Source organism: Ambystoma mexicanum, chromosome 3p (genome assembly GCF_040938575.1).
Source record: "Ambystoma mexicanum isolate Mex_15411 chromosome 3p, UKY_AmexF1_1, whole genome shotgun sequence".
Lineage (NCBI taxonomy): Eukaryota > Metazoa > Chordata > Amphibia > Caudata > Ambystomatidae > Ambystoma > Ambystoma mexicanum.
Genome location: NC_090925.1, coordinates 464,555,145 through 464,699,323, shown reverse-complemented (window position 1 = coordinate 464,699,323; position 144,179 = coordinate 464,555,145). Strand labels below are relative to the sequence as shown.

The window sequence follows — 144,179 nt, the reverse complement described above, 5'->3', positions numbered from 1 at the left end:
AAAGGTCCGAAAGCATGGTAGGACCTGTTGTTGCCCTTCCAGTACATGACAAGCCCTCTAGTTTCCCGCCGTCTTTGGGGGACGAAGGGGACAAGTGCTCAGATAATGGCCAGCAGCCCCACAGTATGGACACAACCGTAGATTTCTCCTGTGTTTCTTCTCTTCTTCTGAAAAAGGGCCCCTTATAGCACCTAACTGCATAGGTTCTGGACCGGGATCCATGGATCCAAACGTACTGGTGGGAACACTTGAAATTCTGGGGTTCAATCTCTCAAACCAATGTCTCTTAGCTCTTCGTTCCGCCAATCTCTGGTCTTTCCGGAGTACCTGTTCAATGAGACGTTGAAAGGTATCAGGCTCAGGAATATGTAGCAACTCGTCCTTATACTCCTCTCTGAGACCACGGCGAAACAGTGTTTTCTGGGTTATTTCTGGCAATTGTGAGTCGGTTGCTAGTTGACGGAAACGACTTATGTAAGCGATTATGTCTGTGTTTCTCCGTTTGATGTCCATTAGTTGATTTTGTGCCGCCGAGGCCAAATTGGGAGTTTGGAAAACCTCCAGGTAGGCCTTTTCAAAGGCCACAAAATTATTTAGAATGGGGTTGTTTGTAGCGACCAGGGGTGTAGCCCAGGCAAGAGCGTTTCCTGCTGGACTGCCCAGGATGTATCCAATCTTGGCCTTGTCGTTGTTGAAATAAGTGGATCTGAAGAGAAAGAAAATGAATCCGGCAATGATTGCAGAATTCAGCCACACGTTGCGGATCCCCATCAAACTTGATCGGTGCAGTATGAGCCATTGTACTTTCTGCTTGTGAGACTCCCCCGGCCCCCTGTGTCACCAATTGTTGTAATGCCTGATTTTCCTGGTGTAACACAGTCATTTCTGCTCTAAGGGCCCGTAGCTCATTTTGAAGATCTTGATCTTCCTCCATCTCGGAATATGAAGGCAGATGTCTCAATCTGTTAAGGTATGTATCTCGGGGGTGCTGCGTACAAGTTTGTCTGGTCGAAGATCTTGGATTGGCTGCCAGATTGTCTGCTGAAACATTGACGAAGTGATGACGCAGAGAACCGGCCTGACTCCAACCCTGAATAGACACCGGGCTGAAGGTGAACCAGCTCCCAACGTCACGATGCGCTCTCCCCTGATTTACATGATGTCAGGACAGTGCAAGTATTGGCAGGGGAAGCATTGCGTATAGGCAGTCCAATAGAAGATGTGGTAGGATCTGGTAGATGATCCGACTGCACTAGTAGTTGCTGTTGAATCTCGAAGCACAGGATAGATGGAATATGCCGGCAGGAGTAGTAGAAGATTCAGAGTCTCTCAGGCAGGGCTGTAGGCAGGTGTGAAGAGGAGCCAGACAGAGACACAGAGGCACGAAGCCCTAAAACAAAGTCCAGAGGAAGGATACTTGGACTGATGGCAACCCAGGGCAGCAAAGGGGACAAGGGAAGGGATGGGAACCGGAAGGCTCCAACTCCAAGGAACAGGAAGAGAAGGAACCCCAAAAATCAGGAGCACAAGGCAGGGACCACTGGACAGGAACCCTGACCTAGAACTAAAGGCAGGGACCCACTGGACAGAAACCAAGAGGAGAAAACAAGGCAGGAACAGGACCAAGGCTGGCAAAGGGTCAGGAGCGAAGACACGATCAGAAAAATAACCGCATTGAGACGCGACTAGTTGATTTCTTCTGCCCCTTTTATAGGACTACCAGCACTTGGGAGGCTTGGAACGCAAGCCGTGTCATTCCCAGGTGCTGGTGTCCACAGAACGAGGCTTGAAGAGCAAGATTCAGCCGCTCCAAGTGCCAAGCAAACCGCGCAAGCGCGGAAGGAGGAACACGGTCGCCCGCACATGCGCAGGAGAGCGCGACCACAGAACCGCAAAACAACCTGGTACGCAGAACCCCAAGCGCGAAAGTGCGGGTAGACCCACCAGGAAGATACAGGTCGGGAGGCAATGGAAAAACCCAGTCTCCGAGTAAGTGGTGTGACACTCATGGAGGAGTTTTTTTTTCTCGACATCCACGCATGTGGGTATTGACTTGCACCCTGCCTCTCCACCCTCCTGGGTGGCCCACCCATGCCCACGGTCCCCCATGGACATTTTTGATTTTCCTTTACTTGTTTTTCCCCTTCTGAACCTTGGTGACCTATTTTACCCTATTTATTTTACTTGCCGTTCTTATGTCCTCACTTGTGCATCTGTTATTCCTTTGTTCAGAGTTAGGCTGCTGGGGTTCCCAGCAGGCAATCTCTGCTCCTTCCCTTCCCTTGTTTTACCTGTGGTCTATTGTGAATGTATCTATTGTGAATTTATGTAACAGTGTGTTGCATTCTGATCCATCTGAGGGCATCCACTGTAGGTTCCGGCTGGACCCATACCGGCTTGTCTCGTGTTAGTACACTCCTTGTTTGTGCATTAGGGTCCAGACACAGAAGCCACTTCTGCTTCCCCTTTCCATGGGCTTGCAAGGAGTGGTGCCTGTAAAAGTAATTTACACAGAGGCATTGGGCTTCCCTTATATCTGTGTTCAGTCTCGAGTGCAAACTGTGTATACACCCCTAGTGGGATTCATCATTGTTTGGCCAGTGAATGGTTACCATCCCTTTTTAGTTGGAGATTGGGATCCATCCTTTGTTCCTGTTCCGTTGTTCTGAACGATCTCAATTATTGTTTGACTTCCTGCTGTATGCGCCTACCTCCCCCCTTAAATTAGCAGAGCCACACAAATCCTACCTGGGTGCCCTGTGCAAGTTACAACCCACTGAGGCACTTGTGTAAATATGGTGAGTCACTGTCAGACAGATTCACTGTTAGGTCCACTGTTTGTGGTATGTTGTACTAGCCAATTGCTGTTCTGTCAACATTATTGTTTTGATGTATGAGCGTGTGTTATTTCTCAACTTGTTCCATACATCATTGAGCACTTTGGGCCTCATTACACGGACGGCGGCAAGGGTCAACGGTCACTGTTAATGGTACCGGTGACCGTTAACCCTTACCGCCTTACTACGAGGTCCCTTTGCTGGTTTCAAGACTTTTTGCAGGCGTTAAAAACCAACCCGCAAAGGGACCAGGGAGCTAATTACAGTACCGCAATTTGCGGTGCCCTAATTAGCACCTTCCCCATTCCCATTATGCCCTATAGGGCATAATGGGAATGGGGAAGGGCAATGGGGGAAGGGGGAATTACCGCCCCACCAACCTTGGAATAGGGCGGTGATTCCCCTTTCCACCAAAGCGGTGTCGGTATTTTACCGGCATGGACCAAGGTGCTAATAGCACCTTGGTCCACCGCCGTCCGTGTAATGAGGCCCTTTGTCACAGTAGTGTTATGTGTTGACCATTTATGTATCTCTTTGAACATTGCATGCCATGGCGTGGCGATAATTTTACATGATGTGTGGGAGGGTTTATGTGACACACAGGCATTTAGGTGTGTACTTTGACATGGTGTTAGTGGTATACTCCCTCTTCTATGTGTTCCTTTTGTACACACCAGATTGAATTAGTTTAAGTTTTAAGGGATGCACACAATGTAGCTTTTCCAAGGACACATTCTCAGGGTGGTTTGGTGGGCACAGATGATTGTCCCTTTGTCATCATTGAATGGCACCTGGAATGTGCCAGTGCTGTGTGCACTCCGCAGGGGTTGGATTTTAGGTGAAAAATGTGGCCACAGGCTGGGTACGGGCAGCCTAGCCATGTGCCCTTTGCCCTCCCATGCGCAGCGGGGTGCATGTGGTTGGGTGTGTGGGGGCACCACCATGTTCTGGTGCATATAGAAGCTCACCACCAGAGTGGTCAAGGGAGCGTAAGCGTGACTTGAGCACTCCGAATGTGTGCTCCACTATGGCCCGAGTTGCAATATGGGCTGCGTTGTATCTTACCTAGGGTGGTGTGGCAGGGTTCCGTATTGGCGTCATCATGTAGGTGCTCAGAGGGTAGGCACTGTCCCCTGTAGAGGTGAAAATATTTGTCAGTTGTGTGCTTTTGTGTGTGTGTGACATGCATGCATGTACAGGGGCATTTCTACTCACCAATGAGCCATGTGTTCCCATGTCTCCCAGCTACCAGGGCCCTGGTGTAGGGGTGACATTCTGAATATGAAACTATCATGGGTGGACCCTGGATAGTTTGCATATACAGAAGTAATGATTCCCTTGGCATCACATACAACCTGCACGTTGATGGAATGCCAGTGCTTGCAATTGTGATAGATGTGCTCTGTGGCCCTAGGTGGACGTAGAGCCACGTGGGTGCAATCCATGGCACCAAGCACTTTAGGGAAGTGTGCCACCCCGTAAAAGTCCTGGACCACGGCATGCCTTTCTGCCGGTGTTCTGGGTATGTAGATGTGCCTGCAGACTTAGGGGAGTGCAGTCATGATTGCCAACACTTGGTGTAGGCAGCGTGACTGCGTGGGCTGTGAAATGCCCTCAACTATGGCAGTTGTCTGCTGAAATGAACCAGTGGCCATAAAATGCAGTACATTGAGCACCTTTTCCAAGGGGCTCAGTGCTTGGGAGCACAGGGTGGGTACTGTAAGGTCATCCTCCCACTCCCTTACCAGGTCTTATATGAAATGAGGTGGAAACCTATTCCTGCCATAGACCTGGTCATCAGGCATCCCAAAAAGCCTGGTCCTGGGTAGATAAATGCGGGTCCTGGCCATCCTCCTCCTCCTGCGGTGTCCCACGAACACTGCTGCGAGAAATGGTACATTTATCGTAGCTGTGGACGCGCATTGGTTGTTCGTGCAGCATTTTTATGTATTTGTTTTGGTGCACGGTGACGCTTACGCCAGCTTTCGCGTGGCGGACGTGTTTCCGGATGTGTGCGTCTTTTTCCGCGCACCGGAGGGTCCTGTTCAATTCCATGAGTACGGGTTGTTAGCGCGCATATGGGAGTTGCGAGGATTTTACTGTGGTATTTCACTCGTTACACCCACATGTTCCCTTGTTGTTCCCCATTCCACTTGTTCCACCCCCTTTTTAGGTGACTGTGCAAGACGGTACGCCCCTTCGCTAGGAGTCTTGCACAATGCGTACTTAGTGTAACAGTGACGTGTTGGACCTGCGCGGATTCCTCACAGGTTTATGGTAAGCCCAGCGCATTGTGTTCCATGAATCGACAAACGGGCGATTTGCGCACATTTTTGCACACAAGTCCCCCTTTTTCGGCGTAATTAATTCCATGAATCGGGCCCTATGTATTTCGTTCTATACTGTCTTCAGCTCTATCCTATCATCTTTCTCTCTCTCCATCTCTCTCACTCTCACCATACCTTCTTCAGGTAATGCGATAAAAAGGTAGTGAAAACTGAAAAAACAGTACACAATGGGTAGTATAGTATTGTATTACCACCGCATCTGTCTCTCATATGTTCACTACGGACCTTACTTAATTCACACGCTTTTCCTCACTTCTGCCTTGTCCCATCTGCGTATGTATTAACACCCAACCCGCTTTTTATTTTTCTGTCTCTTAGGTGCCATGATGATGGAACAACCAGCAAATGCAAACAATGAGTTAGTAAGCGGTAGGGTTACAAATAATGGTATGCCTTCTTATCGCTTCAAGTGTGCATTGAAATGTATTTCTTTGTTATTTACACTAATTATTTTGATACTACTCGCATACTGGGTGGGATCTTTTATCTGGGGGACCCATATAAAAGAAGGGGGGTGGGAGTGAACTGGAGAAATGGGAATAAGGTATCCCATAAATTAACAACACTATATAAAAACGTTACTATAGCAAACCTTTCTCCCAAATTGCCTATGAACAGTGACAATACCAGCCAATGGCAAAAGGAAAACACAGTACCGCAAACCAAATTTATGTTTACCGCTTCACTAGATTTCCAACAACATGTTATTAATACTCCCTCATCCTCTAGTGAACTTGAGTATGTACCCCAAACTCCACTGGTGAATGCAAGATTCTCTTACTATGGTGCCCCTGAAATGTACCAACAATACGTAAGCAGAAATTAGGATAATGATGTGTTATTTATATAGCGCCTTAATCCAAACCACTTTACATAGCACATATTTACATACAATATCACCCAAACGAAATTGGGACTCATTTATCCACCTCGGAAGGATGAAAGGCTGAGTTGGCCTTGCCGGGATTCGAACCTGCGACCTGCAGATCACACTCAGATCACAGCAGCGAGCGCTCAACCTACTGAGCTATCTTACCGGCCTACATTATATATATAATAAAATTATATTGATGTAACTGTTAGAATATTTCCTATGTATAGTGAAATGCCTGCAAATGTTCAAGGATCGCTATGTAGCATTAATGAAATGTGTAAGATTTGTATTAAAGAAAAAAAATCCCTTTTACATTATCCAAGGCAGAAAAGAGAGGCCAACAAGCACTGGTATGATGCCTATCATGGTTTAGGGTTAGATACAATCGATGATATCTGCCACCCTGGTCAGTCTAATAGTTGGTACTCTGACATGAGTACAAATGGTAAAAGAGCCACAAATTGAAGTTGTTATGTGTGTTCCTTGATTCCTCACACCTTTGGCACACCAAATATTTTAGAACCCCAAGACGTACCAATAGTGGAAGCTCAATGTCTCCTTCATCTAGCACTATGCCGCATTAAAGGTTCATTCCAAGCCCACACAGTAAAATTACAACTCCAGCCACTTGGACGAAAAAACCTGCAAAGGACCAAACTGTCTAAAGGAATCAGTCCTAGCAATAGAAGGCACCAGTTTTGCTGACAACAAGAAACTACAGTCAACCTACATGTGCAAGGTGGAAGCATTACGAGGATGGGCAGAGGAGCAACTGAAGTGGATGGACCAAACGTGTGCTCAAACGTGGACCAGACATGTATCCAAGCTGACATGGGTCACAGCATTTGAAAAGCCCATCAAAGTGCGACAAGAGGATGCCTATGAACTGTGCTTCTATGGGGAAGGAAAAACTATAATGGGGTCTAACATATATTGTAACAAGACGTTCGCTATCCCTGATCTGCAAAAATCAACAGCTGCTTTAATGGACTTTTATTGGGTGTGTGGCAATCAGGCGTACATGCATCTCCCACCATCTTGGAGAGGCTATTGTACCCTGACAACGCTACATTCTGCACTACTGGGGATACCTGAAGAGCATGTAAACGGGGGAGTGGTGCATCAAAGCGAACCACATGCACCACGGCCAACTGAAGAACAACCCCCCATCTATCAAATATTCCCTGAAGAAGAAAGGTCTGGCAGCTTACGGAGGAAAAAAGAGACATTCAAATTACATATCTCAAGATTCATCCAATTTCCTTGCACAAATACCAGATTAATACAAGCTGTTCAGCTCAGCAGAGAAATGTTTTGCATCACTTGTGCCAAGCAGCCAGACAAGAGCAAATGCTAAATGGCTCCAGATTGTTAGGTGGGAGCTCATCCAGCTGGCAATTGACACTGGAGAGGGGTTTAACATTATCAAGGTAGAACTAAGAGCACTGAGACTGATGACGATGCAGAATCGTTATGTGCTCGACCTCCTCACAGCCGTGGAAGGAGGTGTTTGAAAAAAGATTGAAAGTTCCTGCTGCACCTTCGTACCCTTTATGGATGCTGAAAATGGGACATTGTCACACGTCATAGTTGCAGTGCATGAGCTTGGTGAAAGAATGAAGAAACAAGGTGGTATTGAGGACGACAGCTGGCTCGCCATGGCATTTAGCTGGGTACCATCATGGCTTGGAATAGCAGCCAAGATGCTGGTTTGCATCATTGTCTTCCTCCTGCTATTTTTCTGTGTGTGCCAAATAGGGTTGAGGTGTTGCACAAAGGCAGTATCCAACAGTGCAATGATGATGGTGACAATCGGCAACCAGAGACTATCTAAAGTAAGGAATGTAACCACTAAAGAGGCCCAGGTGTAGACTGGTGAAAATGATCGGCCTAAACACTACATGGGTGCAATATATAACCCAGGAGATGAAATAGATAATTATTACCACACAACCATTAAGAAACCATTAGACATTGAAAATTATAAGGAGGTATGGGTGGATTTAAATGGAAATAGAGACAGTATTTACATGACCTGTACCCCTGAGGAATATGCTAGATGTGGGGAGAGTCTAAGAAATGCCTGTAGAGCATGGATGCCTATAAAGAGTACCGCTTCCTGGAATGAAGCAATAAAAAGGGCTGAGGAACGTAGACTTACCAGAGGGTATTTGTTACTTTAGGAATAGCAAAAGGGGGAATGTTGGTGGAGAGGTGGTCTTTTACTCCCTCCTCACCATTCCTGCACTGAATATATCACTTGCGTGCTTAAGGGTGGAGACGTCCCCACCCTCCTGCCTGTAATACATACTAATCGTTAAACAACGAGCAAAAAAATATCAACACATTTATTAATGTTTAGAGACTCCATTTTGTGACACACTAGACACCATCTTTTTACTAGGCCCGGAAATGATCTTTATTACTGCCTCTCCCATGCCCAGTGTCTCGCGCAGAGAGCCCAGGCCACCTCTGCCTCCTGGCAGTTCCACACAAGCCCCGTTCTCACAGAAATACAGCCATTAATTGTTGTAACATTTAGTATCATCCTAGGTCAGATGAGCTCACTGTGCCTTGTGAGATCAGAGCAGGCCCCATCCTGCGTACACATCCATCTCCACTAACCTGCCTGTGCTCCCTCGACCCCACCCCACCAAGCCACAGTCCACGGAGCTCATGCCCCTCTGTTCTTTGATACCGCGACACACCAGAGCCCACAACCGCACCAAACGAGGACACCCACCATAGCCCTAATCTATTACACTAATAAATCCTCTCCCATTCCAAACACATGTCCATTTGTGTCATGAGGCATCAGGAGATCATAAACCCACCAGATGGGCACCTGGCTCTGTGGCAATGTATTTTACAATCGCGTGGGTGCAAGTGTTAGAATGCCAGTATATCTGCCTATGGGCCTTCAAAGTGCCCCCTTATTAATGTTGAACTTTTATGTGTACCATTTGTCTGAGGCTATTTGTCCATTTTGTGTTAGATCAGAGAGTCAGGAATGTGTGCACCGCTGGCATGAGCTTAACACCGATGGGATGAGCCCAGCTGACACACGTGCCACGGAACCAACTCCCGAGCAACAGCCAATTCAATGTGATCATCCTATATAGATGTGTAATGTATCACTCTATTCACCAATTGTATCCCAGAGTTTTGTACCTATAGTTTGCGTCACTCATGACGTTATTTTGGCTTGTAATGTCCTGATGTGTATTGTTTGGTAGAGCGCTCTCAGGGCAGCAGAGTTCTCTGCATGCACAACTTACTTATATAAAACTCGTTTCACTTGCAATCCATCTCCTTGTCTCATTCCCTAGTGGGGTGTGTCCATTATTTGGTCTTTGGAATAGTGCGTGTTAGGAGGTGTGAGCCTTCAATAGCCGTTGAATTGGTAGAGACCTGGAGGTTCACATGCAGTGGGGGAGGGTGTTTGGGTAGGGGCTCTACCGAAAGTGCAGCGACCTAAGTTATGGGGTGTCGTGCTAGGTGCGAGAGCTGGGTTGTCCGAACCCATCGTTGGTGAAGGGTCTCGGTTTGAGCTACAGTGATTAGTTTATGCAACACTTGTAGCTTGGCTAACAGGGCACAGTAGTAGTACTTAGCTTGGGAATGGCTTGTAAGTGAGGGGGCCTAGGATGGTCTTTAAGAAATCGTAAATGTGTGACACCTAGCTATGGGAAACAAAACTGGTGGGAGAGAATGCACAATTTAAGGCTGAGTAGAGAAAATGGTAGCACCTAGGTTTTTGGGTGCCTAGCAAGCGAAGAGAAGCTCACATTGAGGGCACAGCAGCCTTGCCAGGCATAGCTTACAAGTACAAAGGGCCTAGATGTCAGTTATGGCCAATTGCAGTGTGGTTATCTTGATTCTATTCGGACCAAGATTTGGGACACCTGGACAGAAAAGGGAGGGGCCTAGAATAGGTGTGCACTGGTATGTAATGTCACTCCTGAGTGCAGGGCATTACAGTAATCTAAACTTGACATGATAAGAGTGTTGGCTAGTGTGGTGCAGCTCGCTCTCGAGAGGTATGGTCTGGAGGCTCTGATGAGTTTGCAGGTGTACGTTGTGGATGAGGCAAGGGAATTGACTTGCTTTTTAAAAGTGAGAGAGGAGTCTAAGTAGAATCCTAAAGTTTTAACTACAGACATCACCTTGATAGGGTTGTTATCAATGTTGAAGGATGTGTAGTTTGGGTTGAGTTTATGGATATTAGCTTCAGAACCTAAGATTAGTAATTCCGTTGTTTAGTCATTCAGGCAGAGGCCATGGGATGCTATCCATGCCTGAATGAGGGTGTATATTTTGTTCACCGAGGCTGAGTCAATCTCGAAGTTGCCCGAAAGGAGTATGAGGATCTGTGTGTCATCTGCATAATTAGTGTAGGTGACACCCAGTCTATCCAACTTGTCAAACAAGGCTTGGTGAAGACATTATACATAGTAGGGGAGACGCAGGAACCTTGTGGGACCCCGCAGGTTATTTTAATGGGGTCGGCAGAGGCTGAAGTAGAGAAGACTCTCATGGTCCGGTTAGCTAAGAAGGATTGGACTCAAGCTATAGCATCTTTGGTGAAGTTGGCGACAGATTGGAGGTGGTTGCATAACACTGCATGGTCCACCGAGTCGAACGCTGCGACAAGTCCAGTAGGAATAGCAAAGCTATTTTTCCATTATCCTTTAGTTCTTCAATTTGTATCTTAAGGTCTAACAGCGCTGTTTCAGTGCCATGGAGAGGGCGGAAGCCCGATTGTCGTGAGCCAAGTAGGTGGTTGGCTTCTAGATAGTCCTGAATTTGTATGTAAGCAGCTCTATCTAAAATTTTAAGTAGAAATGGCACAGTGGTGATGGGTCTGTAATTGGTAGGGATAGAGGGGTCCAGAGTTTGTTTTTTAAGTAATGGTAGAACCCAGGATTCTTTAAGATTGGCCGGTACTGTATTAGTTTTAATTGAGGAGTTTATCAACTTGGAGATAAAAGGGGCTAGGTCTCTAGCTGCATCCTTTGTTATCTGTGCTGGGCACGTGTCGCCTTTACAGTTACAAGGTTTGAGGGAGAGTATTATTTTTTCTGTTTCAATCATGGAGATAGTCTTGAATCTAAAGGGTGTGGTTGTCCTAGTCAGCGAAGGTTGACTAGTTTGTTGGTCAGTGAGTGGTAGTGAGGCCTTTTTTTTGCACTTTTGCATTGTAAGGACAGGATTTTATTCGATAGAGCATTTTGTATGTTAGTACACCATGCTTTATCCTTTGGGATATAAAGATGTGAACATTGGTATGTGTGGATTGCTTTATGTGGTGACAGGGCTGTCATCAGTGTTTTTCAGTGGCTTTATATCCCACACACCCAGGATAATAAAGGGTCCTTTGATAATGTGATGAAACCCCAAAGCGTACCACCTACCCTGTCACCTCCAAAGTGTGTAACTGTCAGAGCATAAATGTAAGTGGCATGGAGGTCCAGTGATGTTTGTCATTTGTTTGTTCCCTATGGAAAAGGAGCCGTGTAATGGGTCACCCCTCCTGGGAGGTTGGTATCTCCCAGGCTTGTGCTCCTGTCTCATGGCAGGGACCACGTGACTGGAATTCAATAAAAGGAATGAGCGGCCTCCCGCTCACATACATGCCAACCCTCCCAATTTTTAGGTGAAACAATTGTTATTTTTCACGGTCTCCCGCCTAAAATAACTGTAGCTCCAATGCATTCCTATGGGGAAATATGCATCTCCCTATTTCCCTGTGAAAATCTCCCTCCCAGGTGCATCTGAATGTTGGCATGTATGTGCTCATTAGTCTTGAAAGCAACTGAACATGGTGTGCTGTGTCCTCATTGCGCAGCACCATCGTGGTGCTGCGTAGCTGACAGAGGGCCTGTCCTGCAGGGCTCTCCACCAGGACAGCAGACATGCCAACATTCCAAAGTCCCTGAGAGGGATATTTCAGCACGCCCGAAATCGGGAGAATGCATTTTCCCCATAGGAATGCATTGGGGATATTGTTATTTTAGGCAGGAGACAGTAAAAAAATAGCACTGCTTTTAATGAAAAAATCGGGAATCTCCCGTCTAAATCGGGAGGGTTGGCATGTATGGGACAGTGCCCCTGCTGGGCAACACTGTCCCTCATGGTTGCCTGCCATGCTGGTAGAGCCCCTGCTGGGCAACTCTACCTTGGGATGCCGATGCCCCTGCTAGGCAATGCCGTTGTCACCTGCTTGTGCAGGCCTGGGTGGGCCCAGGCCTAGGAGGGGCCCTTTTGCTCACGTGCTGGCTGCATATATGCCAACCCTCCCAATTTAGGCGGGAGACTCACAATTTTTCAGGGAAAAATACTGCTGTTTTTCACGTTCTCCTGCCTAAAATGGTACTTTCCCCGCTGCATTCCTATGGGGAAATTGTTCTCTCCCGATTTCTCTGAAGAAATCTCCCTCCCAGGTGCCTCGGAATGTTGGCATGTATGTGACTGGGTGCTCCCAGTCTGGAGCTATCTGCTGGGTGCCCCCAGCCGTGATGTCATGTTGGGTGATCACGACATAAGCAGGGTGATCCCTGCCCATAATGCTGCTGTGTGATCGCAGCCCGTGTGTTGCTGGGTGCCCCCAGCCTTGGTCAGCTTGGCCTGCGTGACATAACACTATACTGTGATGTCCAGGTGACTGCGAGTAAATACAAGAGAGTGCGGAGCCCGCCAAAAGACAGTTCCTGCTCGGGCACACACCCACACACGGTGTCCGCATCTCTGTCTGCGCTGAGCGCGCCATGCGGCCAGGCCAAGCCCCCAGCGTACTACACTGGCAACAAGGCGGGATTCCTCGTGAACCCGCCTGAAAGAGGAAAAAGCAGCAGGCAGCCACGCTCCCCCGGCAGCCCAGTCCTGCTGAGATACTTGCGATGAACAGAAAAAAGTGTCTTAATCTAAAGACACTCACCGTCCCCTGCACACCATTAAAGCTGATACAAAATCAGTCAATTGTAGTTTAAATCTTTACTGGTAAAAATGAAACTTAGTCAGGACAAACAGTTATTAGCACTGTCGTTATTACAACACCTCTGGTTAACATGGAAAAGTACATAACTTGAGTAAGGCCATTTATAAAACGAGAATTTCTTTTTTTTTTAACAAAGACAAATAAACCAATGATACGTGATATAAGTTGCAATGGTCAAAGCCAAGTAATATTCTTGTGATGAACTCAGATGCTCTATGCGTTTCGGGGCACACCCCCTTCTTCAGGAGCAAAGTGAGATACTTGTGCTGGGCAGCGAGGCCCGGGGCAGTAAGTGCGGCGCCTTGCGTGCATTCTCCCCGCTAATGGCCAGACCAGAGGTGGAGGGAGCCCCAGCCACGAGCCCCACACGCCCACATACAACGGAGCAAGTGGAAAAGGAAAAAAAAACAACATAAACAAACATGCACCGCGATGGAGGAAGCACATTGAGTCACTCTCACCCCCCGATGCTTCTGGAAAGAGACTAAGAACATTTACCCCCTCCATTGACAGCAGTGTCAAGGGCCATAGCCCAGACCCGCAGATCCTGCCGAGGACTGGGGAGCGCAGTCCCACCTGCCAGCACCCAGAGCGCCCCCCACGTGCGCCCCTGCATGTGTGCTGCTTGACTCCTGGTGCCACTGGACTGAAACAACAAGATAGCCCCAGGAACGCACCCAGCTTGCAGAGGGAGCAAAGGGGGGCCCAACTTGTAAAACGGAACGCACACCATATCGCGAAGACCCAGGTCCCGCAAGCCAGGCTGCACTGACCTGAGTGAACTAGCGCAAGACAAGAGGGAACATGGCAGATGACATCATGACGCCGCAAAGATTGCAGGGCCATATCCGCAATCCAGACACCAGCACGTGGTTGGATACCACGCAGGGCATGTTCATGCAGCCATTTTAACCATTTGGTGCCTGCACCGGCCTCCGGTGGGAATTGTGGCTACAGCAGTTCGAACTCTCCCTCCACACCCGCAAGATCAAGGATGAAGAGATGAAGATTAAATACACATGTGAGCAGAGTGTACGGAAACACTCATCCCTCTGACCTTTGGTTCGACCATATCTATGAATACTGATATTTAAAAAAGGCACTGCTCTTAACTACGTGTACGCCCATTTCAAGGCGTGTATAAAAACAGCAAGGTGCGCGCACCGCACGTGCGCACTGTACCAAGTACCTACAAGTACCGCTTGGCCGCTGGACTCTTGTCTCCTGCCATGGAAAAAGACTGTTCACTTGAATTAAGGATTTAACTTGTGTAAAGGCTGCATTGCCCATCAGGTGAAAACCTCTGCACAAGCTGTTTAAGCTATATTATTACACTATTACACTGTTACATGCTCTAATTTATTGTATTTACTCTTGTTTATGCACTGCTCTTAAGTACGTGTACGCCCATTACAAGGAGTGTATAAAAACAGCAAGGCGCGCGCACCGTAGCAAGTACCTACAAGTACCGCTTGGCCACTTAGCCGCAGAGCTGCGGCGTTGCGGCGTAGAATCACAGTCAGATTCATTTACATTCATTCTCCTGTATGCTGTATCGCAGGAGATATCAATAACACTATCAATAACGCAAGATCTAGTGCATGTAACCCTTTGAATTTGTCTTAATTAATAGCGAGTAATAAGACAAGTAAAAACTACGTTTTCAGGTGTATAGTGGGTAATTGGAATTTTGACTGCAGCTTATGCGTACTTATATGCTCAAATCCAATATGCCCGACTTACCCGAACTCCCTTTGACTCCGACGGTTAATCCCCCTAAATCCGGAGGGAGGGTAAAACGAGTTGCTACTCGCAAATCCATAACACTTACACCTGTGGCAAGAGTACAACACCCCAATCAGGAAATACGTACCTTTTGTGCTTTGCCAAAGGGTAATGAACAGATGACCGTTCCTGTTTCTCGGCGGGGTGAAGAAACCGTTACCCTTAACCCAGAAAATAGACAAGAACAACAAAGCAACGATCAAACCATTTCAGACACTACTATTTTACAAACAGTAAAATCTCCTTGTAACAACCAAAAACAGATGGCACAATTATCATTCATGGCAGAAGCGATGGAAAACGACAACGTTTTTTCGAACGTTTCAATACATGCAAGCATCACGAATCTAAATTCATCTTCCGTGTCAATATCACCTAACTATCACGCTCCTTGTTCAATGGATTCCAGTGTTTCGCTTGCAGCCTCATTCATTCAGCCAACCCCAAGGCATCGTCTTACAACGACTGAACAATCGGCTGTAACAACAACCAATGGCTTGTTAGAAATTACTTTAACAGCAGTGAACACGACGATTAAAAGCCTCCATAGGATGTTCGAATCACTTGAACTGAAATTAAACCAAAAAGCAATGCAAATTCAAAAAATTGTCAATTGGATAGAATTACATCCTAACGTGATGAGTTCTTACACTTCGAACAAAGACCCAAATGGAAATTGACAAAATGAACTTCCCCAGGCAATACCCTCCGAGCGGGGTAAATTCATAACGGCGTTACCAACATTCCCCCAAATAATACGACCTGTGGAAAGTGCTGACATAGTTAACAATGAGCCAAATTCATTGTGGATCAGTGTTGACAAGTTACCATCTAATCCTCTTTCACCTACTATTGTGGAAACGCACAACGTCTTTAGTAAACGATCTCGTCAAACGAACCATCCAAGACACCTAATATCCAAACCACGTCAACCCATTGTCAAGTCAAGACGATTAGGAAAAGCGAAAACCCGCCTCCCAACAGTAGACTTAACACAAGCCACAGCATTTGTAAGTATACCCATTGCAGCTATAGCACAATCTGCATCTACAACAAACCAACTCCATGGAGCCCCATGAGATTTATCAATTGCAAATCTAGCTGTGCAATCTCCAACAAGTACTCTGCCTGCCCACTCACCGTTGAATGCCCTGGTGGCTCTTTCAGAAGGAGTGGTGGAAGCTCAGTCCGCCTCACTTGCTGCACCGGCTAATCAGAAGTTAAGTACAAACTCCAATGCCGCAACTCTACGAAAAGTATCATCACAAGAAGCAGCAGACCAGACCTACATAAAAGAACGCACAGACCAAATTAAAGCTGCAGTCGAAGAATATCTCTCCTTATGTCTAAACAACTGCAATACAGTAGATTCCGTGAAGAAGACAATCCAGGAAAATCCTTTACAAACACACAATGTTATTCACTCGTCAAGAGCGAATTCGATACAAACCGCGATTCAAAATAACGAGCAGTACAATTTACCAGCTCGAACAATGAAACGTGGATCTGCAAGGCAAGGAATTCTAGCAAACCAGAGCAATCAATATAGAACAGAAATGTAAGGCAACCAGAGATTGAAACGAAAAAGAATAACTTCCAAAACTATCACACACTTATACTCAAGTGTCGCAATGCCCCATACGCGAAATATGATCTGTGCAGATCCAGCGTCTTAAACATCTTCAGTGAACTACATGAACTGGAAGATATTGCATCGTCAGATATCGACCAAGTGGAATTTCTGTGTGATAGTAATCTCTCAATCATGTGTCTTTGGATTAAATCTGGCCTAGTATTAAACACTTTATGGCGAGCAAAAATGACTCTCTTTGAAATGGGCTTCTTGCTGGCCCAAGATCCTGAAAGGACCAGAACATCGACAATGATCAAACATCATCAAAAAATCAAGTGCAACAAGCCAGACAACCACAACCAGAGTGTCAATGCCCTTTTTGTAAATCGACTCCCAAGGCATAACCATTGCGGAAACAATCAAACATAACGTTTCATTGGCGTCTTGGAATTCCAGAGGGCATAGGCACTTACAAAGCGAACAGCATAATGCAATAAATGATTTTTAAATTGTGGCCCTCCAGGAAACCTGGACGATGAGAACTCTGATATGGGATAACCATGCTGTAGCCCACATACCAGCAATCGCATCAACAAAGGGACGGCTGATGGCAGGCCTACTAGTTGCGGTTAAAATTAATACAGGTCTCATACTACACGAATGGGCGTTGCCAAATAACTTCATGCAGCTGGTTAAAATCTCAAGAGGCAACGTAGATATTGCCCTAAACCATTGATACAGGAATCAAGCCGCAATTGCCAATAATATTTTCTATAAAGACCTGTCCAGCCTTCTGGAAATGATAGTTAAAGCACCTAATATTATGGCCACTATCATTGCTGGTGACTTTAACTTGCACAATATGACTTCAAATTACTATGGCAATTGCCAAGAAACCATAAAAGGGCAACATTTTATGAAAGACTGGAATCTACATATTGCGAATGGCTCCCTGTCAGGCGATATACCATCTAAACCGACCTGGCAAAGAGGTGCTTCGGAAAGCACCATTGATTATTTATTTTTGTCTAAAGATCTATTTATGCAAGTTTCTAAATTCGAGATCTTGAAACAATCGACGAGTGATCATAATATTCTGCTCCTGTCTTGGCCTTTGAATGATACCACCTCTGCCCAACAGCAAAATTGGATGATGCCAAATTTGATAATCAATAATGCCACAACTCGATTCAGATGGAACCAGGATAAACTAAAGCTATTAGAAGAGACCTTACAAGCTCAAATATCACTTCCTGGTTTTGAATCTTATCTTGACGTATTGGTGATGTTCAAGGACGTTCATAATTTACATGCTTTTCATTCAAAAAAGCATAAGCATGTTTACGACAGCCATTTGCAACAAACCAAGACGAACCATGGAAGAGCTTTAAGAACCACTCGAAAATTGCCGCCGGATGAAAGACAAATAGCCATAAGAACCTTTAAATGTAAATACAAAAATTGGATACGCGCTTATAAAAGCACCATGTTTCAAACGGACAGCGAAAATGTTATGTCATTAATCACTACCAAAAATACAATGCAAATCTGGTCTCTACTCAATGAATCGACAGGCCAAAAACAAGTCGACACACAATTAAATGGTGTCTCAGAAATACAATGGTTAAACCATTTTACTAAGTTATACCAAGACCCAAAATTCGACCAATACCAATATACCATGCAATCTAAGTCCTCATGGAACCTAAAATGCTCCATTGACATCATTGAAGAATTAATAACTAAATTATCGTCATCTCGAGCTGCAGGTCCAGATGGATTAACAAATTACATGATGAAAGGACATCCGAGATCATGCGCCATCATTTTGAATAACATTTTTCAACATATCTTACGTACAAGATCGATACCTGCATCATGGTGTACTTCTCTCATAGTCCCCATCTTCAAAAAACGTGATCGCGGGGCACCTTCAAACTATCGCCCCATAGCTCTCCTGGAAACGCCTGGTAAAATATTCTGCCGTCTAGTACTGAGAGACTCCAACTGCTGGACGATTGAAGCGTAACAGCGAGATCCCAATCAAACGGGATTTGTTCCAGGCATGGGGACAGCCATCAATCTTATTACAATTAATGCTTTAAAAAAACAGGCTCATTACAGTAAAACACCAATGTATTTTGCATTTATCGATCTACAGGTGGCTTTTGACTCTGTCTCAAGAGTCAAACTAATTCAGAAGCTTATTGAAGCTAAATGTCCCTTCTCCCTAACTGACATCATCTACATCTTACACTCAAGAACGTCAGTATGAGTACGACTCTCAATCTTGGAGCTGCTGTCTGCATCCATCAGAACGGCGAAAGGTTTAAAACAAGGTTGCATACTTGCATCTGCCTTGTTCAATTTTTTTATTCAAAATATAAAAAAGATCTTTAAGGATGTAGAGTCAGACTCACCAAAATTGAACAATGTGGTTATACAAGCCCTTTGGTACGCTGACGATCTCATACTCATATCAAAAACCCCTACTGGGCTTCAAAAACTTCTGACAGCCTTAACACAATATTTTGATAATAATGAGCTTACAATAAATTTGAATAAGTCACAAATAGTTCAGTATGCTCCCAAAATTTCCAGCTGAAATAGAATGATCTGGAAAATCAAAAATGTCAATTTGGAAATTGTACATAATTACACATATCTGGGCTTAGCTTTTGATGATGTTCCCACTGATAATACACAGAAGCTAATTGTTGTAAACAAAGTGACCCCAGCCATATCACAAACCAGGCTGATATTGTATAAATTTGGTAAATTTTCCATCCCTCCAGCAATTCAATATTGGCGACAGAAAGTCACCCCTACTTTATTATATGGTCTCGAAATAGGCACTTTCATTGAAAATTCCTTTTTTGACAAATTAGAGGAAAAGTATTGGCAACAATTATTGAGGGTTCCACCATACACCCCAGGGCCTTGGTTAAGATATGAGTTGGGTCTCACGTCATTACATGCTAAGTATCACTGGCAATTACGTGCTCTTTTCCGTAAATGTTTAACATATGCCAAAGATAAAACCTGCTGACGATTGTAGCAGACTACATGTTTCACTCTCAGTATCGTTTTCTACAAGAATGAACAAATCATGTCATGGCAATAATGGCGACAGCTGAAGCAGCATTAGAGTCTTTGATTAACAACCCTGATCAAGTGAAAAAGAGAATCTTTATGCAAGATTGGATATCTACACCTGCAACCTGTCTTACTTACAAACATTTTAATTCGCAAGCGCTTCTGGACAAAAAAATTGGTGCATCAGAGACATACTTATGCAAGGCACCTAACCCAAAGATACGCTCGGCAATTCTACGTCTACGCCTGAACTTATGGCCCACGTGGGACATTCTAGCACAATGGAAACAGCTTCGCCAAGAGGATAACTATTGTCGATACTGTAATATTTTATATGTCAAAGAGACGCTTGAACATCTTGTAACAGACTGTAGAGCTTTGTGGGAATTGAGAAGTGTACATTTTGCAAAATATATGGTTGAAATGTCCTATGTACTACCTGAACATAGTTGGTCAAAGATATTGACCACACAAAACATGAGTATATACATAGCCACTATTGGTTTTCTTGACACTTTAGATCTAGATTTAGATAGACCGACCAGTATATCTAAATTGCAAGAATTAACTGTTTACAGAACCTAGATATCATTTTAGAATAACTTAATTTAATAGAACTCAGTTCAATAAGTTTTCATATTACTGATAAATATGTGCCAAGTATAACGAAATAGATATGCTTAATTGGTGGTCGAGATCGTCTGTTCTCTGTCGAAAAGTGGTGGCAAAAGCAGTGAATTAAGTTATGTAATGTAATGATATTGAATGATAGAAAATCTAATCATGATTTTATTTTATTTTTCCGCAATTTTATTGCGTATTTTAACAATTTTGTATACATTGAAAAGTTGAGTAATCAGCTATATCAATAAAAAAAAGAGGGTGTTTCTCATGCTCATCCTAGGCACGATGACTCTTCGCATCTTCAACGCCCTACCAAATCGAGGTACTACGATGACGACTACACGACTGCCAAGGACGTCTTCACAAAGAAATTCAAGCCAAAGGCCAGCCACGACTTCGAAAGATTTAAGATGAGCCAGGCCAGACAACGCCCGCAGCAGACTATAGATGACTTCCACAGCCGGCTGAGAGAAATGGCACTGTCATGTGACTTCCCGAACGAGGAGTTCTCCGTCAGACAACAAGTCATACATGGGCTGTCCTCAGAGAAGCTAAGGCGCGCGGTCCTGGCTGAAGAGGACCTCCCGCTCGACACCATCCAGGCCATGTGACGCCTATGCGAGAGGACGGACGAGTACGCGGCAGAGATGGAGCAGATTATAAGTCACCTGCCCTTAGACACTGACCTGTCGAAGAACAATACCCCGACAATCAACGCCCTGAGGCAACAGAGGCCACGAGGGGGGCCACCCAGCATGAGACCGAAAGACTGCATATGGTGCGGGGGACAACACGGCAGGAACGAACCATGCCCAGCATACGGCACCATGTGCCACAAATGCGGGAAAGAAAATCATTACGCATCGGTGTGTTCCCAAGCTCTAGGCTGCCCAGGGACACTACCCGCAGGGAAAACACTCCAGGACACAGAGACGACACAGGAGCCCGAGGATCCACCAGGCACCTAGAGAGACAACAGCACCGCCAAAGAAAACCAATGGAGAGGCCCCAGTACAGCAGAAGCGGGTGCACCCGTGCCATCATTGGCGAGGGGTCAGACAGCCCCAGCAGCAGCGAGGGAGACCAGTCTAGCAGGGAGCCATCCCCCAGCCACAACAAAATTACCTACAACCGGAGAAAGGAGAAGGCGCACATGATTTCAGCAGTGAAACCAGGAGACAGCGACGAACGAAGTGGTCCCAGTCACCATGATGATAGACACAGGGGCCACCGTGAACGTCATGCCATTCTCCAGGTTCGACAAACTTGAGCCCAAGCCAACGCTCCGACGGTGCTCAGTTCTACTCTACGCCTATGGATGCAGGAAGCCCCTCCCAGTGACGGGGTATTTCAAGATGACACTCTCACATCGCGGCATCAGCTGCAAGACCCGGATCCATGTTGTGGATACCGGCATCAATACTCTGCTTAGCTGCACCACGGCCGACCGCCTAGAAGTCATACAGTTTAACCTCACCATCCGAGCCGAGAACATCGAGCTCCTTCTCAAACTGCACAAGAAACTCTTCACCGGCATCGGGTGTAACAAGGGTCGATCAGTGAAGCTCCACATCGACCCAACCATCGAACCCAGGGCAGTGAGACACAGGAGGGTTCTCTTCCATATGAGAGCCGCCGTAGAAGCCGAACTCAAGAAATTGGAAGACTTGAAAATCATTGGAAAGACATCGGGAGCCACCCCGTGGGTCTCCCCCATAGTAGTTACTGCAAAATCTAAACAACCCAATGCCGTGCGCATCTGCATTGACATGCAGACAGGCCTGCCCCTACACCACTCCTGGAAACCAGCCCCGGCCGACTTGGAGGACATAGAAACAAGGAGACGGTTACACAACGCCAAGGAGGACTTGGCCAGAAGGGCTGTAGCCAGTGACCTCCATGTTGGGGACACGGTGCTGGTAAGAACCCAAAATCAGAAGGGAAAGGTGTCACTCCCGTACGAATCAGAACCATGGACGTTATCCCGTTGAGAGCATGGCCTTGTGTCAGCCACTCGAGGGCACGAGTCGGTGTCGAGAAACGTCTTGCACTTCCAGAAAGTCCTGCCGACCCTGTGGGAGGAAAGCAAAGCAGATAGTAGTCCTGGAGAAGACCAGCCGACACAGACAGACAACCCACGAGAAGGTCTTGTGGAGGAGGCAACCCCGGAGTCTCCTGTCCGCCATGAAGAAGAAAGAATCAGGGACACACCCTATACTCCCCACCGAGAGAGGAGCGAGCGGTATGCACTCTGAAAGCAACCAGTGCCATCGACGAGGTTGAAAGGCTACATCCTCAATGGCGTCTACGTTCAGCCAGGCTGAGAGACTGAGAGCTAGCCCTGGCGAGAGACTTGAAGTGCTGCGTCAGCAGCAGTTTGTTTTGAACAGTTACAAATGGTCCACATGTTTTGGGTGGCGGCCTAAGGGGAAAGCCACAGATGACTTCAATGTTTGAGTGACCATATATCACATGTTTGAATACAAGCAACTTTCATGTTTGAATAGCTATCTAAAAGTTGATGAGGAATGTGATCTCCACGTGACTGAGTAAATAAAAGAGAGTGCGGAGCCTGCCAAAAGGCAGTTCCCGCTCGGGCACACACCCACACACGGGGTCCGTGTCTCTGTCTGCGCTGCGCGCGCCATGTGGCCAGGCCCAGCCCCCAGCGCACCACATATACAAGTTGACATTGCTGAATTTCATCCACCGAGAAGACTTTTTACGTTTTGATATTTGGACTATACGTACATTTACTTATTTAATTTAAAGCACCGAATACCATACCTGAGTTTGGTTTCTAAAGCGCGGATCCGGGATTCAATGGTGAACAATTAATTGTATTTGTCTTTCAATTGTTTGAATGTTTTTTTGTGTTGAGAAAAGGTTTACATGTGTCAAACCAGTGAACAAGCGGCGAGATTTGCCGCGAAACGCGTTAACGCCCGAAAACGCACACTTTTTTGCACCATGGGAGTGGCTGAGTTGTAAGGATCCAAATAAAGAAAACTTTTTTCTACCAATTGACATTTTGGCATCCGGATGTTTTATTGACCAAAACGACTGTGAAGAGTGCCACTCACTTTGCCTGATGGAAATCAGTACCCAAAAGAGATATATATATATATAGAGATATATATATAATGCAGTTCAAAAACAGAATTCAACCTCACCCACAAAAATATGTAAATGGCCTCGTTTGAAATGTGCTTCTTGATAATATTGCTAAACATGTTCATATTGAACGGATCTTGCAGATGTGAGTGAAGCGCAGTTAAGTATAAGCAGTTAAGCAAACCATTCAAACATGGAAGCTTTCGTTACATGATCGTTTCGTCACTTTTAGGGACATGCGCGTTACAGTTGTCAGTTGGACGATACCAACTCAATATTTAATGTGGCTAAAGTATTCTCTGGTGCGAATTCACAGATGCATTTTTCGGCTGCATCACTTCCTCTGACTAAATTACGTCTACAATAGTAATTTTGCAGACATAGGGTCAAAGAGCTCTTTGGGGTAATGTGTTATTATAAACACCGTCTCCCTACGGCAAAAGAAAACAAATGGTTCGATCGTAAAGATGGCGGCTACCATGAAAAAGGCGAGTATGTGAGACTTGTAGAGACAGACATTGCTTGTATTCTTCGATTTTAGATGTTTTATCGAATGATCGAGTTACCCATAGTTCTATTCCTGCTGGGGCGGTAGGAGGTAGAGTGGTTGGGTAGACAATACGAGGACTATGTCCCCCCCCCCCCCTCCTCCTAGACTCAGAGGCCGGGGAAGTGACAGGTTATGGCTTCTGTAGAGCCTATTCCTTCTTCGGTAGGTTAGTGGTAGCAGCTTTTCTCACTCGAGATTCTCGTGTTCCTAGGAGAAAAACCCGTCACCAAACGTGGCTGGGCGTGTGGAGTAGAATGCACGTGCACAAGAACCTGTCATGGAAAATTGAGAAAACGCAAAGTTGCCTACATTCACGAAAGAAAAACATGATGACGTCATCGAACGCCGCGCCCCTTCCCCGCCCAGCCGCGTCACCCACCTTTCACCTTTAAAAAAAATCTATGTCAAATTACCAATCTGAGCGATATTTACGCCCATCTGTTCATACCTCAATGTGATTGGCTACTATCCATACATGGCAACATTCAGACAGCACCTGGGAGGGGAAATTGGGAGATGTACATTTCCCCATCGGAATGCATTGGGGATATAGTTATTTTAGGCGGGAGACTGAAAAATTGCAATATTTATCAACGAGTCAACTGTCTAAATCGGTAGGGTTGGCAACTGTCTAGCCAATCACATTGAGGTTTGGGCAGAGTTAATGGAAGGGAGACTCCATGCGCTTAGCTGCAAACCTGGAGAAAATGGTTGAAACCCAGGTCTCCAGAATAAACCCGGACACTACGCAGGTAAGTTTAGGATGCTTCCCTTTTATCCACAAACGCTGACATCTATGGGTGTGCATAATGCCACCATACTGATATATCTTGTGTTGCCAATACCAAGACTTCACGTCCCAAGGGTTACCGACATGTGCAACAGTCTTGTCTTTTTAACTACCTGCGTGATTTCTGAAAGTTGCATTATTAGGTCATGTTTATTGAATATTTTATATTTAACGCACAACCGTAGGGTGTGGGAAATGGATTAACATTTCCCCTTGGATCCGGCCTCCTTTGAGGAAAGATACCAGGAGGGTGTCCTCGGGTGTTCCAGAGGGTGTTTAATGCAGGGATGTCCTATTTTCACAGAAAAGGTATCCTGGCCATGAAGACGGGGGTCCTCGGAGAGTAAGTTCTCTGACGAGGAAGAACAGGGCTCCCCTTCCCACTGTGTCTTTGTCTTTCTTTCTCACCCCTCTTCCTCACCCCTCTTCCTCTCTTTGTTACCATTTTTGTCTTTCTCTCCCCCTTTCCTCCCTCTCTCTCTCTCTCTTCCTGTTAATATTTCTGTTGCTCTTTCTTTCACTCCCTTCCTCTGTTACTATTTCTTTCTGCCTTTCTTTCTCCCCCAATTTTACAATTGTCTTTCTTTCTCTCCCCTCTGTTACTATTTCTGTCTCTCTCCTCCACCACCCGCTTGCTCTCATGTCTGTCTTTAATCTTCCCTCTCTCACTTCTCCTTAACTCTCCCTATCTCTTTATCATCCTATTCTGTATCTCACGTACTTCGACACTAACGTTATCACCCTTTCTCTTTACTCCCTCTCAAACACCCTTTGCCATACTGAGGAGTACCGGGACTGTTTCGATTGAAGGGTTGGGGTGCGGCTCCTCCCCTCCCTGTACGCAACACTCCAGGAGCTTCCTCCCACCTACCTCTGAGTGCCACCTGCACCCCCTTGCATTGCTCCATTTTCTCCTGCAAGAGCTCTTCCACATGAGAAAGGTCTGCTGAAGTTAATGCACATCCTCCTGGGCTGTGCTGCTCTAGGTGGGCCTTCCTCCAGTGCCCTGCATGGCTGGTCTGCTTTGCACGACGACTCCTCCCTTCAACCGGCCGTCTCAGCTTTGCAGACAGTCTGGGAGCTTTGTGCCTAATGGCACAATTTAAAATGGCATATTAAATTAGTGAAACTTTCTTTCACACACATGACACCCAGGCCTCATGGGTCATTCCTTTTGGACTGACCCAAGAAAAGGAATTATTACCATGCAAGCGCACATAAACCATTGCCGTGCAAGTCTAACTACAATTACAAGCGCAGCAAAATAGGTTCATGCAACAGATTACATTAATGTAACACGAAAAAGCAATTATTTATGCCCAAGGAACAAAGAAATGCTGTCTGGAAGTTCCTGGACTGTAGCAATATATTTTTCACAATGACAAGATTTTTTTATTTCTTTTATTGCCAAACCATTATGTACCAGTTGGTCACCGACTTCTGGCAAGGAAACATAGATCATCTGTTGCCAGGATGAGGATCTTTTATCAGTACTGGCAGGGACGGCATCAGCCCCTTTAAAATGACAGGGGCCTTGTGGCTCAGGGGGCTCCTTTAACTGCTCCCATAGTGCTGCTAGTCAGCAGTCTAATAACACAGCAATGTATTCCTTCATATATTAAGTTTTGGGGCTTACAGTGTGTGCTTTGCAGCACCTGCCTTGCAAGCTGTGTTGGCTGAGCCCGTCCGACTGTCACTTCCATTGGGGAAGTGTTAGCACCTTGTTGCTTTTGGACACTGGTTCCTCCACGTCAGCCACTCGCTTTCAAAGAAGGATTCATTGCTAAATAGGGGCCATTTAGTGTTTCAGCTCTCTGCTGGCTCGCCGTCTCGTGCTAAATCACGGCTATTAACCTTATCTTTATCTCCATTATAATGTAATGCCCCCATGGGTGCCGCAGAATGCTTTTCACTCTAAGCAAGAGGGGGGCAACCATACGGTTTAATTGGGACCCCACACATCTTCAGCCGGGACTGATTACAGAGCTGTCTTCGAATTGCAAGATCTTTGTGTACTGCAGACTTTTGTCACGTATGGCTGACCCCAACAATGTGCAAACTGTTAATGAATATGATTGATAATGATGATTTGTTATTTATATTGCGGCCTACCCCAAAGTGCTGTACAGGGAAAATATTCCAACCGAAGTTGGTACTTGTGTAATGAAATGCGTCAGACTGCTTGAAATGGGCCGTATTTCCTTACAAAAGTAAACACTCTTGGCGGGCTGCATATCGCGGTGTGGAGGGCCGCATTGGACCTGCAGGCCATATGTTGTGCACCCCAGCCTTTGGGCTTCTCAGCTAACTGGGCTATGGAGCTAAGAGGCCAGAGGAAGGGAGGCTCTTAGCAACTTTGTGAGGCGAGGGTGTGCCGATTGAGCCAACAGCCAGCCGCATCTCTGGTGCTTGTCCTGGGAGTTGTGGCTATCCCAACGTCCCTCGCTTAAGTCGGAAGCACATTGAGCCTCATGCAGACTTCGAGGGCAAAGGTAAGAACAGTCTCTTACAGACCAAAAGTTGCTATGACAACAGAAGCATTATGGGTGTGCATGAGATGGGTGGCAGGCTCAAAAGTATTCTTGTACTGCAGAGGCCGTTCAGTGTTTTTGAATGCTGGTGGAAGGTATCAAGGATGGGTAATCACTTGCGCAAGACCAAGCACTTGAACAATGGGGGAATCTCCTCCTCTTTCATGTCTCCTGTAGGAGCCGGCAAACAGGCAAAAAAAATCAGAGCGCCTCTGAGAATCATTTACTGGACGTTTTCTGAAAGGTTATTAAGGAGGAGGAATACAAAAAGAGCAGAAAGGCTCCCGTTCCCTCTCTCTGGATTCCTGTAGCAGTTCAGCTCTTCTTCCTCTTAAGCTGTCCTCTTTGGAAGCTGAGCAAAATGGGAAGCATTTGGACAAGGAGGCAGTCACTTCAGTTGTCATTCGGGTGGCGAGCTACATGGGTTTCTCAGATCCGGCTCCTCTTGCTACAGATGAGAAAACTAGTGCTCCACCTCCACAGTTTAATAGACCAATAAAAACATGCTTGCTACCTCTGCACAGGTGAATGGAGAGACCCCTAGAAGGTGGCAGTTCCCAGATTTATGAGCAAGCTTTACTGTTTGGCGGGGGAAGACAAAGCTATGCTACTATTCCTGTCAGAGAATTCTATTATACCTACTCCGGTCAGCAGGTCTTTGTTGGCGGCTCCTGAGGAATCCATCAGGGACAGCACCAACAGGAAGATGGATGAATCCATGAAAATGGTCTATGGGGAAACCCACCTGGCCCTATGTGCTGCAACCCAAACCTCCCATACAAATGAGGCTGCCCTGGGAGGGTTAAAACTGGCGTGCAAAGCCCTTCTGTACAAAACAGACATTGCCTATGATGGTGTATAAACGCCTGCCATGGTGATGGGATGTGCTGTGGCAGGCCTCGGGCAGATGACCATTCAAGATTTGCGGAACAGCTTTCCATCGAAAGACAACAGCCACGAGGATTCACTTTGAGAGCAACATGTTGTTTGAGGATACCCTAGAAGAAAAAGTTCACTGCATGCTTAAGGCAGATAAGCATGCCAGGACCTTAAGAAGACCTGATTGGGTCAAACCGCCTTACTCCACCAACAGAAGTTATAAGGGACTCCTTCCCTTGCTTCTTCTCTGAGGCGTTTAGCAGGAGAAAGGCAGAGATGGCAGCAAAGAGATAGTGACTTCTCTGAAAATGCAGTGCTCCTCTCTCCAGGCCACTAGGGGTCAGTCAGCAGTTTTTCCACAATAGTGGGTGAAGGACCTCCATGGATGTCTGGGTGATCAATCTTGTCCAACAAAGACTTTGACTGGAACTTTGCTTCTTTTGTCCCCGTTCAGGGATTATTCCTACCCCGACGCCCAGGTCTCCCCTCAGGAGAAATGCTAGGTTGCAGGTAGTCTTGAAACATTGCCAGAAATGAACCCTTTAGAAGGTTAATTGGCACCAGATTGGCAAGCTGTTTTACTCCTATGGTACCCAGGCCGAATGGGAAGGTCTGAATTAGTCTGACTTATTATTAGTTTAGTTTGTTTGCTTGTTAGGCACTTAAATAGTAAATAAATTCAGTTTCAAAGTGTCCACAGGACAACAGGGAGGGAGCAGGGGATTGCAGTACAATTAAATATACTAAAAATACAGTGGGGAACGGACGGCCGAACCCACTATGCCTTGTGAGTATTTAGAAGCAAGTGCAGCAAGGAAGAGGGCAGATGGGTAGGTGCTGGGGTTGTCCGTGCTCGAGGGTGAGCCACAGATGAAGTGCAAGGTATGGTAAGTGCTATGCAGACAGGAGCCGTGTTGGGTGGAAAAGTGCGAGTCTCGAATGCAGACGGTGTGCCGATACAAGTGCTGTAGTTAGACAGAAGCTGGGGAGATTGGGTGTGAGTGCTCAGGGGCCCAGAGGATGCATATGGGTCCGAGACACTAATCACAGCAACTGAGATTAGCAGAGGAGGGAAGAAGGACTAAGAGCAAAGTCTTGAGGGGCTTTCAGAACATAAGAAGGTCCTGCTGAAGACACAGAGGGAGGGGAAGGCTGTTCCATTGTAGGGATCCAGCTGAGGAAAGCAAACGACTTCCTGCTCTCTGTTTAGTGAAATGCTTTACACACAGGGAGTTGGTGCCAGTGGAACGTAAAGGTCTAGAAGGAGAGTATTTTGTAAGAGCGAGTTGCAGATAGTCTGGGCCCTGGTCCCTGGCCCCAGACAGCCTTGTGGCTGATGCAGAGGGATTTGAATTTGATCCGTGCAGCAACAGGGTTCCAGTGCAGACTTTTTAGGGCAGGAGAGATGTGGTCGCTGGGCTTAACGCCAAGGTCAAGGATGAGTCTTGCTGCTCTATTCTGGATTAACTGAAGTGGGCGCAGAGTGGACAACGGTAGATAAGAGGAGGAGGCTGTTGCAATAGTCAAGCCTCGAGGGAACCAGGGCTTGGGATACATTGAGCTTCTGGGGGAAAGTGAGAAAAGGGAGAATTCCTTTGAGAAGGAACAGTTGAAAGTGGCACTTATTACCATGTCCTTAATGTGATGGATGAAGGAGAGAGAGGAGTCAAAGATGACTCCAAGGTTTCTGAAGAAGGAGCAGCGGGAGAGCCCAAGGTGGGAGGCCAGTGAGACGGGAAGGAGAGAGCAGCGGTCCCAATTGGAAAATCTCTGTTTTGCTGGCATTGAGGCAGAGATAGTTGCCTGGATGGCAGATAGGCAGTCTGGGATGAAAGAAGGTGCCAGTGAATTACCAGGAAGTCTGAAAAATAGTTGTTGTTTGCATAACACTGGACGTTGGGGGAGATGAGGAGTGCCAGCTGAGCAAGATGTGAAAGAGCCAGGGGTAGAGGATAGGTCCCTGGGGGACAACACATGTATAATTATTGTAGCCCAAAGAGGCTGAACCGTTTCATTGGCACGAAGACCTTCAAAATGGAATGCCTTCAAAAGATCATTCTGCTTGTTTAGGGATATTATCTGGCATCCCTGCACCCCAGGGATGCCTACTTCCACTTTCTGATCATGACAAATGTTTCTGCGGCTTGCCATTCTAAAGGAACATTTTTTTCCCATTTGGCCTGAAGTCTGCTATGTGGAAATGTTTGAGATTATTTGTTTAGCTGTGAGATCAGCTGCTGAAGTGGACTTCTGAATCCAAGAACGCTGAGTAGTGACTGAAGGGGCAGGATGTTACCTTTCAACTGGCATCCGGTGCTACTGAAAGCCTCAAATGATGCTGAAGCTGCGTTCTAGCCACGTGTCACCCGGTGGCTCCCAATATGGAGGTGAGGATGCTGGAAAACACACCCGAGGAGAGCTGCCCGGGCACACTCTGGTAACTAATATCATTAAAGAGGCACCCGCAGACACGAGAACAGCTCCCAAGTATAGTTTAAGAAACCAAAGTAACAAACACCTACCCTCTCAAAAGGAAGGGTCACAAGAGTCTATAATAGAAACACAAAACTGACTACTTCTCCATCTGCACCACTGCCTCATCTAGCTCTACTCACAGAGCCATTGAGTACACCAATTTCTGCTCTAAATAAAGACTCTGAGGAGGCAGCATATGACTGCCCACGATTACCAACTGTTGGAGCTGAAAACCGAAATGTTGTAAACGTGCTCCTGATTAACTCCAGACAGGCAATTAATACACCAGGTAGTTCTATGGTGCAACAAATCTCATTGTGCCCATTGACCTGGCAAAAATGCTAGACACAAGTTTGCTTGTCACTCCTGGACTACCGTTGTTAAACTCCACCTTAATGGACCCCGATATTCAGGAGGAATGCCTGTGAGCCTGATTGTATGCTGCATGATGAATGCACTAGTGCATGATTGGCTAATTGAGCATAGTTCAGCCTGAGTGAATGGGGATCTATTTATAACAAGGGACCCCTCACTTGCCTCTGTGTCAGAAGAAGAAACCTGCAGTATTCTTGAAGCTTGTATCCTGAATGGAGCTGGAGGAAGAGATCTGCGACTGCAACAATTCAAAAAAATCCAAAGGCTGCTTTGCTAATTCAAGGACTGAACCAGAGAGGACCGGGACAGGTGACCTTTTCCCGTAGTTACGAGGAAACATTGTGCCACTGCTGCTCTTTACCTTATGTGTCTTGGAAGCCGTCCTGGTGTGCTCGACGTCCTGCAGAGGTATCGTCGTGGGTCATAAAGAGGAGTGCCTGGACATCTTGAGACCAAGAAGTCCATCAGCATTGTCCAGGGTCCAGAGGCTGTTTGTGACCACTGGGAAGCCAGATGGCTGTGTATCGCCCAGAAGAGGGGGTACACTGGCCCCTGGCATAGTGCTGCTCGATGCGTGTAGCTTGCCAGGCTCCAACCAACTGAAGAAATCTTCAAGAGGCACTCCATCCACGACATCTGTCCACTTTTCGATGGCTGCAGAAGTCCAGTGTCGCCACCTGCAGAGATGTGCCAGCCAGTGGGTTTCTTGCCATTTCAAACTAAAGGTTGAGTCCTGAGGGTCCAAACTTGGCAGTGGCCCACGGGGCTCGCGTCCAAGTCCCTAGAAATCATACTGCCAGTGCATCTGCTGCTGCAGCCCCGAAGCGCTGAGCGACGGTCAACTGTGAAATACTGAAACCAGACAACTACTTCTCACTGCACGCTGTTAGGACAGTTTTTTTTGCAGTCCAAGAAAGGGCTTAGTAAAACCATTTAACTGAGACAGTACAAGACTCCACTCTTAGTGTAAGGCAGTACCACCTGAGTATATAGTAGCATAGACTGGTCAACCAGGCTTATTTTAGGAGGGGGATGGGGCTGTAGGAAGATACAAAGAACTAGTATACCAAGGGTTCAACAGAAACGCTTGCACCCCGAAGTATTATAAAAAATAAATGGTTATTTATTTAGGATTTATATAGTGCAAAACCACTGACCCTAAGGCTTAAGGGCGCTGACAAAATACAGAAAGTTAAGTTAGGCCACGTTAAGTCTTGGTGTAAGTACTTAGTCATAAACACATTATAAAAATACAACACAATACTTGAAGGTACATCGACCAAAGCGTACACCTTTTTCAGAATACTAACCCTATTTCTAGGGAAGTAAGACCATATCAGAACACATTTACTTTCAGTAATACAAGGGTAGGAGACCCTAGCATTTGTGCAGTGACATTCAGTTAAGGAATCACTTAGTAAACCGACCTGCAAGTATACTTTTCTGAATAGCGCGACACTCATTCAAGGTACAGTACAAACCTATAACCATATTAAGGATAAGACAGTTATACCAGATGAGTAAAACCTTTTGTTGTAAAATACAATTACAGTTGCTTTTCAGCTCAGTGGAACACTAAGATAAGCAAGGACTCTTTACGCTGATTTAGGATTGCACCAGGCAGATCAAGGTCAGCTACACCTACAGAACACCTTTTAAGAATGGCACCCAGCTATTCGAGGCAGGTAAAACCTAATGTAATATACTATTACAGTTGCTTTTTAGGTCAGTGAAACAGAGACTAAAGGCAAGCAATAACTTTCATTTATTGTAGGATGGCACACAGCTATTCAAGGTAAGTAAAACCCATGTACTTTTTAAAGGAGCTTCCAGCAACTTACAGGTAGGTGTGAACCTGAGACTGTTTTAGAATCTGTATAAAACAGACCAGGGAAAGCCAAACCCAGTTGATGACATTACAAACTAATATTCTGAAAGAAATAGTTAAGTGAAGCCAACAGCATTACTTTTGGGAAGGTTGCTCGGAACTTGCTGCAAATAATAATGTTACTTTCCAACAACTGTAGCGGGCACCCATACTATATAGCAAAGAAACACAGGCAGAATACGAAAGTTAAGAAACCTAAGACTATCTATAGAAATGGCTGATGAATCACAAGGCCAAGAAGAAGAGCAGGCCTGTTCTAGCCAGAAAAAAGGAACATAGAATAAACTGAAGAGGGGTGCGGAAGGAGCAAGGCAGAGGCTCTGCAAAAAAGGGTTTAGTAGATCAAGGCCCACAATCTGATATTCAGAACTTTTTTATTCACCCGAAACAAAGTCTTAAGACCTTACCAAAAAGAACATAAATCTACGTCAACTGATTCCATCGTGTTTGACAGGATATACTTGATATTTGTGGAAAGAAAGAGCCCATAAAAATCCTTCCAGAATAAGAGCAACAGTGGCAGAGGGGCAGTATATCGAGGCCACCTTCGAATGAATACTGCCCACAAGGGATTTGGTTGTGGACATTACTCGGGGAAACTTTGCTAGACTGGTACAAGAGCCTAGACTGGTACAAGAGCCCAGCATTATGAGATCAGCAGTTGAGGGCAGTGACACACTAAAAGCGTTAAAGATAGAAAGCCTATTCTGCACACTTAAACAATGCACTTTAAATAGACATTTTATTTTGGACTTTTTTCACATGCTGGTACCTCTGAGTAACATTTTGATGGGAGCTGAGAGCTATTTAGCTCCTGCTTGCAGCCTAGAAGAACCTGGGTAGCCTGCTGCCAGGTGCTACTTTTGGCTCCCGACGTGAATTGATGCTTGACAAAACACCCCTACGTGATTTGGGACAATCTATAAATAAATATTAGGGCACATTTATATGACACTTAAAACATAAAGGGGTTATTAATAATGGACAAAATTATAAGTTAGTCTGTCATGTGTAAGTTAGATTTGCAGAACGCTATGCACTAGGCCCCCATTGCTAGCTCTTGACCACTGGTTAATGCTGTGCACAAAGGAGCTGCTTTTTGCTCTTGCTTATCCAATCTTAATTTTGGTCCCTGAAGGTGTTCCTCCACACTTCTTGGTATGGGCTTGATGATTTATTCCAGCGTCTTTTTGTACTCCATGGTAGGGTCATCACTCCTGGTAATGTCTGTGTCGAGAAGTGGTTTCTATCCCTGCTTTATATATCCATGAACACAACATCTCCACCCTTGCCTGCAGGTTTTATTATGATTTCCTTATTTGTTTGGCGTGTTCTAATTGTCCTTCTTTCTTCAGAGGTCCGGTTCTGTTTAGTTGTATGTTATTTTTCAAGGTTGTGAGATCGTACACATTTTCTGAAACAGTCAATGTATGTCTGGAATTTTGGCCTACACGCAAAGGGAGCTGACCAATTTGAACATTTTTGTCGTACCATCATAATCCCGGCCGTTCCTTTGTGTAATGGTCTGCCCATGGACATTTTCCTTTTTGATTTTCCCCACAAAGATGTATTCTGCCGGGTTCCTGGATGGGGCAGAATGTCAGTCCCTTGGAAAGTACAGTTTCTTCAGCATTCAGCATATGTACGTTTGTGCCCGGAGAGGCACTTGAAACACTTGTGTATAGGCGCGTTATAAATGCCATATCTTATCATAACTGATAGTTGATTGGTGGTAGGATTGCTTATTGGGTTCTCCGGTTTGGTCCTGTTAAGAGTATTGATCACTCTTTCTGTGAGTGCCTTGAACCTTCCCTGTCCCAGACAACTGAATAGTCCGTAAATATTTTAATCTGACTAAAGTCACCAGTTTTGACACTGGCTGATAAAATACATGACCCTCCTTGTTTCGTTTGAAATGTATAACCTGCACAGAAATGTATAACTTGAACAAAAATGCTCTGCTTAATTGTTCCTGCTTTGTGTTCAGGGTGCAGAAGATGTAAATGTTACATTTGAAGATCAACAGAAGATAAACAAATTTGCAAGGAATACAAGCCGGCTGACAGAGCTAAAGGAAGAAATTGATGTGCGAAAGGTATACCTATTTATTGTAATTGCTTTTAAGATGGTGTCTTAATTTCTATGTAAGGTGTTCCAAATAACTTTGCTTACTCAGAACAGTTATTAATGCTCTAACATGCCTAGGTACCAACAATATGGGTGATAATAAAAGGTAGGATGATTCTTGTAGATGAGACTAGTTATGGGTAAGAAAAGCAATGACTAAGTCTCTATAATGGCCGTGCCATCATGTGTTGTGCGTCTCAAGTCCACAATTTTCTGACACAGTTCACCATTTTTGATGGACCCTTGGTGGGGAAAGAAATCTGAGATTGGGATAATATTTTAATGCATTGCTGGCGACTCTTGTTTAACCAGAAGGTGTTTTGATTTAGTGTTCTCTTTTTTTTTTTCCTTTTGAGTGCACTTGTCTTTTGCCATTTATAGTTTTGACTGTTCAGAAAGTTTTACTGATACTTTACGCCGCTTTAGGCCCTAGATAAATATAAGAATGTGTACCACTTTGAACTCTGAGGTTGTTGACGATCAGTCATAACTGAAACACAGGAGGTAACTTTTGATCTGAACTTGGATGTGGTATTGCTAAAGGTGTCATAAGGCCCAAATTCCTGGCGTTCTGCTCATTTAGCAGTACGCATAGCCTGCCAGCGGCTACACAACTCCCAGGGCAGCACGATTTTTAGAACACTTTGACAGTAGTTGTTTTGAAAATTTAAGATTCCTTTGCAGGCTGGGTGCCACTTGGTGGGTGTTGCATGTCCAGAGTGGTGCTATGAATCTGTATGTTGACTTAGATGAAATAAAGTTTACTACACTGTACAGTTAGTGTCTTCCCCTCTGCATTTCCAGAGCTGCAGTCACAGAGAGGTGTTTGAGCTGCATGGCCATCTGGGCATGTTGTCGGATCTTTCATCTTCACCACTAGTGGTGAGGTAATATAAAATATTTATTGATAACGGCACCTTGTTTTCAAAACATTGCTGGCTCCGTATTTCAGTAACACATTATTTCTTTTATTCAAACTGAAGATTGCAAAAAAAGTATTGTGCTCGGCCAAATTAAGTTTTGCACAACTAATTTAGCAAACCACCCACACACATTTTAAAAACAAATAAAAGGATTAACAAACAAACTTAACTTTCTTCACTTGACATTTAGCCAGGAGTTTACATCTCTGGACATTCATTTAAAAAAAGCTATGAGCATAATTGCCGGATAATTCTGCAATTGACAATTCAAATGCTGTTAAATCCCTTTAGAATTCAAAGTCTCTACCCAATGAAAGAATGAACACCCACATTTTCACCATGAATTAAAATGTTTATGGAAAAATGGGCAATGCTTGAGGGTTTGACCTGGTAGAAAAACGGGCAATGCATGATGGGCTAACACCTCAAGACAGTGTTGTGTGCTACTGATAAAATACACCCTTTTCTCACACATCCTTCAAACAAATATGCTCTCTGGTACTACTGAAGCACCATGTCATGAAAAGTCAAATATTGCCATTGTAAATGTGGGCCGCATTTTATTCATACATTGTACTATCTTTTGATCACAGTCTAACCTTGTCCAAATAGTGTGGGAAGTCAGCCCCGAGAGCCTGGAAATGAGTGCTCAGAGAGCTTTAGCCAACAGAACAAGTAGTTGACCCTTTGCACCATGGTGTCTATTTTTGAGGTGCAGTTACTGGTCTGTTATATCCAGGCCTCCGGATAAGGTGCGTACCAGGTCTTTTTACACATGAAAATCTTGTAAATATGCAGTTTTTTTTTCTTTTTCCTGTGTACATTTACACACAAGTCTAGAGCAGAGGGCTGGGCAGGGCAAAGGTCAAGAAACCAGAATGCTTTTTTTTTATTTTTTTTTTTTTTATCTACATGGTTGTAATCTCAAACAAAATAAATGTATTTCTCTGAAGCCTTTCAAAAAAAGAAACTTCACCCTGATGATAAACCGAATGGTTTCTTTCCATTCAGCATCTGCTGTGTTGCTGCTCATGGAGCGAACGGAAGCACTGTGCATATTTATTTTCCTAGCATTTTAGGATTGTATAATTAATAAGATGGAAAACTAAATTGCAATTGAGAATTAATATTTTGTACAAATTATGCTTTTTTTCTATTTGTCTTTTTTTTACCCATTGAAAGCAAACCAGTATTGCACAATTGTATTGTTCAGAGTTCCTGTGCTGTGTGCATAATCATGCGTAGGCAGATCATTTTTTACACTTATAATTTAATTTACACTCTAATTATAATTGTGTAAATTGTTTATGCACGGTCTAGTTTACATCCCTTCAACCTTGCAGTCAATGGGGTACATTACTATAAATGGGCAGTGGCATGAGAGTCTTTGCTCAAGCGTGAGTGATTGTCATTACACCAATCACAGGTGTTCCAGCCTATTGAATCTTCAGGACTACAATTAAAACATCCAAAACCTGACTCTCCAGGTTTGTAAGTGCTGTTCAAAAACAAATGAAAGCTACATTTGTAATTGACATGGAAACTCTGCAAACCCTGTCCCTTTGTTAATCCAGATAGGTATTTAACTTTATGTAGCATTTCATACATGGTTTGTTCAACATCTAGGGACTGTGATTATTATACCGACCTCTGAAGGATGATAGCCAATAAGATAGCCCAGCCAGTTGCTGCGATCCATGCTTAATCTGTAGGTTGCAGGTTCGAATCCCGGCAACGCCAACTCAGCCTTTCATCCTTTCAAGGTCGATAAAAGGAATATCGATTTCGGTTTGGTGATAATTGTGATCAATATGTTCTATGTACAGCACTTTGCAAAAGCGCTAAATAAATAACCATTTGACCATGAGATTAGATAGAATTTAGCATGGAGTCCTTTCCTCTCCGCACTATTGTACTATAACATTGTTATACCATTAGGTAGTAACAGCTCCAGAAAATGAGGATTTTCATTAAACCTCAAAAGACAATTCTGCTATCGAAACTCAAAACACACAATTCTTGTTTGCTGTACTATGTAATTGGCTAGATTTTTGTGTTTTCAAAATAGTATAAACAGGAGAGATCAAATAGCCCGACCTTGGAGAAATGACAGTTGTATTCTGTCACAATGCAGAAAGCTGCCGCATAGTAATGATTTCCATACCGTTTTTGCACACATCGGCTGGATGTCACATACATTTTACTCTCTTGCAAAGGAGAAAAGTAATTTTTTATGCTCTTGAAAACACATTTACTCTCAAAGTTTAAAATACTCCCACCTCAAAATCTTATCTGGAGCACTGGTTGTATCTAATTCTGTAGAACACAATTGGAGTACTTATTGAAGTTGAAAGCTGCCAGCCAGCCAGCCGTAAAAAAAAAAAATAAAAATAAAAAAGTTACTTGCCAAATCTCTCTCATATTTTTCACAGGGCCTGCGGTAGCGGCCCTGTAGTAATGGTTAAATTGCTCAACCCATAGCAAAATCACTGTTTGCAGCTTGTATCTTTCCCCCCTAGACGACCTGGCTGAATCTTCACCAAACCTTGCACAGAAATATATGGCCCCCTCGGAATGATTCTGCAAAGTTTGGTGTAGTTTTGTCAAGGGGGGGCAAAGTTACAGGGGGGGGTCCCAAAATGTGTGGAAATCCTCATAGATGAAATGGAAAATATTTTTTGCTCTTGCCTACAGCCCAAACTATTGGACGGATTTTCACCAAATCTGCACCAGGAAAGCGTGCCTTTTGTACATTTTGTGTAAATTCGTCGAGTAGTTAAAAGTAGGTTAAAAAAAATGTTTGGAATGTTCGGGTCCCGTCCGAGGACTCTCTTTCCTATTCAGTCCGCGAACACCCACTGGACCATCAGGGGGCAGCGTAATGTCCACAGACATCGGGCGCACCCGTTGATTCGATGGTGAAAAGCGCGAGGAGTGTCATATTTGTGGGAACGGTCGCCATGTTGGATCCGCAGGCAGTGGCTGTTGTCCGCCGATATCGCAGTGGGGAAAAAGTCTGGAAAACACATTTGGGGTTATTTGGTGGTCGAAAGAGGGGCTGGAAGGGGTGCAGGGGTGGAATGAAGATAATATGGGTCTGTTTTCATAGGTGAAAAGAGGGCGTGCAGGTGCCACGGCAGTCCGCGGACAGCGCTGTGAACAAACAGTTTGGGAAACACGTTTGGGTTTGTTTGGCTGAAAGAGGGCATTGTAAGGGTAGGGGAGTGGAGTAGAAATGATATGGAGCTGTTTTTATCGGTGGAAAAAGGGTTTGCAGATGAGGCAGAGTCTGCTGTCATTCTTTGTGTCCGCTGACATTATTTCAGTTGCAGGGGGTTCAGGGCGAAGGTGGTGTATTGTACATGCATGTTATATGGTTTTAATTATATTGTAGTGGTTGATGCTGCAATGCCCTCAAGAATCTGGGCACTATAGTAATATGTCTATTGTAATTATAGGTACTGTATGGGGAGTATACAGAATTTGTAATATGGTGGAATGATATAATTAAAGTGTTATGGTATTTATGATTGGAGTACAATTGAGGATAGTGCTAATGGAATATGTATTTGTTTATACTATGTATGTGTAATGCTCACCTGACTCCCACGGAGGCGCTGGCCTGGTTCGCGCTGCTGTGACCTCTTCTAAAGTGATGCGCAGGGTTCGGAAGACGGACTGGACCGGGCCCCCAAATCTGGCTTGCTGGCTCGCAGAAGTATCCTTCTGTAGGCGAAAATAGGGGATTAACTGTCTGCGGGGTAATGCAATCAGCCTCCCACTTTCCCCTCTCGCCCTCCTAGAAACCCTTCTGTGATTCCTCGTAGCATCTCACCTTAGGGTCTGGAAGGACGAGCTCTCCATCCTGCTTCTGATGCAGGGGCGCGTTGGTATCCAGTTACTTCACTGGATTTTCGGATTGGTGAGAACCAAACTTGCTTGGCTTCCAGGTAAGTTTTTTGATAAGAGGTTCCCCTTGTGTCCATGCATTAATGTACTAATGCTAGTGTCTTTTTTCCCCATAGGGGCCGGGGTACGGAATGCCGGGGAACAGGCACCGACCCGAGATGAGAGGTGAAATCCTTGTAGAAATCAGGTAAGTCTTTAATGAGTGTTTTTTGGTAATGTCTTTTTATTCGCTCATTAACGCTGATGTCTTTTTTCCCCTTAGGGGCCGGGGTTCGGAAATGCCAGGATGCGGCGCGGACCCGAAATGAAGAGGGAATGAATCAACAGGTAAGTCTTAACATGGAGATTTAGCTTTCCTTATTCCCTTCTCTCTCTCTCACCTTTTTGTTCTGGTCTTTTTCTCCCTAGGCGCTGGGGCGTGACTGCGAATCCGGATGATCGCTGCTGAACATGGAGGCGCCCTGTAAAGGTGAGTGGAATGCGGCGCTGCAGTGATCGACGCGATGAGCTTTTAAATAAGTCTTCCTTTTCAGGATTGTCGGCGAGATGTCTCCGGGATGCGGATTTAGCAGGTAAGGACTTTTCCTTCTTCTGTTCTCTTCTTCTCTTCCTTTGCAGGTGATCCAGGATGCTGGCAGGCGTGGCAGAAGTCAGGATGCAGGAGCAGACACAGTGAGCGTCCAGCTGCTAGATGCAGAACAACGCGAAGCACGTGTGGCTGTTCGGGTGGGGTTTAAATAGCCTTGGAAGAAGTTCCAGGTATGTATCCTTCCCCGACCACACCCGGATGGTAAATTAGTCCCACAGGTAAAGTAGTTCCTTTCAGGCCTCAAGGAGACCGGGATCCTGCAGCATGGTCTGCATCAGGTAAGTGCACCCAAACACTTCCATAATGAGCCTGGAGCCCATGGCGCCAGGACTGATGTCTTTTATGAGCCTGGCACCATAGGCGCCAGGACACTGTCGAAAGGGCCCCTATATGGTGTTGCTGGGTCCTTCCTTGGGGACTGGATGTCCGCTTTCGGGGACGCAGGGCTTGAACCGGCTCCCCGGGAGCGGGTATCATGACAGTATGGTTACATAGTTGCATACAGTAATAAAGCTGGAATCTCTGGTTCTTTTCTGTGGAAGAAAAAAAAGTATAATTTGTTAAGTAGGTTAGTTTAATAGCTTTAATCACATACACATTTACATGTACATAGAATGTACTGTTTGAGGGTCAGAAAAAGTCAATGTACTATGCTTGGTACAAAATTTGTGTGCGTTGCACTGTTGTTGTATTGACATTAAATAATCATCGGTTGATTGGGGGGGGGGAATCCATAGAGGATAAAAAAAGTTTAATTATGTGAGAGTTAGTGTGATCGTATGTTTGTTTGAATTGTGTTGTGATTAAGGGAATGTTTAAACTAGAATCCGCCAAAAGGTATATAACTGTTTATTTGCTACAGTTTAGTGAGTACATTTGGGTTGAAGGAATATTAAATAGGCATTTTGTTAATTGAGGAGGAGTGTGTGTGGGTTCTCCGCCGCATTAGGCGGGTTGTGGGGGGCCTCCCTTTGCAGTAGGTCAAAAACAATTCGACCCAAAAAATTCAGTCAATTCGGCAGTAGGTAAAGGTTTTTAGGTCAAACAACCCATATCCGAAGTGGTTGTGGCACCAGTGGGGTATATTATGCCTACTGTTCTGAAGGTTTTCTTGCAAAGAGATACTTGGCTCTGTGTAAAGAGAGGGAGCTGCCAGTTATTTTTGATACCATATGTATTGTACATTAGCAGTATTAGTATACCATATTGGCTATGTGAGTTTGTTTGCTGGAACGATCGTCTGAATTGCAAAAAGGGCCTAATATGCCATGATTTTCATTCTGCAGAAGCTGGTGAAATGGAATGGATTCACAATTTGGTATGGATACATACACAAATCTTCATTAGGGATGTGCCCTTGTGGAACATGGTTGCAGAGAGTATTGGGATCATTTGTGGCTATTGTTTCTATCTCTTGGTAGGATTTTAGTACTCTTTTTCGGGATGAAGCTGGACCAAGGTTGCCAGACTGTGTTAAGATTTGCCATGTAAGGCTGTACCTGTTAAACAGTCTGCGTCTGCAGCTTTGTAGCATCTGCATTCTCTATGGCAGAGCTTATTTTTATACCGAAGCTCTGTAGTTTTGTGTGACTGTGTTTTGTCAGATGATTGGTCATCCCAGAGGTCTTTTAGCTCTGTTTTCTCAGCTTTGGTGAGATAGGCAGTGACATATCTTGCAACTGCAGTGGAATTGTCTGTAATGTATTGTATGTCTGTTTACATTCCACAAGAGGGCAACTATTACATTGTAATCATTGTACTTGGATGCTTTGTCTCTTTTAATGTTGTATGTGTTTTTAGCAGATTTGCATTTTACACTGTGTCTAACAAGACATGAAGCTATTTGCCTGTCCTATTTTGCAAGCCAAAGCAACATTTAGTATAGTATTTACCTTTGTTTGTATATCTACACGCTTATATTTTCGGAAGCTTAAGATTTGTGGTCGTAGGTCACTGTGCGGTTTCTGAAGGGATGTTACAGGTAATGTGTTCTTGAATAAACCTGTAAAACCGTTGGCATCACTATGGCCAAATTTGGTAGCATCTTTTATCCACAAAAGCATATGGATGTGTGGTGCTCGTCTGGATTGCTATTCTTTTCTCCAAAATAAGTGTTGCACTTCTCCGTGCGGAGGGATAGTCTAGAGTTCGGTGTTTTTTTTTTAATATCTATTCCATCTTTATATTGGTTTGCAGTGTGTGAAGTTGTGCAAGTCATCCCATGCGTCCTCTGCACAACTTAAAGCAACAAATCATGTGGGTGTGCCAAGGTTCCGTCGCATACACCGTACATCTGCATGACGTCGGAACCAGTATTCTTTTGTCCCGCGCATGTTTGCCAATCGATTTGTGATACTTGACTGCAAAATGTCATCTTTGTCTTTTATTTTCTGAAGCAGTTGGGTAGAGGACATGTTTAAAAAAATGGAGAGCCTGTTGTCTGCAACTCCATAACCTAGAGTTGCTAGTTCACTTTCAAACAGGAGGTGAAAAATGTATTCTAAAATTTGTCTGAATGTGTGGACTTCAGAATGCATTCGTAAAGAGCGATATTCTGATGCACTAATTTGTGTAGGAATGAGTAGAGGAAAAGAACGTGCTTCTACACCTTTTTCCCATATGCTCATTGGGAATCCTTTGGCTTGACGCATTTGATATGTTTTTGTAATGCATCTTCAATGGTGTGTTTGGAGTGTAGTGGGTGAATTGTATACTGGTCTTAAATGTTGGCTACAATAACGGGATCTAAACATTCAAATTTCCAATTGCTGGCGTGTCTTGAATAATTTGGGTGGTTACCTAAGTTTTCCTCTACGTTCATATCTTTGTATATTCATTGTTTTCTTTCAGATATTGTAGGGCTTGGCTAACTTTGTTTAAGTCGACTAGTTGTTGCCAATTTCTTTGTCTTTTGTTGGTACACCATTAACTAGTTCAATAAAAGATTGATCTATTGGCCGTTGTACTCCGAGAGTTTCTTCATTTTATTTAAGATATAATTAAGCAATATGACCCGAGTGGCGGGGGCATTACCGACTCAGGTAATGCCCCGGGGCTCATGGATATAGGCCCCGAGCGAAGCGAGGGCCTTACCAAAGGCCCCGGGGCATTACCTGAGTCGGTAATGCCCCCGCCGCGAGGGTCATATTGCTATTTGTACCCCGGCCCGCAGTATGTGCGTGACCGGGGGCACTAAAAGCATTTTATTCTGTCCCGAACGCTGCAGCGTTTCCAGACAGAAAAAAAAAGACCAAGAAAATGGCTGCCGCCATGGAAAGGGAAAACGGAGTTTGTTTTCCCTTTCCATGGCGGCCATTGGGAACGGACGTGCTGGGAACACGTGTGTTCCCAGCGCGCCTGCTCCCGAAAAAGGATCAAAAAGAAGGTAAGTGGGGTTGGGAGGGTGGTAGAGGGGAAGAGTGGGGGGAAAAAAACCTACCTGCGTCCCCGGCGGGGGACGAGGGAAGCCCCCAGGCGTGTGGAGGCGCATAGTGGGGATGGCCCCGCTCCGAGCCTTCTCATTGGCTGAGGGGCTGCCATGCCCCCACCGGGGACAAAGTCCGTGGAATCCCGACGGAGGGATTCCCGGCCTGGTAATGACTCGGCGAGGGCCAATCAGAATGGCTCTTTCATTCTGATTGCGCCCTTGCCGGGTACTAATGGCAAATATACTTTTTTGCTACAGACGCCTTCTAGTAACTCAGATGGTGGCAATTTTACTGTTTTTTGGTTGAAGACATATAGCTTGAAATGGGTGTAGTGTTTGGATTATAATCTCATACAAGTTAAGTTGTTGGAGTGTCTTTGGTAGTGGTAGCGATAGCACGCAATGGCCTTTGGTTATTGTCATGCTTTGTATTGCAGTACGTGCCAACTATTGATGGGTCAGTTATTTTCTGCTGTTAGATATAAAGGTAATTGGAACCATTGGGATTCCTCATTGTCGTCTGTAGGCCATACCTACTATTTTTGTGTGCTTTTTATAAAAAGTTCTGCACCAACAGACACATACCTGGTATGGTATTTCAGCAGACATGTTTTGAAACGTAGCTAGTTCTTTATTGTATGCGTTTGTTAGGAAGTTGGTGTTTGTGAGATGTTTGCTAATCTTTTCTGAGGTTACTGCATTTTCTAAGTCAACTTAAGTTCCAAAGTATTTACTTTGGGTGTGCTCTTATTTCTCGACTGAGTTCTTTACGTTTTGCAGTTGTAGAGCAGGACCTTTTGCATAGTATAGTCTATGCACAAGATTCTGTATAGTGGAATGGTGTGTTGCTAACATTTTGATGTAGTGGAAGATGCATTTGCAAGCAGTTCCTGAAATTCAGGCTAATGAATGTCCTTGCATCCCAGTGAGGCTGCACCCTGGACATGAGTCTATGGTTTGTCAAGGTTTCATTCTATTTTTTTGTCTTTTAGTTTCACATAGAGATTGAGGATTTCTCATGAAGATTTGAAGGATTATTGGCGTATGACATTGAGCTGCATGACCATTTGTACACTGGATGGTTTATTTGGGAGAAAGGAACACTTGATTGAAAGTTTGTTGATGTTTCTTTTTCCATAATGGTCTCTTCTAACATCTCATACCTTCGACCATTACTATATATGGCAATTTTTTTTTTGTTTGTAAGCCTCTTCATTGAAATATGGTTCTGTGCTGCTTGTGTGAATTTCTTCACCTTCACAGAAGTTTGAAAAGGTATCTCTATTGATGTTGAACATGTTTAGTAGTACTTTTTGTAATTTATTAATTTAGTTTATATTGATTTTAAACAAAATGAAACTAACTTTCTCTTCAGTAGAAATACGCTGTCAAATAGAGCTTTGAGGATTAGTCTTCTCCAGTAGTTTTTAAGGGTAGATCCAGACTTTTCAGCTGTCTTTTTTATAAGATTGTGAAGAACTCTATAGGGGATCATTGTTTGTAAAATTTATTTTTTGGAATGCTTTACTGTGGCTATGTTAACATTGGTAAATATAGTGTTAGGTTCATTAGTAGGTCTGCTTTTGTTTGTACATCTTTTTTTACTTTATTTTTTGCAGGAGGGGCCTTACTTTATGAGTGGTGGCTGGGTTAGTTTTGTTGAGTGAGGTTACTAGCTTTTTTGTTTTAATGTTTTCTATGTGTTCGAGATGGATGACTATATGGGTTGCTTTTAGTCTCATCTGCACTCTTTTTTTTTTCTTTGTTTTCTACAGAGTTGTATTTTGTTTTGTCTGTTTTTGAAAAAAGTTTGGGTTTGAAACTTGTGGAATGTATATACATGTATTAGGCATGGGTGTGATTGGAGATGAATAGAGTGCTGTGAGATTGTGTGGTTGGCAAGGTTATAAGAGTAAGTCTGTACAGGTGAGATGGGTTTGGGGAGTAAGGGAGTGGTGCTGTGATTGAATAAGTAGGCACATGATTGAATAAGTAGGGTCATTATGAGGAAAACAGTGGGTGTTATAATGATGATATTTGAATAGAAAGTGTGAATGTTACAATATAACGAGTAAGAGTGAAATTAATGTTTATAATGGTGATATTTGAATAGAAAAAGTGTGAATGTTACAATATAACGAGTAAGAGTGAAATTAATGTTTATTTGAAAAGAATACTGTAGGCTAATGTATAGAGAAAGTACATTGTTACAATTTGAAAGATATGCATGCTATATGAACCTCTTCGTCCTTGACACTATGTTCACAGTGCCAAGGACAAGATAGCTCATCATTTTTGCCACTCTGTTTGTGTGCGATCCCTGAAGCAGGAATCGCACAAAACTGTAATCCAACCCCTGGGCTATATAAAGTGGAGGTTCCTCCACACCACCCAGGGTTGGATTTCTTTCATTTTCACGTCGGCGTGCGTAATGCACGCTGACATGAAACTTAATGTAATTTTCACTACGGCAGCCGAAACGGCCTGCCGCAGTGAAAATGAAAGGTGGGTCTCCACCTTTTTTGTCCCTCGATATCTGGCATTATTGTGGCGTTAGATCGAGGGGCGGGGGTGTTGTTGGAAAGGGGAGAGTTTCCCCTTTCCAACAACCTTTTGTGAAGCATTGCTGGGTGCGGATCGGGCCTCGCAATGCCCAGTAGACCACCATGGATCTGTTTCTGAAGTGGGGGCTGGGGGGACTGCTTCCTATGTAAGCGGCCCTCTCACTCCCACCCTCCTCCCCCAAAGCATGGGGCCAATACCCTGGGGGCAGATGGGTGATCTGTATGTTTTCCCCATGAGCAAAATCTGCTCTGCCTAAAGACTTGGCGTTACCAGTGGTTTAGCCTTTTCCCTTTGCGCCCAGGTAGGTGCACCCACACATGTGAGGTACCGTTTTCAACGGGACACATGTGGGAACGCGGGAAGGTAGGACATATTGTGTTGCCGGCGTGTTCCAGTGGGTGGCCAGAGTGAAATGTTTGTTTGATAATTTATTTATTTTTTCACCAAATCTCGGACTTTGCTGGTGTGGGTAATCATTTGTGGGGCGATTCGCGCAAGTCAGACCTCTGTGCTTTCCCACCGTTGTCCTCTTTTCGGAAAAGCATGGGCTTTCCCGTTTTCCTTGGTGGCTTAGACACACTATGCCCAAATTTGTAGGTTGTCCACAAGAGCAACATTTCTCAAAATCTGCTCTGCCGAAAGACTTGGGGTTACCAGTGGTTTAGCCTTTTCCTTTGCGCCCAGGTACGTGCACCCACACATGTGAGGTACTGTTTTCGTTTGGACACATGTGGTAACGGGGGAAAGTAGGACATTTGTTGTGCGTTCATGGTTTTGATACCGTTTTGACACATTTGCTGCTGCACTTTGTCACACAACCCTTTCGTTTCCTAAATGTGACCTACATTTAGTCGCTGCTGTAGGCCCCATACACTTCTGTAACATGCACAAGTCGCCTACCCTGCAAAAGGTCTGCCTGTGCTCTTTCAAAAAAATGTGTGCTTGCCCTTCATCACCACATTTGTTTTCCTTATTTTGCACATGCTAAGTACGTCTGTTTAGGCCGTCAGCATAATAATCCTGTGTACCATGGCTCAGTTCTTGGCTTGTGGTATTGCTTGTTTTGTGAAACATTACGAAAAATGTGTGATTTCCTAACTGGAAGAGTCGGGGAATGTAGCAGAGCAGTGCTTTTCTCAAAATTCACAGAAGCCATTGCCTTACCGGGCCAACAATGTCCACCACATAGATTTTATTTTTCTTCAAACGATGCAATTTTTCCCTACATGGTTGTTGCCTGACCTGCGCAAATCAACCTTTTCCTAAACTTGGAATTTTGTCTACTTTTCAGAAATGTGTGCCTTTCTGGCTTCCCGTTCAGCTTTCCTACCCTTCTCTTCCATTCTGTCCACACATGTCCTATTGGACAAAAAAGGCCAAAATCGCCTACCTCTCACAAACCGGCTCGTAACCATATCAAAATGTTTTATTTTGGTTTCCTCTCAACCTGTTCTTGAAAGCCTGGAAAATGGCGAATTCAGCACAGAAAACCATTTGTTCCTAGCTCTTACAAGGAAAAAAAAACACAGGCTTCTTTGTACATCATTTTATTGCCATTTTCTGAAAAAACCTTACATTTCCTCCCATTTTGCTAATTTTCTCACACCCCCCCCCCTCCCCTACAACTAACTAGGATTCCTTTGTGGCGTTACGACTGCCTGCATGTGGGGAAAAAAGGGGGCCAAATTTGTCCGAGATATCTCTTGTAGCAAAAAGGTTACAAGGGATTGAATTGCGACATACCAAAATCACCAAAAAAGGCCATGGCGCTGCAGGGGGGAGACCCATGGCAGTTAAGGGGTTAATGTACTTACCTTGTAGGATGGGAAGTGTTCTTTTTTCGGTAGCTGTCATCGGCAATCTTTTTCTTTCCTGCAATTGTAAAAGAAAGTTAGTGGGTATATGTGGTAATGGTGACTTACTTTTAGTACGAGAGGTTGTTATTTATGAAGCTGGATTTGTTGGGAAAAAGTTAATAAAGTTGTGTTATGGGTTGTGTACTATGTTAGAACAATTGGACTATGAATAGTGCTGTTTGGGGCATTAGAAGGAACAGGGCAAAAATGGGTGTGAGGAAAAATGTGCAAGTGTAGGATATTGTTGTGCTAATGATTTTAATGGAAGAAGTGTTGTGTTTGTGGTGCAATGTATTTGCAATGTGTTTCAGTTTTTTTTAATTTTTTAAGAATATGAAACTGTGGCCTGGTAATGTAATGGTGGATTGTTGTTGCAGCAGTGTCCGGTAGCTTATAGTAGACGTTGGCAAAGAAGAGTACTTTTATATGTAAGGTGAAGAGTTGTGTATAGAGAATTTTGGTGGTATGCAAATACGTGGTAGCAGATGGAGAATAGTGGCTGTGTAAGGGATGTAATGAGTGAGGTTTTTAAGTGTTCCATTTATATGGAATGAAAAATGCTGAGCGTTTAAAAATGTTTTTGGGAGCATTTTCATGAAAGTTAAAAATGGCATGTGGGCATTTTTACCAGCATTGGGTGTAATTAACTGTTTTGTAAAAGAAAAACAAAAGCAGATGGAAACGATTTGTAGAACAGTGGTACTTGGTGTGTGGAAGTTTAATATGTTGGCAGTACATGCATACTTGCCAACATAATCCATTCCAATATGTAGCTGCTTATCAAGTGTGTTTTGTCTTTGCATTCTGGGAGTTGTAGTTGCACTTTTTCATGAACAAGGTCTTCAAGGCTAGGGGGGCACGGTCAGAGGGCTGAGAGGAGAGGAGCAAGTGGTCTGACCAGGTGAGTGGGGTGATCAGTGGGGAGGAAGTGAAAGGTTTGTGTGCATGATGGCATCAAGAGTGTGTCCAGCTAAGTGGGTTGGACCAGAAGAGTGAATGGGGAGGGTGAGTGAGGTGCAGAGGTCATGCAAGAGAGTGGATGACTTGATTGAGCTTACAATGAGGAGTTTAGTTGTGGTTGTGAGGAGAGGAGGCCCATTCAGAGAGGAACAGGGTGGTGGCACTGTAGATGGTGGCAATGGTCAGAGAGGAGCTGGGAGGGATGACCAACTTGCAAACACCTAATAAAGCAAGAAGATCTGGCAGAAAGGTGGCATCCTCATCTGCCTACCAGATCAGAACAGCTAACAATACAACCTTTCTGGCTAGATATCGGTTACACAAGTGGGACGAGCTGGAACAACACACTGAAGCCGTACCAGAGTCTCTAAAGTCACAACTCCTGAAAACGTTATAAGAGGGCAAGCAAGTGGCCTTCTGCATCTTAAAAAACAACCTAGATGCTGCTGATGATGCAGGATGCATCATAGCCGAAGGCACTTTAATTAAATGTCATGCCTGGCTGAGGCAGTCCGGGTTTAAGTTGGAAACTCGGGCCACGCTATTGAACATGCCCATTGAGCCTAATGCCCTGTTCGGTAAGACAGGTGAGGATGCTCTTAAGAGTGCCAAGGAGGAATGACACCCTTAAATCTCTCGGACAACTTTCTAACAAACCTTTTGTCCAAAGGGGGGCCTTTAATACAAGGAAATTATTCAGTTGGCAGGGCTGACCACGTTCCTCCCAACTACAGTCAGGGTAGTCAGTCACCATCATGGGCATCTCTCAGGGACAGTCCTCCTCCAATTTTCAAACATGATACAAAAGGTCCAGGAGCAGTAGAAGAGCCTCTTCCAACTGAGGCTTCACCCCACCCAAGCAGTGTCGCCCCGCTTCAGGTCCCCTCGCATGCTACTCCAGTAGGAGGTTGCATCATTCGCCCCCGCAAGGGAGGGGATCACTTTGGGCAAGTGGGTGTTACCCACCGTGGTGGCCAGATATTGTATAGAGTTTCTACAGAAACCATCCAAACACCCTCCAAGACACCAGAGGAGAGGCGCATAGAGGTCAAAACCCTGCTGGAAAAGGACGCCATAGAAATTGTCCAGGTAAACCAGGTTATTTATTCAACGTACTTCCTTGTGCCAATGAAAGACTTAACAATACGGCCAGGACTAGACTTGCGCCCAGCAAACACGTATGTCAAGCCACAGTAATTTAGCATGACAGTGCTACAGGAGGTAATTACTCTTTAAAACTGGGATTACATGGCAACATTGGATATGAAAGATGCATACTTTCATATTTCATTGTTCCCAGTGCATAGAAAATATCTGTGCATCCAAATAGTGGGAGAAGACTACCAGTTTGAAGTGCTCCCCTTCCGGTATAGCCTTAGCTCCAGGGGTATTCACCAAGTTACTAGCAGTGGTAGCGGCGCACCTACGCAGAGTTGATCCCAATGTACCCTTTATATAGATGGGCTAATAACAGGGGAGTCTCCAATTTGCAAGTACAACAACCATCAACCTTCTGTTCCAATTGGGATTCTCTATCAACGAGAAGAAATCAAGTCTCATACCCAGTCAAATACAATTCCTAGGAGCAATCGTAAAAACAAGAGGAGCTAGTCTTCCCCCTCAAACGAGAGAGTACTTATTTAGTGGAGGTCTGTTGGAAGCAGCTATGCTCTGTTTCTGTTTTCGGTGAGCAGGCGTAGTGCAGCTTGATAGACTGTAGACTAACCCTAGGGTCCTTCATCTAGTGCGGACGTGCGCAAAGTGCTTGGAGGACCCCGAAAGCAGCTGAGAGCCGGGGGGAGAGTTACTCGACTGCTGACTGCCTTCCTGTCCACCCACCCTGCCTGCCTGCCTGCCTGCCTGCCTGCCTGCCTGCCTGCTTGCTTGCTTGCGGTGGCCCCGGACTGGAGAGGGGCGGGAGCGAGAAGCGTGGTATACCCCTCCCCAAAGGCTAGGCTAGCCGGCCTTCGCTCAGCTGCGTTTGGCAGCCCTGCTGCCTGAGGCCGGTACAATCTGTACCCCGCAGGTGGGTACAATCTGTACCCCGCAGGTGGGTACAATCTGTACCCCGCAGGTGGGCACAATCTGTACCCCGCAGGTGGGCTGTAGGCTCTGACAGACTGGTATGTGAGTCTGTGCTGTGTGGGGGTGTGAATATTGCACTTTGTGCTGAGGTGCTCGGATGCTGTGGGTGTTGGGGTGCTGTGCTACCGGGGTGCTGGGACACTGTGGGACTCCCTTCCCAGACCCACTACTGCTACTAGTTGTACAAGGAGCGGGTAGACCAGTTGTGCTAGTAGCTACTAGTAGTTACCTGGTCCGTTGCAGCCAATTACCAATCCTCAGAACACAGCATGAATAGCTTGGAGGATGCCTCCAGTCTCTGGCCCCCGTGTCCAGAAATGTGCCACAGGGTGAAAGGTAGAATAAGGTTGACTTTGGCATCCGCCTTTTCTATTAAATGTACTACTTTGCCCCATTTGACTCAGTCTCCTATTGGTGGGCTCTCAGAAGCCAGGGACATTTGCAAGAAAACCAACATGCTATGGCACCTTCTGACCAAGCACAAACCACATTTGGACCCAAACTGGTTGTACCCTGTGGGCACACAACGATAGAGATGCCCGCGGCTAAAGAGATGCAGCCCTGTCAGCCGGGTCAGATGGCGGAAATGTCAAAGTGTGCCAAGTGCTTCAAGTGCCCTAAGTAGCCTGGTACTCTCCTTGATATACCCTTTGTCCAAAGAGCTGGGGGGCAGAAGCGCAGGTGTCTGTCTCATTCTACCTGTCCAGAACGTTAAGAGTGCCCGCTCACTGCCTCCATGTGATATTGCTGTGACAAAGCAATAATTTAAGACTTGGAATGCTACATAGACCACCTCTAACGAGAAGTGCCTTAAATCTTGGGCAGATAAGCAAGAAGGTGATACTGGAGCAGCAAGAGAGGGGTCAGAGGAGGGCCTTTCCGTGAGCAATGTATGGTAAAGTGCCCCTGAATTTGCCACTCAGGGAAGCGACGCGAGAGATCTATCACTTCTAAATACCACAAGTGCCTACTTACCTTTGGAAACTCTCACCAGTGCTTCTTTTAAAACTATCCCTGAAATAGACAATGTTATCATGGATCCATCCAATGTTCTATTAGCTGCCATGCCTCTTCTGTCTCCTTTGACTTTAAGATTAAGTCGCCCATCTGTGTCAAAACTTAGTGGAGTCTTTGGTGGCTCACTGAGGCAGATGGCAGACTCATCGAACAAACGGGCCAAGGGAGGCTCACAGAGACCGGTGGGAGGGGGTGGAGGGGGGGGGGGGGGTGTGGATAGATTCCCAAATCCGCAATGAGATTAGGCAAGATGATGAACCGTTGATATAGAGCAACCAGACAATCTCCTCTGCTGTGGAAGCTCAGTACCAGCACCTCAACTGTCCTCATCCTCCTATCTCCACACTCATCTGAGATGTCCGTTGTAGAGATACCCATAAGAAGCCCTAACATCGCCTCCCAGGAGGGAAGGCAACAATGGGACGTCTGGTGCAGTCGAATAATGACCACTTTAACAATGATTAAAGAAGAACTAGCTGATTTGTGTGTTTCGTCGAACAAAATGAACAGAGAAATGAACTTCGTCTTGACAAATGCTTGAATACTAGAATTCGCATAGCTAAAGGTCGGGACCTTTCTCACCTATCAATCGCCACAGCCGCTCTAAACACAAAGGAAAAAGTGGATGTCGACTGCCAAATTAGTAGCTGCAAAATGACTACTTGTTGGGCAAATCGGACCATTTCCCCAAGCCAAATTTCCCACCAGCTGTGGCAAGAACTGCACCAAATGATGCCTCTTTTTCAGTTTCGAACCCCGTTTCAGAGACTGCCCCTGTGACGATCCAGGAGTCTCTGCCACGCAGTCCAGAATGAGGCCTACTCTGAACAAGTCTGGTCTGTGAAACTCGGGCAGGCAGGGATATGATGGGCAGTTCAGGCAGGATCAGGAAGACTCCAGGGGAACGAATGCCGCCTCTCTGCCCCACCCCTGGTGAGCCTCTGCGGGCTAAAGAAGTGGAGAAAGTTAATAGTACTGTCCCCATACGGCGCCTGACTCGCCCATGCCGGGCGCGGCGCGAAACCGAGGCTGAGCCTCGATTCCATCAGCTGGATCCGCCGGCAGGCGGATTCGCCGGCGGCCAGTCCGAAGGCCATACAAAGGCCTGTTCCTGCGCCTGTTACGCGCATGGAAGCGCGGCGTGGCCACCCCCCCCTGCACATTTTTACTACTCTCCAACCGATAGACTACCACTCGGACAATGAAAACGTACTGTAAGTACATGCCAGCACTGGAGACACTACTGCATGTTTGTAATTTTAACCGCTTCTACTTAAATGTGCTCACGGTCTCTAATACTGGTCGCCTACAGACCACATTAGACTGCTGTATTGTGCCCTTTGGTCGTCTACAGACCACATTAGACTGCCGTATTGTGCCCTTTGGTCGTCTACAGACCACATTAGACTGCTGTATTGTGCCCTTTGGTCGTCTACAGACCACATTAGACTGCTGTATTGTGCCCTTTGGTCGTCTACAGACCACATTAGACTGCTGTATTGTGCCCTTTGGTCACCTACAGACCACATTAGACTGCTGTATTGTGCCCTTTGGTCGTCTACAGACCACATTAGACTGCTGTATTGTGCCCTTTGGTCGTCTACAGACCACATTAGACTGCTGTATTGTGCCCTTTGGTCGTCTACAGACCACATTAGACTGCTGTATTGTGCCCCAGGATCACCTACAGACCACATTAGACTGCTGTATTGAGCCCTTGGTCGCCTATAGACCACATTAGACTGCTGTATTGTGCCCTTTGGTCGCCTATAGACCACATTAGACTGCTGTATTGTGCCCCAGGATCACCTACAGACCACATTAGACTGCTGTATTGAGCCCTTGGTCGCCTACAGACCACTTTGAGGAGTTAGCGCTGTGCCTTATGATCGCAGCTCGCCCTGACACTAATCCAATATGCAAACTTGGTTGCCCCTCATCATGTTCCCGTTCTGCATTCTCCCCAACCACACACCCTGCTTAGGTCACTACTACTGGCCCCATAATAACGGTCTCAGCAAGCCGGCATGCCCCCAGCATCACCCTATCCCATGTCCTACACCGTTCCTTCCCCCTACTCCCCCATTCCCAAACAGCGCAAGTCTTACTCCTAGGATCTATCTGAATACCATCAAGCATCATGCCATCAGCCCTGATCCAATCTCACATGTATTGCCCACAGCAGAGTCACCTCACCACAGCCATACCGAAAAATTCTCTAACCCTGTGACAGGTGTAGCAAGACACTTCCGATTAAGGTCTCGTACCTTCAACCACCCCAACCCAGTCAAATATGAACACACACCTCCCAAACAAATTAGGCCCAGAGTACTCCCCCCTCCCCCCCCCCCCAATCAAAACCATACTCCTAGCCAGAAACCCAACACTACTTCCAAACCAGCTCCGGACACCCCCAATAAATTACTATCCACCTTTAAAGGAGCGCTTATCAATGCCCGCTCCTTAGGGGCGCATGCTATAGAAGTTCACGACCTCATTATGGAATCACAGCTCGACATACTAGTAGTCGGAGTCCTGGCTCCATCAAGCATCAGGTCCACTACTAACTCTGGCAATCCCATCCGACTACACCATATTTAGAACAGATAGGACCCACTCACAAGGAGGCGGTGTTGCTATTATAGCCAAGACTAAATTACAGCTTAGATCTTGTCCCATTGAAAGTATTGAAGGGTATGAAACATTACTCGTAAAATTTCCCATAAATGCCAAAACTACTATTAATTTAATAGTAATTTATAGAGCACCTAGCCCTAACAACCACCCAGAGACTGAAATTCCGTTGCTATTAGCTCCACTAATAAAACCTAGCTCGAAATACATCATCCTGGGTGACCTTAACCTAGGATTCAATGACAGCCAAGATGCCAAAGCAGAATCACTGCACTCCGCCCTGAAGGACATGGGTTTCAGCCAACTAGTTAATGCACCCACACATATCAAAGGCAGGACTCTTGATTGGATCCTCTCCCTTAATACCCCCATAACCATTGAGGTCATCTCCCCTCTTACTTGGACCGATCACCATAACATTGTATTTACAATCAATCCCTCCGAACCCACACAAAAGAAACCTAAAAATATGATTACCTATGAAACTAGAAACGCCCGCAAACTCACGCCAGAAAACCTCACGCTCCTCTTTCAAAAATCCTAGCTTCTACCTCGATCACCAGTGACAACCCCTGTCTCCTAGCAGACATATATCACAACTGCCTCACTGCAACCATTAATGCTATAGCACCGCTCACCACTAAGGTAAAACGCTCAGACAAGCGATCCAGCTTCTGGTTCAATGATGATCTTATCGCCCTCAGAAGAACCAAACGCGCGTGTGAACATGCCTACCGAAAGCATCCTACTGCAGAGGCAGAAAAAGCCTACCAAGAAATAAACAAAACCTATAAAACAGCTACTATTACCTACAAATCGAATGCGTATAATAATAGGATCAGTAATGCTACCTCAGATACCAAGGAATTATTTGCCATTCTAAAAGAATTGGAAAACCCCACTCCAGCCATAAACCCAACCATCCCCAGCAAGGAATGGTGCACCACTATACAAGACGCACTAACAGCCAAAATTGAACTACTCCAAATAAAAATCACATCCAAAAAACAATCACTAGCCAACAAACCTGCCCTCCTTAATCTAAATCGACCACATCAGGAATTCACCAGCGCCCCATTCCATTTCACACCAGTATCCCAAAATGTAGTGTTTGACACCATCGCCAAACTTAAAGCCTCCAACTGCAAAGGCGAGTCTGTCCCCGCATCAGTAGTCAAATCCTGCGCCCACACCCTCACCCCCATTATCACCAACTTCATGAACGCTTCCTTCAATACTAACCTAGTACCAGATAGCATTAAAGAAGCCTGGGTCACCCCTCTCCTGAAAAAACCTACCCTAGACCCCACTGTGCCCACTAATTACAGGCCAATAACAACTGTCCCATTTCTCCTCAAAATATTGGATAAATTAGCATACAACCAAGTCCAAACTCACCTCGAACAAAACCACCTCCTTGGCACGAGGCAATCAGGCTTCCGCCCCAACCATAGCACAGAAACTGCGCTCCTTGACTTAAAAATCCAGATGGATACCATCAGAGATTCAGGGAAACTCTGCATCCTCCTCCTACTCGATCTCTCCGCAGCGTTTGATTTAGTAGACCATAATAAACTGTGCGCCACACTAGCGAAAGACTTCAACTTCTCCACCGAAGCTACTACCTGGATCAAATCCTTTCTTGCTGACCGCACCTCCAGGGTCGCCATAGGTAAACAAGCCGCCAACCCCATCATAGTACCCATTGGTGTTCCCCAAGGTTCCTGTCTCTCACCAACATTATACAATGCATACACTGAACTCCTCTTCTCAGCGCTAGACGACATGGGTGTCATCTACACCAACTTTGCAGATGACACCCAGATCCTCATCCCTTTATCGGGAGACTACACTCAAGACACCGACACTATCAACAAAATATATGCCATAATCCAAAATTGGATGGCACTAAATAGCCTCTGTCTCAATGATGAGAAGACTGAGCTTCTCATTGTGGGCTCCCAATCCAAAATAGAAGCATTACATCCCGATTACTCATCCATCAACATTGATGGCACAAACATATCAGTACTCAAACAAGTGAAAACACTAGGTGTCTACCTAGATGCCAACCTCACCATGACCAAGCACATTAACGCCCTCTCTTCCTCTATCTCCTACACCGCAAAACTTATTGCTCTCAGTCGCCAATTCTTGACACCCACCAACTGTATCACGCTGGCAAGAGCTTTAATCTTATCCAGGCTCGACTACTGCAACGTACTCTACCTGGGTACCTCAAAAGCCAATCTAAACAAACTACAGCTTATTCAAAATAAAGCCCTTCGGGCGGCCCTTGGAATAAGGAAGTCAGATCATATCTCAAATATTAGAAGAAACCATCACTGGCTCCCCATCAAAGCTAGGGTCACATTCAAAGCTCTGTGCGTCACATTCAAATGCATCCACTCATGTGTCCCCATCTACCTCAACCACGCCATCACCAGAAAAGTATCTAAGAGGCCCCTCAGATCTAACAGTCAATTACTCCTAGCTATCCCCCGCTACAAGACAACCAAGGCAGGAGGCAGTAGTTTCCAATACCTCGCACCCACATATTGGAACACTCTTCCCCCTCCCCATCAAAAATGAGCAAACATTCTCAGGCTTCAAGAAATCCCTGAAAACGTGGCTATTTAACCAAGACTAAAAAATCCCCCTCCATGCTTCAGGAAATATCACTGTACTGAAGCCCTGCATTTAATGTCTTCGTGTATGCTTATTTTGTATTCATATGTACTGCGCCCGATTGGCAAATTCCAAGAAATGTTCTAACCAAGCTGTCTGTAACATCGCCGTGGTACCCAAGGGTTTGGGCGATTAATAAATGCAATAAATAAATAAAAATAAATAAATAAACAAGGCCTGACAGACCTCTTATCCCCATGGAGAAATCACAATTGTCATTTGCTGCTTCAAAGGCCTATTTCACAGGAACAAGAACTTGTAAAAGAGAACGTGACTCTTGAGTGACATTTCGGGCGTGACTGATAGCTTTTTGTAAGGCTTTTAAGGTAACAAGGCTTTTAAGGTAACAAGGATTTTATCTGATTGTATATATTGCGGGGGTGCAATGTACATTTTAGTCTCTCTAATTTTATATTTTCGCACATGTCTGTTAAATTGTATTTCTGCCCTTTCCCATTGGAGTGTACCAAGATTTAAATATTCGGTTTGCCACATACAGGGTCACTTTATACAAGCCACTTTTTCTATTTGAGGAATCTGGCATTAACGGTATGGAGGGAATATATATATATATATATATATATATATATATATATATATATATATTTACCCCTTGGATTTAACCAAGTCGGAATCGGAGAGTAAACTCAAAGTAACCAAGTATTTGTTCTGGTAAGCGTGCCACTGAGACAGTTTACTGGGTCATTACATATGACCCACCCCCTCCGGCAGGGCTCTGAGCAGGGTTAGCACCCCCTGGAGTACAATGGGGCACAATCTCCATGATGAAGGACGCCAGTGTGATGACGGCGGAATTTAGGCAGAACAAATTACCTCACCTTTTTAAACACTCCACCCCCTGTATCTCTTATGCTGGAGTGTGGCTGGTTTTAACAGTAAAAAAAGATGACGTAGATTGACAAGAATGTTTTAGAGAGTTTAGAAATCCTTTGCTTTTAAGAGACTTGCATTCAGAAGAGATTTATGGTTACATGGCTTTCAGCACCCCAGCAAAGAAATCTTCTAGGGGCAGGCCAAGCCGGGGGCTGTTAACATGTTTCAGAAACTCACTAAGTGGCACTAAAACCCTAATTCATTCTGCATCTCCTGATATTTTAGCTGTTAAGTGGGAGGTTGCCAGTCAAAACTCACTTGTAAATATTTATGAAAATTATGACTTTGAAGAAACAACGTTGCAAGAAAAGACCAAAATATGCATTCTTCATTGGAAAGGAAAATATAGAGGAAGTCACTAAAGTAAAATATCTGGGAATATAGCTAAATCAATCGGCAATAGAAGCAGAATCAATTGCACTCCTCAGAGGCAAAGCACTTATGCTAGCACGCCAAGCAAAGTTACTACACACAAAATACGGGAAATTCTCCATGACACCAGTCACAACCTTCTACAAACGGAAAGTGATGGCAATACTTACATATGGTACAGAGACAATGCTGAATATAGAAAAAAAAATATGGCAACAAATGGGTCTGTTCTGGCGGAAAGTCTTAAATCTACCAACATCATTCCCGATGCCACGCATCCGAGCAGAACTAGCTCTACAATCTCTACAATCTCTTGTCTGCTGAAAGCAAATAGATATGTACAGAAAGATAATAAGCGAGAACCACCCCACGCCGATAGAAATTCTACAAGACCAAAGCAGTGGGATGATAGCTCAACCCCTCGAAATCTGGAAAAACTTCATAAAAGCAAACTGTGAAGCACAAGGAATATCACGAGACCAACAGAGAGCAAAAAAAGACTAAAAGAAAATGATTGGATAAAGGCAATCAAGGACAGGTCTAATTACGCAATGGATATCCTGAGCACAACAGACATCAGACCAATTAATAAACTACCAGAATACCTAAAATACTTTCAATCAGCAAAAATCAGAGACCCCTTCATGAGGATGAGACTGAATATCCTGCATACACGAGAAGTCATGGCTGCGTGGAAAATAATACCAGAGCACGAAAAATTCTGCAGATTTTGCGGCGATGGAGCAACAACAGAAAGTCTATACCACATAATAATGACATGCCCAGCTCTAACCGAGAAAAGAAATCTTTCCGTCGGATGGTTCGTCCAGAACCAAACAACTCTCGTCTGAAGACAGATGGGCTTCAATCTTAGCTGGGAAGGAAAAAAAACGGACATACGCTGTGGTATCATACTGGAATAACATCATGGAACAGGCACAGATGGGTTGACAAGAAAGGATGAAAAGAATTGCTGAACTGGACAGGATAAGATATATTCACTAGTATGCCACAAAATCTGGAGAAAAAAAGTCTGAAGAAAATAGATAAAATGAAAGGTTTGAAAAGTAAACCAAACATTTTTAATTTAAAAAAATAAAATAAAAAAAAGTAAATATTTATGTGAGACCTTTGGAGGATGCCACAGCTGTGGTACTAACTCACATTGAGGAACTAGAGAAAATGATTGATTTTTTTTTTTTTTTGTGCACCGACCAACACCTACCTATTGTGTTAGCAGGTGATTTTAATATGCAGTTAGAAACAGTTGAAGAGTATGGATATCTATATAGGGAGTATGATGAGTTCTTCAGGATGCCTCTGCCATATAGTCGACCTTGTATCTCCAAGACTGCCTACGCTGGCAAATTAATTCAGTAGCTGATGGTAATGGGATATCGGGCTTGTAATGTAGGTTTCCACTGTGATGTCCCACCAGAACCGACGTATGCCTCATATACCTATAACTTATATTGAGTACATATTGTTGCATGTTGAAAGTTGGGGTTTGGTAGCTGATTTCCAAGTTATCGAAAGTGGTCATGATCCCCTTGTTTCATCCTTCTATCTACCTGGGAATCCGCCGCCCACCCTGAAGGTTAAAGGTAGGCAGAGGATCCTGTGGCAGGTCTTGGTTGAATGCAAATGCATCAGCAAGGTATATACTTTGTTAGTTCCACTCCCGAGTCTCTGCTAGCTGGGACCAAATTATCTCCTAGTGTCTTCTGGCAGCAGCTGGTATGTGTGTGAAACCCGTTTATTACTAATATAGGTGCTACGCGGGCGACCAGCACCTCGACCATAAATGGGTGGTTTGACCAGGAGTGCTGACAAAAGAAATCTGAGCTGCTCTCAGTTGTGAAATTGACAGAGTAGGAATGCCTCCCAGATATTAATATAAAACCTTGTTGGAGGGCAAGAGGGAAATGTTCCGTCAGAAAAAATGGGAAGAACGCCATCCAGCGACTGGGACGAAAAAAAAACGCATCCACCTTTTGGAAGATAGTGTCCACGCATACCAAGCGGCCATCGTGTCTCTGCACCAGGTATCCCTGAGGAAAGCTGGTTCTCGCATTTCAATTCCCTTTATCAGGACTCCGAAGCACAATTACTGGCCAACTCTGAACAAATGGGATGAGAGGCTCTGTCACAATATGTGTTAGATATCTCCTTAGAGGAAGTGGAGGAAGCAATCGGTACACAGAAAGGGTTTGGGGGAGTGCGTGGCCAGATGCAATTATGGGGGAACTCTTTAGTATTGAAGTAAGAATATGGGGCCCTGTTCTACAAATCTGTTTTCACATATTACGAGTTCCCATCTCATACCTGAGTTTTGGTGAGGTGCAGCTATAGTCCCGTTCCTTAAAGAAGGGAACAAGGGTGATCCCCAAAATTATAGGCCTATATCTTTAATTGACGTAGTCTCTAAAATTTACGGAAACATTTTATTAAGAAAACTGGAGGCTTGGATTCTTGAAAGTAACGCTCTCACAGATCTGCAGGCCGGTTTTAGACCAAGCATTGGCAGCCTTCGATGAAATCCCTAGATCTAAGTTATGGCTGCACCTATTTCAAATGGGGGTCCCTGTTAATCTGCTGGCAGCCATACGCAGCCTGCATGTAGGAACCTACGCCCGTGTATGCATTCCGGCGGGCGAAAGACCTATCCAAACCCTTCCTGGATTTCTCAAGCAGGGGTGCGTTGTCATCCCAATGCTCTTCAGTGTATACATGAATCAAATTGCTAAAGGGATTTCCCTTACCCGCCCTTCGTACCTACAAGAAAGCCCTCTTTGATGTACTTGCGCAAGAATACGCTAGAGCCCACCAATGGGTTAGTTATGTCTCCAGACAGAAAACTCGCCCTCCGCCCTATGATTACACTTGAACCGTAGGACCACGTGGTAGTGAAAGACTGCAACAAGCAGAGATACAGGCACTGGTACTACAAGATTACATTTTCAGAGATCAGTATGGCTGGTGCAAAAGTGGAATACATCAAGCGGAAGCACTCGTTCGGGCAAAAAAAAATGATATATATATATATATTTATCTTGTACTGATGACAAGGAAGCGCACACCTTGTTCTTAAAAGCAAGGTTGGGGAAGGAACGTTGCAGGCTCTCGCTGGACAGACTGGAGAGGAGCTTGAACATGGAGGCCCGACTTGAGACTCTACTCTGAACAAATGGGCATTTCAGTCAATTGGGAAACAACCCGTCGCTCAGGTGCTGGGGGTAAAGCTTTTATTGCAAATGTCCCACTTGACACTATTTGCAAGGCACCAACTGGAGTTCCGTTTAGTACCTTTACTCCGCATTACTGCATTGACAGACATTCTAAAGCAGATTCCCAGGTGGGACAATTGGTGCTAAAACATCTATTTGCCGCTGTACCTTCTCACAACCCATCTCATACTCCATGTACTGCTTGCTAATCTGTGCATAGCATGTGATCTAAGCAGATCCACAATCCTCAGAAGGCATACATTACTCAATGTAATAGTATTTTGGATGTTTGTATCTGCTTAGATTCACATGCACCCACCCTTCCTCCCCTCCTAGAGTCGATGGTGGATAGATTCCTGCTCTAGCTCTATTTTCTTCTTAATTACATCTGTACTCAAGCTACACGTCATGCAACCTGATGTCAGAAAACAAATCTGAGGGACCTTGATGCACGAAGAACCATGGGTGCAGTAGATGTCGCCACTAGATGTTGGCCTATGCATAGCATGTGAATCTATGCAGAGACAAGCATCAGAAACTGATCTACCAGCGTCCATAGGAGCAGGAGCTCCTTTCTCCCTGTGAGCTGCTGGAGCAGCCCACCAACGACTTCCTCAACTCGCATCTGCACCCAGGTAAGCTTGAGGCCATTTGCCGCTACCGGGTGCAATCTCCCCACTCCCGCCACAAAAACATCTTTATATCAGGGGACCTCATCATTTCATATTCCTGTGCCCCTACAGCACTGCCGCCTAGTGCAAGAAAAGAAATTGCCAGCATAATTCTAATCAATTTGCCGTGTTGCGATCCACGAGAACCCAACGGCAAGATGGCCGCCTGATTCTGCTTTCGCACCTCTGCCCGGAAGCATACAGTGCTGACCTTCCTGGCCCCTCCCTCCCTCCCTGCCTACCTATTTATCCTATCCTGGGGCACCGGCAGGTGGGAGCCGTCCACCAACAAGGCACACACTAAGGCGCCTGTCCTGTGCCTGCCAAGGGACATCCAGCGGCCAGTGCCACGACTCCCTGCCCAAAATACTTTCTCCCTCCTCAGAGGACCATATCACCACGGCCATTTGAATACTTTACGTGGTAAGACTTGTACCACCTTTTTGACGATTACTCTTTCTATACTAGCTACTAGGCTTCATTCACCATTGCAGAACTATGCACTGACTGCCTCCTGTTTATCACCAAGTGAAGGTCGACAGCAAGCATTAGCCAGTCTCAATAATTGAACAGCAGTCTATAAATGCCTCCAGACTAATTGGCACTGGAGCACTGTTTATTTTGAAAACCTATACTTCCCTTTGTCTCGCGATCTCTCTGCATGACCATTGATTGCACTGTATTTGAATTCCCACACATACATTACGCTGAATGTACCATATGCCTATGAATGAATGTACCTTACTGTAAAGACTGGTAGGGGGTGTCTGTACTTCTGCTCGCTATATGGTAGAGGAGAGGCACAGAAGACCCCAGCCAAGATTCTCTATAAGGTAGCAATGGACGAGCAATCAAGGCCTAGCTTCTCAGGAGGTGATGCGGGCTGGTTCATAAGTACAGTGTAGTCCCCGAACCCCCACAAAGGAATGTCCACACACTGTATTACTGAAAACAGTCTTTATATAATTAATATTCAAAGGTATGTACACGATCACAATAACGCACTTTGTACTCGGAAGTCAATAATGATAAATATATACAATTCTAAAGTGGTACCACTAATGTTATCGAATCTCATTAAAGTGCATCAACTGTACGGTTAAAATGTCACACAGATTAATAACGAGGAAACCAGCAATAGAGATGGGCAGGAACGTAAGATGGTTGAAACAATAGGCAGAATGCTGACCCCTACCGCTAGGCACAGTTCTGTGTGGAGATCCCCCTGCCCCCCCCACCTGGGAAACCTGTAAATAAGATATATAACACAAGCCCAGTCCATTTGTTCAATAGTCTCACTTCTTCCTATTAAGGTTTTACCCCCCCAATGTACCTGGTGGAGTAGAGTTCTCTGACGATGTGCTGACCGATCCTTCTTGAGTGCCTCCCTTTCAGGCGGGAGCCACGGATCGTCGAGAGGTGTCGGGGAATCGACGGCCCTTCTTGAGTGCCCTCCCTTTAAGGCAGGAGTCACGGGTCGTCCAACGGTGAACAGGGTGAACTACGGCAGGGAAGAGGCAGCTTCGTTCCTAGCGGTGCTCGTCGACAGAGCGTTGGCGTCCTGCAAGGAAGAGGCGTGCGGGGCACCTCGGTGACAATAATTCTGGACCTCAAAGAGATGATGAACTGTGGCCCAGCAAGGGCGTCGAGTCGTCGGCGTCTCTGTGGTCCTTAAGTGGAGGGAAACCCACCGGTGGATGCTCCTCGGCGCGTCGACGGTCAGGCCTTCTCCAGCGGGAGACAAGCGGGTGACGATGCAGGCGAGAGCATCCGATGATCAATTGAAGTTCTTAGGCAAACGAGAGCACGGCGGCTCCGGTCGGCGACGGCGGTCGTTGACAGTGGCAGACAACAGTCAGAGTGCTTCTCCTTGGAGTTCGCAGCAGTCCCCGTATCGGGTCGGCAGCCTGTCGAAGGTCTGTCTACCAGGGAGTGTTGGCAAAGATCAGCGGTGCACGATGGACCCTGGTAGCTCGGGAAGAGGGCGCCTTACCAGGTCCTCTCTGGGTCAGTCCTTGGAGGCACAGCAGCTTTCAGATTGTGAAGAAGAGCCACAGCAATTCTTCTCGTCCAGCAGGGCTTCAAGGTCAAGCGTCAGTTACTCCAGTTACTCCAGTTACTCGTCGTAGTGGACTTCAGCTTCTGAACACGATTCCTAGCAGTGAGAGGTCCCCAGATATACTGTTGATCTCCCATTCATTCCGCTGGGTCACACTCAAGCATCCAATCACGACTACGGGCATTCATGCAGGCAGGCAGCCAATCGGGCACACAAGGTATTCAGGCCATTCACTTCTCTCCAGACACTCACAACAAGTTGTGTATTGGGACAAGTACCAAGCCATTCAACACTCCAAGCTGCATTCATACCGGTTTCGGGCAGGGTTGTCTCAGTCATTGTGTCAACCACCAGATACCAGACACCCACAACACAGAATGCATATTCGTCACACACTCCATTCACCCAGGTCCCACCCACAGGAGGTACCCACAACATACATCTCTGGGAAGGCTCCAGCTAGTCTGGCCGGGCCTTCACAACAACACCATATATGGCATTTCCATCCAACAGCCAGTCAGGGGGAAGGGACCGAGTCAGGGCTTCCCAGGACTTTGGGAAAACAAGGTAATGGGTAATAGAAAGCAAGAGGCCACCGGGGCCATCTTGTTTTCCACCAGTAATCAACGGATCCCAATGGCAGGGCCGGGGTATCCCAAAATGGAGGATACTCCGCACACGTGTCAAACACAGCATGGAGTGCCACCAGCCCCTACCCTGCTCTGCGGGCCACCCACAGGTGCCCAAAAACATACACTAGGGGCACAGGGTTGTACCCACACCCATGGGTGCCATAAGGGTATCCCACGGGTCCGTTCACCAAACCAAAAGAGCTACACCGCCAGGAGTCCCACATGAACTCCTGCGCGGAAAACACGACAGAACACACGATAAAAAGCAGTAAAGGACAAGGATACGGAGGCCCTATCCCTCAAATGCATTTCCAGCATCACACTTACATGTATGCTCGCTTGACTACTGCACCTCTTTGGTATCTGCTTGGTTTCCACAACGCTTTGATCCTCGTGAATTCTTGTGCTTATCAATCACTGTATCAATCTAGTATTGTCCCTGCTACTTGCATGCCTTTTAGCTTTTAAGTGCTCCTACCTGGAAGGCTACTTCAACCACGTAAACATCCAGCAACTGTATTTGCCTAGCACTACCCATGTTACCTAAGACACCCTTATCCAGCTTTGCAAGTATCCGTGTTTTACAGACCACGCTTTATTGCTAACCTTGCCTCTGCTACAAAAGATCCCCTTATATTATGCATGTGACTATGACTCACTGAACCTTCGCAGCACTTTTTCTGGTAGATCAGTGTCATCTGTTTTTGTACCTTTTTATATGTGGTTGCCTTTGTATTTACCCATGCTGTTATTGTGTGGCTGCCTCTGTTCCTAGCATGCCTAACTACACTAGCCTACTGCATCTCCCATGTAGCAGGTCACTTTTATATTGATCCCAGCATACTATACTGTTCACTGCATTGGATTGGTTCCTACTAGCACCCTGTGATACCAGACTAAACTTATCGACTAGTATCAGTACATATCTTCTCCACTTTGTTATTATCACGCTCTTTCTAGTCCCTCCAGCCTACGGCTTTCCTAGCCTGTATTGCCACCACACTAAGTTGACCCAAGTAAACCTAGATTCCATCACCACATAGTCCACCATATTGCCTGGCGCCTACTCACTAGAACCTAGCCATGATCTTAACCTATGATTACCATCACATGTTTACTTCTTGGCTTATGTACACCCCCCGCTAACACCATGGCAGCACCTTTATGAATTTTAAATTAATCCATGACCTCTAAATTACCCCCTGCCCAGAACGTCTCACCAACCACCTTCCTACCACAATTATATATAACTGACATGAAACCCAACAACCCCAACTATCTCTGCCCCACTCATCAAGTCCACACCCAACCAGCCATGCACTACTAAATGGAGAAACCGTAGATTAGACTCTAGACTTACTAAGCCCTCCTCCACACACACAAAAGGGCACCCCCAATTACCGGCTAGGTGATCCACCCACAACCTAACCAAATCCAAACCTACTCCCAACACAACATGCTCAACTAGCTCTCCCAGTACCCCAGGTACTATCAGCAAAGACCTTACTAAATCCATAATCAAGGAAAACCACAAAATCAAAGGAGCCTTGATCAACGCTAGATCCCTTGTGGCCCATGCAACCGAAATTGCTGATGATATCACACGTAACAAACTAGACTTCCTAGTCGTCACTGAAACATGTCGCCACAAAGCAGCCGGACTCGCCCTTACTCTAGCTATCCCAGCTAACTTTACCATCATTAGGAAAGACAAACCTCCAAAGGAGGCGGCCTAGCTGTCATCTGCAAATCTGATTTAGCCATCAAAGAGACCGAACTCCTGTCACTTCCATCAGCAGAGCTTCTCTCAGTCAAACTCTGGATATCTCCCTCACGTACCATCACCATGCATGCAATCTATAGACCTCCAGGACCACTAGGCTCATTTGATGAAGACATAACGACTCTCCTGAATACCAACGCCAAACCTGGATCCCAAATCCTCCTACTTGGTGACTTTAACTTGGGTCTCATTGACCCTAAAGCCACTATCCTAGCAAACACCATTGCTGAAGCTGGCCTTACCATCAGGAACACTGAGCCTACTCACACTAAAGGTTGCATCTTGGACTTGTTCGCTGATATCATTTGCAATTCCTGCGTTACTGCCACTGAACCTTGTGTCTGGACAGATCACTTTCTGATCTCGTTCACTATCCAATACAGTCCCCAAACTAACGTCGCTAAGCCTGTGGCTCTGCAAGCCCTAACCAGATGCAAAAAGAACATAATGATCGCTAACCTTCTACCTCTGATTCAACCCATTACCAATTCCACACACCTCTCTATTGACCCCACAGAATTGGTTGAGCTGTACAAGAACACGATCAACACTGCCATAGACCCCATCGCTCCACTGAAACTGAGTAAAGAAAAAACACCTGGTATAACCCCAGTCTAAAAGCCCTTTGTAAAGAAAAGACAGGCAGAATCTACTTGGAAAAAGGACCCGTCGACCCAGAACAAAAATATCCTCACCTCCCTCGCAGCCTGATAGAAAATGATACAAACAAAAAAAGAAACCTTCAATGAAAGAATCAAAAAACAAAAGCTAGCTCAGGTACCAGTGAAATCTTTTCGATACTCAGAGAATCTCCAATTGCCCCTAAAGACTCGTGTACCAAAAACAAAATGATGCCCTATGCAACAAAATCGCAATGCTCCAAGATAAAATACTAGTCAAAAAAAGTTGCTTCATAAAATCGCTCTTGCAACCCAAGATGCCATCTTTCAAGAACTCGCTAACAACCAAACCACCTACTCAATTTAAATTCAGTTCAATCCGAACTAGTGAGACCAAAATCATCATTAGATCATTCAAGCCCTCCCGGTGTCTTTGGGATACTTTCCCAGCACCCATTTATTTCTTTTCTTTTTTTAATAAAACATTTTTATTGTGTTTTATGACATAAACAAGGGGGTGATAACAGAAAAACAACAAAAATAAAAAATAAAAATACAAGCACTCCAGGACAGCTTCTTCAATCACAAGTCCGCATAGTGTTATTAGTATCACCAACCACCATGACCCGCTCCCCCTCCGTCCCTCCCTCCATCCGTTCATGCAGTGATCGCCACTGTCCCTGGTTGTCAAGGTCCAGTCTCTTCCCATTTCCCCCATATTTTGGATGCCTTGGCCGGGCATCCTCGTGCGCCATAGACCCGGTGTTCCATCATGGCACATGAGTCCATATCGAGTATCCATTGTTCAAGTGTCGGGGGGAGGGGAGGGGTCAGGTACTCCCCATTTTTGCGCGATGTTGCGCTTCATCAGGGCCGTTGCAGTGTTCAATAGCAGTTTTTCCCATTTGTCGGTTCCGGTTCAATAGGACAAGTGAGTGCCCTGGACAGTTCCGTGCAACAAGCATTCCAGTAGGTGCGGATCCGGGGGCATGACCACAGGATATGATAGACTGTGCCTTCCTCCTCTCCACAGCGGAGACAGTTCGTATTTGTTGCCCTCTTCCAGCCATATAAAACGGTTCGAGGGTAGTATACTCTATGCAGGATTTTGAGTTGCACCAGTCTGAGCCTAGAGGAGATGGCCACCTCCCGCGGGTGCATTAAGACCTGTATCCAGTCCTCTGGGTCTATCTCGCCCACATCTCTTTCCCATTTGGTCTTTAGTATCGATAACTCGGGGGGGGGGGGGGGGGGGGGGTCAGGTGGGGGGGAGTAGCAAAGGATGAGATGGCGTTATAAAGATTGGATGTGCATTTACTGGGGATATGCGCGGGTAGCATATTGCGTTCTATCGGTGTGTAGTCGGGGACTGTATCTTCTGAAGGTATATGGGTTCGCAGGGCATGGGTCAGCTGCATAAAGTGGTATCGTTCAGTTATGGGCAGTTGGAATTTGTACTGCATGTCCTCCAAATGAGGTTACTTTCCCATCTTTCAGGATATCTTCAACTTTCAGAATTCCTGCTCTCACCTAAGGCGGCCATGGTTCAAGTTTCTCAATTTCCTTCAGGTTGCTATTTTGCCATAAAGGCTGCGCTGCAGTTATTTTATTTCGCCACCCAACAAACACGTGTTTGTCTCCAGACGGTAGTGATGTGGGCCTTGATTGTGGGCGGGGGAGGTCTCCGTGGAGTCTGGTATAGTACCGGTAGTGGGTTCCACATCAGCCCTGATGTGAGGTAATGCCCAGTCTCCGTGAAGCCTAACAATGACCACCGCGAGTTGTGAGGCCCAGTAGTAGGTCTGGAGGCGGGGCACACCAATCCCACCCTCTCAAACCGACCTCTGCAAAGTGCTTAATGCCACGTGCTACTGCATCCCGCCCCCCCCCCCCCCCCGATGAGTTCCCTGAGGAGGGTTTCAGTGCGAATGAATTCAGAGGTGGGGGGATCATGAGCGGGGTGTTCTGTAGGACATACAAGAATCTTGGAAGTGACATCATTTTAAAAAGTGCGGCACGCCCCATGAGGGTCAAAGAGAGAATTTTCCAGTGGTGGACGTCATTAGCAAACCTATCTATAATCGGTTGGAGGTTGTGCATTGCATATTTGGTTAGGTCAGGTGTTATCCAGATCCCCAAGTACTTAAAGCCCTGCCTTTGAAACAGGTATGGACATCTCGGTAAGTCGACCTGTCCCCCCCCCCCCCCCCCCTTCACCGGGAAGAGTACGGATTTCTTCCAGTTAATTCTCAATCCGCTGAATTCCCCGTAGGTGACAAGCATCTGGGTTACTATGGGGCAGCTCTGGACCGTTCCGGCCAGGTATAGCAAGAGGTCATCAGCATAGAGAGAAATGCGGTCCTCGTGTCCCTTGGGCCATCTAAATCCCGCCCATGCCCCGCTCTGGCGAAGCCACAATGCCAGCGGTTCAATCGCAGGGGGGAAGGGGGCACCCCTGTTGCGTGCCTCTGCCTAAGAGGAAGGATCGGGAGGTCCACCCGTTCACTTTGACTTCTGCCTGGATATTTGTGTATAGCAGTTTTACCCAACCTAGAAAGCCATCTCCAAACGTCATACGGATCATGATTTCCCATAGGCTGTCCCACCGGATTGAATCAAATGCCTTTTCAAAATCAATTGCTAACAGGGCCAGCGAGGTACCGAGGATAGGGGCCTGTTCTAGCGCCAGGTGGAGTCGGCGCAAATTCATTCGGGTTGATTTATGGGGGATAAAGCCGCACTGGTCCGGATGTATTGGCGTATTCGCTACCAGTTGGAGCCGGTTAGCTAAGAGTTTGGCCAGGACCTTGGCTATGCTGTTAATTAGCGAGATCGGCATATGAGAGGCACATTGCTCCTGGGGTTTATCAGGTTTGGGGATAACCACTATGGTGAACTTGCAAAGATCTGGGAGGGAGCCCCTTTCCCGGGTGGCCAACAGCATCTGATGCAGGGAGGCGCTGTATTATTACCCCCTAGTTTCTGCCAGGTTTCAATTGGGAACCCATTTGGGCCCGGGGTTTTCCCCAGCTGCAGTTGTCCAAGGGCTTCTACTATTTCAGCCTCTGAAAGATTGGAGTCCAGCATCTCCCTTTGTTGAACCGACAGGGTGGGGATTACTACGTTGTTTAGGCGGGTCGGGTCCAGGGGTAGAGTTGGGTCCTGGTATAGTGTGGCATAGAATTGGGCAAAAGCTTCCGCTATCTCGGCGTCTGACCGGCAAGTCTCACCCTGCGGGGTGATGATCTCCCAAACACAGCGCTGTCCCTCATCTCTCTTCTCCAGCCAAGCCAACATCTTCTCCGCTTTATCCCCCAGCTCCTATATCCTAGCTCTGGATTCCCAGTGGGCCTGTTTGGCGTTATCCAACATAAGATTTCAGAGGTATTCAGTGGCACATTTAAGGTACGTGTGGGTCTGTGGGGTAGGGCTGAGGGTATGTTCATTCTCTTGGTGGGTTACCTCCGCCTGTCTCAACTATCTTCCGGAGCCTCTCCCTTCCCCTATTCGCCGTCCAGGAGATTATTTCTCCCCGCAGCACGGTCTTATAGGCCTCCCATAACACTATCGGGTCCTTTTCGCCAGTGTTATTAATCTCAAAATACTCAGTCGAGACTTCCGTAAGGCGGTCAACCAGTTCCGGGAGGCCCAGATAGTAGGTATTCAGCCGCCACGTTCTAGGGGGGTTTATTCTCTGTAGTTGCGACTCCACCAGCAGAGGTGAGTGGTCTGAGATTCCCCGGGGAGCAAGTCCGCCGAGAGTATTCTAAAAAAGATCTGTGTGCGGTACGAATAGGTAGTCAAGCCTGGAGAGGGAGGCGTGGGCCCCGGAGTGGAACGAGTAACCTCTGGTTCCCAGGTGCAGTTCCCGCCATACATCACAGAGACCCAGGGCAAACACAAAATTGGACAGCTTCGTGGGGAGGTTCGGATTGCGTTGTCTAAGGTGGGAGCGGTCTAAGGTGTTCCACATGACATCGTTAAAATCGCCACCCTGGAACCACTTATCCGGTTGATGCTTGTCCATAAGGGTGGTCAGGTCATCGAGAAGTTCCTGCCCCAATCCAGGTGGGGAGTAAATCGAGACTAACCCAAATGTTTCCCCCCAGAGTGTCCCCAGCACCATCACATAGCGACCCCGAGGGTCCTGTTCTAGTACCTGTAGGGCAAACAGGACACGTTTGTGTATAAGAATAAGGGTGCCTCTGGACCCCATGGTATATCCCGCATGGAAAGCGGTCCTATAGTTGGTTCGAAGAAAAAATTTACAGTGTGCCCCCGCAAGGTGCGTTTCAGTAAGCAGGGCCACGTCGGGGGGAGTGTCTGGAGAGTAGCTGCTTAACCAGGCGTCTTTTAATCGTGGAGCCCATCCCGTTCTGAGGCGTGGGATCTGGGGCGCATGGTCGTGGGCGATTGAGATTGATCAGATGGCATCTAACAGGATTATCGGTGGGGCGGGCAGATAGCATGCAGGGGTGCAGCCCCGGTGCATGGCGGTATGGTGCAAAGTAGACAGAGATTGACGGTTGAAGCGCTGCCTGTGTGTGATGCGGTCCCAACTGGCCAGGAACCATACCATCCCCTGATAATTATTGGGGAAGGCTGATCCTGGGGTAACGACAAACTCTTCCCAATTAACCCCTCCCTCCCCCACCCTATACTCCTCCCCAATCTGAAGTAGCTGTCGCCCGAACATTGCTGATAATCAAAAGAGGTAGAGCGTCAGCTTTAACAGCCAACGCCAATTGTCTACTAGTACCTAGATTTAAACTAACCACGATTGGTGGCAATAGCTTCCCGGTGAAGGCTGCTAAAACTTGGAATCTACTACCAAACAACTTAAGAGCAGATCAACCTTACCCTCTATTTAGAAGGAACGCCATCCAACATTTTATCTCCAAAGACCACTAGTCTCCGGCCCACGTTATTCCCAGACACGACATTGATCCCCTTTTCCCCTGCTGAATTATGATATGCTACCCGCACCTTTTCTTCCATGCAATCCACTGACTTTTACGACGCCAGTCTTGTATAAATTGTATATTATTACTGTATCTTGTATAATCTGTATAATTTGACTGCATTTTGTATAATTTGTAAGCATTATCCTACCTGCGCCCTTCTACCCATGGGTCTGGAGCGCATTAGAAATAAACAAACAGCCCCTGTTAAAGTTCAACTAGAAAAGTTGGGGGGGGTGTTTTCCTCCCCCTTAACCCAAATGGGAGGGTGGCAATCCTTCGCTTACCGCATTATAAGCATGTGAGCCCCTTTGGTGGCCCCGAAAGGGCCAGCTATGGTAATGTCCATAAGGTGGTTGCACGCCAGCCAGGAGGTTGAGCCCTCGACATAAGTCAAGGTGGGAGTTCGTCCCCTCCGTTCACTGGTGGGTCTGCCAGCGGTGGTTGGTCCGCCTGCGGCACTGGTCTGGTGGTGGTCTGGGATTTCTATTTCTATTGCCTCGGGGTGTGGACCAATCCCCTTCAATGTGCTGCTCCGCCCAGCGCCACGCCTCACCGGGATCATCAAAATGGACCGTTGTGCCTTTTATGGTAAATTTTCAATTGTGCAGGGAAGAGCAGGCCGTACTTGACTCCCAATGTCTGCAATTGCCTCTTAAGTTTCCCAAAGGATTGCCTCGCCTTGTGTACCTCCTTCGTGTAGTTGGGAGTGGGGGGGAGGGGCCAGTCTATACCCAATGAAAGTAACCGTGCCCTTGGATCTTGCAAGTTGTAAGAGTGCATCCCGATCTCGGTAGTTTAAAAACCTCGCTATCACAGTGCGTGGAGGCACGCCGGGCTGTGGCCTACCTGCGGGCATACGATGTGCCCTCTCAATAGAGAAGAATTTTGAGGAGTGCAGGTCAAACAGGTCTGTTAGTAGTTGTTCCAGAAAGAGTTCCATGAAGGGCCCTCCGCTTTCTCGGAGATGCCTATGGGGACGTTGTTCCACCTGGACCTTCCTTCGCCTTCCCCCACCCTAGCCTCCAGAGTCTTGAGTGTGGCCGAGACTCCATGGAGTTGTTGTTGCACATTGTGTAGGCCGTCTTCTGTAGTCGAAATGCGTTGCTCTGCTTCCCTAGTGCGCGTGGACAATTTCTGCAGGTCATGTCTGAGGAGGAAGACATCTAGGCTTATTCGGTCTATCTTCTGCTCCATAGATGAGCGGGAGTCCGCAATGGCGGCCATGACGTCTTTGAGGGAAAGCGTGTGTACGGCATCCGTATCTTCGGAGTGCTGCGGTGGAAGATCAGCATGCTGTGACGAGGGCACAGTGTATTGTTCAATCCTATTCTGCATAATGGGCTACTTCGTCTTTTCTTTGCCCATGGTTGTCACCTGGCCCGGCAGTCGTGATTTTATAGCTGTGCTCCTGCCAGGGATCTCGGTGGGTGCTAGCTGGGTCGATCCCACCACCGCTGTGTAGTGGCAGACCAGTGAGACTTTTTTTTTTTTTATATAGCTGCAGTGCCGGGCCTGCTTCCTGCCTCCTTCGGTCTTAGAGGCGCTAAACGTTGTCTCAGAAGATCAGTGCGCTGTCCATGGATTGTGCCCACTGTCTCTGGGCACTCGGGCGTTGCTTGGCCTGAATCGCGGTTGGCTGCACGGCTCAGCGCGTATGGTTATGGCTCAGCGCGTACGTGTGCACATCAGGAAGAGAGGTGGCGTGATCGGGGGCAAAGCCCGTTGATTATACAAGTGGCGTTGCACACTACCACCAGTTCAGGCCTTGGAGATCTGTAGAGGCGTCTTGGTGTTCTGGAGCATTAGAATGTGTGCCGTGTCATGCACAACAAGCTGTGTCCCTGCTGGGTTACTTCTGTGTTTGCAGTTGTCCCGGCGTGGGAGGCGTCATTTGTCAAGCCAGTGGTGAGGGTGTTGCAGCCCCCTCACCATCCTCGGAGGGGGACTATTACTGTAGACGGTAGTTAGTGGCACGGCGTGCAGGGTGTCCCGGGCAAGGCAGTTCACAGGACAAAAAGCAGGTTAGTGTCCCTCTCAAGAGTGGTGCCATGCAGGATCCCCTACGTGAGTCTCTGCTATTGTTTTGCATAGTGCGAGGCACTGCTGGTCTCCGAATCCCTCTGCGCATTGATGGCACTCTGGTCCCTTGAAGGGCCCCTTCGCTGGGTGTCGCTCCAAGCCGGGGTCGGTACAGGCTGAATGGGAGGACTGGGGAGCTGCCCGTATTAGGCCTGGGCTCAGCTGCTCGTCGCCCGCCCCCAGTACTCTCCCTCCCCAGCCCCCCCTCGGGGGCCCCCACCTGGCAGTGTATAAGGTGGTAAGGCCACCCGCTTGAGGCAGTTTGTGTCTTTGGGGGGGGGCTTGTTGGTACTCGGGCCATCAAGGGCACTCACCCACGGAGCCGCGCCTCAGCCCCCCCCCCCCTGTGTAGAGCGAGACCAGCACACGGCTCCACAGGGGCGTGTCAACCCTCAGCCTCCGCTGGTCCGCTTTGGTCAGGGTCCCGCTCGCCAGGCGACAGCCGCTAAGGGTCCGTAGGAGGGCACACGACTCCTCCCGCTCATTCCCCCGCCCGGGGTCGCGGGCCAGTGGCCAGCCGGAGCAGCCCTCGGGCAGAAGAAACGTTTCTCCGTGCAGATCTCAGAGGGAACTCCATGAAGGCCGAGACGGCGCCACTCCACACAGTAGGCGCCAAGCGTAGGACCGCTTCGCCTAGGTGGCCATTTTGGAAGTACTCCAGTCGGTCCCGCACCCAATTTCACCTCGGCACTGCTCCGGTCCCAGCGGCTGATTACTTCCGTCCCGCGGTCCAGATGGGCACAATGTCCGCTATGTGTAGGGGTTACTTTTACAACGTGCAGTTGATGGCGACAGGCGGTTTTATCAGGATTACTGCCCCAGCACCCATTATTAAGGAAGCCACAAAGGACCTAGCCCCTTTTTGTCACCTCCTTCATTAACTCTTTATTTAAATCCTGCTCCGTTCCCACCAATCTCAAAGATGCTTGGGTACTACCCCTACTAAAATAAAAACAACTTGGACCTTAGTGTCCTGACCAACTATAAGCCAATTCCGACAGTTCCATTTCTCCTCAAAATCTTAGACAGAGACGCTTATCTCCAGATTCAGTCCCAAGTGGACGTCAATAACCTGTTAGGCACCCGACAATCTGGGTTCTGGCCAAGACATGTAACTGAGACGGCCCTCCTCGATCTTAAAAAACAACTGGTTGACTGAAAAGACGGAGGAGAAATCTCCATTCTCCTACTCTTCGACCTCTCCGCTGCATTTGACTTGGTTGACCATTAAGTCATATGCAACCACCTCAAATCTGCCGCCAATTTCTCCAAAGAGGCGTTGTCGTGGATAAACTCTTTCCTAGACAACAGGACCATAAGTCTTCTCGCCCTCCTCATCTGCAGATCCAGTTCCCATCCCTTGCGGCGTACCGAAGGGGTTCTGCGTCTCCCCTACTTTGTATAATATTTTTACAAAGCTCCCTCTTTGATATACTCAACAATCTGGGTGTCTCATACACTAATTATGCTGACGACACCCAGATCCTCATCCCTATTCTGGTTGACTATGACAAAGATGTAGGGTTTATCAATAATATCTACCAAATTACTAGGATGGACACCCACGGTCTGTCTTAACGACGAAAAGACCAAACTCCTAATCGTAGGGCCCACCAATACACTGAGCAAACTCCCTCACCAATACAACTCCATCGCTATTGATGGCATCCAGATTAAAGTCGCTAAGGAAGTAAAAACTTTAGGTTTTTACCTAGGCTCTGCACTCGACCTCAACAAGCAAGTAAATGCCTCAGCAACCAGCTACACGTGCAAACTGATATACGCATGTAACCCATTTCTGACTACCGATAGCTGCATCACAATTGCACAAGCACTAATCTTATCTAAGTTGGTTTACTGCAACGCACTATACCTGGGCACCAGTCACCACAACACCAACAAACTCCAAACCTTCCAAAATAATGCTCTAAGAACTGCCCTAGGCATCGCCTAAGGGCACCATATCGCAGACGAAAGACGTTCTATCAATTGGCTTGCCATCAAAGATTGAACTTGATTCTAAACACTTAATTTGACCAACAATTGCCTTAACAATAAGGTACCTATTTACCTGTCAGAGATTCACCGAACATACCTCAGAACGACCTATCAGAAAGGCATATTCTAACAGTATCAGAATCCCTAACTTTAAACTTAAAAAAAACAGGAGGATCCAGCTTTCCAGTTTTGGCAGCACATCTCTGGAACTCATTACCGGACACCTTAAGAGCACTACCCTCCCTCTGCTTCTTCCAGACTAACGTTAAACTATGGTTACACGCCAATGACTATTAACGTCACCCATCTGAACTGTAAATATTGTATCTACTGTATGTACATTCTTGTACCGGCACACTCATACATTCCTGTAAAATATCCCTTTGTATTATACTCTATTTTATGTCCATATGTAACTGTAACCTAATATGTACCTATAACCAAAATTTCTGCAAGCCCCCAGATGCCCGAGGGCCAGGTGCGCTATATAAATGAATATACAAGAAATACGATTACGGTGAGTAATGTCTGCTATATCTATTTTATAAAATAACTCGCACTTGAAAGCATCTGAATAGATGTAATCCAGAAAGTTTTATTCCATAAAGCAGCAACAAGGAAGGAAATCGTTTCACACCCCACTGGTTGCTTGGTCACACAATGTTTCAACAAACAAACACCAGTTTAAAATAACTTTCTGTCTTCGATCTACATGTAATTTATGTGTCTGCAGCGCAAACTGCCCTGCTCAGTGTATCACCAAGTCAGCCATGTTGGACTAGTATTCCCAAGTCTTGCCTCAATCAGGTAACGTCCCACTTTTATAGTAACGGGGGATCGGTACTCAAATGGGAACTTAAGTCAAAAAGTGTATGTGCAAATGCGAGTCTGATTACCCCTCTTTACGCCGCCAAGCAATTAGTGGTGATGCCTACAAACTGAACACATTATTATGCGCTGTTCTGTTCACCCCGTTTCTAATTCGTGAATTTTGTATTCTGAATATGTGTGTACATTGTTCGAGAAAAGATGTTTCTCTGGTGTCTATCGTGACAAAAAATAGAATTTAAATGTTTGATACACTTCATTTTATCTACCTTTTGATAACTAATAAATGAATGTTTAATATGTTTCTGTGGGTCCCACCGTATGCTTGGTCTGTAGAATGAATTATCAAAACTACATGTGTTCAGTTTGTAAGCATCACCAGTCTAGTATTACCAATACATTATATATGTGGACAGGTGCTGAAATTCAACAGAAGGACTGTAGTGAAATCAGGGCTGCGGAGAGGGGCTCCTGAGTTGCATAAAATATTCAGATGACAACAGGCATTATGAATAAATCATTAATGGACCATATTCATATTGCACAATGTTATCTCATCTAAACTCAATAGATTTTTCAACAAATATGTGCAAACGCGCAATTGTGCAGATTCACAAACATAAAGTGCAATTTGAGGTTTTTAATTTACGTTCATATGTACATGCACGCACATGATCTAGGGTATGCCACACCTTGAGGGATTAATTCGTCTTTTATGATTCGTTAAATCCTGGAGCCCAGTCTCTAAGCTTGGGACAGGGATTCAAACCTGTCTTTATCTGCACTGTCTTGCTTCTAAGACAAACGCATTGCCCCTGAGCTGTCCTACCAGACCAAATGCTAGTAAATCCGGTTTTTACATTGCAGAAGAAAGGGCATGTAAGTATCACCAACCTGTTGGTTCAAAACACATTAAGAAAAAGCTATTCTAAATTAACAAGTGTAGGAATAATTGCTTTTAAACTGTAGAACAGAAAAGTCGCCTTCATTCAGATGAATTGTCAGACAAAGAAATATCTTGTTTAAACAATAATCCTTGTGATTTGTTTTTGTAGTCTAACATTTTTTGTTTCTACTAACATTTTGATGTGTTGGTATACAGGGAATTTCCTAATTGTAATGCAAATGGTGTGTGTTTGAATGTTTTTATAAATCAAACAAGGAGGGGTTGTTTCCCAAAATGTAACATGTACTTTGTTTGTTGAATAAACCTAACTGGTTATTTTAAATGTATTTGGGCTTATTTAATTTGATCACTCTAGGAAGCCCTTTGTGTTAAAATGACCCTATGATTCATCTAGTGGCATGTTCTCGTGTGTTGTGGTCCACCAGTGCCAGCACATCATGAGTCTGTACAGGGTGTGGGACATGGTGAAAACACTGCTGTAGACGTATCTATCCGAGAATAATGTACTCCCCTCTTCTTACTTGTGAGGTTTGTTTTTGGCTAAACAACGGTTTGCTCTTCGACGCATAGAAGCCAAACCCTAAAAAGGGAAATGGGAGGGACATGTAAAGGAGCTCCATCTCTAGTTGAGAATTACCTTCTTTTTATTGGGTGTCTATAGATGTGAACCTCCTCACATTCTTCTCGATGCAGATGAAATCCTGTTGAAATTGCTCTGTCAAATCCTAGAATTTACTTCTGCATAATGCTGCACTATACTGGTGGGGTCATTGATCAATTCCCCCTTTCGCAATTAATTGCATACAGGCTCACTTTCTTACCAGCCACAATGTGCGCTGAATGTTAGTAGAGGTGTTTTGAAACAAAAACTAAATTCTGTTCTACTGCGTAAAGGACTGCGAATGACTGCATTTGCAGTCCAGTGACCTAGTTGAGGTCTTAGGTTTGTCTCAGCCCATGAACTCACCATCTCTACCAATCTGAAAGCCCAGAACATGACTTTTATTAGCTGATGCATGCGATTGCATTCCGTGCTGTCTGCTCCCGCTTTTCTCGTGCTTCTAAATCACCTTGCTGATCTCATTTTCCAGCCTTTGCTTCATATGAGTGCCCACCCTTTAACGACACCTAGTTGATCCATCGATTACCGATTCCTGTTGACCTGATGCCTGCCCAAAAATATGTATTTATTGTTGCTTATATTTCATAAAATTGTTGTGTAAACTGCCAAAAGGTGTTGGACGTCACCTTTGCATTATTTTTGCTGTTTTTGATTGCACTGGATGATTGCATAGTCTTCCCGCAACCCCCCCCCCCACTCTGCTCTACCCCTTTCACTCCTCTACCCCTTTCTCTCCTCAACCTCACTGTAAAACACGCTGATGCTTTGTGAGGCCAATTCTGCTCGCAAGAAAATGTTGAAAAACATTGTGACACGTAGCGTCTTGACTTATGATCGCATTTGGCAAGTATACCATCATTGTGCATGCCATTTAACTGTTTTCTTTTTTCTCACATACAGAAACAACTTCAGAATCTTGAGGATGCTTGTGATGACATCTTGATGCTAGGTGATGATGGTTTAATGATACCATATCAGATTGGAGACGTCTTCATTAGCCATGGGGAGGAGGAAACCCAGGAAATGTTAGAGGCTGCAAAGGTTTGTACGTCTTTTTTAGAATAGAGAAGTGGGTTGCTTTCCAGCCACAGTCAATGAGTGATTGTTACACTGCCTTCCACCAGACTAGACCACGCACTCAATGATGTAGCTCCTAAATTTTGCAGTGGCGTGATGCAGGTCAATGTAAAAAACCTAGTTAGAACGGCATAATAACAAATAATTGCAATCTATGTAAATTCATTTGCCAACGCTAACCGTTTAAGAAAATATGGTGAATTTAATTCAAGTGCACCCAGCATTTGGCCATTTACGAGGTTCATCTTATTAACCAATTCTTTGTGCAGGACGGGGCTTCTGTCCTTTACACGCCCCATGGGGTGTGCATAATGTGGATTGCCGCCTCATCGCAGCATCCTCTCTAATTTGAAGGGGGTCACATTAATTTTAGGCCAGCCTACTGTAAGGAAGGCATGGTTATCAGAAGTATGACAGACACAAGGAGTGCAATTCAAGGGTGTTTATTAAACTGTATATGGGTGAGAAAAATGCCTAATCTAAACCTAAATCTAAGATGAGAGCGAGCTAGGACCATCAAAGTAAAGAAAATGCTGTCCTAGTGGTGTTGTGTCAAAACAAAATGGTCAATACTAATAAACCTATTACCAAATCCTTACTCTATATTACAAAAGGGTGTGGCACAAAGATATGCATAACGAGAGTGTAGTGCAAACTGAAATGTCCAAGTGTTTCGGTAGTTCAGCACTGCTGAACTAATGCACTCCCTTCCCTACGTTACATCGCGGCACAAGGCGGAACAGTGACATGACTCTGAGCACCCTTTGAGTCTATAAGCATCAGGAAGCCATTTCTTCAGAAAAGACAGGATCCCTCAAATCAATATCTTTGGCTGGGCCTCTCAAGACTTTTCCCAGGCTCACACCATGCAGGATTCCCCTTTTCCCCGCCTTTCTCATGATACCCCTTTGTTGGGTTCACCTTCATCTTTACACTACTATTGAGTCACTTTATCAAACTGCGGGTTTCATTTTCACTTGGCATCCCTCCGTCTGGTTCAATGTAGCCTTTAAATCACAGTTCAGCTTGTAGAACTGGTAAAGTTAACTTATGTCTTTTTTTTAACAAATATTTTGTTCACTTTCACCCACTCTGGTCCCCCTCCTCCAGGCTTAGACCATCCTCTGTAGGCAGTTCTGGCTTCCCTCGATCGGGCGAGAGCCTTCAAACCGTTAGCATCATACAGAGACTTCCCGATAGGCGATCACTTCTCACCTGGTTACTCTGTTATATTGTAGTAAGTGCGTTTACCTTCAACACGCAGGCTTCTCTTTCTCACGGCTGCCGTCTTCCATGCAACCCACAATAGCAGATACAGTTCAAAGGTTTGTACCAACCTCCTCTTCTGAGGCCTTCTGTTATCTGCAGTTCTTAGCATCACAATCATTTATCTTTGTTTTGTTTCACCTTTTTGTCAAAGACTTTCGACTGAACGAGGGGGTGGGGGTGCTAGGAACCTTGACTTTACCCTTGTATGACCACTTTGACTATTCGCCTCCTTCCTCGGTTTCTTTCGCAGCTTCAGCTTTTCACACACACAACCTCGGCATTCTTCTTTCTTACTACAATGTGCTTTTGCTCGCGGATTCTCGACAACCCAACGCGCACTTCAAACGTTAATGTCCTTTTTATTTATCAACACAAGCCGGTCTCCCATTTCACTCAACGGCAGTGGCTGATAAAGTTTATCAAGACCCGTGTAGTCAAGAACTTTGTCCCAGCACGGCTAGCTTCATGTGCGGTGTGAGGCCCTGAAAGGAAGGAGATACCACTGTGACCTTCTGCAGTAGCAAGGAGTTGTCCCTGTGGGATTCTGCAGCGACCTTCACCCCGCAGCTTTTCATTCGCCTCCTGGTCCCGCCTGCTTTGCTTCGATGGTTGTGGAGTTTTCCCAGGATTTCCTGCTCTTCCGTTCTGCTGGTCTTGCTCGCTTCAGTTGCCTTTCTCGCCTTGCTCTCCGGGTGCTCTCATGCTCCACCTTTTATCCCAGTGGGGAAAGGTAACAGGATTCAGGTGTGAGTCATTAAGGTTAAGTGCCTGACTCTGATGTTGGGACAAGTCAAATGAACTGTCTGTGTGTTTTTCTTTCCCTGAAGCGCTTTGTCTGTGCATTACATTGGGGCACACTGCTTTTCAGGGCCCTCACTATCTTCTTTGTCCTGATGCCCTCCTGCCTGGCTTGACTCCCACCCCCATCGTTTGCTTGACTTTCATTACCCAATCAGAGCAACTGGGAGGCGGGAGCCGGCTCCATCGCCAGGGCCCACAAGGAGGCCTCTTCTTCCACTCTCTGAGCCTCCCAGGGCTGACCCTTTTTACCTATTTCTTTACCCTGCGGAGCCCAGATGCTGCTGCAGGGTAAACCCAGAAATTGTGGTGTGCATTTTGCGCATGAAGCGCGATCTTTTTAAAAAAAAAAAAAAGAAAAACACAATTTTCGGTTTTATTTGGATGGCGGCGGTCTGCACATTGCTGCTTTCTTCATACTTGCAGCACTCAGCTTGTGGGTTTGTCCCTTTTGCCTGCTGCATTACATTGGGGCATACTGCTTTTCAGGCCGCTCCAAGATGGCCTCATTATCTTCTTGGTCCTGATGTCCTCCTGCCTGGCCTGACTCCCACCCCCATTGATTGCTGGCCTTTATTGACCAATCGGAGCAACCGGGAGGCGGGAGCCGGCTCCATCTACAAAGGCCCACTTCTAAGGCCCCTGTCAGCTTCCCTGTCCGATGACAGGCCACTACATGAGTCCTCTACCACACCACAGCCCAGCCCTCCTTGAGGTTGCTATCCCTGGACTACTGGACCACCATGACTCTGCTACCTCAATCTGCTTGGGTTAGTTGCCTCCTCCTGACTGCCCTGTACCTTCATCTCTGCCTGTACTCTCAGCTTCTCCCTGTTATGTACTAAATTAAGTTGTTTATGTACTCACCTTTACCCTGTTACTCTCACTTCATTTCCTTAACAAAAGGGCCATACATGTAACTTGTCACAAGCTTTGACACACTTCTCCCTGATGGCGACAAGATCCTCTCTGCACCTGATCTTTCCTGAGTGGATTCCTGCTACTATCATTCCCACTCAGATCTAACCCTCTTTCGAATGCCTTGTCTGCAGGCTCTCAATCTCTCCTAGCCACTACCTTACTGTTGCTACTCTCTATCAGCCCCCTGGTCAAATCACCTCCTTTCTCTCCAAGTGGGCTGACCTCTCCTCCTGCCTCCACGCTTCAACCGCTGAACTCCTCTTCCTTGGTGACCTCAACATCCATCTCGATTCTCCCTGTCCCTCATCTTTTTCTCTTTCGCGACCTCTGCGATTCCCTCTCCATCTCCCCTCTGGCCCGACACATTCTGCAGGTCACACACTTGATGTCTTGATCTCCTCTGGCCTCCCCCTCTTGATCCCTCTGACCACTCCTCTCTCCTGGAGTGACCACTGCCTCCTCTCCTCTCTTCCCCAACCAAGCCAAGCCTACCCCTACCCCTACACTGCCGCCCACCTTCTCGGACATCTGGCCCATGAAGCGTGTGTCAGTTATACACAAGAATGTAATTGATTATTTATGCCACAATAATTAAATGCAGGGTTCAAAAGAGATATTTGTATTTGTTCTGAATAGCATGAAGAAAAACCTAAAACTTCCAGAATCCTACATCAGAATGTCACTTATACTTCAACACTAATTAACAATTTTCTCCCATAAAGATGGTAGTTTGCAGTAAATGGCCACAGTAATCTGCATTACAGCAGCAATCAGTGTTATCGAAGAATACTTGTGAAAATCCTGAATTGATCGTCCTCGTCCTCCAGCTTTTTCTGCTTGTAAATTAGATATAAAGACCATATCCCGTTTTGTTGAGACTACGTTCACAAAAGATTACAGAAGTCCATCTCAGTAGCTTAAATATATATATCATATCGCAAAGCCAGGATTTATCTGTTGGGGCTCAGCATTTATTTATTTTATTTATTGGTCACTTATTAGGCGCTTATACAATTAGCAAAACTGTTTCAAAGCGGCCAGTTTCATAACATCCAGTGCAGGGATATCCTTTTGTCTAGCTCAAAACAAGGGTAGCCACACATTTCGCATTTTAGCTGCAGCATTTTTGTAAATGGGCCTCATAGACAACATATTGGCAGCAATAGGATAGGTGCTTCAAGTATTCCAGATGGCATTTGCTCAATGTTTTTCCAGCATTCTGCCAGTTTACTGCAGAATTATTTCATGTGCGTCAGCTGGCACAGTGTGGCATCTTGGGCACTCAGATTTGCATGCGCCCAACAGCTTAAATCTGGCTGGGCTGTAGCATATCAATGCACATATTTAAAATTGATCATTGACCTTGACTGTCTCGACCTAATGGAAATATTCTTAGATAAACCACAAACATTGGGTTTATCTAATTTCTCACATTGTAATTCCAAAAGAATGTATAAAGAGTCTGTTTGCCACTTAGTCAACACAGAATACTGTTGGGCTTGTTTCTTAACATGAACCTGCATATACATTCATGAGATTAGACCCGAGGTTGTGCTTAATGTTTACTAGTGCTCTTTGCCAGCGCTTGTGGGGATTCCAGCTTTTTTTAATCTGATGTCCATCATGGAAATTGCGCTTGTAAGGATGTTGAGGATGGACATTAACCATTTAAGTAATGTGTCGGCCCATCTAACAATACAGAGTGTTGCCAAGCTATACTAATAATCTGTGTTAAATCTTCTCTTTCGACCTGGCGCCCGCCAGCAGCAGTACTGAAGGGAAAGCAATCGTGTGTCACCCATTGGAATGTCTCGCCTAGGTGAGGCCTTTGCATAGACTTAACGACGCAACAGATGCTACTCCGTTTGCTAACAGCCTCTCCAGCTTCAAATGCGGAAAATCAAGGTCCCCTTGAAACCGTATTTAGCAAACTGTGCTTGCAGATTTGTTAAAACATATTATGAGTATACTCATCCACTCCAATCTCATTTTCAGAATGCTACCACCTTTGTGGCTAATGATGCATGTAAAAATGCCTTTGAGTATCGAAAGCAAATCTGTGAGTGCACAGCCCTATGTGGTCTTGTCCCTAATGTCTGATCGATCATCAGTATAGATGCAAATAACACGAACCTAGGTGCAGTTTTGTTCCAATGGAGTAAGGATGTTTAATGCGCCATATGACTTGCCCCAAGATGCATTACCAATGCAGACTTTGGCTTCCTGTTTTAGAACAGGAATTATATGGAGTCCAATAGGTTCAGCCAGTAGCATAACACAAAATGTGGGGGCCCCCCTGCGAGCCATGCTGAGGGCCCCCCCCCAACTCAGCAACAAATCGCGGGTCACGCCACACTCTGGCCCGGCCTAGATTATCCCGCTTGCGTAATACGCATGGATGTGCTGTTGAAAGGGTATGCCACACACTGCACTACGAGAAAGATATAAATGTGTGTTAATGCAATATACAGCACACTTTCTTAGAAAAACTGGCTAAAAAGGCAGAGTGTTTGCAATGGTTTTGTAGGGTAACAGCATTCCAATACTTGCAAGTCACCAACAGTGCACAGGAACATTAAAGCTTTGCTATTAAAAAGGCCACGCCACAATGAAAACATGTCCAACTGGCTGCACAATGTAGACCAGTGTAATAACATTACAGTAAAGCATGCCAGGCCACATTTAAGCATACCTAGACTGGTTGCACCAAAATGCCAGTCGAAGCAATAACACTCATCAAGAAGAGAACACACATTCAAGCCTGCGTCTCTGTGGCCTATAAGAACAAGGCCAAACGCTTTAAAATCTGTAAATAACTGGTCAATCCTGTTGCGGTCTTTACCTCTCCTGTTCCCTCCCAGGCTCTCTGTATGGCTCTGTTCTCTCACTTCTCCGCTAAAACTCAGGACATCCAGTCCCCCATCTCCTCTTCCTCTCCCTCTTCCTCTCGTGGCCCCACATTGGCCAGCTCTAATTCTCTTCCTCTTCTCTTCTCTTTCTCTCTGACAATACCTGATGAGGTTTCTAGACAAGTCCGATCTTTGAAAGTCCGATCTTTGAAAGTCCGATCTTTGAAAGTCCGATCTTTGAAAGTCCGATCTTTGAAAGTCCGGTCCAAACAGGTGCTCCTTGGACCATATTGACACCCTCGCTGCAGCGTTGGCTGATTTCTGTAATCACTCTTTTACCACTTGAATGTTCCCCTCTCCCCTTAAGCACTCTCTTGTGCACCCACTCCTCAAGAAGCTGTCTGCCTTTCCTGCCTGCCTGGAAAACTATCGCCCAATATCAATCACCCCTTTCCTGGGCAAACTGTTGGAAAACAACTGGCCATCTTCCAGCTTACTCTCCACACTGAAACTGTTGATTGTCTCCATGACCATCAGTCTGGCTTCAGAGCTGCCAGGGGCATGGAAACTGTTCTCCTGAACACCTGTGAAGATCTGCTCTCAAACCTTAATTATAGCATTCCTTCTGTCCTCAACCTCCTTGATATTTCCTCTGCTTTCGACGCGGTCAACCACGCCATCCTGATTAATTGACTCCATGAGAACCTGGGCATCACGGATCAGGCCCTTGAGTGGCTGACCTCCTTCCTCTTGGACTGCCCCTCCCAGGTGCAGCTTGGTCCCTTTCTCTCTGCTACATCTCTCTATACCTGTGGCGTTCCCCAGGGCTCCATCCTCTCACCTTGGTTTTTCAACCTCTTCTTGGCCCCTTTGGCCCACCTGATCTCTACCTTCTCCTCTTATGCAGATGACACTCTGCTTTCCTTCAGGCTCCCCTCACACTCCCTCTCATATTCCTCACTGTCTATCCGCGATTCAGTATTGTTGCACATCCACCGATCTCTCCCTTAATGCCAGTAAGATGGAGATCCTTCTCATTTATATATTTGAATTTGTATAGCGCACAGCGGCCCTGAGGAATCGTAGAGAGTGTTTGCTTAGTATATACATATGTGAGTCAAACATTTCAGAAAACGGACAGTAGGTGCATTATATACAGAAAAGGAAGATGTGCATGTTCTTTGTTACAGAAGAACAACATCAATCGTTGGAGGGTGAGCTGGTTAGTTGAACAATTTGGTTATTAGCAATGTGCGGAAGGATTATTCATTTCTGAGAGCAGTGGGGAGGGCATTCCAGTTCTTAGGGGCTGGGTGTTGGAAGCTGGAGCCTCCTGCTTTTACCCTTTTGTAGGTGGGGACATAGATCCGGTTCGAGAGATGTGTTCTGGTGGGTCTGGCAGAGGGGTTGTGGCTGATCCTTTCCGAAAGGTAAGGAGGGGCGTTAAGTGACAGGCATTTGTGTGTGATGGCCATTGCTTTAAAGAGGACGCGCTCTCTCTGATAGGTAGCCAATGCGCGTCTTTCCTGGCCTGTGAGATATGTTCCCTTTTGGGAATGTTCAATGCTGCTCTAAGTGCATTGTTTTGTGTTACTTGGAGCTTATTGAGGTTTTTGGCAGATGTGCCAAGGAAGAGTGCGCTACAGTAGTCTAGCTTGGTGCCTACTGTTGCTCTGGCAATTGATAGGTGGTTTTTGATTGACAGAAATGGCTTGACTGCATTGATAATTTTTGTGGTGAGGGCAGCGGAGGAGGCTATGGCACCGACCTGGTATGTCATGGTCCGGGAGGAGTCGAGGTATACCCCTAGGTCGATGTTGAATGTGCTGTATTGGGGAGATAGTTTCTTTTCTTTAGTGCCTACCACGAGGATCTCTGTTTTTGTCTCCATTGAGACAGAGGCCATTGGATGCCATCCATGTTTGGATGGCTGTGTAGATGTTGGTTAATGCAGTAGCGTCTTGTTCATATATGCCGGTTAGGGTGAGTAGGACTTTGGTATCGTCGGCATAGTTTGTATAGGCTATTTCGCGCCGATCCAGGTCATTGAAAAGGGGGAGGGTGAAGATACTATACAGGATAGGTGCGGTGCACGAACCTTGTGGAACTCCACATTCTATGGTGGTGGGCGAGGCACACGCAGTGTCAGAGAATCCTCTCATTTGTCTCCCTTTGAGGAAGGACTCGATCCAAGCTGTGGCTTGTGGAGAGAAGTGGGCTGCATTTATTAGTTGTTTGCCGAGAATATCATGATTGACAAGATCAAAGGCATCCGACAGATCTAGCAGGAGGAGTGCTGGTTTGCCTTTGTCCATAATGTCGCCAATTGGATTTTGGATTTTAAGATCAAGGAGGGCAGATTCAGTCCCATGGCCTGGGCGGAAGCCCGATTGTCTTTTGCCTAGGGTTTTGTTTTCTTCCAGGAATTGCTGGATTTGAGTGTAAGCGACCTTGTCCACAATTTTAAGCAAGAATGGAACCGTGGTGATCGGCCTGTAGTTGTTGGCTATTTCAGGGTCCAGAGAAGTGTTTATTTATTTTTTTTTTTAGGGCGAATTCTCGCTTCTTTTAGATTGTCAGGAACTGTTAGTTTTGAAGGATGCATTGACGAAAGTTTTTAGAAAGGGGGCGAGGGTCTCTGCGCAATCTTTGATTAGTTTGGCTGGGCAGGCATCACCTTTGCAGTTTGATGGCTTAATTTTGTTGGCGATATTTATGACTTCAGTTTCAGTGACCTCCCTAAATGAGAAGGGTATTATATTATCCGAAAGAGCTTTTAGTATCTGGGCGGGGGAGCTAGGTTGGTCTGTTTGGAGAGGTTTTTGTGATGCTCATTTATTTTCTTTTGCAGTAACTCACTTTTATTTAACAGAGTTCTCTGTACGCTGCTACACCATGCTTTTGCTTTAACGATCTCATGAGATTTGGTGGCTGGAGTGGACAGTTCTTTGAAGATGGCAAATAGTTCCTTAGACTTGGAGGTGGCATTGGTGATGTGTTCGTTATAGGAGGAGGATTTGGCTATCATTGCTTTCTTGTATTGAGTGGCTAGGGTCTTGGAGGAGGATAACGTGGATTCCCGTGGGGAGCCTAACCATTTACTTAGGGCTTTGCGTTTTTGGGTACGCAGTTCTTTTAGTTCTGCGGAGAACCAGGTATTGCAGTGTTTAATTTTTTGGGCTTTTTTACTTTTGTAGTGGTACGATGGTGTCGACCGCCGTGGTCAGATTGGCTTTTGTAGATGTCCGCCAGTACCGAAGGGTCTGGGGCAGTTGGGAGGTTAAGTGTTAGCGAGTTTAGGTGAGGGAGGATTCTTTCTTTGGTAAGGTTCCGTGCACTTCTGGCTAATGCAGGTGGGATAGGGTTGAGATTTTTAGGTGAGTTGGCACAATTCGGTATGAAGAAGTGTATAAGGTGGTGGTCAGACGAAGGGTAAGATGTGTTGGAGCTGACGTCTATACCACAGTTGTGGTCTACAAGCCAATCCAGGGTGCGTCCTTTGCAGTGTGAGGAATATTTAGAGGAGAGTTCCTGTAGTGCTTGGGCCAAGGCTTTGGATGGTTTATCTTTCTGGTCATTACATCCCAGATTGAAGTCACCTAGGAGAACTGTTTGAAGGCGTTTTTGAGGTATTCACCCAGGAGATGGATGAGGTTATCATGGAAGTCTGCTATAGGACCTGTGGTTGGTAGACTAAGTGAAGGGTGTCAGTGGTGTTGGGGGAGATGGAGATCTTGGCTGTGAGGGAGTCTGTGTTCTCTGCAAGGTTGGAGGGTGTTTGCCTGATTGCTATGCAGTCTTTGACTATGAGAGTTACTCCACCCCCTTTGGTTGTGTGCCTATCTTGCTTATAGATGGTGTCCTTGTGGGAGGGTTAGTGCAAGGGCATAGCCAGCAGCTTCGTGGAGCCAGGTCTCTGTGACCGCTAGGATGTCGAGGACGAGATTGGTGATGAGATCATGGATTTCCGTGGCACGTGCTGGCATGGAGGCATCTGGCATTAATCAGTTCGCATTGCAGTTTGGTGGGTGTCGTGTTAGTCCTTGTTTACTTTTGGCTGGATGGGTGAGCCGTGCTGGCGGTGTGAAGGTTCTCTTGGCGTTCTGAGGGACAGGGGGTGTTAGTGACATGATATTACCGTGGAAGCGAGAGCCTAATCTAGCGTTTCTTAGACTGAGGGTGGCATGGAATCAGTGGAGTAGGGGGACCCCCGCCCCTGCTTTCCCCTCTCCTTCCGCCCACCTTGGGCCCTCTTCTTTCGCCTTCCTGCGAGGCAATAAACTTGGTTGTCATCTTTGACTCCCCTCTCTTTCTCTCCTCACATCTCGGACATCGCCAAGAAGTCCCACTACCAGCTGCTCCTCCTCAAAGGGACTCTTCCCTTTCTCACTTTCCCCCAGAAGCTCACTGTCTCCAAAGCACTGGTTCTCTCTAGGCTGGACGACTGCAACAGCCTCTTTCTCAACCTGCCTGCCTCTACTCTCTGCCCTCTGCAACTAATCCAGAACAGGACTGCGAGACTTATACTTGGCCTCAAGCCCAGGGATCATATCTCTCCAGCCCTGAAATCTCTCCACTGGCTCCCGGTTGCTGCAAGGATCAAGTTCAGGGCCCTTTGCATTGTCCACAAAGCTTTCTGGGCCTGGGCCCACACTACATATATCGCTCTCTTCCAAAATGCCTTCCTTCTCGAGCCCTTCGCTCAGCTACCTCCAACTCTCTAAGGGTTAGACACTTCCCCAGGCAGAGAGGGGGGGGGGCGCGAGGGGGTGATGGTAGATCTCTCTCCTATGCAGGTGCCTCCCTCTGGAAAGGCCTCCCTGCCCCTCTCGCACTTGAGCTGGACCACCTGAAGATCCGGAAGCAGCTCAAAACTTTCCTCTTCACTTCTGCTTTCTCTCTCTCTCCCCTCCTGGCCTACCTGACCTACCTGTCTGCTGTACCTACTGGTTGCTGGGCTACCCTCAGAGTCTCTCTATGTCCAGACTTACTTGATCAGTCACCCCTGCCCTGCCTCTGGGCCTACCACGCACTAAGGGGCTGTAACTGTAACCCTAGAGTCCCTTGCACTACCCAGAGCTGCACTGCCTTGGCTGCACTTACTCAGAGAATTGCTGCCCTGTTTTTCCCCTCCCCTAAAAAATATACAATGCGCCAGTAAGAAACGACTTGTCTGGCAGCACCAAAATGTCAGTCTAGCCAGGTAATTACAGTTAGCAGTACTGCTTTATCAGAAATGCTGAGTTATAAAAAAAAGTCATACCAAACTGAGGAATGACTAGACTGGCTGCACCGAAATACCTCTTTAGCCACTAACACCACATATCATGCCTGCTTAGACTGTGCATGGACAACAATTATGATGTCACAGAATCCTGCCCCCACAACCATCCCCTCTCCCTCCCACCCCTATACCAACCTCCAAAATCAGTTCCTTGGCCCAGAATTACCTCCATGTCTCTCTTCCTTGTCCCAGACCTTACATATGAGGCTCCTTCACTCATAGGTAAGTACTGGGATGAGGAAGAGTGGGACTAGGAGTAAGGAAGATTACAGGTAGCTAAGTCAGGCATTACCTCCATGTACCTCTACCTCATCCCAGTACTTGCGTATGAGGCAGACTGCCTCATAGACAAGTAGTGGGACGAGGAAGAATAGGGCTAGTAGTAATGAAGATTATCAATAAGTAATCAAGGCATTAAACACAAGTAGTGGTGCAACACCATGAGTTGACGGGGATTCAGCACTCCCGCCTCCCCCTCCCCCTGAAATATTGGGCTATGTTCTGGCTGACCTTCAGAGCAGTTGCCGACAGAACAGGACAAAGATGTTAAACAGCACTTGGGCTTTGCTGTTAACAAGAGCCCAACAATTACTAACAAAGCATTTCACTGTTAGTACCTAGTACCTGCCTTCAAATGCCACATTTTTTGCCAATTGAAATTGTGATGTGGGTTTAGTACTTGCATGCCAGTGGAAGGATTGGAAGGATAGAGAAGGAACAGGAGACTACTCATTTCTCGCAGCTCCATAAGTGGGAGCTATCAACCTTAAAGGAGAGAGTTAACTGCTTGTAACATTGAAGCTGCACTAGAATAGTCTCATTAAAATGCGTAAATAAATTGTATGCCCCCACACAAATAATTTTGCACCTCCCCCACCACTGCTCGTGAAGTTGGCGCCTCTCCCAACATTTGAAGGATTAGCCCCCCCGCGAAATGTAGGTTTTGTTGCACCCCTGAAAACAAGTGCACACATTATTCACCATATACGCACCCAGCCAGCCATCCATACATTTAAGTGTGCACCCTTTCAACATCCACTGACGCACGCACCCGTCATGGGGTTAAGGGGAGCCCTATTACTTCAAGAAGAAATTTTGAAGTCACATTGACTTCATAAAGAAATAATTTCCTTTAAGGACTGAACAATAACGGAAATAATTTCTTTATGAATGCAGAGTGACTTCAAAAAAGATACTGGGGGTCATTATGACCCTGGCGGTAGCTGTGCCAGTAAATACTGGCATTGCAACCGCCGAGTCATGAATTTTCCAGTGCCCGGGAATGGGCAATTACTGGTGCATTACAGCCCTGGCGGACCTGGTAATTGCCCATTCCCGGGCGCCGGAAAATATTACTCCGCATTCCCAATTTGAGTCCCATTAGACCCAATGTGGAGGCTGGATGCACCGGCACCATTCATGAAGAAAGCAGCGGGTGCGGTGGCTTCGGCTTCAACATCCACTTCCCCGCCGGACAGCGAGGGCAAGAAGTTGGACTCCATTGGGCGGCGACGACGATTAAGGCGGCCAGTGCCTTAGCGATCGTGGCCCGCTACGACAGGGAGCTCCCCTGCTAGACTTCCTACCGGACGACAAGAGGGCGGAGGCCCTACAAATTCTGCAGGAAGGAGAGGTGGCTTCGGATCACGCCATAACGGTGGCAACGGACATTTCCGTTACCGGATTTCGCCAACTGGGCAACGGGGTTTGCCTCCGACGAGGATGGCTCAAGGTGACAGACTTTCGCCAGGACGTCCAGACCAGAGTGTTGGATATGCCGTTCGACGGCAACAACCTTTTTGGGAAGACGGTGGACGAGTCGCTCCAGGCCATCAAGACCGACTCGGAGACGACCCGGGCCCTAGGGGTACTTCAACAACGACGGCCCTTTCGGAGCTCCGGTGGCAGACAGGGTGCCTCCAAGGGATCCAGCGGTGGCTCTTCTACATACTGCCAGGCGGCCTGGCCCGCTCCTCGTCACAGGAGGCCTACAGAGGTTGCGGCAAGCAAGGGGGATCCCGTCGTCAAAGATGCCAAGGCGGCAAGGCCTCCTCCAAGCAAGACTGAACCGGCCGTGGCGTCGGGCCCCCACCGAAGCACCCCGGTGGGAGGCCGGCTGACGAAGTTCGTCAGCGTGTGGGAGTCCATCTCCACCGACCGTTGGGTGCTGGACACCCTGGCCAACGGGCACTCGCTGGAATTCCAAAAGAAGTGTCCTTGCATTCCTCCCGTGGCCAGGAAGGAGAATCACGTCCCTCAACTGCTGTTGGAGGTAAGGGCGATGCTCAAAGGGGCCATCGAGCTCGTACCCAAGAGGCTCCGGGGTTACGGAGTGTACTCAAGGTATTTCCTCGTCAGAAAGAAGACAGGCGGCTGGCGCCCCATCCTGGACCTGCGTCGGTTAAACAAGTACATCAAGGCGCAGAAATTCAGGATGGTCACCCTCCAGCACGTGCTGTGACAACTGGAGGAGGGCGACTTCCTATCGTCGTTGGACCTGGAGGATGCTTACTTCCACATCCCCATTCTAAAAGGACACAGAGTTTCTCAGGTTCGTGGTTCAGGGACGCCACTACCAATTCAGAGCCCTGCCGTTCGGATTAAAGTCGGCACCCAGGGTATTCACCAAGTGCCTGGCACCAGTGGCGGCGCGGCTGTGCCTGCAGGGGATCCACGTCTACCCCTACCTGGACGACTGGCTAATCCAGGCAAGGGCAAGAGAACTCGCCGTCAAGCACACAGCGAGGACCGTCCGGCTGCTCACGGAACTAGGATTCGCCATCAACTACCTGTAACTGTTCTCCAGCATGGGTCTGGCATGGATTCACATGCGAACCCTCCCGCCTACCCCTCTGCGGCTCTTCACCTGATCATACTGCCACTTCGTGCTACCAAATCTAAGGATAGCTGCCAGAGGCAGGGCTTAGGGAGAGGGCAGTCATTGGCTGGGGACAGTATGGCCCAGAGATCAGTGATTGTTTACTACTAAGAAAGACAGATCAGAAACGAAACTGATACTGATTTCTTTTTTACCGAGGATTCCCAGCCTGACGGGGAATATTCATGAGCATGTGAATCCATGCCAGACCCATGCTGGAGAACAACAGTTACAGGTAAGTAACTTGTTCCTTCAATACTATACACTAGTAAAGACCCCTTTGGGATGGCCCCCAGACGCAACCTATACCCTCAGGTGACTTCAATAGATAGGGTGCTGGAGACCATATCTTACTGTTTGCATTTAGAATACTGTTAGAAGTTGGTAAAAGGAAAAGGTTATTAGAACAAACAAGAGACCACAAATATTCTTAAGCAGGCAAATACTTTTGGATCTCCTAAGTAGAGTCATTCAGTATAATAGGCTAATCCAAAGGCAATGGGCAAAAGTCTTATATAGGAAGAAGCACCTCTGGTAGGTAAGTAGAAAAGTCTGCACAATGTTTTAGAAGTCTTTGAAGAAAAGAAGTCAAATGTAGGGCCACAAGCCATTAGACTTGTGAGTGGTAGAATATGCAAGCAACTGTACAGCAAGAGGCACGTTCTCACAGACTTTTTAAGTACCTTTTGTATTGAAAAAGTGCAGCAGATGACTTCGGTTCCTGAGCAGCTCTGCAGATCTCACTGTTCCTGGGCCTGAGTTGTGGGGACAAAAGGGAGGACTTCTGGGGACTCCTGCACTGCAATGGGACGCTCACCGCTCGTCACATCAGTGGCTGTTCAGTGTTTCAACTCCTTGCGTCTACCACAAATGGCAACACTGCCGTTCCTGGCTGTCGAGATGGGCTTTCCTTACTTCTGGGGTCCCACACTCTGAGGCTGCTCAGGCTTGGTCAGTCCTGCTTCTTGCAACGCACACAATCTGGTGTTCCTCTCCCTGGCTATACGGTTTCCAGCAGCAACTCTGTGGAAATTCAACCAGCTCCGAGAAGGATGTCCAGGTGGCTTGCTTTGTTCCCACCAACTCAAGGGGAGAAGTTGTCCGTGCATAGGCTACTCTGTCGATGCGAATTTGGAGTTTCAGCACAGCAGCAGGGCTTCACTGGGCAAACCAGCGGTCCAGGAGTGGCAGCAGGCATCCTCTTCAAGTTCTTCTTCGGTTCCTTCATCCAGTGGTCGACTCTGCCTTCCAAGCCAAAAGCCTCGCCTTTTATTCAGTTCTCTCCCATTCATTCCAGCCTAGCTGTCAGTCACCCAGCAAGGTGGCTGTCCTTGCCGGATAGTCAGCCAGCCAATCACTACAGAGTGTATTTGGGTCTCCTAGGAGACCAAGCACAGAGTTTCTGGCACCACCCTCACTTCCTGCCTACCCCAGACACCCTAGAGCCAGATGCAGGCTTCACTTGTGAATCCCACCAAAGGCAAATCGAACAATGGGACCAAACCTGTTTTGGCGTGCAGAGTAAATCTTAAGCAGGACCTTTGCACAAAGAAATGGCAAAAAAAAAAAGACAGGGACCATTTTGACAAAAATGGCACCCTTGGGTGCTTTACTGCAGCTGCGAACGCAGCCCGCGGTAAACACACACCACGGTAGTTAAAACAATACCACTCCCACCAGCCATTCAGTGAGAAAGGAGTAACATAAAAATGTTACCTGAGAAGCTAGACAAAGGGGATACTAGGTAACCCCTCCAGCACCCTATTGTAAGATAGTGTGTGATGGGGTCTAGAAAGTTACAAATCTAAGTAAAGTCAATTTCACTTTACTGCTCTCGGAAACAGTAGTTTATCCCACAGAAGGTATTTAAACCTTTGGAAAATCTGAAAGACTTTCCTGTGCCACTGCACTGAAGGTGCTGTGACACAATGTAAAAGATGCCGCCTATGGAGTTTGTCAGGCTCCATAACCAAAAGAAACACGCAGCTCAGAAATCATATTAAAATACATAGTGTGGGGGGGAAAAAGGGTCTTGCTCTCTCCAGATTAAAAAATCAAATCCTCAAAATCCAACAAAGTTGCTGGTGGTCTCTAAGGTGGAGGGTATTAGCATATTTCTGAGAATTCTCCCTAAAGCCAGTTAATAACACCCTTTTCCCCAGAAACAGCCACTCGATAGAAAGCTGGTCTGGGAACAGGATTAAAAGGGCACACCCGTTCACTGTGGGTTCGGCCTCACAGCAAGGTGCTGCATATCTAAAGGCCTTCGATTCCATTATGAAGGGAAAGCATTAGGGTAAGTGTACCCAGAGAGAGATCTGTACAGTTTTGGGAAGATTCTGCCATCTTGTTTCTCTCTGACCTTCCTCTCTTTCCACTTTTAGCACAAAGCGATTTTGGTGTAATGTTAGAAGGGCAAAGTCCACCCCTTTCTAGGGGACGGATTGGAATCCCTAAACCAGACTAGCTTTAGTAAAATCACCTGTGGGCTTTCCCCTTTTAAAAAAAGGGGATCTCACACCACTCCCTTAAATCATCCTTTGGACTTCAATCCTTCCTGAAGGAATATTTCATATCAGCCCTGCAGGGAGAGGAGTCCTTTCCAGACTCTCCAATTGTGAGGTGAAGGCAGAGTGTTCCAAGGCATAAGGGAGCTCTGTCCCCTTAACCATCCCCATGGACCATTGGGGATGACCTCTGCTGCTGGACCAAGACCACATCTCTGCCAGCCACCCTGTTGCTTGTGACCACACTGTGTTGCAGGACCCCTGATGGTGTGTGCCAGCCTCCCTGTTTTTGGGAGCCTGAGAAAGGACTAACCTTGGCCCTTGAGACCCTGGAGGCGGACACTTGGCACCTGGAAGCCAGCTGAGATCCATATTTTCCATGCTGCAGGGGCGTTGCTAGGTTTGTAAAAGATCCGGGGCTAGTGCCCATTGCAAGTTTGGACATCACATAACTACATGATATGACCACACGCGTGCGTTGCGGTTTCAAGCGTTAATATTGCAAACTATATTGCTCAAAGTTCTCAAACACATCTGGAATATTTGCCACTCCAAATCCTGAAAATTCATCCAGTAGTGCTCTTCTATAAGACATAAGGAAGGCACCCCCACATACCTCAGCAGCTCTAGCAACCCCCCACCCCCGCCAGATCGTCAGAACTCACAAAAACGCTCAGCCAGAGAGGAGAGGAAAGGAAAGCACATCAAGGTAATATCCAAAGATGAACCGGATTGTTAAAACAACACAGCAACCCTTTACTGATGCCACGAACAGGAGCCTCACATCTGTAAATCATATAACCCTGTCAAGTTTTACTCATATCCAGCCTGGCCCCTTTGTATTTCCTGGGGGTTCTGTACGAGACCATCAACATGTCGTATATTTTTAAACAGACATGCTAATAAATTAACAAGGCTGGTTGCAGTGCAGTGTATCTAGTCTTCTCGTGATGGGGCCCTTTCACTAATATGGTTGGTACAAGTTGGGTCATGGTTTTGTGGGCCAGCAGGGACCATAGTCCCACTACTTCTTTTGGTACACTTCGACGACTGGGTGGCTAAATAATTAAACATTACCCAAGAAGTAGATTGTGTCCAATCTTCTGCTTTGACAAGTAGCGCCGTGAAGCAAACTAAAAAAGAATGGTCATTTCAGTACAACACCCTCCATGGTAGGATGACCAGACGTCCCGGTTTTGCAGGGACTGTCCCAGTATTTGGTGCTCTGTCCCTTTTTCTCAAGATGATGTTTCCATTGGAAACTGCAGTGTTCAGTTTTCGTAGTAGGTCTTTATAGCTGGCAGGTAGGACTGCACAATATCGCAGAAAAGAAATGCTGCATTTTACAATTTAAGACAGTGTTAGATTGTGATAAATTATAATTTGTGTTTCTTTGAACAGTAACACTTAAACCCCCTTCTCCTCCCAACGCTACTGAAGTGTAGTCACTTGACAACTACTTTCAAAAGTTAGTGTTTTTATTGTTAGTTGCTGTGTCCGAGGTTTTCTACTTTTTAAATCTGGTCACCCTACTCCATCTATGGTCACGGCACTGGTGCATTTGATGCAAACCAAGCCCTGATGTGTAAGCTGCAGGCCAATGTTGGAGATCTCCTACCGCCACATGAACTGCAACACGCCTCTCTGGGCTGCCCCAGCAATGAGATGCTGTGCTTCTGGCAGAGTGCGTGGTCTGCAATGAAACAGCTTCCAGAGCAGCCTGTCCAGTGTCCACTAATCCTCACTTGGCACCAGGTACCCACAATTTAGCTGACATCAATTGCAATAGATTGGGAATATAAAGTAAGCAGCATTGCTTCATATTCAGCAACCTAACTAGACCGGTGCGGCGGCGCCATCCAGCATGTTCCCTTCAGCTGCAGTAATGAGTTATTGGGAGGTTGGGGGCATTTATGTGAATGCACCCGTGGATTCCTTTTGGCGGTCCGAGTTTAGTTTAGTTTCTTTATTTGTACCGCGCGCCGAACCCTGGGGTAACCGGGCGCCGGAGACTGACAGTTACAACATGGCAAAAATATACAATACAGACTGTGAAATAACAACAGTAAGTGTAGTAGACCTGGTTACAAGATGGTCGACAAGGACATGCGGAGAAGAGGTACATTAAGCAGAATTTTTGTCGGAAAGCCATGTTTTTGTTTTGGCTCTAAAAGGAGGGTTCTGCTCTAAGGTTTAATGACATAGCATTCCATATTTTGGCAACTAGGACCTGGAAAGCTGGCGCCACATGCTTTTTTTTTAGGGAGAATTTGGGAACGGAGATGCAATGCGAGTATGGCGTTCTAGTTGGTCTAGTTGATGTGATTGTGGCACTTGTCTGCCAGGTATTTGGGTGCGTCATTGGAGTGGCATTTATGGACGATGACGAGGGATCTGAGAGTGATTCTGTCTCGTACAGGGAGCCAGGAGCATCTTGCCTGATGCTGGAGATGTGGGTGTGTCGTGGGATACTGAGGGCGGCTCTGAGGGCATTATTTTGAAGCACCTGTAGTTTGTTCAGGTTGTGTTCTGACGTGCCAAGAAAGAGGGTATTGCAGTAGTCAATTTTTGAGAGCACTAGCGCTCTGGCTAGTGTAATGCAGCTGGAAGGAGATAGGAAAGGTTTGCAGGCGTTGATGAGCTTATTTGTATAAGCTATGGAAGAGGCTGTGGCATTCACCTGTCTTTTGAGCGAGAGAGTAGAGTCTAGATAAACCCCAAGGGTTTTAATTTCTTTGGCTACTGTGATTAGGTTACTGTCTATGTTGATGGGACGCATAACAGGGGTCTAGTTTGTTTAGCCGTGGTTGGGAGTCGACAAGAAGGAGCTCAGTTTTCTCGTCGTTAGGCATAGACCGTGCTCTGACATCCAGGCTTGGATCTCCAAATATAGGTTGTTGATTCTGGTGGAGTCCTCATCGTTGCACCCTGATAGGGTGATGAGAACCTGGGTATCGGCATAGTTTGTGTATGTGACACCCAGGTTATCTAGGCGGTCAAACAATAGCTTAGTGAAGATATTGTATAGGGTCGGCGAGACGCACGAGCCTTGAGGGACGCCGCAAGTGATGGGGACAGGGAGTGCTGAGGCCACCGGGGAGAAGACCCAGGTGGTTTGGTTGGCTAGGAAGGACTGGATCCAGGCAGTCGCCTGGTTAGAGAAGGCCGCTGAGGTCATCAGATGTTCCATGAGGATCTGATGGTCGACGAGGTCGAAGGCTGCTGATAGATCTAGCAGTAAGAGAATGGCTAGATTACCCTTGTCCTTTGCCTCGTCCATCTGGATTTTTAGGTCCAGTAGGGCTGACTCTGTTCCGTGCCTTGGCCTGAAGCCAGATTGTCTGAGACCCAGGAGGTTGTTGTCTTCCAGGTGCTTCTGTATTTGCAGGTAGGCCACTCTGTCTAAGACCTTTAGGATGTAGGGAACGGTGGTGATTGGCCTGTAGTTGGTTGGGTTATTGGGGTCTAGATTAGGTTTTTTTAGTAGTGGCATGGCCCAGGCCTCCTTGAGGCTGCTAGTGTCATGACCGCTGCCTCCAAAGAGTCAGATCCAGCCCAACATCCTGGGAAGCAGGGTCACAACTTCCATTCCAGGCGCCAGTCGGTCCCCACAGGGGCCTGAAGCGCCGGGCTCATATTGAGAGGAATGGTGCTTGGGTGGACCTACCTGCTGCAGACCATGCTGCTCACTTACCTGTAGGATGATATCCTCATCCATTCCTGGCTGGAACTACTTTACCTTCTGGGTGTGGCCAGCACCACTCCCTGGGACTGGATACTGGAACTGTTCTGGAAGCTGGAACTTCTTTCTTGCCTGGGCGAGGCTGTGGAAGGAGACACCTAAGCACTCCAGTGGCCTATTTAAACCACACCCGATCAGTGCAACGTGCTTCGCGTTATTCTGCACTAGCAGCAGGACGCTCACTGTGTCCGCTCCAGAGAATCTTCAGCTTCTGCATCTGTGAACAAGAAATCTTCAGTCTTACCTCCCGGAAAACCAGTCTTCAGCAGCGTCTGAAAGAGAACAAGGACACCAGGTTAGGACAAGGCAAATCCAGCGGTGCACTTGCCTCGTCCATCGGTGCATTCCGAGGCCGCGTACCGCACTCTTCATACTCCGGCAACCCTGCGGAAACAAAGAACATTGGTTAGTGAACCTCTGTGATAATTTTGCTTACCTGTGCCACGTACGCCTCGATCTCCGCCAAGCGCTGTTTAACCGCACCTGCAAAAACAAGAAGGACATCATTAGGGGCACTGTACGCCATCACTACTCACGTGCCTTCTAGCTGTAATCTGCTTGCCCATACTCCGGCACGTACCTCGGCGTCTATCTCCAACGCCGGCTGCTACGGCTACCTGAAAAAGGGAAAAGAGACATTAAGAAGTGCATTTAACTTCGAATAACATTCTTTTGCTTACGTGCCTTCACGAGCGCCGGCATTCTTCTCACTTACCTTATCTGCATACCGGACCTGCAAAGGCAAGAGACATTTAAGTGGACATATAAATAAAACTCCATATTCAAGCAATTACCGTTCGTGCGGCTAACAACGGCCTTGCTCCCCGACTTCATCCTCTGCAATCAAGAGGCTGGGCTATTAACCAGTGAAGCAACTGGCATTAGCGCCCCTGCACAGACGCAGGATGGAGAGCTCCGCTTTCACCTATCTAAGGTGAGCACATTCAGCCTACGAATAACGTGGGGAGTCCAGAAAGGGGAAAGTCAGATTGGCCAATCAGACATACATTAACCCTTGTTCTCCTACTTGCAGACACCTCACCCTCCAGGTCAAAATTACGGTGAGGAGAGGGCCCATCCAGGGTGTTATCAGAGGCCTGCGCGTGACCCTAGAAGACACTGAAATCTCCCAGCCCGGACCTGCGCCTCCGAGGGATTCAGGTGAGCGTTACAGAATGCGAAGCCTACTGCACATTTCCCACCCAGGCGCAATGGAAACCTCGGACACAGATCAATTGGCCCAATTGCTTGGGGCACTGAGAGCTGAAGTACAGGCATCCCGCCAAGAGACAAATGCTTTACGAAGGGAGTTGATCGTTTCTAAAGAGCGAACGGATGATCTGGCCAGACAGTTGTTACAAACACACGCGGGACAGGCGCCTCTGCCTGCCTCGGGAGGGAGCTACACTCCTACAACCTCAAATAATCCGGTGCAAATTAATCTGCCAGGGAATGTGCCTTTGGCCCCGCCCGAACGTTTTTCAGGTGATCCAAAACGGTTTGCAGTATTCATCAATCAATGCCGCTTGCACTTTCTGTGTAGACCCGCCGCATTCCCAACTGACCAAACCAAAGTAGCGTACATACTTTCCTATCTTAGCGGTAGTGCTGCAGATTGGTCCATTCCTCTTGTGACACAGGATGATCCGATCCTCCATAACTTTCAAGATTTCCAGACCAGTATGGAAAAGTTGTTCGCAAGACACTCACAGGGGCAGGCCTTGGACAATGAACTCCTATCACTAAGACAAGGGAATCAGGATCTCCTGGCATACATAGCATCTTTTAACAGACTGGTGGTTGAGACTAGGTGGCCTGAGGATAAGAGAATCACGCTTTTCTACAGATGGCTGCGTGGAGAACTTAAAGATGTCTTAGCACAGGTGGTGAATCCTCCGCAAGATTGTTCCGATTATATCGACCTAGTAGTCCAATTAGATCACCGGCTACAGAACAGGAAGACCGATCGTTCCAGATTTGAAACCCAAATATTTTCAAGACCTCAGAGCTCCGCTAAAGGAAAAGATTCCGTGGAGCCCATGCAGATAGGGGTTGTTAAAGGACCATTAACCCAAAAGGAACGGGAAAGGAGAAGACAATTACAGCTATGCCTCTACTGTGGGAATTCCGGACATTTCCTTCGTGATTGTTCAGTGAAACCGGTCAAGAAGGCTGTAGGAGCTTCCGATAAGAATGCTGGAAAACTAGAATCGGGAAACGACCTCGCCCGACAAGTGTAGAGGTCCGCTTGCCGAGCGTTAAAACCAGTTCCTTGACCTCGCATTTGGTAATGCCTATGGTCCTCATAAGTCCAGATCGACCAGATCGCATGCATGCTATTAAAGCATACATTGATAGCGGAGCGATCGGTAACTATGTAGATCAAGATATGGCAACCAGGATGAATCTTCCTCTATGTTCTAAGATGGTTAAAGACGTAATCACTACAGTGGATGGTACAGAAATAGCTTCCGGACCGGTTTCTCACACCACCATGGAAGTGACGTTGCTATGCCAAGATGGACATCGGGAGAAGATTGTGTTTGATGTAATCAAGGCCCCGCAGTTTCAAGTAATCCTGGGAATTCCTTGGTTGGAAAAGCACAATCCTCGGCGAGCCAAGGTAATCCGGTTTCCAGAATGCGCCCCAACTTGCTATCCTCGACCCGATATCAGGCTAGCAGCCATCGCTTCCGAGAGCCCCCAATTGCCTCCAGACTACCAAGAGTTCCGCGACGTCTTCCAGAAAGATCAGGCCAACACCTTGCCCCTGCATCGGTCATACGACTGCCAGATCGATCTAATACCTGGATCTACTCCTTCGTGCAGTAGAATATATGCTCTCACTGAGCCAGAAAATCTCCATCTCAGGCAATACTTGGACCAGTATCTGGCTAACGGATTCATTCGTCCCTCGAAATCTCCAGTTTCTTCAGCTTTGTTCTTCGTTCCGAAAAAAGGTGACCTGAGAACATGTATCGACTATCGCGCCCTGAACCAGATTACAGTCAAAAACAGATATCCTTTGCCTCTGATTCCCGAATTATTGGACCAAGTTAAAGGTGCCTGCATATACACCAAGCTAGATCTCAGAGGAGCTTACCACTTGGTACGCATTAAGGAGGGTGACGAATGGAAGACGGCCTTTCGCACTAAATACGGATTGTTTGAGTATCAAGTAATGCCCTTTGGACTATGTAACGCTCCGGCCGCCTTCCAGTTCTTTATGAATGACGTTTTCCGAGAACTTATTGATGTATGCGTAATTGTTTATATCGATGACGTCCTGGTATACTCATCCTCAGAAGCTGATCACCGAAGACATGTCACAGCGGTTCTACAGAGACTTCGCCAACACCGTTTATTTGCTAAATTGGAAAAGTGTACTTTTCATGTAAAGGAAGTCGAATTCTTGGGGTTCATCTTGTCACCCAATGGAGTTCACATGGACTCAAGAAAGGTGGACGCTATCACCAAATGGCCGTCCCCAACTTCTGTGAAAGGAGTACAGAGCATGTTGGGCTTCGCTAATTTTTACCGGAGATTCATTCCAGAATTCTCTCGAGTAGTTCAACCCATCACGGCCCTTCTAAAAAAGAATAAAAAATTCGAGTGGACTTCAGAGGCCGAACAAGCCTTCCAAGAATTGAAAGCCAAATTTATCTCCGCTCCAGTCTTAAGGCATCCTCGTCCAGAACTTATATCGTCGAGACAGACGCATCCAGCCTCGCAATGGGGGCTGTGCTATCACAAAGAGATCCCGAAACACACCAATTACACCCTGTGGCATTTTGGTCCCGCAAATTTTCGGCCCCCGAAATCAACTATACAATTACGGACAAAGAACTTCTGGCAATTAAGTCCGCCTTTAAGGCCTGGCGGCATTATCTCCTGGGAGCCCGGCACACTGTCACTGTAATCACTGATCATCGTAACCTCCAGTATCTGAAGTAAAGCCAAGGCCCAATCTTCGAGACAACTCCGCTGGGCATTACTCTTCGCGGAATTTGATTTTGTGATCACGTATCGGCCAGGCAATAAAAACGGAAAAGCAGATGCCCTTTCCCGAATAGGGGTAGACGAACACACAGCTAATCCAGAGCCGGTACCAATAATCCCTGAACAAAAGATACTGGGAGTAATCAACACGCTATCCCTTGAAGATATCGAAGCGAAAGTCAGTCAACTAATAACTCCTGAAGATTCATTGAATTGGCAACTGAAAGGAAAAGATTTTACGATAGATCAGAATCTATTGTATTTCCAAGGAACACTATATTTGCCATGTGTTGACTTACAGAAGCAGGTCATCACCTGCTACCATGATTCTCTAATAGAAGGACATCCGGGAGTTGCCAAAACCTTAGAGAAAATCAAAAGACATTATTGGTGGCCATCTTGGAGGAAAGATATTAAAGATTTTGTGGCTTCTTGCGGCATCTGCGCACAAAACAAGAGTCAGAAGGAAAGACCAGCAGGTCTGCTACATCCAATAGACATTCCACCATGCCCTTGGCATACTCTCTCAATGGATTTTATCACGGATTTACCCCCCTGCTCCGGATACAACACAATTCTAGTAATCGTGGACCTTTTTTCAAAAATGGCTCATTTTATTCCACTGAAAGGTTTACCCACAGCTCCCGTTTTGGCCCGAGAATTCCTTGAAAACATCGTCCGGTTGCACAGTTTCCCTTCAGTGTTAATCTCCGATCGAGGGAGCCAATTTATTTCCCATTTTTGGCGAAGTTGTTGTCGTTTAGCGCAAATTGATGTACGACTTTCCACCAGCCATCACCCCCAAACTGACGGGCAGACTGAGAGGACTAACCAAACTCTGGAACAATATCTACGCTGCATGTTGCAACAATCGGAGGGCACTTGGAAGGATGTCCTTTGGATTGCTGAATACGCCTACAACAATTCAATCCATTCAGGAACTGGAAAACCCCCTTTTTTTTCTGCTGTATGGAATTCATCCTCGAACCTCTAATTTGGATCCACCTCAAGCTCTCGGAACGCCCGCTGTAGACATCTGCATGCGACAATAACTCGAGCATTTAAGGAAGCCAGAGCCCACCTTCAACGAGCCAAGGAAATGTATAAGAAAGGAGCGGATCAACATCGAAAAGAGGCCCCTCAATACCAAGTAGGAGATCAAGTCTGGCTGTCCACTAAGCATTTATCCTTAAAAAGGCCACGCACCTTCAACCCGAGGTATTTAGGACCCTACACGATCACGGCTGTGATAAATCCGGTGGCTGTGAAATTGGAGCTACCTACTCGGATGAAGATACATCCCGTTTTCCATGTTTCTCTCCTAAAACCTATGCAACCCGGAACCCGTTTGACTAAACCTCCAGAGCCAATCCAGGTTGATGGAGAACTCGAATTTGAAATTCGAAACATCTTGGATTCCAAAATTTCCAAATCGAAACTGTACTACCTGATTGATTGGGAAGGGATTTGGCCCCCAGGAGAGATCTTGGGAGCCTTCAGAATATGTCCATGCACCTCGTCTAGTCGGGAAGTTTCATCGGACTTTTCCCAACAAGCCAAAGCCTCCGGAAAAGACAAGCTTGGGAGGGGCCTTGAGGGGGGGTGCTGTCATGACCGCTGCCTCCAAAGAGTCAGATCCAGCCCAACATCCTTGGAAGCAGGGTCACAACTTCCATTCCAGGCACCAGTCGGTCCCCACAGGGGCCTTTTGGACCTTGTCCTGGCGCCAGTGGCGCCAGGCTCATAAGGGAACCCAGTCCCGGCACAGGAAGCGCCGGGCTCATATTGAGAGGAATGGTGCTTGGGTGGACCTACCTGCTGCAGACCATGCTGCTCACTTACCTGTAGGATGATATCCTCATCCATTCCTGGCTGGAACTACTTTACCTTCTGGGTGTGGCCAGCACCACTCCCTGGGACTGGATACTGGAACTGTTCTGGAAGCTGGAACTTCTTTCTTGCCTGGGCGAGGCTGTGGAAGGAGACACCTAAGCACTCCAGTGGCCTATTTAAACCACACCCGATCGGTGCAACGTGCTTCGCGTTATTCTGCACTAGCAGCAGGACGCTCACCGTGTCGGCTCCAGAGAATCTTCAGCTTCTGCATCTGTGAACAAGAAATCTTCAGTCTTACCTCCCGGAAAACCAGTCTTCAGTCTTCAGCAGCATCTGAAAGAGAACAAGGACACCAGGTTAGGACAAGGCAAATCCAGCGGTGCACTTGCCTCGTCCATCGGTGCATTCCGAGGCCGCGTACCGCACTCTTCATACTCCGGCAACCCTGCGGAAACAAAGAACATTGGTTAGTGAACCTCTGTGATAATTTTGCTTACCTGTGCCACGTACGCCTCGATCTCCGCCAAGCGCTGTTTAACCGCACCTGCAAAAACAAGGACATCATTAGGGGCACTGTACGCCATCACTACTCACGTGCCTTCTAGCTGTAATCTGCTTGCCCATACTCCGGCACGTACCTCGGCGTCCATCTCCAACGCCGGCTGCTACGGCTACCTGAAAAAGGGAAAAGAGACATTAAGAAGTGCATTTAACTTCGAATAACATTCTTTTGCTTACGTGCCTTCACGAGCGCCGGCATTCTTCTCACTTACCTTATCTGCATACCGGACCTGCAAAGGCAAGAGACATTTAAGTGGACATATAAATAAAACTCCATATTCAAGCAATTACCGTTCGTGCGGCTAACGACGGCCTTGCTCCCCGACTTCATCCTCTGCAATCAAGAGGCTGGGCTATTAACCAGTGAAGCAACTGGCATTAGCGCCCCTGCACAGACGCAGGATGGAGAGCTCCGCTTTCACCTATCTAAGGTGAGCACATTCAGCCTACGAATAACGTGGGGAGTCCAGAAAGGGGAAAGTCAGATTGGCCAATCAGACATACATTAACCCTTGTTCTCCTACTTGCAGACACCTCACCCTCCAGGTCAAAATTACGGTGAGGAGAGGGCCCATCCAGGGTGTTACCAGAGGCCTGCGCGTGGCCTTAGAAGACACTGAAATCTCCCAGCCCGGACCTGCGCCTCCGAGGGATTCAGGTGAGCGTTACAGCTAGGCACGGAGTTTGATTTGAAGGATGCGTTGATAAGGGCGGTTATGAAGGGGGCCAGAATGTTGGCACCTTCCTGGATGATGGGAGCTGGGCATGAGTCCCCTTGGCATCTGGAGGGTTTGAGGCCCTTAAAGATGCTTTCTACTTCTTTAGTGGATACTGGTGAGAAGGAGAAGGGGGGGCAAGTGGGTGTTTTGGGAGTGGTGGACGGTGGATTTTTTTTTTTTTTTTTTTGGATAGTCTAAGCTTTTTCTGTTCGATTTTGGATTGTAACATGGTGATTTTGTCTGCTAGGGCTTTTTGAATCCTCTCACACCAGTCTGCATCTTTCACGCAGGTTTCTGCTAGTGTAGGGGGGATTCGAGTTCCCTAAGGATATTGAAAAGCTCTTTTGTTTTGGATTTGGCGCTCTCAATTCTGTTGTCATATGTTTCTTTTTTGGCCTTGAGGATGGCAGTTTTGTAGGTGGTGGCTGCTATCGAGAGTTGTGTTTTGTTGGATAGGTTGGGCGTCTTTCTCCAGGTGGCTTCTGCGGCTCGTTTGGAGTTTTGGAGGATTTTTAGCTCTGGTGTGAACCATTTGTTCATGTGGGCTGCCGGTTTGGCTTTGGTGAGTTTGAGTGGAGCGATGGTGTCTACTGCTGATTCTAACGTTTTGTTGTAGAGGTCAGCAAGTTTCTCCGCATCTAGGTTAACGTAGTTTGTAGGGGTAAGGATATTGTCTATAAGTGGGCGGAGGTTTTGTAAGGTAATGTTGCGGTTATTTCTGGTGAGGTTTTGAGGGATGATGGGGGTTGGAGTGTTAGGTTGTGATTTCCTTTGGATGGAGAAGGAAATGGCGTGGTGGTCAGACCATGCAGTTTGCTAGTTTTTTGTGATGGCCGTAGAGCAGTTGAGATCCGCTAGCCAGTCCAGGGTCCTATCTTTGTTGTGGGTAGGGTCTGTGATTCTGAGCTTGAACCCTAGTTGGGAGATGGTGCTTTCCAGGGAGAGCGCATTGGCATTGTTTGGGTCACCGAGGTTGAGGTCGCCAAGTAGGATAATTTGAGATCCTGTTTTGGTGTTGGCGGTCAAGAGGTCAGATATCTCTTCCTCAAATGTGGTGATGGGGACTGGGGGGGTCTGTAGAGGAGGTGTAATAGTACAGTGTGTGTAGCAGAGAGTTGGAGCTTGGCTGACAGAAGTTCTGCAGACCGGAAGCTGGGCGGTGGGGTTAATCTAAGGCCAAGGGATGTTTGGCGATGAAGGCTACTCCTCCTCCTTTACCTATGTCCCGGACTTTCCTTAGTATTGAATAACCTTCTGGGATGGCGAGGGATAGAGCTGGGCCTGCTGCTTGGTGCAGCCAGGTTTCAGTGATAGCCAGGAAGTGCAGCAAAGGGAGGTAGGCTGGAAAAAGGGTGGGATTGATGCAGATATTTGACAACTCGCATGTGATGAATCTTCGAGGGCCACTTTGATTGCACCATTAGAACTGATCTTGTTTTGCAGTGTTATTAGCAAACTCTGTGCAAGGTCTTCCAATTTAGCGTTACCGCGAGGGTGCTCGCTCAACACATTTGACAGCTGCACAGGGTTCAGCGGACCTATGATGACGTTTTAAAGAGGTGTTAACCCTTATTGTGTTCTCCCATTATCAATGGCTCTGAATGAATGGTGTGATGTGGGAATGTGTAGCAGTCGCTGCACAGTTATTGTATGTTTAAAGCACCCGAACATTAATCTTATTAAACGGGGGGGGGGACTTTTGTAAAATGAAATGCCTCCATTCATGACTAACGAGGAAGCTGAAGAGCTGGGTTTGGAAAGGACATTGTTTTTACAGACCAGGCTCATAGCGCTCCATCGTGGTGTGTTTAACTGTTATGGTTGCTAGCTACAGCTGCTTTCTGTTGCTTTAACTCGCCTATAGCTCCTTCAAAAAGCCGAAGAGGAAAGGGGCAGTGGAGAGCAGTGGAGAGCAAAGAAGGGAAGCAAAAATCACACATGCAAAATGCCAAAACATAGCGGGTCCCGGATGGCTGCAGTGATAGTTTACATGAGTGCACCGACAGGACTGTGCTGTAGCACCAAACGCCCACCCACACCCTGTTCTTAGGTAACCACCTGGGCTGCCTGTGGCTTTTGGGGGTTGATCACCTCTTGTGCCGCAGCCTCTTATGCAGGGGCTTTGTTCTCCTGTCAAATATCTGCATCAATCCCACCCTGTTTCCAGCCTACCTCCCATTTCTGCACATGCATATTTTGTGTTAAAACGTTAGTGTGGGGGCGAGTGGGACATGGTTCACATTACTGGGAATCTGTGCCTCACCGCAGAGCAGTGAATAATGGGACTATTGATTGTCTGGGGTGGACTTCTCACCTCTTCCTGATGTGGATTCTTGGGGAATAGTGGTGCGAAGTGGTGATGAGTGCCCTGTGCCTCTTAAAGAGGCTCATGTTTCCCAATGGCATAAAGCGATGGCAGAGGTGGACCACGTCTGTATAGTCTAATGCAGGGTTGAAAGAACTTAAAACAGTTACATCATGTGATCACCCAGAGCCCCTTTACGGTGTCAAAAGGAGCACCTTGATATTTTCATGAATGAAACGAAGCACTGTGTTTATTCGGATGGACGGGGTCAGTCCGTGAAAGTCAAAGCGGACCAACATTATTTTAGACTAACTCTCTAAAATAATGTCTGTTCAGTTCCAATTTCAAACATAGGCATATAATTACCTATCTTAGGTGCACATGGCATGGGGGCCCGGGCCAACAGCCAGTAAATTCTTCCCAGAGGGAGGGGTTGGGGGGGGGGGGGTCACACAAGCAGGTGGTGGCGTCCTGGCAGCTCGAGTTCCTCCTAGAGAGCACCAGTTTCTGCAGGCACGGGGCGTCTCTAACACCTGCTGCTGCCTACTGCGCAAGTGCACATGCAAGGGAGAGACCCAGGGCACGTGCGTTTGCCCCTGGGCGGTGGCTCGGCTGCCTATGCGCAAGTGCAGACTGTGTAGCCACGGACAGTCAGCAGCAGTACGAGTAGCAACCCAGGAGGCAGCGATGTTCGTGTCATGGTGCGTTTTTTATTCTATCTAATCACGAACATTGCTGCTGCCTCCTGGCCTGCATCTACTTGTTCCGCCGTCAGTAATTTCCATTTCCCATGGAAATTTATGTGGCTAGCCTTTGCTTGTAGCCCTGTGATTTTCATCCGGGGCTACAAGCAAAGGATCCGGGGCTATAGCCCCTCTAGCCCCCCTACCCCTCCCTAGTGACACCCCTGCCATGCTGCAAGCCATGATTTGAGCAAGTTAGACACCGAGCTAGCTTTCAGGTCCCTTCAACTATGCCTTTTGGCGTTCATTATTTCTCGTACCGCTGTTGCCTGTTGACTCTGTGTGCCTCCACATCATGCCCGATGAATCACATCCTTGCCTCTGCGCAAACATAGAAAGCAGTGCTGCCTTGCATTGCTCAAGTCCACGACTGAAGATCCAGCCTGTTCATCGCTGCCCCTGTAAGTCGATCAACTCTCCTGAACTTCTCCTGAACCGCAACCTCGGAGCCCTGCATTGAATCAACCTGCCTGCATAGCCCGGTACCATGTCGATTAGAGAACCTGGTAACTACCCTGGTAACTACCCAATCTGCACAGCTTAACTAAACGATTGAGATCGCATATCCCTTCTGTTCGACCCCCGGCTCAGTGCCAGCTTGCTGCTGGACTGCCGTGACTGCTGCATCTTCAAACTGAAGAGAACCTGTGATCGCCGAGAAGCCTGGTTAGACACTGTCCAACCACCAAGACCTTTGCAAGAGGTTGTATTGGCTAATCTATGCCCTCCTGCTCCATCTTTGGCCCCTAGAGACTGAATAGGTCATTGTAATCCCTTTTGCAACATCAAGAAAATACCTTTTGTACATTGCAGTCTTTTATTGCCTTTTCTCCCCCTGCCTCATTACCCAAAGTGCTGCATCTATTTTATCTTTGCATATTCAGTGTTCTTTCTTCAGATGTGAGTTTTTACAGTGTTTCATGGGTATTATTGTACATGGTGTATTTGATTACATTATATATTTTCATAGAACCTTGATTGGACACGTCTTTATTTTGTACTGTTATACTTCGCTGTTTGAGTTGCTACTGAACCATATTCACACCCCTCTTGAGAGTATAGCCTGTCCTCGGCCCATGTTGCCACAAATGGCCAAGGAGGTATATCTCTTAACTGGTTGTGTTGGCTCTTGGTTTGTAGAAGTGTGAATGCTGAGTGGGCGTTTTAGCCTCTACTAATCCTTGTACACCTGCAGGGCAGAAGTCAATTTGTCACAAAAGGGTAGAAACTTTGTGCCATCACCAGGTGACAGAGATTCTGTATTTTCCTCTTAAATGCTGCCCTCTCATAGTGTGAACTTGAGTCAAGTTGAGGTATGAACATTAGGACAGAATGCCTTACTATGCAAAGTTGGCCTTGCTTTAATAACGACTGAACGTTAATGACACTGACCGTGTCACATTTCCCTCTTCCTATATCTGATGGACCCTAGTCTCCATTAGGTAAACCTTATTGGACGATTGACCATATAGCACTGAATGGTGCGTGCACCTATTCGTAATGTAGGTATTTGTCTTCAATGGCGATTTCACCAAAGCACTGAACACAAAGAAATGCTATCAAATAGAAGGAATGATCAAATCTTCATGATAAATCAAGATGAAGACCGAGACGGCTTATGATCTTTTTAGATTGGAACAAAAGAGGATAAAAGGAGCAGCGAGACCTAATGGCTAATGAAAGCAAGTTCCGATGTTTGGAAGCCAGGAGAGGGTGAGAGCAGAAACGACTGGACACGGGGGGATGAGGGACAGTCAACAGAAACTGTAATATGGATCCTAGAGTGTGACGAGGGGACCAAGCAAACGAGAGATGTTGATGAGACCCCCAATAAATGCACTTGAAAACAGTAGAGAAAGCAGAAAACTAAGCAAGACTCAAAAGTCAGACAGTAACTAGTGATCCGTGCAGGAACAGACTTCCAAGCGCATCGTTTAAAGAGGCGACAAATGGAGGTATTGTAGATGGAGGGAAAAAGAGACAGTGGCTAAACAGCGAGACTGAAGTTTAGAGCAGTAATCATTATGAATTTAAGAAGCGTAACCATGAGAGAAAGGGCCGAGCCTTATCAATATTGTACAAGTGGAAGTGACGGAAAAGGGGAACAGAAATATGAGAGGTGAAAGAAAGTCAATAATTGTACCTAGATTACGAGTAGGGATTGCAAGAGGCAACAATGTGGGGGTGTATAGTAGAAGGTGGGGACCGACAGATCAGGGACAAGGAGAATAAAGGTTTTGGCAAGGTTAAAATCGACAAAATTAGCAGACATCCAGGACTAGAGGGAGTAAGTAAAAAGGCAGGTAGAGAAGAATATAGGGACTCCGTAAAGGAGAAAAAATGGGAATTGGCATTCGAGGGGTGGAAAAAACTGAAGGAGGAACTAATAGAGGCTAGAGGCATTGCATAGAGAGAAAGAAAGGAGGAGGTCCGAGAACAGAGCATTGGGGTACCCAATTTTGCAAAGGAGTAGTGAAAGGAATGTTGCCGGCCCAGGAGACAGACGTGTACGATCAAGAGAGATGGGACATGAATGACAGGAAGTCAAATTATCAACTTTACCACTGTGTCACTGAATTATTGGAAAGTGTATTTGTTATAAAAGTGTGTCATTATGTATTGGTAACAGGTTCTGATGTATGGCTCCGTTAATGAAGAACTATTGTGAACTTGTGTTTTTTAAATGTATTTTCAATTATTGTCAACCTAGATGTAATTGTACGGTTGAGAGAATGAACCTACTAACCGAAAACATTAAATTGACTGTGTAGAACAAATTGGGTTGGGGGAAAGACAGTGATGCGTTATGAGACCAAGGTCACACACGGCTCAAGATTGTCTCAGAGACAGGTCAATAGTTTTTTTAGTTTTTTTATTCGATTTTCAGGGCCCTATGGCGGTCTCCTGTTTTCACATCTAGCATGCACCAATACTCCCAGTCATCCCTACTCCCCAGGTTACTGTATACCTTAGATCTACCCTACTGTCAAAGTTCTTACTGGTACTAGAAGTGAATGCCTAAAGGCAAAACACTTTATCTGTCTAGTCTCCCTCAGGAACTTCTGAGACTGTCCCTTCACTATCCAGTAGTTCGTTATCTAAAAGGGGCATTGCGTTGTGCCTTACAGACACTCCTCCTAATTCAGTCTTCTTGATATTTAATTTTGTATTTTAGTACCAATAATAAACAGAGGTAAAGCAAAAGTTATACAATAAAAACATAACCTGAACAGTAGAGCAATCATAGTAAGTAGCATATTCATGACACCAAGAGAAAAGAAAAAGAAAAAAAAACACGTCATATATCATGCATATAATCTAATACCAGCAGTTCAGCCAAAATCACATTGATGGACATATTTAAAAAAAAAAAAAAAAATCCGGTAAGCACATCAGCAATATACATCCAGGAACAGTCCCATATATCATTGAATTTGTCAGACCTCCCTTTTGTGCTAGAAAATGTCCCCCTCGTACGTGGACAAGGTCAGCAATTCCTCCACCCTATCATCATTACAGAAGCAATTAGATGATTTTGATGCACGTAGGATCGTCTCTTTCACAAGCAAGCAGCTCCGTAGTAGCCAAACTTGCTTTGAAAAGGACAGATCCACTAATGGTGACATCCCCAAGAATCAAAAGGGATGCCCTTCTAGGAATGGTACACCCCAGCACTAGGCCCATCCTCTCAGACCCCTTCCCGTCTTCTTTCTATCACACCCATGTAATCCTCTCTCTCTTACTTCCTGATGTTTTCCTCTCAGTACTCTCCTCCTCCAACACCACCCACTTCCACTCTTTCTATTCCCTATGTTTTCTTCCTCTGTCCCTCCAATGTCTATTGCTCTCCTTTAAACTTCCCCTGCACCCATTTCATTTCACTACTTTCTCCCTCATACGGCTACCTCCTCCACATTACTATTTCCGACACCACACCACGCTACCACTCCTACTCCATCTTATCTCCTATTTTAACGCCCTCCTGTCACTCACACAATCACTTCATACTCGCTCCCTACACTTCCTCTCCTAAACTCTTGCCACTCTTTCACACACACTCCCAGTTCCACTTGTATTCCATAACTAATACCTCACTTACTCTAAAGATTACCTCCACAATCTACTCCACCATCCTTCCTTTTGGTGTTGTCGTGGACTGCTGCCTCCACCGCCTCTGATCTCACCTGAACAACTCGCAACCTCTTCTGCTTCTTTTAACTTTGTCCCTTTCTCATGATTGGTTTTAAGACCCTAGCCAATTTAGTTATCTTCCCTGCCCGAGAGGGTTCAGATTTGCTGAATATTTCAAAATGTTGGTTAGGCCCTTCCCCCTTCTCTCTTTGCTGGGCCACCATGCTGCAGGAATTGGATCCCGTGTTGCACAGTGTTCATGTGATAGGGCACGAAGGCACAGTTTCCCTTACGGCAAGCATAGCCCATTCGTGTGGCTGCTGCTTTATTTTAAGTCTCTGTGATGGTCTGGCGGGGCTGTTTTAAAAATGGAAATGATACAACTAGTGTTTCTGCTGGCAGCATTAAAGGCGTGGCAACTCACTTTGGACCAAGTGGAATAGCTATATGGGCAGCAATTTCTTCATTTTACAATTGAGGAACAGAGTTCCGAAATCAAACTACAGTTTTGTCATTCAAAATATAGGGAGCATGAACCAAAATATAGGGAGCAGGACCGTTTTCTTCCCGAAACTTCTTCAAAGTCGATCTTAGTCCATGCATCAGGAGAGAGTAAGTTAGTAGCCTACTCTTGTATGCGACTGAGCCTATTAAACCGTTTTCCGACTCAACACCATAGTCCTCTCCTCAGCAGCAAATGTTACTTGATTAAAAACAGAAAAGTAATTTCTATGTATAAATGTAGGCTATAATTCACTGCCAATCCCTAAGACAACGCAGTGGTGCTTCTTGTTGGCAACCACATTTTTAGTTAGCTATTATTTGGCGGTTGAGCACTGCCTATCGGCCAAAACTATTGCATTGGGGTACAGCTAGATGGAATATGGCATGTGAGGAGGGAAACACAGATTGTTGGTTATTTAGCCAACCATTGACTGCCGATGGACATAGTAATTCATATGGCCATTTCCACCCAGTACCTGCCCCGCCCAAAACATCCGCTGGGGATCTCTGAGCTATCTTTGGTGGTGAAATCAAATTTGGGCCTTGGCAGTATTATTTCTAAGGTGTCTGCCTAGAGTTAATTGCTTAATTCCACTGTAAAATGTGCTAACTGTGCAATATAAATGTCTTAACCAAGTGTGCCTTCAACCCCTTCATTTATACCTGTTCTTTATACTGAAGTCCTGTTAAAAACAAACCTCGATTATCTGACTGTGATAATGCACACTCCTCACATGGGTCAGGGCAGTATGAGAGCTATAAAGTCATGTGTTCCAATGTGATGAGGATATAAGGCATAAAATGTGCTAATTCCGACACGTCTTCCAGGTACAAGAACATCTTCTGATTTGTGATTGCTTATGAGCAGCTTTAAACCTCATGTGCCCATTGCACACCATTACATTTTAGTGAGAAAATGTATTCTTTACATCCAAACATTTATTAAGTGTCCATCGATTTGTATCTCAAATCGGCTGTATCCAATGAAATGTCAACTTTTTTTTATTTGCGAATGTCCTTTGTTACATGATTATCTTTGGTAATTATTGGTCCAAACCCTTTGGTATAAAAAGCAAGGTATTAATTTTCGAAAGAGAATTATTCATTTGTAACCAGGGTTTGTTAATGTGCTTACTGGAACACTTGCAAAGTGGCATCTTTAGATGTCCTTGATTATTTCATTGTGTAATGCATTTACTGAGTGTTGTGCGCTCCATTCCTGGTTTGTTTAAGCCTACCGTACCGGTCTCTGTGAATGCTTTTTGAGTGGCCGTTAGGTTAGATTTGAATTTCTATGCTAAATCACCCTGTGAGACCCCCAGCACTTTTTCATGGACTTGTGGAAACTTTTTTCTTTATTCCGGAGTGAGTGGAAACCTTTTTCCCCACTCCCCTTTCTTTTACTCTTTTTGTGGGTGTAATTTTGCCGACTCTCCATTGCGTATTCCTGATTAAATCCTTTCCTATAACTTTTGGGCAGCTACATTTATTTCCACAGCCTCGGTAAAGGCACCCATGGGTGCTCATTTTACAAAATGGCCCGTCTTCTTGTTATGCCATTTCAGTGTTCCTTGTCCTTTCTTGTTCCTTTCCTTGACTTCCCGGATGTGAAAATCCTTTGTGTCAATCGGCTGGAATGCTGTGGATTCCCCACCCTTTGAAGGCAGGAAGCGAGGGAGGAGTGCAAATCTCTGCAGCTCTTTGTCTTCCAGCTTGACTGTGAAACTACAGTTCAAACTGGGAGGCTGGCTGTCCTGAAAGGACTGCCACCCTCTTCCCTCCCTCCCTCCCTCCTCCAAGTTTGAATGTTGCATGGCTGTTTGATTGGCTGGGTTCCTGCATAAAAGTCTGATCCTGGAAGCTGAAGAGATAGTCGACCACTGGAACGTAAACCAAAGAGGATGTTGAAGAAAACGCAGTGAGACGATTATCAGCGATTTATCATCCCTCTCCAAAGATGAGCCTGGCTGCTCTGTCTACGCGACCACATACTCTGTGGTATAGCCTTATACTAAGAGTGGAGACCCTGCTGTGTAACCAGAGGAGACCCTGCTGTGTAACCAGAGCCTGCTGTGTAACCGGAGCCTGCTGTGTAACCGGAGCCTGCTGTGTAACCGGAGCCTGATGTTACCCTTCCTTCCAATCGACCTGGGGACTCCAGAAACGATGACCCGCCAACCCAGAGCCTGGTGGGACCCACTAGACTTAACACCTGCGTTTTGAGCCATCACACATCATGCTCAACCTTGCGGGGGGCTGCAATATCCTGGGATCTCGAGCCATTGTGCGGTCTTCTGAATTCCAAATCTTGCTGAAACTTTGTGGGCATCCTGCTGGACCTTTAGAGATGAATCGAGTCCAAAATGTCCTCTCACCAGAGTGCTGGAATTGCGCACCCAGTCTCAAAGAAACTCTTGCCTGGAGCCCTACGCGTCAATCCTTGCTTAAAAACAAAAGCCCATCCAGGGACCTGTCTTCTGTCTTCACAATAAGGAATTCAGTGCCTGGGTTTTAGGCTGTAAATCCTGAAGCCGTCCTGCTGCAAACTCTTCTTCTGTGCTGATGTACTGTTTTGTCTTGGGTCTCTTGTGACTCATGTGTAGCTTTGTTTTCTGTGATTGTGAGTCTTCTCGTCCAGTTCACCCAGTACCCTTCTGGAATCCTCCTAAGGTGTCTTCTCTGAAGTCCCTGGACCCTCAACTAACTTTGGAAGTAGAATACTCGCTTGTTTGAACAGTCTTCCTCTGGAACTCTGACTTTGCCTGCAACTGAGCCTTATCTCACCCTGCCTACATCTGGCTCCTAGACCACTAGGGTCCCTCTTCTGCCTCTGAGAGAAGTCCTGTCATATAATTGGGAAGGGCTGGATATTTAAAGGGGTCTGCCTTGAAGTAAAACAAGTGTTGAAAAGTTGCTTCCATTCTGAAAGGTGTATATATAGGTATTACCTAGCTGTGTGCCATTGTGAATAAGTTTACTTTCCCTTAAACTGTCTCACCATTCTAACAAAGCAGATAGAAGGTTAATTTACTCACCTGTGAATGGATCCCCCTCTTCCTAAAAGTGATGCTGTTGGTCCCACTGTACTATTCCTGTTAGGATATAAATGTATGAATGTCCCCAATTGGGTCCTGCTTCCCCTGACTTGCTGTTAGCCTGTCCAGAATAAGTCTGCCATAGGTTATACTTACCTCTAAGTTGCTGATCGCTCCTTTTGAAACATGTATAGCTTTTACTTGCCTTGTGTTCGTTGTGTGCCATGCTAAAGCAAGTTAGTTACTGCTTGCCTTAATCTGTGTTGAACTGATCTAAAAAGCAAACTGTAATAAAATATTGCAGCATTAAGTTTTACCTTCCTAGAATAGCTGTGTGCCATTCTTGAATTATGTGTAGCTAACCTTGGTCTGCCTTGAGCCGTTCTTACTGATCTTAGTCTTTGTTCCACTGAGCTGAAAAGTAAGTGTAATTGTATATTACACCCCAAGTTCCACCTCCCCTAACTGGGTTATCCCGAATCAGAGCTATAGATTTTTACCATTACTAGAATGAGTGTTCAGAAAAGTATATAGCCCACTTGGTTTACTATGTGTGATTTTTTTTTTTTTTTGATTTTTTTTTTGATTCTTTATATTTATTTTTTATTTTCTTTTGCTGAGCGTCACGGTACAACTGCTGAGGTCTACTGCCCTGTATTACTTCAAGTAATCCAAAAGTAACTATTGGTTTTGACTTCCCTAGAACTACTGTTGGGTGTTCCAAATAAGGTTATATGCTTTGGTCTGTGTACCTGCAAGCATAGTGTTGTGCTTTCTATAATGTGTTTATATGATCTGTGATGGTACTGATTTCCACGAAGATGTATCTGGGCCTACTTGTATTTAAGTAAACCATTCATTTTTACAATGCATAGTGTTTCAGCGTTTCCTTGGACCAAATGTGTATTACAAATTATTTGTACTGATTTTACATCCCTCTCCAAAGATGAGCCTGGCTGCTCTGTCTACGCGACCACATACTCTGTGGTATAGCCTTATACTAAGAGTGGAGTCTTGTACTGTCTCAGTTGAATGGTTTTACTAAGCCCTTAGTTGGATTTCAGAAAAACTGTCCTAACAGTTTGACTTCACTGATAACATTGCAGTCCGAGCACAAATGTTTGAATCTCCTGATGCGACAGGGAGGATAGAGTCACAGAGCTCTCAAACATCCTTGACCATTTATGAGAAGGCCATCCAGTCTTGCTTCGAATGGTAAAGATAAAAAAGAAAATAGACGTTGCAGGTCCCAAAGGGGGTAAAACTGGACTGGATGGTCTTCTCATGCATGACCACTTGAGAGTTCTGGAATCACAACTTTTGTCGATTATGTGGCACTTAAAGCTCTGCCTGTAAGCTGCAATTATTGACATGGGAAATGAAGCTTGGAGAAAGATGGGATGTGAACGGGGACACACATGCTGAGGGTATTGCTTGTACTTGTATCTATCCATTGACACCCATAGCCATGCTAGGCCCTGTGATCATTCTCACCCACTAGTTGCCCCCCTCACAAACTAAAACACCCATGCCCCAGGATCTGTTTGAGCTAGATCTATGATTTGAAGGTTAAGCCTGTTATTTATAAGCATACTTCTGCAAGGTATTGGCATATTTGCATCTATAAACAAGCAACATGTATCTACAGGCAGCTGATTTATACTCGGTCAATGTCTTGTTACTTCTGAATTAATTTTAACAAGACTGGTGTTAGGCAGATTCTTGTGCAGTGCCCTTATGGACCACTACACACAATTAAGACTACAAGTGGCAATACAAGTTTTACCTTTGGTACAAGCCTGTACTACTATGTTAAAGTGGTAGCAGTAGCAGAGCAGCCGGGCTTATCTCAAGAGTATATGAGCAGTAGCAGAGATTACACAAATTGGACCACAATTACTGCGACTCAAGCAACACTGACTCAAGGTTTCAGGCAGAAAAATATTAGTACATTTATTTTTAAACCATTTGTTATAAACACAACACTTCTATAAAATTCAAAACCACATGTAAAATATACTACAACAAACCAATTCACTTTGTTCAGTATAACTCAAGGTAAGTACCCTGTGTTTGAATGGACCGGTGTTATGAAACAAGACGCGTTACCGAGAAGACGATTGCAATCACTTTTTGACAGTTCGGTCTACTAAATAAACGCGTATCCGTGACAAGAAATGCTACCGGGGCAAAAACACACTTAGCACCTGAGGTACCCAGAGGGAATTGGAGGCAAAAATCGTAGGCAATATTATAGTTAGGCAGACAGAATCGAAGAACACTCATATACAAGAATTCAAGAGTCAAATGGCCGGAGCCAGGGCCAAGTGACACCGGGTGCCTGTTGTCGAGGATCACACAGTCGAACAGTTCACGATTCAACATAGCCAAGAGTACTTTGATATTGTCAATGTTCGGAAACAAAAGTTATAAGGAGAGAAGACGAGGGCAAGCCTTGGAGATGAAGAAAAGGGATTCACCCTAATTCCTCAAGCAAAACACAGTACCTTATTCAATGGAGAAGCTGGTGCCCTTGCAGTTCCTGTTGGTTTCCTGCAGACCCCCGGTTCCTGGAGCTTCGATGTGGACGACGACGACTGGAGGGGCCTGCACCACATAGGGGTGAAGCCGGCAGCAGCGACGATGAATAAAAGGTGCGCTTCTTAAAAACAGGAGAGGCTCTTCAGATGGCTATCCGGACCACTACAGCAGTGTGCTGCGATTTCGACCACGAAGAGGATCCTCTGGCTGTGGAAGATGAGCTGGTTATCCCCACCAAGCTCAAGGGAAGAAGACTCCGGACTGGATCTTCTGCGCTATCTACCCTTCGACAACCAGAGGACTGCAGCAGGGCTTCACCAGGACGGGGTAGTTGCAGCAGTCGGCTTCTTCTGCGCCTCCTTGTAGTTCCAGTGGCGACTCTGACATCTAGCCCAAGAGACCTGCCTTTTATGCGAAAAACCCCATCACACAGCCTGGCTGTCAATCACGCAGCAGAGGGGTTGTCCAGCCCGGACAACCACCTCAGCCAATCATGGCAAAGTGCGACTTGGGTTTCCTAGGGTACCCTGTGCAGGGGGTGACTACACCCCTCCCTCACATTCAGCCCACCTAGACACACAGGTGCCTGGAGGAGGGCTTCTGAACAGAAGCCCGCCAAAAGACGGTGAACAAAGGAGGCAAACCTGGTTTGCCGCGCAAAGTAAGATACAAGAAGGACTTTACCAAAAAGAAATGGCGAATAAACCCGACCGGAGCCAAAAGAAAAAGTATTTGGTCAAGTGGGCTTAAGTTCGAGGCTAATATAATAGCCTAAAACAATACCACGTTTATCTAATATAATCGCGGTAGAAAAGTTAGGGTAGATACCACTGCCACCCGACAAGTCTAGATGTTAAAAGAGCGAAACAAGGCTCTAGGAGGTACAGATACAAAGGGATACGAAGTAACCCTTTCCAGTACTCCATGGAAGATGGGGTGTACTGGATCTGTGGTAATTTGACTAAGTAAAGGTAATGGCAACTTTACCATTTTCTGGGGGACTGTAGCCAGCCCCAGAAATGGAGTCGGTGGGAAGTCTAAAATGACAATCCTGTGTCACTGCACTGAAGGTGCTGTGTAACACAAAAGAAGGGGGCTCCTGAAGTGGTGTACTCCAGAGCCCACAATCGCAAAAACAGGTAAAAGACGCATGGCAAAACATGGGTAAGAGTGGGGGAAAAGCTCACACTCTTACCAAGTGAAAGAAATAAGCTCCAGAAGTCCAGCAAAGCTGCTGGGGGACTCACTAGGTGAGGGAAATTAGCTATAAATGAGAATTCCCCTTAACAACTGGCAAAGCCAATAGTTTTGTTTCTTGTATATTCATTAGATAGGCACTTGCCAGGTACTGTCATACTATTCCGAGGAGCTATCATTATTTGCCATCTATTGCCATGTTATGGTCTGAGAGTAACATTTGGGCAGTGCTTTTCCCATGACTCCATACAATCAAAAACCGTATGGTTTGCCGATTAATTTTTCAGGACGCTGAGCAGTATGAAACGGCATGTTCTTTTTGTTCCTTTCCTTGCAAGGCAATCATCACAGATAGTCATGCGTTTATGCTACATCAGAAGTTAGTCATTCACATCAGTTATCACATTGATGAATAGTGTTGATCTGTAGTAATACACTTATTATAGAAACTAAGAATTAAAGCAGCCCAAGCATAGACGACCCACTTGCTGTCAAACTAATGTTGAGTGTGATCCCTTTTGCTTTATTTTAAGGGTCTTTGTAAGTTTGGAGTCTGAGATACCATGTTGAAGGGCTGTACACAAGTTAAAGCTGTATGCCTTAGGGCTCGAAATTAAAATTGCATAAACTGGAGCTCAAAGCAGCTCCTTTGCAATCCAACATTAACCAATGACCAGGAGCTACCATTGTGGATCAAGGAGCTAGTAGATGGCGTTCCAAAATTCTAACTTCCACTTACGATGGAAATATATAATTTTGTCCATTATGTATAACCCATTATGCTTTAAATGTTTCCTGGAGTTATTCATAGTTTGGCCCAAACGCACAGAGTTAAATTCACATAGGTGTTTGTCATCAATTGGCCGGGGCAGCCAAAAGTAGCTCCTGGTAGAAGTTGCTGTCACGCTAACCAGGCTTTTCTAGACTATACGCAGGAGCTAAATAGCACCCAACTCCCCTCAGTTCCAAACCCATGTGCCTTTCTGTTCCCTTTCGTGGCCAGAAGCAATCTACTGTTAAAGCGAACAGTTTGCTATTCATTAGTTTTGCCTAGTAGTTAGCGCTATAAACCATGCCAAAAGCTAAAAGCTATTGTAACTGAAGATAACGAGAGAATGGATGGGCGAAGGGATACTCAGTCTGTGCGGTTTGACTTTTTACCCAAGCATTGACTGACGAAGGACCTGCCTGTTCCTATGATATAATGGTTCTTTTATAACACGCTTAATGCCAGAGACCAGTTTTTTAAGTGCAAGACCGGGATTCAAACCGGTGTTGCTATGCGTTGTCATTGCACCTGAGCTATCCTCCCAGCCCTATGGCAATGCCCACCCGATTCCCTCCCAAAACACACACACCCTTGTGTCTCTTGGAACATTTGTGTTTAAGTTGATGCCAATGTATTTTCTAAGTAGTCTTCTGAAAGTTAATGACTGAATGGCAACTGTAAAGCAGCTCCCTGTGTAAATAAATTATATTAAACATGTGTTCCCTTGTCACTTTATTTATAAATAGAATGTACTCTTGCATCTGTTCCTTGCACTGAATTCCCATTTAAATAAGAATTGACAAAACCAACAGTTTTGGCGCTTGTCCAGGCCTTTACCTCCTACTGCCCTAATATGCCCAATTGCTGACTCCCTTACCGTTGTCATCTAATGGCTAGGGCGTACCATTATGACAGTGCCTGGAAAATGCCTATCCCATGTATACACAAAAGCCAAAATTGCTTCTTTTTAAAGCATTATAGTTCTAAAACTCTAATACCAATGTACAAGACACAGAATGGCAAGAGGGTGCTTAAGGTAAACCTGGTACAACGCCTTGTCAACAGTGTTCAGAGAGCACATTTGTTGTCAAATACCCATCACCTCTGTATCAAGTTCTGTGAAAGAGGCCACACCTATTTTCCACTTTGTATTCCAATTTTGGAGACACTGATTAGAACAGAACGAACACTTCTTAATAAATGATAACTTGTTCTTTTACAAACTGATTTGTCGATGTTTTTTCTTTTTTTCCTATCATAGAAAAGTTTACAAGAAGAAATTGATGCTTTAGCATCCAGAGTGGAATCCATCCATGTGCTGTTATCGGACCTCAAAGTGCAGCTCTATGCAAAGTTTGGCAATAACATAAACCTAGAAGCAGAAGAGAGTTAAATGTCTTATTTTCGTCATGAAGAATGTGCTGCTTCACAATTTGTTGAACCCTCCTAGTTGAGCTGCATGCTTAAATACAGCCATGTCCTAATCTTCATATTAAGAGCAGAATAATCTACATATTAAGAACAAGAAGGCAATCTGGATCTTCTAATTTGGTTTGGCACCACACGGGAAGTATAGTATTTAAAGTGAAAGATACTGCTATATTCTGGTCCAGTTTATACCGATAAAAGCTTTTGACAGTGATTCTTCCCTGGTCTCTGTAAATTGATAATTCACTATTGTCAATACATTTCACTTTTGGAACCAATTTTAACAGAGGTGCCGTGGACTGAATACTGCAGAGAAGCTTGAGATATTTGAATTTCGTTTTTCCCTGTAAATAAATGCCAGATTTAATTCTAAGTGCATTAATTTTCGCTCATTTTTTTGTAAACTGTGCAAATTTGGTAATTCCAAATCAAAACTCATTACTTATGTACTGTTTTAGGCATATTGTTATTTATTTGTTAGACATCAACTATTCATTTTGCATTGAAACAGATGTGAAATTAAACAATTCTTTATATTTTGTCCTTGAGGTAAAATAAAATGTGCAAACAAGTATTTTAATTCATGCTCTATTTGTGATTTCCTATATTAACGTTTTTTGTAAATGTTCGCATACTTCATAAAAGTAGACAAAGCATAGATGGTAAAGTACCTTACTGTATAATGAGTCATACCACAGTAGTTTATCATCGAATAGTCCTAGTTCCATAAATAGTGAAGCCATAATATCACAATATTGTTATTTGACATTTATATAATGCCCTATATATCATTGGTATGATCTCAAAGCACTTGTAGGTTGAACGCCCTTGGGGACCATAGTCCACGTCAGTTGAGGAAGTACGGTAGAATTCAGTGCTTGGGTGCACTCAATATGTGTGCAGCCAGTGTGATTTGTGTGATGATGGCAGCATCCTAACACTTGGTGTGGTGATAGTGAGAGATCAGTCGAATGTGTGCAGTCAGGTGGCTGGTCTCTGAGTGCATTCTGGCGGCATTAGGCCTGTGTAGGAAGTTGTTTTGTGCAGCTAGGCCAATTTGTTATTTTTTCTCATCAGGTATAGCTGTGTTCTAGCAGGTTGCTGAGGTGTTGATGAAGAATTATTCGTATGTGTGCAGTTGGGCCAAAATTGTTCAAAGGGTATAGCTGCATTCTATTGTTTGTTGGTGTGAAGTGGAAAGTGAACATGGCGGTAGGAGAGATGAGTGCCAGGAGTGGATGGTGTACTCTTTGGAGCTCACTGGTCCTGGTTACTTTCTGGATCAGGATGAGCTGGCTTGTGGTTGTTCTCATGAGGTATATTCACAGGTCGGACCAAACTAGTTTGATTTTTACTATCGGAGATTCTCAGGGTCAGCATTATGTGTGGGAGAGCCCATTTTTATTTAACTCATGATTCTATAATTGCAGTGAGTTTCGGCGGGCATTAGTCATAGTTTATGGAAAAGGCCATGTAGTCTTGGGTTTGTCGAATGTGAGGAGGGAGCGAGTTCCACAGAGTTGGAGCCAGGGATGAGTGGAAGCTGCAATATCTATTAAGAGGGCAGTGCTTGACCTTGGGGTGCGTGATGGGTGGTAGGATATAATCTTCCCTTGTAGGTAAGCTGGGCCGGATTTGTGCACTGCTTGGTGGGTAATGCATAGAATTTTGAAAGTGTCCCTTCGCCCAACAGGTAACAAGTGAAGGGTGCGGAGAGCGGGGGAGATGTGATCCCTGTGTCCCAGTGCTAGGAGTCTGGCGGCAGCGTTATGAGCTCTTTGGAGTTTAAGTTGGTATGCCAGAGTACCCAAATAGTACCCAGGGGTACCCAGATATAAGGAGTTGATATAGTCCAGTCTCGACATAACAGTGGACATAATAGCAGCAAGTCTGATTGGGTAGGCAAGGTATGGAAATATAGAAAAACGTGCCTTAGGAGCTTGCGGTGCTAGTGACAGGATTTTGATACATTATTGACCTGATGGGAGAGCGTTAAGCCCAAGTCCATAGTGCAGCTAAGGTTTTTGACTATTGCGGAAGTAGGGGGGGGTGCAAAGGGAGGGGGGCCCAAGGGAGTGGTTGCGGGAGAAGGGCAGAGTTGCCGTTCACCATGGTCTGTTTTTTCAGGGTTCAGAAGCGGTTTCTGGTCATCCACTGGTCAATGTCTGCGGCAGGATTCAAGGTCGGGTCATGGGTAGAGGCTCGTTTTTGGAATTCTCAGGATAATTTGGGTATCGTCAGCATAGATGTTGCAGGTGAGGTTGTGTGTGGATGATTACTGGTAGCGTGGTCAGATGGAGGTTGAAGAGGACAGCAGAGAGGCAGGTACCTTGTGATACTCCGGTATTTACGGTGTGCGCGGTTCAGAGAAAAGGGGAGAGATAAGTGATTTGTTTCCTGTTGAGGAATGAGGCAATCCATTTGAGTGCCAGGCCTCTGGTTCCAAGGGAGTATAGTTGGTCAAGGTGGATAGAAGGGTTAACGGTGTCAAAGGTGGCTAATGAAGTAGAACCAGTGCTGCACAGCCCTCTGAGTCCGCTGAGGCCTTGAGATCATCCCAGATTGAGATCAGAGTGGCTTCTGTTCCATGGCGCAGCCTGAAGCCTGATTGAGCAGGGTCGAGTAGGTTGTTGGATTCTACAAAGTGGTTGAGCTGAAAGTACGCAGCCCGGTCAATGAGTTTTGCCAAGAATTGGGTGTTGGAAATTGGCCAATAGTTCTTAGGCTCGAGGGGGACAAGGGATGCCTTTTTTAGAAGTGGTTTAACATTCGCTATTTTAAAGGCCTCAGGAAAGATACCAGTGGTGAGGGAGTTATTTTTTATGGACTTTGCTTGTTCTCCCGCACATGTGGAGGAGTGAGGCAGTGTTTGTGGTGTCCTGCTTATCCATAGAGGAGCTGCTGCAACAGAGTCTTTTCTCTATTTTCTTTGCTTGGAGCTGGAGTTCCTGCTTCATAACCACACTGCACAGCGTAGCGTGGCGGAGTGCGGTAGACTGTTTGTGGTGTTCGTGGGGTGAGGCAAGGTGAGAAAACTGTTTGCTTTGAACATAATTAGACGAGTGTGAAGGGAGGACATCTGAATTTAGTGAGCCTTGAGCCATACGAACTTATAGCCATGGACCCCAAATTTTTGACTATAAGACTAGAAGATGTACCCATCCTTCCTAAAAATCCAGTCAAACTACCCACACACAATCCAAATGTAAAAACAAGAGCACAAATTAAACACTGTAATCTTGAACTTGAAAATGCTTGTGAGTCCACCCTGTATACTGTTGGTTTAACAAATGATTAGAATCGACCAACAAAGAGAAGTCACTAGATGGCAAAAACACTACTACTGACAAAACCGCAATCCCGTCTCTACAACTAGCTCACCTCCCTTTACCTGTGGACGAAGTTGTCCCCTCTGGGTCTATTCGCGGACTGCTTTCTGCTCGCGGGTTGCCGCCGAGTGTGGCCGCTGCGGGTTGCTTCTCCGCTCTCACCGGGGCCCCCGGTGGTGTGGGGGAGCCTTGTTGGAGACTGCCTGGCGTGTGGGTGCGGTGGGAGTCATGGGCGGTGTGGCTGTGGCATGGGAGGGGCTGCCCCACAGTATGCGGGAGGCAGCCGGCCGAGATGTGCCTCGCTCGGATCCGTGCCGGGAATTGGCGCCCGGCTCTCTCCCTGCCTGGCTTCCGCCTGTGACGTTTCTCTTCGAAACCGAAGCCACAGTTTGATGACGGCGGATTCAGACCTTTCACTCCTGGACAACGCGACTACTGGTTTAGTCGAAGCAGACCGTGACGGCCGTGTACTTGCTTTACATAGCCAAACTACAGTGAATGTCTCAAGCACATCAAATACATCAGATACAATTTGTATGATAAATGAAGACGTGCCGTATGATGCAAATATGGATGACAGTATTAAAGAAATTGCAAGCTGTCAAAAAAATACAAGTGTGAAAACAAACTGTTGTACTCACAAGGACACAGCACACGCAAGAAAAGAACTATTGCGTGAAAATGATGCTTTTGTTTCTGACGTTCCTTCTCACACAGATTGTGTCCCACATACTCCTATAACAGTTGACACTGACCAAGAAGGATTTCAAACTGGAACACAAATTGCGCAACACACGTTTGATGCAATGGTCTGTGGTTGAATGCAAGTCGTAGTTCCTTAGCAGTTGCTGACCATTTGTTGAAGGACCTGCTTTGCATTAATGAACGAATAAAACTGAACGCTCAAGTTGAATCAACAAATTGCGAATCAAGACAGCAAACCACTATCATCACAGAAACCAAAAATCAGACTTTGGGTAATATCCCATTGCAACGTACCCAAGATATTCAATTAGCTCGAGGACAATGAATGAAAGGACAAATAAAAGAAGAAGAATTGACTCTAGTTCTGAAAAAGATCTATATAGATCTCAGAAAAGATTCCCACCAATTCAAAAAGATTTAATACGGTCCAAGCCACAACAGGTACCTAATATTTGCTTTCTCACAAGATAAAGCTAAATGGGACTAACTAGTCTTGATATTCTGGTCTAGCCTATTTTCGTTGCCCTACTATGCACGAATAAAAAACTTTAAAACCCCAAAACTCCTAAAAACAGAATACACCCACAAGAGGTTCAAAACTAAAATGAAAAGGTGGCTCTCGAACAGAAGATCTTGCTAAAATATGCCTGCACACATTAACCAAATAAGATACCCTCTCCACCCATGACTCCTATGCTTGACTCTACCACACTTAAATCTTATGACTCTAACTTCCGCCCCAGGTCACATTCAGATATTAGCAGAGAATGGTCACTATGCCTACCTTGGCTCTGCAAATGTTTACCAGACCTGTACCTACATCTACTTGTTTTCTGTTTGTTATAATAGGAACAACGTTTAAGCACAAGAATTTCTGTTACTCATGGTGCCTTAGCAAAAGCGTCACCCATACTATGTAACCCAACTGTCAGCTCAAATATCGCATACTGACTGTAAGTAAGCTAACATTACCCTATAAGTGGAGAACAACATTGCAACAGCATTTACTTGGCTTGGAAGGAATAATGGGTATGGGCTATTCCTGCCATTTTTTGTATATAGTATTGGGGCAAAAGATAGTCAAATAACTAGCATGCTGTTTACACAATATGCATCCTTTCCATGTTTTCAGAGTTCCATGGGGCATAGACCTTAACACATTACATGGTAATACTGAGCACTTATACTACCCAACAATTTAAAGGTGGGGTATGTAGCAAACAATCTTGCATTAACTTCATAGTAATTGTGCACATGCAGATTCATAACCTGTTCTTAAACTGCCCATAATGTCATGGTGAGGCTTCAAATATGTTTTGCTTGCAAAGTATTGTGGGTATGTAAATATCGGAGTTAGTGCTTTGCTACTACAATCCCTCACTTTTTACAGAGCCGTGTGAACTAGTATTGGAGGGCAGCACAGTAATCGGGGAGGGGCATGGGTAGAAGGGCACAGAGAATACTCCTTCAGGGTGAAGAACAAATTGGCAACTTTCAGAAATCAAATTAGATGTTTTGGCAGTACAGTACAGTGAAAGAAATGAGCTGTTTGTTTGCTAAAGGTTAAGAAACTCTAGTAACGCTCTAGGAAACAGCACCTTCTGTTTCATTCTTTTATCCGCTGCGGAGGGCTTTTCAATATAATCACATGTTTGCGTTTATTGCCTCTAGCATCTCTGTGCATCTTCTTTAAATTATATCTGTGAATTTCAGAAGATGGGTCCCTAATCAAAGAAAAAGGCACTCAATCTGTTGTACCCCTGATCATTGCTGCTATTGACTTAAAAGGAAAATATATGTGACATTCTTCAATGGGGCTCCAGAAGAAACCTCACTAAGACTCTTTTTGAATTTTATCTCGGCTGTGGCGAGGAAGGGTGGGCAAAACTATAAGCTGCATTATGTGCCCTGTCATTTCACCTCATATTTCAGGGTTAAATCACGGTTCTGATACGATTTTACTCCCTACTTGGAATCAAATAATTTTTGAGAGAGTAAGAAAATAATTAGCTTGGACAGTAGGGATATTGGATGTTTTTAAAATATGTTCTTTCCCCTTAAAATTGCTCTTGACATCGGGCAGTAATATTATTAGAGCTCCTACCTATGCCACTGCTCTGCTGGTCACTGATTCAAAAGATATCAGCAGAACCTTGTGGATAGAAGCATGGAGAAGGCTCCTAGGTGTTCTCGGTTTCCCATTTTTGTTGAGCACAGTTTCCTGTTTTCAGAGAGTAAAAATTGATATTTATATGCCTTTTAGTCATAAGGCTTGTTTTGAGTAAATGTCGCAACTCACAGGACAACATAATGTGGATAGCAAGCAGAGACCCAGGAAGTCTGGTCATATCTGTGGTGCAATTATCGTCCTTATACAACCAGACGCATGTTCCCCGGGCCCTTGAATTACTTCATTAAAGTGGCACATAAACTCCTATTGCATGTATTCTTACAGAATCCTTTTAGTTGCCATTATTCCTTTTGCAAAAATGAGATCCTATCTAAATTCTTTGACAACCACATCCGTGATAAGCAATATTCATTGTTGTAATGAACTAGTGTTTTATTTCAACAGCATTACTCACTTTCTGCATTGTCTCTGGGCGTTGTCAACAAATGAATAGCCACAACTAAACCTATTAATTATCCTGAGGATACAGAGCTTTTTTCTGTGCATATTGATATGTTACTTATAACGCGCATAATATCCAGTGGTTTTTAAGCGCGGACCCGGGGATGCTCTGTAGTCTTTCTTCCAAGGCGAACACGTTGCTGCTGAGCTATCCTCCCGAGACGAACATACACACGTTCTTCTCCACACAGGAGTACTTTTGGTAGGTACTATGGCATATCTTGAAGTCTTGGACTGGTTGATGAGCTCTCCTTATAATCGCATATAAAACATTTTTTGAGCCTATGTATGTTTGGAAGAAATGTTGTAAAATGCACCTTTTACACTGACTTGTAAATAATTGCAGTGGTTAGGAAGGGAACATACCCTTCCAAACTCTTCAGAAATGGTAGCTCACTAAGTATGGATGATCACAAAGTGGCTCTCCTCGTTATGAAGTTGCGCACATGCAAAATAAAGTGTGCACAAAAACTAACCATTTCCGCACTTAGGGAAAAATGATTAGAGGGAACATTGGTGGCCGTAATATATTAATCATGCCAATACAATGTATTTCCATCAAGATAGCATAATGAGCAGGGCTGAAACGTGTTCCAGTACTTGTGTGCATATATCAGTGAGGTCGCTGATGTTAGTCTTACCGTGGAGACGGAATAGCTTGCGTCGCGGGGTCAGTAGGAATGCTTGTCTCATCAAGTGGAGCAAGGGAGGATGAGGTTGTTATGGCAACATAAAACGCTAAGCGAAATGAGGGTCGGTCTTTAGCGCATGCTCAGACTCGAAATTTCCAGCAATGGATTTACAGAGATAGAGATGGGACTCTCATATAGTCAGTCATGGGTAAGATCAACGAAAAAGCTTGCTGAATCGGGTGGGCAAGCAGGGGCAATAAATCAGCCATTTTGCAATGATTTACAGAATCATAACAATACCCTGTCGAAGTAACCAAATCAATTGGGATAGTGTGAAGAGTAATAGAATCTGGCCGCTTCATTACGGTGATCGTAATTACGCCAGTCGCAATCGACTTCCTAGTGTGGGAACAATTAGTATGTAAGAATAGTAGGAGGTGACTAAAGTTGTAAGTACATCTTAGATGAGTAGCCATAAACTGGAGTGCTCATGTGGTGGCTGAATACCTCACACCAGCTACACACTATAGTATTAGGCACCAGAATTAAATAGAGCTAAATACTAGTTTCACACATCACTAAGTACAGATGTGATGGGAGTGTATGGAGATATACTAGAGGTAATCTGGTTGTATAAAGATCAGTCTAGGGCATCAAAGTTGAAAGGATCTAAGGTTGCTATGTTGAACCTTATGGGACCTCCTTAGTTGCTACTCAATCTAGAATACGGACTGTCATTGATGTTGGTAATGAACAGGGTATGCTGAGTGTGTTCATCTGTGACGATGTATAATAAAATGGAAGTGTCAATGATTTCAGGCTAAGAACACACTCCAATCAATACCCTTGTTTAATCTGGAGGGGTAGCCTTTGGTCAGAAAGATCATTTTGTGTTCCTGTACACTAAGTGTATGTTTATCGTTATGCCCATTATTGGATTGGCCGGTCCATCTAAGTTCTTCAGGTTTGTGGCCTAAGCTGTTGAAATGACCCGTCAGTGGTGCATTGGGTGTGTTGTTCCTTATGCAAATGTTATGTTCACCTATTCTTATATTCACCTTTCTTTCAGTTTTGCTAATATAAAGTCTTTCACAAAGGCACCAAATCGCATAAATTACAATAGTGTTTGTTAATACTCTTTGTTCTCACATTTTGCTCAATCCCAGATTGATTTCTTTGGTTCTTCTAGTTTGTGTGCTGCAGCTGTACCGGCCGCAGGGACTGTATCCTATTGCTTTTTGTAATCCCCATTTCTCAGTAAGCGTAGTCTGTACATTGGATTTGACAAAAACATAATTCTTGGTAGTCAATTCCTTCAGATTCTTGTGACTCCTCAATGCACACATGGACTGCGGTAGCAGACAATCTCCACCCTCCAATATATGCCATTTATGTTTTATAATCTTGGCAATTTCATTAGTCAATGGGCTGTATGTACTCACAAAAGCAATGCTGTCCTCTTGTTCCTTTCTCTGTTAATACTCCAGCAATGCCTCTGTTATTATTAGAGGCCCTCTTATAGGATTTTTTTTACCACGTTCTTGGGGTATCCTCTATCTACAAGGTTTTGTTTTAATTTGTCAGCTTCTTGAAGAAAATTCATCTTAGTACTGCTGTTCCTCTTCAACCTCAGGAACTGACCAAAGGGCAAATTCTGTCCTATGTGTTTTGGATGGAAGCTGGAATATAGTAACAATGAATTTTTGTCATTGACTTTGTGGTATGGTTTAACTTGAACTACTGACTCCTCTTTATTGACATAAATAGTCAAATACAGAAAATTAATTTCCTCTTTGCTCATGGTGTTAGTACATTTCAAGAACTGATTTTATGCATTCAGCCACAGTATGAACAATTCAAATGTAGCAATCTCACCAGACTATAACATGAGAATATCGTCAGTACATCTTCTCCACAGTTTGATGTATTCTCTGTAAGGATTGGTGTTATTCAATATGACATGGGTTTCAATGGTTTCTACATATAAATTGGCCAGTGTGGGTGCTATTGCATAGCCCATGGCCATACCATGTATCTGCTTAAACAAATTGGCCATTAAAAACAAAGTAATTTTCACACAGGGACATTTCAGTACACCACAATATGAAGGAATTCTGTGTTTTTCCCTTCTAATCTTGATTCTAGCAATTTCTCTTCAACCATATTCAGTGTTGCCATTTGTGGGATTTTCATATATATAGACACTATGGGCCTCGTTACGACCCAGGCGGTAAGTTACCGCCTGGCCGTGACTTTACCACCATGGCGTAAACTATGTTTACGCCATGGTGGTTGGCGGACTTACCGCCCCATTCCGAGTTTGGCGGGGCGGTAAGTCCCCAATCCCCATTTACCCTTCCCCATTCCCATTTTTGCCCCATAGGGCATAATGGGAGTGGGGAAGGCGTTAATTATGCCACCGTAAATTACGGTGGCGTAATTAACTCCATGGTCCCTTAGAGCCGTGGATTGTAACACCTGCTAAAAGCAGGTGTTAAATCCGCCATTGCGCTAAGGGACCTCGTACTCAGGCGGTAAGGGTCGGCGCTGTTTACGCCGCCGTAAAACCCTTACCGCCTGAGTCGTAATGAGGCCCTATGTCTAAGCTTACTAACAGTTCTCCAGCATGGGGTCTGGCATGGATTCACATGCTCATGAATATTCCCCGTCGTCAGGCTGGGAATCCTCGGTAAAGAAAAAACCAGTATCAGTTTCGTTTCTGATCTGTCTTTCGTAGCAATAACCAATCACTGATCTCTGTGTCATACTGACCACAGCCAATGACTGCCCTCTACCTAAGCCCCGCCTCTGGCAGCCATCTTCAGATTTTTACCGCACGTTCATGTGTTGGGATCCTCGTGCTAATGCTCTCGAGCGTTAGTGCTATTTTTTTCACGTTTTTTCTCAAAAAACTTCTTTTTTTCGGTCAAAAGAGCCTCAAGCTCCACCGACTCTATCCGATCAACGGGGACCCGTGTTGGATTCGTCTGCGCCCCTCAAGGGTGAAGATCTCATCGAGCTACGCTTTTGGAGGACTCCAGAAGTTTCTCAGGCCCGGTCATGGCCCAGGAGAAGGGAAGCTCGACGCCCGGAAAGCTGTTCAGGGTCTGCCCTGGATGCCAGCTGCAGAACGTCTTCAAGGAGGACGAACACTCTTTTTGTCTCTACTGCCTACATGAGGACAAGACGCACGTGGAGAAGGACTGTGCGTTTTGCTGCAACATGTCGGAGCGGACCATGAAGGACCGCCATCAACGTCTCGCCAACTGGCTAGAAGGGAAGAGCCCGTCCGGCGAGAAGAAGAAATCCGAGCGGTCTTCTAAGACCTTTGAGGACGCCCTGGCGACGGGGGTCCAACATAAGGCCAAGCACCGCGAGTCCGCTGGCACCGGGGGCGCCGAACGGTCGGGCTCTACGGGCGCCAGGCAGGGCGCGCCCTCCCCGGCACCATCAACCACGAGCCAACGCTCTGGGTCGGTTAAGAGGAAGGCCGAGCACCCGGCGAAGCTCCTGGAGAGGCCCCGGTCGAGCTCGAAGGCTGAGGGGGAGCGAGGCGGTGTCCCCCCCCTCAAGGATAAGGCGGTGAGCGCACCTAAGGTGGTGAAGGCCTTAATCCATCCGGCCAAGCCCTCTATCGAAACTGTCGCGGCGGCCCTGGCTCAGCCTGTGCAGGCTACACCAGTGGTGGCGACCTCGGGGCTCAGAGTCTCCCTGCCACCTCGGAGGGAGTCCTCTTTTGTGCCCATCGATAGGACCCCCGTGAAATCCCCCGAGGGGAAGAGAAAGGGGGGGCAGGGCGTCGTCGTAGATTCGGCCTCAACCTCGGAGGAGGAACTGGTAGAGGTCTTAAGCCACGGCCTCTGTGTGGAAGAAGACCGACCCGTCGGGATGGATCCCGACGCAGGTGACGACGACATCGCCGAGGGTACCGACGGGGCCCCTGTTCGCCCGTCGGATTCCCCTCTGCCAGCGCCGCGAGACAACTCGGCGGCCATTTTGTTGGCTATACAGTCCTTATGCTCAGAGATAAGGACGAGACTACCGTTGCCGACGGAGGAACCTCTCCCGTCTGGGGACCCAGAACCGGGACCTTCTGGTGTTCCCCCTACTAAGAAAAGAAGGATCCACCCTCCACCTCCTTTTCAGCCGTCGCGCCCCGTCCATCCCTCCTCCCCGTCCACCCGAGGGGATGATACGGGGACTGACACGGCAGCGACGGGTACGGACGACGAGGTATACGACGAGGATGTACCGTCGTCGCCTCCCACCAGGGCTTCTCCGCCCGACGAGATTGGATCGTTCCACTCTATGATCACCAGGGCCTCCGAGCTTTTCCAACTCTGCCCTGAGGAGAAGAAGAAGGAAGGTTTCCTTTATCAGCGGCGCGAGGCCAAGAGGAAGACTATCCTCTCAGTGCCTCTATTGGACGACATTTGGGATGAGGGCCTCACCCTCCTCAAGAACCCTTCCACGACGCCAGCTAGAAGAGACCGGTACGAGAAGAAGTACCGGGTCCCGGACACGGCCCCCCTGTGCCTCCGGGCGCAGCCTACCCCGGACTCCGTCGTCTCCGCGGCGGCCAGGAAGAAAGCGGGGGGGGGGTGCGGCCTCCACATCGACTTCCCCACCGGACGGTGAGGGAAAGAAATTGGACGCTATGGGACGCAGAGTCATCTCGTCGGCAGCGACGACGATTAAAGCGGCCAACGCCTTGGCTATCGTGGCCCGCTACGACAGGGAGCTTTGGTACAAACTGGCTCCCCTGCTGGACTTCCTGCCGGACGACAAGAGGACAGAGGCCCTGGAGATCCTGCAGGAAGGTGAGGTGGCTTCTGACCACGCCATTACCGTTGCGACGGACATCGCCGACACTGGGTTCCGCCAGTTGGGCAACGGCGTTTGCCTTAGGCGGCATGGATGGCTCAAGGCTACGGACTTCCGTCAAGACGTTCAGACCAGAGTCCTGGACATGCCCTTCGATGGGAACAACCTGTTTGGGAAAACAGTGGACGATTCCCTTCAGGCCATTAAAGCGGACACTGAGACGGCCCGGGCCCTGGGAGTTTTGCAACAACGACGGACGCCCTTTCGGAGCAGCGGAGGCAAGGGCGCCTCCAAAGGTTCCGGCGGCGGTTTCTCCACCTACCGTCAAGCGGCCCGCTCATCGTCTCAGGAGGCCTACAGAGGACGAGGCAAGTCTGGCGGACCCCGCCGTCGTCGCCAAGGAGGTCAAGGCCGCAAAGCCTCGTCGAAGCAGGATTGAACCGGCGGTGGGGTCGGGCCCCCACCGAAGCACCCCGGTGGGAGGCCGGCTGGCGAGCTTCCTCAGCGTGTGGGAGTCCATCTCCACCGACCGTTGGGTGCTGGACGCCTTGGCCCGGGGCCACGCGCTCGAGTTCCAGAGACGGTGTCCGCGCGCCCCCCCCCCCCATGGCCAGGAAAGAACTTCACGTCCCTCAACTTCTCCTGGAGGTAAAAGCGATGCTCAGGAAGGGCGCCATCGAACTCGTCCCAAAGAGGCTTCGGGGCTCCGGAGTTTACTCGAGATACTTCCTCGTGAAGAAGAAGACGGGAGGATGGCGCCCCATCCTGGACCTGCGACGTCTGAACAAGTTCATCAAGGCGCAGAAGTTCCGGATGGTCACCCTCCAGCACGTCCTGGGTCAGCTGGAGGAAGGAGACTTCCTGTCGTCGTTGGATTTGGAGGATGCCTACTTCCATATTCCCATTCTAAGGGGGCACCGAAAATTCCTCAGGTTTGTGGTCCAAGGGCGTCATTACCAGTTCAAAGCCCTCCCCTTCGGACTACGGTCGGCACCCAGGGTATTCACCAAGTGCCTTGCACCAGTGGCGGCGCAGCTGCGCCGCGAGGGGGTCCACGTCTACCCCTACCTGGACGACTGGCTCATCCGAGCCAAGACGAAGGAGCTCGCCGTGGTTCACACGGCAAGGACCGTCCAACTTCTCACGGACCTGGGATTCTCCGTGAACTACGCCAAATCCCACCTGGTACCCGCGCAAGACGCTCTGTTTCTGGGAGCGAGGCTCAACACAGTGTCCCTTCTGGCCTCCCCGTCGGAGGAGAGGACCAGGACCATCCTGGGCAAGGTGCAGCGGATGTTGGTGGCCGACGCGGCCAAGGTGAGGTCCATCAAGTCCCTCCTCGGAATGATGTCTTCCTGCATCTACCTCATTCCCATGTGCAGGCTCCGGATGCGCCCGTTGCAGGAGTTCCTGGACGCGCGCTGGATCCAAACGACGGGCAGCTTCGAGGAAAGGATCACACTCGACAAGAGTTTCCGACGAGCGATCCGGTGGTGAGGCACCCGCGCGCATCTGACGGCGGGCATGGACTTCCAGACCCCAGCCCACCAGGAGACAGTGACCACGGATGCCTCCCTGGAAGGGTGGGGAGCGCACACCGAAAATCTGCACGCAAGAGGCTTTTGGCTCCCGACGGAGAAATCCCTACATATCAACGTCCTGGAGCTCCGTGCAGTGTTTTGGGCCCTCAGGTCCTTCCTTCCGTCCCTCAAGGGCAAGGTGGTGAGGATCTTCACCGACAACACCACCACCATGTTTTACATCAGGAAACAGGGCGGAACCAGGTCCCCAGCACTGTCCAAGGAGGCGCAGGACCTGTGGCATTGGGCCGTCGCCCAAAGGATATTTCTGGTGCCGTTTCATCTGGCAGGGATAAAAAACACCATCGCCGACTCACTCAGCAGGGAGCTGCGCTCGTGCCACGAGTGGGAGCTACGGCAGGATCTAGTGGATCGCCTCTTCCGACGGTGGGGCACACCCCAGATCGACCTGTTCGCGACGGCGACGAACTCCAAGTGCCGGAGGTTCGCCAGCAGGTTTCCCCAGGCGAGGAGCATGGGCGATGCTTTCTCGTTCCCCTGGGAGGGCCTGTTCCTCTACGCGTTCCCTCCTTTGCCACTGCTAATCCGGCTCGTCAACCAGCTCAAGAGGTCACGGTGCAGGATGATCCTCGTCGCACCGGCGTGGCCAAGGCAGATATGGTTCCTGGACCTTCTGGACTTGTCAGCGTCCCCGCCAATCAAGCTGCCGGTGGACGCGGATCTACTCTCCAGGGAAGGGGGCGCCATCCTCCACCACGACCCGAAATCGCTGAACTTGCAGGCCTGGCTCCTGCAGCGCTAGAGTTTGGAGGATACGACATACCGGCCGACTGCAGAGAGGTTCTTGCAAAGGCCAGGGCGTCCTCGACTCTTAAATGCTACGGACACAAATGGAAGAGGTTCTCTGTCTGGTGCCGCGCACAGAAGATTAACCCTCTACGGATTACGGCCCCCCAAGTACTGCCGTACCTGCTGACGCTGGCCAAAGTTGGACTGGCACACGCGTCCATCAAGATTCATCTTGCTGCAATCTCCCGATACACCAGAACCACGGGGCGGACGTCCTTGTGGTCTCATCGTCTGGTGAAAGAGTTCATGAAGGGACTGTTCAGATCGTTCCCGCCGGTGAAGGCTCTGGCCCCGGCGTGGGAGCTCAACGTGGTGCTGACCAAGCTCATGGGACCTCCGTTCGAGCCTCTGCACTCAGCTCCGTTGAAATTCCTGTCGTGGAAAACAGCGTTTCTTGTGGCCATCACCTCCGCACGACGAGTGAGAGAGATCCAGGCCCTTTCCTGCAAGGCCCCGTACTTGACTTTTCACGCAACGAGGGTAGTGCTCAGGACGCACCCCTCCTTCATGCCCAAGGTACCGTCGGACTTCCATCTCAACAAACCCTTGGTGTTGCCTGTATTCTTCCCGTCGCCTTCGTCGCCGGCTGAGAGGACTTTGCACTCGCTGGATGTGGCTAGAGCGCTAAAGTTCTACGTGGACCGCACGAAGTGTTTTCGGAAGACGTCACAACTCTTTGTGAACTTTGGACCTGTCAATCAGGGGAAGGCTCTCTCGAAGGTTTCCATTTCCAGATGGCTCTCCGGCTGTATCATGTACTGCACCGGTTGGCAAACCGACCGCTGCCTGGCCGTCCGAGAGCCCATTCCACCAGAGCGATCGCAGCTACCACGGCGTTCCTATCTGGTGTACCCCTGCTGGACATATGCAGGGCTGCTACGTGGAGGTCGACGCACACCTTCACGAAATTCTACTGCGTCGACCGGGATTCCAGGGAGGAGTCCAGGGTCGGCCAAGCAGTGCTGCGCAACCTGTTTGCCTGAGGTGAGCCTGGTGAGGAGGTAAGATGCTTAATGTTGAGTTTGATGTAATGCTTAATGTTGGGCCTTTGCCACCTCCCGTGGTTGTGCATGTGTGTACTGCTATGCATTCTTTATTGATGAGCATGTGAATCCATGCCAGACCCCATGCTGGAGAAGGAACAAGTTACTTACCTGTAACTGTTGTTCTCCAGCATGGGTCTGGCATGGATTCACATGCGAACCCTCCCGCCTACCCCTCTGCGGCTCTTCACTTGGTCATACTGCCACTTCACGTGCTTCCAAATCTGAAGATGGCTGCCAGAGGCGGGGCTTAGGTAGAGGGCAGTCATTGGCTGTGGTCAGTATGACACAGAGATCAGTGATTGGTTATTGCTACGAAAGACAGATCAGAAACGAAACTGATACTGGTTTTTTCTTTACCGAGGATTCCCAGCCTGACGACGGGGAATATTCATGAGCATGTGAATCCATGCCAGACCCATGCTGGAGAACAACAGTTACAGGTAAGTAACTTGTTCCATCTCCAACATCCATATTGAAGCCCTCAATTAGTCTGACTTCAGTGGTATCTTGTATATAGGAGGCCATTTGTTTCCAATAAGGGCTCAAATATCGGTCAGCAAATTTAGACAAAGGTTCCAATAGAGAGCCCGAGCCTGACACTGTAGGTCTACCAGTAGGATTTAACAGTATCTTATGTATTTTGGGCAAAGTATAGAATTTAGGAACACTTGGATACGGTGGCATGAGGTAGTCCGCTTCTTGTTTGGAGAACCAATTCCTTTCTAAGACCTTATTAACTTTACAATGGATCAATAGCAGTACTCTAATAGTGGGGGTCTGTTTTGAGAGGTTCATAAAATGAGTTGTCATTCAATTGTCGATTGTACTTTCAGATGTAATAATATCTGTCTAGGATGACAATGTCCCTCCTTTGTCCACTTTTCTCAGAACTATATTCTGGTTTGGCTTCAGGGCATGGATGGCTTCACGTTCTCTTCTTGAAACATTTTGAAATGCATGATTGATATTCTGGTTCTCGAGTTTCTGGAGGGCGCTCATCACTCTTCTCTCAAATACTATTGATTCTGTCATGTGGCTTGTGGCGGGGGAGTTAAAGGTCGATGGACGGCGCAAGCCTGTTTCATTCTCTTCACCAGTGCAGGGATTATAACAAAAAAAAATGGTTTCAAATGTAATTTTCTGAGGAGGAGTTCTAGATCTGTCCTGATTCTGAATTTGTCATTTCTGTCAGTTGGGACAAAACTAAATCCCTTTTCTAATACTGACATCTCTACCTCGTTGGGATTATAGGTAGAAAGGTTTACTAGTAAGGTGTTTTGCTCCGTGTCTGGCGGGGCTCGAAGTCCCAGTTCCCTTGGCCCTGGTCTAAAAAAGTTTTATTGTCCCCTCATGTTTGCTCTGCTTCTTCCTCTTGATGGTCTTTGAGATTGGCGTCCCATGTTGTTTGATCTTCTGCCTCTATATGTCCCTCTGATATTCCGGTAAAATATCAGTTGTCATCGCTGCCAAATTGTCATCGCTTGAGCCCTGAGAGCTATATGACGTATTGCCAAGCGGCCTCTCAATTGCATTTGATCTCGTTGTGAATTCAGTTTATAATTTTCTTGTAAGTAAGCGAAGGCTTTCTCCTGTGAGAAGTTCGCTAAATCTTTTTTCATTCGTCTAACTCTGTCTCTTGTGGTGTAATCTTTGAAGTCATCTATTTCTTTAGAGATTTCTTCAAGCCTCTTATAAATGTCGAATGAAACCAATTTTTTTAACTCTTCTTCCAATACTACCAACTCTGCTGTGAGTTTATCTGTCATTTCTTTTGCTGTGTCTATGATTAAAATAATCCAATCCCTGCCACACCTGTTGGCTATGTAGCTCCATTGCTGTACAAATTGTTGTCTAAAAATAAACTAGGTTCATTTGTTACCACTAGTCCTTCTGGCAATGTTCCTTTCTGGAGATACTCAATCATTATTACTCTGTGTAGTTCAGTTCTAATAAATCTTTTTCAACTGGGCCAACTTGTCCCAGTTGCTCACATTACTTGGCTGGGAGCTTCCATTTTCTGGATCAAGAGCTGTCACTCATGCTATCATAGCTCTTGACCTTATCGGCAGCCATTATTTAATTTTCACGGGGAGGGTGATCTGGACTAATTATCTAAGATGTCAAATTATTAGGGGGATATAAAAAGAAAAATCCCACGACCGATAGCCATGCTTAAACCCCTTTTCAACAAAAGGGATATAAGGTAAGCGGAGAAGAGTATACTGGTACACTAGATAGGTCACCAATACTAACTAGGTCCCTTTCTACTTCTGTATCTAGGTTTGGTCTAGACTCTCTGAATTCATTGAAAGACAAGAGACTGAGGGTATACGGCCATTGCAATTTTCCCTCAAGGAGTCATACGCGAGATGTCATATTGAAATCATTGTTCAACACCTACAAGTTCCTAAGAGGACTGTGCAGAAGCCACCCCATGATAGACCCCCTGTGGTCTACGTAATTGACGTTTTTCACCCCTGAAGAAGTTACTAGAATAAATTTCAAGCCTTATAGGAACGAAATATGTAGGGTTATTTACAGCACTAAAGTCAAGTGTTGAGAGTGGCATAAAACCCATGTTTGATGTAATATAGACATTCTTGTCAATACATTAATTACAGAGTCGTACATGAACTAAGAACACTCCATTACGTCATTTCTTGTGTGGTTTGTTTACCAATTATGTTTTAAGTCACCAAAAGAAGTGTTGTATATGAACTGTTGTACTGTTGAGATTGGATTGAGGTTTTCCTGGGATATTTTTTTGTATTCTATTTCCACACATAATCATCATTCAGGTGAAAGTCACCAGACACTTTTCTAAGCACTTGTTACTTTTGAGATTTTATGATTGTTTTATATTAAAGATGCTATATTTTAGAGTAATGCCTACTAAGTCTGGTTAAATTCTCCATATACTTTATATTGTTTTGGTGGAACGTAAAGTGTGACATATGCCCCTTAGTCTAGCCAATGTGAAAACCAGACCTAAAGAGACCGGGAGCTTTGTTGTAATTTTGATTGTATATTATCAGGTTTGCTCCTACCTCTCTTCTCCTCTTACCTAATATCCCTTTTGTTGAAAAGTAGTTACTTCCAAGATGACCTGGTTGCAAATGTGAGACACCACCTTGCATTTCCATAGTGACTTATGGGTGTGGCTTCTCCGGGATCACACTTCACACATTTTAAACTAATATCCATAAACATTGAGTGCTGTTCAGCTTGGTGTCTGTAATAGCTACAAAGTGTCTGATGTACCTGCTGGTACTTAGCATTGAATTATACACATCTAATTATTACTGTCAAATCTTATGTTGCAGTGATTGCATGTTTGCACCCCACTCTTGTTAGTAAGTACAACAGTCTCCAGGGTGTTGGGGAGTGAGGGATTGTGTATGCACATTTGTTGACTGAAGCTGAGCATATCGAAATGTAGCCATCCCTTGCCTACTTGTAAGCATTAAAAACTGTGAATCCATGAACCTGATTCCAAAATTAAGACTTTCTATCACTGTGATGCTGGAAATGCCTCCATATCCTTGTCCTGTACCCTTTTATCATGTGTGTTCTGTGTTGTTTTCTGTGCACGAGTCCCGCTGGGATACCTGGCAGTGCGGCTCTTCCTCTTTTTGGTTATGGTGAACAGATCCTTGGGATACCCTTATGGAACCCATGGGTGGGAGGTACAACCCTGTACCACTAGTGTGTTTTGATTGTGATGATCTTGATGAAGTGGGGGGATGCAATCATTGCGTACCCTACCCCTGGGGTTGTTATTGAATCTGTTTCTGGGAGTGGCACCTCTCCTGCTGCCTTTATTCTGAAACCCAGCATTGCTTCTTCAGTAAATTCCTTGGAACTTGAATTATTAAAGATGAAATGGCCTTTGAATATAAAAAGTTGGAAACTGAAGCTGAACCTAAGGAGGAGTTGGCACATCAAGTGATACTCAAAAATAGGGATCTTGAACTCAAAGATAGGGACACTGAATGCCAGAGAATCCAGCTAGAGGAAGCTAGAGTGGAGACTTCAGCTAAACACTTCGAGAGTGTTGGGTACTCTGCCACCACGTTTATGAAAGATTTGGTTGGTATGTATGCAGAGGGTTCGGATTTCCTCCAATGGATTGAAGCGTTTGAAATGGCTTGTGGAATCCATGATGTTGATAAAAATGATTGGGCTAAGTGTTTGTTAAGTAGAGTGCCTCGGACTGGTTATGACTGCATTCTGAAACTGAGTGTGGAAGAAAGGGGTCAGTATGATTGCATGAAATCTGCTTTGATTGGCAAGTATGGCAAGACTCCTACCCAATACCTTGAAAGGTTCAGGGAATATAAGAATCAAGAGGATGTG

General features: G+C 46.2%; 1 protein-coding gene across 2 annotated transcripts; it reads left to right on the top strand.

Annotated features, from left to right (window-relative positions):
* Positions 1-23,596: 23,596 nt before the first annotated feature.
* On the top strand, positions 23,597-124,845 carry PFDN4 (prefoldin subunit 4). 2 transcript variants are annotated; one of them, XM_069651130.1, is made up of 4 exons: positions 23,597-23,736; positions 34,724-34,831; positions 80,073-80,213; positions 124,099-124,845. In XM_069651130.1, exons 1-4 carry the CDS (start codon positions 23,716-23,718, stop codon positions 124,228-124,230), a joined length of 402 nt encoding a protein of 133 aa, XP_069507231.1. In that variant the 5' UTR covers positions 23,597-23,715; the 3' UTR covers positions 124,231-124,845. The 2 variants fall into 2 exon arrangements, with proteins under 2 accessions (XP_069507231.1, XP_069507230.1); XM_069651129.1 differs by lacking the exon at positions 23,597-23,736 and adding an exon at positions 23,760-24,550.
* The last annotated feature ends 19,334 nt before the right edge of the window (positions 124,846-144,179 follow it).

Excerpts from the sequence above, each read along its gene's own strand:
- PFDN4 (XM_069651129.1), top strand. The coding sequence starts at position 24,479 with ATGCGCTTAGCTGCAAACCTGGAGAAAATGGTTGAAACCCAGGTCTCC. Across the intron at positions 24,551-34,723 it reads TAAACCCGGACACTACGCAG|GGTGCAGAAGATGTAAATGT; the intron begins GTAAGTTTAGGA and ends CTTTGTGTTCAG. Across the intron at positions 34,832-80,072 it reads AAGAAATTGATGTGCGAAAG|AAACAACTTCAGAATCTTGA; the intron begins GTATACCTATTT and ends TCTCACATACAG.